Here is a 144,179-nt window from a genome sequence, read left to right on the forward strand (position 1 = left end):
ACGCGACAGTGTGCGACATTGAGATTTTATTGATTGCGTCATTCGCCGATAATATGATGCACGTCACATCTGACAACATTGCAAGAGGAGGCGCTATGTGGGCCTAATGAAAGTGTTTAGGGGCGAGATGGATCTTGTTTTCTACTACATTAACCTTGCAAATGGCTAGCGGCCACACACACACACACACACACACACACACACATGCACGCGCGCACACGCAACTTCTTGATGTTTGACATTAAGCCAAAAAAAAAATCCCTCAAACCATTAAAAAAATACTCACACGGGGAAGCTGGAATATGAAATATGAAAGGCAAAAATGGAATGAAAATCTTCTTAGCGTCACAACAACGCTTGTGGCAAAACATGAGGTCATTTAAAAAAAGTGTCCGCCACGGCCGCCTGCTGGTGCCGATGACGGATGAGGCCGGGAACATTTGAGGGATTGGTTGACGGGGGGAGGCGGTCGGGGGGGGGGGGGGGGGGGGCTTCTCTTGATGGAGTTAAACCCCTCCAAAATGAGTAATCTTACATAATAATATCCTCATGTGTCTTGATAAGAGCAAAGCCGGAACAAGCAAGCCGCCTACGAACGCTAGAATGGATATTGAAGGCCCCCCCTCTGAAAACATGCCGGCCGAACCTCTAATTTGCCAGCTATATCTTCTTTAACGATGACATTACCGCCGACTATCCTGCCAACATGCCTTGCAAAAAGTGGTCAGCACGTGCGCCCTACAATCCAGGGGTCCCAGGTTTGAATCTAAGCTTAGGTTTTGTTAATAAATGACCATTAAACGGCAAAAGGCCATCCTTTGCAGGTGCATTGTTTGTATTTGGATTACTTCTGATGAGGAAAAATGGGCGGCGCATTTCTAAACACATGCGTGTTCGTTTTTAGAAGACTGAATTGTCCACAGGTGTGAATGGTGCAGTCCAGGGTGTACATCTTAAATCAGCTGGGATAGGTTCTAATACAGTTGGGTTGAGAATTTATACCCAGCGCATTGGGTTGAGGATTTGACCTAGCAAGGTAGGATAATGTTTTGGTCCAAAATGGGGTACAAAGAAGAAAGAAAGAAATGGGTTACCAATTTATCGGTATAGCTGTGGTTAAAATGATTGCCAACATTTTCAGAAGAGCCAACTTTCCACCCAAATCCAACTTTCAACCCAATCCGCTGGGTCAAAAATAATGAACCCAAATTAGGGTAAAATCAACCCAACCAAAAATGGTCGCCCTTCCCATTATTCGGTACCCAAGAAGAAGCTCTCAATCCCAAAATCATTAAAGGCTCTCCGAGTACATCAGCTCTCTTTGTTATTGTTTTAACTGAGAACTAATTCAAGCTTCGAGTCAACAGCAAGGGGCGATGGATAAAGAGCAGCGCTTGCGAGGTGTTTACGGGTCCCCTGAGCCGTGGCTTTTGGCGAGCGGGGGCGCCGTGGCGGCCATCCGTCCCGAGTCAATGACCCGACACAGCCCGCACTCAATTATCGATAAGACAAAAAGAGCTTTGGCGTTGTCTGGTGTGACACGGGCCGCATTAAGAGATACTTAAGCGCATTTTAATCAGATGGCAACACGCTCCACGTCTTCCTTCTTTGTGTGGATGTCACTCCCTTTTTCGCTAAGCCTAATCAAAAGGCGGAGATAAATGTTGAGTGGAGAGGTCTCACCCCCACTGACCCGACGCCTTGAAAGGGAGCCACAAAAGGCGGCCGAGAAGTGAGCGCCGAGCAGACTTTAAAGAAAGACAAAAAAAAAAAAAGAAAAAAGAAAAGAAAAGGAAAACGGTGGCTCTTCTCCGGGCCTTGGCGCTAATGCATCTGTAAGGCAGAGAGAGAGAGAGAGAGAGAGAGAAAGAGAGGAGGGGGAGGAACGGCAGAAAAGGATGGCGAGAGAAAAGGAACTGGTGCTAGAAAGGACAAAGAGCTCCAAGGTGTGCACTCGGCATTCGGTAATTGGCAAAAGAAGCTTCATTTCTTGCCGTGATTTCCTGTCTTTTTACCGTCCCTGACAATCCACGGCGCTTTTAATAGGCCGGCGAGGGAGAGGCTATTCTTCGCCGCCCCCGTCGACACCAACCTGTCTGGCTACACCCGCCCCTCCCGGCTCCTTGCCAAATGGGGGAAGCATTAACCATGTTCCCTTCTGTCATTCTCTCTCCTTGAATACCTCAAAGCCCTTTAGCTTTAATCATTTCAGGATCAGACTCAGTCTAAATAAGCCAAGCCATTTTCTGCACTCAATTACTCCCTTAACAGCATCAAAAAGGAGAAAGGATTCAGGTACAGAGAGGGTGAGAGGGAGAACATTGTGAAGCGTCTTCATCCGCTCGCCGCGACCCCCCACCCCACCCAAACCCACCAAATGCTTTGAATGCTTCCAAAAGGATTCTTTTTCTAATGAAAAACCAGTAATAAGAGATGGTTCCGACTATAACAAAATGTTTACGGCCTGCTCGCCGCCGAGCTCTTCACTCTTGCCGCATAAATCGTTGAAGAGGGCGAATAAAGAAGATAGCGGGGGAGGGGGTGGGGGTGATTCCACCCAATTCTGCTTTCATCAGCCAAGAAAAAAAATATATATATATATATCAGAAGGTGCTTCTCTCCAAAAGGTATTTTAATAATACATTACTTTTGTCATAACTACTCTTAACCTTTACATACAATGCTTTCGGGATGAATAACGCGGCCCTTGCTTGGCGCCGGGATAATGAGACGACCAAGTCTTATTTACTGCTGCCTGCTTGTGATAAATGGGATTTCACTCTGCGCTACTTGTGTCGTCATATACCGCCTCCCTTTTTGGTTATTCATTAAGTACACCTAGATTTAAAAAACAAAAAAACAAAAAAAAAAAAAAACGGAATGATATTGTTTTGGTTGTATTGTATTAGTTTGATACAGTATAGTTAAATGGCAGATGAAGTTACGATTGAAACATGTAATTACTTACAGCGCATCGTATAAGGGTGTTCCAAAAAATGCCGACATCATTGAGGTCATTTTTACTGCCACAAAATCAATAACCATGTGCTTGCAAGAAAAAGTTTTTTTTTTTTTTCTTCGTCTGTGGAGATTGTCGGTCGGTCACGGTAATTCGCAAAGGTTGAATCAAGGAAAATGGACTTGATTTGTTTGGTGAAATTGACTCAAAAAATTATGCTCTAGTGATATGGATATCTAAGTAACTGAAATAGTCTTCAAGTTGAAAAAATACATTTTTCAAAATTCCAATGACAAACGCAAACGGATCGATTCTTTTGAACTTCAAATCGTTAGCCATTTTATTCTTAAAGTCACAATATTCTCTCCATTGAAATGAATTGAAACGCCATTATGCCCATTCAAGCCCCCAAAAAACACCAACATTTGTTTTGTTCCAGTACATGTTTTGAATACAAAAAATGTTATTGTTAAACACAATATGGTTAACACAATAAACTGCGGTCATTGTTAACACAATTAACCCTTTCATGCAAAGTGGTCACTATAGTCGACAGCTATTTAAAAGTTGCTTTCGCCTATATTGATTAATCTAAAAAATATGTCTATATTTTAAATAATAACTTTAAATCATAATTAATGCATGAAAGGGTTAATAATATTTTAAAAATTTTTGATGAATTAATATAGGCGAAAGCAACTTTTAAATAGCTGTCCACTGTAGTGACCACTATGCATGAAAGGGTTAAAAAAAATAAATAATAAAAGAGAATGTAACAGAAAACGTTTTTATGAAGTGCACCAAAGCCAAAAGTCACAAACACACACTGTAGTACATTCAAGAACTGAGGTGTGCCTTTAAGAGGTGTGGCCTAGTGAGTCTGTTTTTGCGTCTCCTCTATGCTCCTTGTCAGTATTTCCATTTTTTTTTTACTTTTGCATGTTTGCAAAAATAAAATAAATTAATTGCAGTTCTCCTTCCCCACATGCCAGGGCATTTTTACTAAACCTTTTCTTTGGCTTTTAGGGGGAAGTGACTTGGATGGAAGGGGGGAAAACTTGCCACCACGCAAGTGATGGCAAAGAGGAACCAACATGATGACAGAATGAGAAAAGGAACTTTTTTGCGACATTTTTGCACACTCGCCCGCTGCCCATTACGATATGGCTAACTCGACTAAAATAATCCCATGTCATAGCTCTGCATTAATGTCAAAAGTGTCCAAACTGGCCATCAGTCCAAACATCAAATATTATGCGATGGGCCAGAATGAGGCCACCGCTTGAGGCCACTTCATAATAAAATATATGCAGGGAGCGCATCTAAATAGGCTTGCTCTTTTTTTTTTTTTTGCTAAATAGCACTCAATCCATAAGCATGAGCTTTGGGCTTGATAAAAAGCTACCCCGTTTTTTTCCACGGTTGCCCAAATTGCCGGCACCGTTCTAAACGGCCGCCAGTAGATACAAATCAAGTCTGAAATGTGTGAACACCAACAGAGGTCAATAAAGCACATCCACAGTCATATAATGTGATTGATTTCTCTCCGCGGCGCTGTCCGTCCGCGTTGGACCGCGCGCTGGTGATTACACAAAAACTGCTGATGGTTAATCATAATGGCTCAGGGCGAGCACTTTATTTGGGCGTGCTCGTCTCCCCCCCCCCCCCCCCCCCCCCCCCCTTAGCCGGCCGCTGATGGTCAGCCGGGTCAACGTGACACGGCGTGATGAAAAGCGTAAGAGCGAGATGTCGTTTCTCGTGTTGTATCAGCAGAGCTGCGATGTGTGCCGAGTTGTCTAGGGTCCTCAACACACACATAATATTGTTTATCTTGCCGGTAAACAAGGAGATGCAGCGGGGCACTTGCAGTATGTGTGGGTGAGCAGCTCTGTTTGGGGGGACGCTCGACTCTTTGTGTAGTCCAACAGAGTCGGCTCCAGACGTGACTTGAACAGGTTTTAAATGTGCAATTATTTCTTCACATCAGACTGCCTTGATGCCGCATTTAAAGACGGAAGTCAACCCAAACTTTTTTTCTTTTTTCAAGAATATGTTCCCAGCAGGCCCACTACACAGTTGAAACAAGGCATTCCTGATTCATTTTGCGTTTGAGGAATATAAATTAGGCAGCAAAATGCACTCGTTTTTAGCCATCTCTTGGGGCGGCCATTTTGTCATTTCTGTCGACTGAAAATGACATCACAACTGATCCAATCGCGGCTGACCTGTTTTCTGAATCTGAGCCGCGATTGGTCGTTGTGAGCAGTTGTGATGTCATTTTCAGGCGACAGAAGTGACAAAATGGCCGCCCCCAGAGATGGCTAAAAACGAGTGGATTAACACTTATTCCACAAACGCAATATTTATCCGAATGCCCTGTTTCAACTAGTGGGCTTGCATAGAACATATTCTTGAAAAAAAAAAAAACGTTTGCATTTACTTCACCCTTTAAACAGAAACCTGTCACATATCGTTGCTAGAGTACATTTTCCTCTAAAATTTCTCAGAGGAAATTTTGCGCTGAAATTTACACGGAATATTTTACACTGTTTACTGGGACCAAATATAGTCTTTTAAGAGTAACATGTACTCCATGATATTTACTCTCTACCTTTTAGGAAATCAATAAGATGGCATCTGGCGTTATCAATAACCACATTATTATATTGCTATCATACACCGTAGAGCAGCAACATCAAAACGACAGCGCCCCAAATGCAAGTTCAATTGCTAATGTTATTTGCTAAAGAAAAAAAAAAACCAACCTCATTTTCAATGGTGTAAGAGAAATAAATGACGCAATCAAAAATAAAGATGAGGAGCAACAATCAGCAGAAACTTACCATTGTGGCTGACGCGGCCGACGAAGCTTTACACTACATCTAATCTTTTGTAACCTTTTTACTTGATACTGTCAAAAAAAAAAAAAACAAATCCCACACTTTCAGTCTTGAGCCGCTGCATATCCAAAGCATGACATCATCAAACTGTTAAAGTTGCTTACAGTATATTGTTTTCCAATAAAAAGCACATTCTCAACAACAGCATGTTTAAAACCAGGACACATAGCGCCTAAGTGGACAAAGGGAAGTTATGCATTTGCAGCTTTCAAATGAATAATCAATTCAAAAAATAAAAAAATTTTAGAAAAAAGGCCTGTGCATGGTGTCTGCCAAGCACCTTTTTAACAGCCGAGTCAAAGTGATAGCTGTGGTCTTTGCTAAAGATGATCATTTGCAGCGCGGGAACAAAGCCGGCAGCTATCTGGGGTGTTAATTAAATCTACAAGCCTTTTATTAATACATTTAAACACCCACTTTATGCGCCCTGCGTTTTAGCACATATTTTCCACCATTCCCTTGTCATGCCTTTGAAAGAAGAAAAACCTGAGCCAAATGAGTGTTTGCTGAAAAGAAGGCGAGCGTTGACTCTTAATGGGCAACCTCGCTAATGGACGACACTAATTAGCGCGAGGCTGACGAGGCCGCACAAAGGGAACGGATCAATACGCCACCCAAGTGTTTTTGCCGCTCGCTCATAAGACGCCGGGCGCTGACATTTGCTCGGAAAGCCGCGTGGTGGCAGCGCATTGCGGTGGTGGGAAGGTGGCGGTGTTGAGTGGGAGGGCCAAGACGAGTCAATATTTCCAAAACACCTGCTTCCTATTGCTTTTGAAAGTCAGGGGGAAAAAAAAGCCTTTAAACTAAGTTTTGCATTTCATCTGTTCAGACATTTTTTTTTTTTTTTTTTTTGGGGACGGTAAAGAGAATCTCTTACCTCGCCGACAGTTTTCGTCTGTCGCGCCAGCTTTCGTCAGCTTCCCCGATGTGACGTGGCGAAAACCAGCGGATCGGATTGGGAAACTTTTAAAAATAAAGTTGTCCAACCCACCCGCCGCCGTTGACTGTGTCCCAGGTATGTGGGAGCGAGTATGCCCACTCACCCCACTCAAATCAAATAAACACAGTAGGGAAACCGTAGCACAAACGACTGGAAAAACCCGAACGATACAGTAACACCAGAATATGGAATCCAATGTAGATCATGCAATAAAACTAAACAAAACTTAGGGAACCACCCCAAAAAAAGTGTGCATGGCAAAAAAAAAAAAAAAAATCTCTTAAAATATTGTCCAAAGTCATTTTTTGACTTATGCATCTCCTATAGAATTAGCAACATCCTTAGTTAAACAGATCATTCAATTCTAGCCCTGAAATGAACTTATTAATGTATCATTGAATGATTTTACTTTGGGGATACTGGTAACCGATGAACTTCCTGACCGACGGACTTCTGACGGACTAACGGACTGACGATTACAATTCGGTCCGTCACGAAAAATGACGGACTGATGAATGATGGACGAGTACCCTGACGGATGACTAACGATGGACCAGAAAAACGTTGTAAACGGTCCACTTCTGATTATATGGATATACTGTATATATATAGTTAATTAATCGGCCGATTAAATAGTTATCGGAATTGTATTCTGCCAAATTTTGAACATCTCAGTCGTGCCCTACTCTCGATACCTCAGACCGATTGCGGAGCGCTTTGGAGACCATATTTCCTACGACAAAGGTGGGTATAGCGTTCTTGTTATAGTATTAGTTCAAGTAGCACGTGTGTAGCGCAATGCCAGTGGCCCCCTAACTGGACGTACGCTCTACATTTTAACTTAACCGATAAGGACACGGACACTTGTTGTGCAAGTCTATTAGATGGCAATCTGCAAAGTGGGATCCTTGCTAGGTGTGTTAAGATAACGCCGACCCAAATCGACAAGTGGACATTGAAACTCGAACATCTGAACAGGTAACAAGACACTCCGCATTTTTTTTTTTTTTTTTTTTTTTCGGGGGGGGGAAATTTGGAAAGAGCGTGACGCACTTTTTTTTTTGGGGCCAATATCCTGCTCCTCCTCCACCTTCCTTCCTCCTCCCCGGAGAGAGTCATTGATCTGCCGCCTGGTGAACACTGTGTCTCCAGTGTCAGGATAATTCCTGACGGGATTGGTTTTCCCTCGTTACCTTGTATTTGGGGAGCTCTGTTCCTTTCCTCCTTTCCTAACTCTCCCCGCCTTGACTTCCCAGCGGCACTGGGCACTGCCCGGCGGACAAAGGGCTCTTTGTCCCCTCGCCGGAGGCCGGAAGTACGAGCGAGGACGGTGGGGATGAAGCCGAAAGTCACTAGTCCGTCTCTCCATCGGCGACGGTATGCGCACCTGCCGAAATGAACATAAAAATGACCCTGTTAGCACTCATCAAGTTATGCAGCAGGCCACACAGAGAGACTGAACAAATAATACTTTATTGATCATCTTCAGAAAAACGTTTCATTTTGAAAATCAGTTTTATCCGCCAGTGCCTCTGTTGACGTCAAACTGTTCGTCTTGGTTACATGATCCAAAAAAAGAAAAAAAGGTTCCCATCCCAACAGGTGATTCTTATGTAGCAACATGTCCACAAATGATGCAATAAAGTCTTCAAAACTTCATCTGCACATGGAGTTATATCCTGGATTAAAATCAAGGCAGAATATCCAGAAATTGCCCCACTGAATTCCTTGCTTCCATTCCAACACCTTATTTGTGCAATTCTGGATTTTCTGCAATGACGGCAAGCAAGGCAAAATTGTGGAGTAGGACCGGAAATAAGTAACACACTTCGGTAGGGATATAACGATTCACTCAAGATTGGATTTTGATTTTAGTTCCCGATTGTCGATTCGATTCGATTTAAAAAAAAATTGCTACCATGCTTGTCTCTGTGCACAAGTGTGGTTCTGCAGCCATCCAAAAACGCAATACGCAATGATGTTTGGTGCAAAAGCATAATTTGATCTACACATTCAAAGATGTCTCGATGAATGAAATCAATGCGATTTTTCGATGAATCGAATCGATTTTAAATCGATTTTCGATTAATCGTTACATCCCTACACTTCGGGGGTGATTGGCTGCAAGATGGGACCGGCTCGTTGAATAAAACTAACTACAACTAGGGGACAACCTACCTATACCGCCGATATTTTGCCTTCTCCATCCATTATCCGAACCGCTTATCCTCTCATCATTCTAATTTTTCCTTTATGACCGTATTCGTCCATTTTCTTGTATCACCATACTACGGCTACGCACATCCAAATCCCTGTTCCGCTTCGATACAAATATGAGCACAAACGTGGCCAGGGTCCTCTAGAAAGCTCCGTCAAATAGAAATTTCATCCGTCAATGCATCCCTCTCCTCTCCTCTCCGGCCCGGCATAATGTCACGAGAGCCTCGACAAAAGTTCCCGGCGCGCGCGGGCAATTCTTATTTTCCTTTCATTGTCCTTACCGGACGACACAAACAAGCAAACAAGGCTGGAGAGTGCATCATTTCATTTCCATATAGATGAAAAGTGTGCGATGAAATAAACAAGTGTCCATTTGTACACAAGGCACAATGCTTTTCATGTGCTTGCTCGGCCGTTGTCGGACGTGCTCCCGCGAATTACCCCAACAAAACCTTCGATAGCAGGATTGTAATTCTAAAAGGCCACTAATAGATTTTGCCCAGTTCACAGCACTTGAGACATAAAAGAGGTTAAAGCAACGTGGGAGCGCAGATGATAGCGAGCCTCTTCAGTCTTATTCACACCAGATGTCATTTATCCTCCCATGCGTGCGTCTTCTTGGGCCTCGCGCCTGGACTCCACATAAAGCCTACTGCGGAATTGGATGGACTTACTGGAAGAGTCCACTACGAACATTCCTTTCAGTAGTTTGTGTTTTTCACTTCCCGGAACATCTGATGACAATGCTTTTGAACAAGCTCTCAAGTTAAAAGAGATGCGGACAAAGTTGGACATTTGGACAAAGTCATATTTCAAGAAGAAATTTGTCGACGAAAAGCCAAGTGTGTAAACAAGCACACAAATGTATACTATTGTTTATAGGTAATTAAAGTGGGAAATCAACCCAAACATAATTTTTTTTCAAGAATATGCGCTATGAAGGCCAACCGGTTGAAACAAGGCATTCTGATGAATATTTCGTTTGTGGAATATTAGTAAGGCAGCAAAATCCAACGTTTTTTTTAGCCATCTCAGGGGGCGGCCATTTTGTCAGCTTCAAAAAACGGGTGAGCCTGTGATTGGTCGTTACCTGAGCCCTGAGCAGTTGTGATGTCATTCTCAGTTGACAGAAGTGACAAAATGGCCGCCCCCGGAGATGGCTAAAAACCGGTGGATTAACTCTTATTCCCCAAACGTAATATTTATCAGAATGCCCTGTTTCAACTAGTGGGCTTGCATAGAACATATTCTTGAAAAAAATATGATTGGGTTGACTTCCCCTTTAAAAGTGAATTTTCCACATGTCCCCTTCTGCCGCATCGCATTTTGTAAGCAATCGTTTTTTTCATGGGTGTTTACTAGGGATGTTCAAAATTCACTCTTGAGCGCTCCCGATACCGGGGCCCAATACCACTTCAACTTTTTCCACATAAAAATAGTGACAGGTAACTATGAGCACAACCAATAAATTTCAGGCTTTCTGATGTACTGATGATTTGCAGATGTGTCAAACCATCGCAGTGTAGCTTTATTTCCTGGCAAAGTGGAATTATCGATGTCAGATTATATATATATATATTTTTTTGCATTAAGTATTGTGTGCCGGTATCGGCAGCCTGCATGAATACCGGACAGGTATCAGACGACACCGATACCCACGTATGGATACCTTTCACATTTGATCCAGTTTGATTCAGATTCCTGGCTGCGCATGTGGTCGGGTCTTGCTTAAAAAAAAGTACCGTCTTCAGTACGATACCCGGTATTTGTATTTGTCCAAACCACCGCAGCACAAAATTCCCCTGCTTGATTTTGCATTGGAAATGTACCACAACATTTTCTGGAAATCGACCAGAAACCTTCCACGTCTACACTTGACCAAGTATTCGCACGCCGTGTGTAATCTCGAAATGTCGTAAATTGGGACACTCGTAAACCGGAGACCCCCTTGCGCTTCTCCAGCACGATTACTTCCTCGAAAGGGGACACGCTTGAAAGGCCTCTTTAAAGTGAACCGCGGGGACACCATCCAGAGTTCTTATCGAGACGATGATCAAGGTTTGTATTCTTTTGATGTGAACAAGCTCGGTTCTTTTGCGAAACCTCTCAAGACCGGTTTCTGGGCTTTCCGCGCGCCTACGCGAGCTTCTCTCATCCTGCGGGCGTGTGCGGTATATACACACGCCGCTAAACAATATTTCACTCCCAGGTTCCAGGTCCCATTTGAAGAGATCACATCAGGACATGAAAGCATTCTCTCCTTTTTTTTTTTTTTTTTCCCTCCTTCCCCATGTGTCCAACCCACTCGCGTGCGCCTCAAGCATTGATCCTGTGATGGTGGTAAATGAGTTAGAGACAATCCAAGTCTCGGCCAAATGGAGCAGTGAGCTGTTAATGCTGCTCGAGTGCTTGTAACAAAGCAGTGAAGAGGCATAAAATGCTGAAATAAAAAAAAAAAAAAAAAAAAGAAAAAAGAAAAAAAAAAATATACAGTGTCTTAGACATGATTGGAGATAAGCACGCACAACACATTAGCAAGATGCTCACAACAGACGAAAAGCAGCGTCCATTAGTGGCGAGGGCGGCGCGTACTTGTTGTATTGATCTATTGACATGACAATGTCTAATTAAAGCGTCGTGTTAATGGTGCAGCCACACAACTTTCCTCTCCTCGCCCGAGCTTAGTTATGTCGTTAATGTCGGCCAATTAACGCGCCCGACACAAAGCGCCGCCGAAGACGCCGGCTCGGGAATAAACGAGCCCGCCCGTCTAATTGGGAATTAGCAAATACTTTAAAGCGGCGTTCCAAAACAAGAGGCAATTAATCTGCGTCATTTCTGGCGGAGAAAGTTAGCATGAACATAATTGAGGGAAAGAGGCCGGCTAATCCACTGTGAAGGAAATTGTTTGTTTGTACAATTAATAAACCATCCCGACACTTAATCGCCTTGTTTTGTGTTAGTTGGAGAGGCGGAGATGAAAAAACTGTCATGAGATTCAACAAGGCCGCAAGGTGGGCTAGTGGTTAGAATGTCTGTCTCACAGTACTGAGATTCTGGTTTTGAATCTCGGTTTGGTCACTCCGGCTTTCTACCACATACTAAAAAGCAGAGGTGAGCATTTTACTCAATTTTGCTGGTCCGTCATTCGTCATCTGTCAGCGTCCAGGGTACCCGTCCATTAGGGCTGCTCGATTATGAAAAAAATAATCACGATTATTTTGGTAATAATTGAAATCCTGATTATTCAAAACAATAATTTATTTTTTGGCATACAAGAAAATTTCTAAACGTAAAAAATATAACGCCAAATAAATTTCTTTGAAACACTATAATTATGCAAGTTCTTTTTGGGCCAAACAAAATTTATGAAATTTGTTGTTACTGTATACATTTTTTTTATTTTATTTTTTTTAAAAGGTGCAAAGGTATAAATTCAAGTACGATTTCCTTGTGTAAACAAGGCTATAAATTTATATTAATAATCGTTTTTTAACGATTATGCCAATTTTGTCATCGTGGAGTGTAATAATCGTAATTGTAATTAAATTTTGATTAATTGCACAGCCCTACCGTCCATCATTCGTCAGTCATTTTTTTGTGACGAACTGAACTGTAATCGTCAGTCCGTCCGTCAGTTTAGTCTGTCAGAAGTCCGTTGCCCCGTCAGTCGGTCCGCCCAAAAAACATTTAAAAAAAAACGGGCGTTCCACCGTTACTGAAGGACGTGGTTAGTGACGATTACACTGACGAATGAAAACCCACTTCCGTCATTCGAATGATACTGCTCCCGTATATTGATAATAGAATACTTTCCCTTTCAGTGATTATTTTATATTTTGCATCTTTATACTGTACAATTGCACTTATTGTCCGTGTATTATTCGACATAATAATCTGGTGACAAAGTGTAACTTGCATTGCTGCTGTTTTCTTTTTGCGTCATCACAACATCCCGTTTTCGCCAGCGTGGTTCCGGTGAAAAAAGTCTTTTGATACCAAGGCAGGAACGTTAAGTGTTTCTTCACACTTCACACCCCTGTCCGGTCATTCACCATTTCCACACGGCCGTCATCCCGACTAGCCCTCAATGTTTCCCCCGTTTTCCATGTTTTTTTTCCTTCGCATCTGTAGCCTGACTTCATCTTGACTGATGAATGAAAGTCGCTGAGACCCGATGTCCCCAAATGCCACACTGTTCCCCAGACGCTCCATAAATACATCAAAACGCAGACTGTTGTCACATTGTTAAGTATTGCGGTGGTGAACCTGAATGTTGCATCAAAATGGAGGGGAAAAAAAAAAAACAGAAAATCATCAAGAAGCTGTTTTACCATGACAGAACATAGAGAAAGTTTGAAAATCTTACTCGACAAAATGCATTTGTATGTCAATAAGAGGGAGTCTTCAATATCTTTGAGAGTAGATTTTTTTTTTTTTTTTTTTTTACTAACGCCAAGGAAATAATAATTTCCGTCATTGAGGAAAGTCAGTCAAGTATTTTTGGGACGGAGGGACAATCCAAAATCGTATTTTCCTTTGTCATCAACTGTTTGTGATACAATTGCACATCTCCGTAGTGCCATTATTACTGTATTCTGCCCCTTCTGTGTATTTCGCACAGTTCAATTCCACGTGATCAGTATTATTGTACCATCGCACACTTTATATTGTGAATGACTCTGTGCAGTCTCTGTACTTGACTTGTGAAGTAGCGCTACTTACAAGTTGTCAAGTTACCAAGCCTCGGTCAATTTAAGCCGCTACCACGACATGTGACCACCATCAGCTCGCGTGGTTACCTCGCAATAAAATTCTGAATTCTGACGATTGTTTTTCCACAATTCCAGAAGAGGTTTTTTTTTTTTTTTTTATGATAGTGCGCATTTGCATCTGGACTTGGCTCAAGGCCGCACTGAAAAAAATTTCGGGGGGGGGGATAAAAGTGCTGCCTAGGATACAAACATGGAATACAGACGGCTTTCCATTGTTTGTAGTCATGGGTCACATCTGTGAGGTGCGTTAGGAATACCTCCAAGTCATCCATCCATCCATCTGAAGCCAGGGTGGCAGTGCAGCTACAGACTTTTGGGTCATCTGTGCTCCTGACCCTGACTGAGACCTTGTGACCTCGGTCCGGGCCTCCACAGACACTTGTGGCCTTAACCTTTAGCCCTGGACAAGCTGTTGCGTCCAAAAGCATCCATGAGGAAGGTCTGCTCGTTTGCCGGGCCGATCAATAGCCACAAGTGACCTTTTGCAGCAGAGAGAGCATCTGCAAACACAGGTAAGATGTCACATTGGGGTCTACTTCTACTAGCGCTAAGACTTGCATCCTGGACTTGAGGATCACAACGGTGGGCGTCACATTTGTTTTTGAATGGAATAATACTCCACTGTCTGTTAGCCCAAACAGTCTTGAATTTGTTTTTTTTTTTTTCTAGTTCTGGCCTTGCACTTGGTAAACTGGACCCGTCTTGAGCCACTCCTTCATACTAGTGCCCAATCACAATTATAGAAAACATCAAATGCGAAAGTGTCATTAGCTAGTTTTGAAGAAAAGATTTAAATGGATATTTTTTTAAACGCATGCATGGTGTTCGTATTTTTGTGACTCACCGGTGTTGATAGGTCTGGTGGACCCGCTAGAGTTTTGGGTTTTCAAAACAACACGGTCAAATAATTTTCTGTTAAAATACTCAACAGATGTTTACTACATCCCAATTGCAAAGTCATATGAACGGCAAACATTGTTAATATTTGCCCTTTACTTTTTTTTTTTTTTTTTTTAGATCACATTTATGAATTAATGTGCTACTCCGTTTTTAAAAATAAAATGTAATAAACAAAAAAAAAAGAAAATCCCATTAACGGTGTGTTATCACCATGAGGAGGTTTCTGATATGCCTTGGGTATTTTATTTTATTTTTTTAATAAAAACTGAACGCGGGTCCCACAGACCCGCTAACACCATACAAGGGTATGTAAGTATAATTCAGAGCCTTGACTTGTTTTTTTTTGTTGTTTTTTTGCTTTTTTACTTAAGTACAGGATATGAAGCAGTACTTCTACTTTTACCAGAGTCTTTTTACACAAGTACCTATAAGTCTATACGTCTTTTTGTCACCTCTGTTCCAAAGCGACATTGCCAATCACTGGCCTGACATGCAACTTAAAATGTTTTCCGACAGTTTTGCAGGACAATGCGCGCCAGTTAGCTTCTTGAGTTTTCTGTCGGTTGTGGTGGCGTAAAACATACCCGAAGAGAAAGAGCTTGAACAAAAGCAACGGTAACTCGGTTATACACTTGCAGGTACGTGCAAAGGGTCAGAAGCACTCACTATAGTGGAGAGGCACGGAAAAGCGGGAATTTGAGCCGCTAACCTCTGAACTGCTAATTAAAATGGGCAACAACCACAGAACTGCATAAAAAAAAAAATAAAAAAAAACCTCTCCTAAAGCCATCTAACATGACTTATCCGCCAAACACATCACCGCTAATGTAACTGAGCGACCTCTGTGTTAATGATTGCCGCAAATGTTCGAGCCTGTTTTGCTTTTAATTGTTTGGTTGATTTTGTCCTCGGAATTCCTCCTGCGCACTACATATCTTTGCTGAAACTTCCCCTCAAAAAAAAGCTCTTTTTTTTTTTTTTTTTTGAGTGACTTCACCTGCCTTCCTCCCTGCGCCATGTTTGTCTGCGTTGACAAAAGCTTCATTAGAGCGTCCCCGCCATCACTGTAATTGGGCCCCATTTATTTCAAAGCTACATTTAATGGTCATTTCTTTGTCGGTGGCGTGTGGCGAACCGAAGTAGATCACAATGCCTCTTTTCTTCCAGCCTCTATTTTCCTCATTTTTACCCCAGGCGCTCAATTATTAAATTATATTTCTTTCATCCGCCGTGTTTAATAAATTGCACGGGGCTCTTTAGTTAATGGCAGTGGTGGGTGTCCTCGTCGCCCATGCTTGTGTGGGTACCATTCAAATCATGGACTGCACAGCACTGTGTAAAAGTTTGAGCTTTTGTTGCTTTTTTACCTTTTTTTCATTTTTTATTTTTTTTATTTTACCAGCAGAATTTGACGCGGCGGGAACTTAAGTTTGTGCACGCCCACAGTGTCGCACACTGTTGTCATATTTACAAATCGTCGCTGTCATGTGAAAAACACTTATCTCCATTTTTTTTCCATTTTCTTATTTTTACACAAATCATGTTTCCGCGTTACAGGCATCGCAATAAAGTGAAAATTAAAAGTTTCCAAAATTGGAGGTAAGTGTTTTTCACAGGACAGCAACAAAATGGAATACAATGACATCCACCACGCACCACCACGATCATATGTATCTAAATCATGTTACAGTACCTGCGCCACGACTTAGACCTGCTTTTATGGTCTCATGTCTAGTCTATCTATTGTCACCAAATTATCAGGTGCGCCAGGGGCGTGTAATAGAAAACACGCTCGGTCTGCCAAGAACACGGTAAACTAGACGTGACCCGGCAGGAAAATGAAAGCCTGCCAGTTTTTACGCCGAGCGCACAAGCAACTGTTCACGAAAATAGATCACAAGGTCTTGATTTTTGTGATTCTGAAGCCCTTTTCATATGCTTGGGGACTTTTTTCTTTTATTAATTAATTCAAATTAGGCGGTCTTGGTAACAACACTGTGATGTGTAAAATTTGTAAAATATTTTAATTTCACCTCACAGGGACTTTAATGTGTTTATGTTTTAGTCGCGGTACTGAAATGCTTCAGATAATGCTCGTGGCGTTTTTGTACAGTATTATATCATGTAGTATTGTTTTTTTTTTTTTTAAATGATTTCAAAGTGTTTATAATTTCAGTGCGCTAGTGTTGTAGTTTGAAGAGTTGGATGAAGTCAGGTATGCCGCTGCTTTGGCATAACCCACATTGAGTAAACCTACCCGATAAGCTAGTTCACTCAGCTAAGAGTGTTTAGCTTTCTGTTGGCTTTAATGTTCAGCGTGAGTGTCTGTTTTCTGGCCAGGGGTGACGGGGTCAGGCCATCCATCCCTCAATCCTTTTATTTCACACCTTGAAACATCAGAAGCCAACAAGGTGGAGAGAAATGACTTTGTGTGTGATTTGTCTGCTTCAGACGAAGCCGGCTCTCCTCTCTTTTATGTGCGTAATTGAGGGTGATTATTTCAACTGGGAAAAGGGGAGCGGGTAATAGAGGCTGATTAAATCCCACGGACAGCGGCCCCAGACGGGCCCTCAAGACACAGCGGCGTAATAACAAGCCCCTGCCGCGGAAAAAAAACAGCGTCACCTACCGCGGCCCGTCCACTCACCTTATTTTGCCTGACACAAGGCCAGATGCAATTTAATGCATTTATTGTGGTGTTGGTCCTTTTATTGACAGCTGTAAACAGTTGTGATTAAATTGAAGCCGTCATGCTTGCTGTTGAAGCTTATGCTACCAAAAAAAAAAAGGAAAAAAAAAAAAAAAAGAAAAAAAAGAACACAACAGGGAGATGCTATTCTATCATTTGGTGACCACAACAGGGATTAGTGTCAGCGCTGATATATTTCTATAAATACGAGAAAAAAAAAAGAATGAAAATAGCTGCCGAAACGCATCAACTGCTCATTTTTCACGGCCTAAACAAGAGCGCTTGTGTTATCGACTCCAGGCGCTGAGTGAAAAGGCTCGTGGGAGCAAGTGACATGTTCTCATCGTGACTGCGTGGCGGGCTGCCTATCAAGTGCTAATTTGTTTAGCGTATCCCACGGTAACCATTCAGTCACAGATCACACCAAATGTGCACCGCGTTCCTCAACAGGTTTTCCGTACACGCAGAATGCAGCTGACAATGGTGCCCATCGGCCCGTTGAATAAAAAAAAGATATCTGATTAAGTGAGTGAGTCATTTCCAATAAGCAGGAACATACAAAGTAGAAATACGGCAATGCCAACAAGGGGGGAGGGGGGGAGACCAAAAAGTTGTAATATTGGGAGAATGTAGTTACAGTGGAACCTCCACTTACAGCATCAAAGTTACGATAGTTATAAACAGAGCTGGGCATTTTACTGAAAATTGAGCGTCCGTTATAGGTTATTTTCCAGGGGGAAAAATACAGTACCCGTCTATATGCGGGTCCGCCTCTAATTTTAAACGCCCAGCGAGTCCGACTAAACTTTAACTAGCAACCCCCCCCCCCCACCCCTATATGTATATTGTTACATAATTTTTCAAAATAATTAAAACTTTATTGTTCTTAAATAAAGAACTTACTCTTGTATGACCGCTTTTTCTTGAAATATTACTATTTCTATTTTTTTTTCTACTCTACCCTCATTCTTAGGGGACCAAATATTTGGGAAAAAAACCCAAAAAGGTCTTTTTGGTTCCCGAAAATTAATTTAGTTTTTGTCACCTGGCTTTAGGAACAAATACTAGTAAATAAACCACAAAGCAGAAAAAAAAATGAAGACAATTATTATTAAGAAAATATCGAAAGCAAAAAATAAGTTCGATTTATCTTCTCGGCATTGCCATTTTTTTTTTTTGCTCTTTCTTTCTAGGTGAATTCAGACTTCATTTCAATTTAACATCATAAAAAGAGTCCCCAAGTTATTCCAAGCTATTTATTTAGGAGGTCCAATGAGCATCTGGTGAGTTTGTAGTGAATTCCAAATGTGATCTGTATTGATGAGCGGCCTTGCCCCAACAGGCCGTGAGCGCCAAAAGTCGGAGCCGTCAGCACTCTGGCATGGGCTGACATCCATCACGCTATTAATGCAGTGAACCTATATGGAGCTTTGGAGGGAGGCTGCAACGGGAACATCCCCTACAGAGAAGCAGTGATGCCGAATGGGAAGTAAACAAGTCAACCCCCCCCCCCCCCCCCCCCCACCACCACGCCACCCCCTCCACTCCGCATCCCACCTCACTGGCCAGAGGGCAGCACCGACAATAGCCCATCCATTAGAAAGGAAAGAGGGTGGGAAACGAGGAGGGGAAAAAGAAACAACAAACATTTATTTACTGCCGCTGTTGTCACTTTTTTTCCCGAGCTATTTTTTTCATGATTTACGGTTGGCTTGGAGAAGCTTGAGCTGAATTGATTGGCTTCTTGGCGGAATTTAAGAGAGCGCCATCGGTCCTCAAACAAACCTGGATTACTTTTTCAGCCAACTGGAGAAAACGACAAAGGGAAACTTTGAATTGCGATCTTTAAAAAAATATCCACTATTATATTGATTTTGGACTAAATACATTACATTAGGGGTGCGCATTCAAGGACGCTTTTAAAATGTTACAATTAGATTTGGTTTGGTTAAATCACTTCACCGATTCAAATTGGTTTGGGTTACCTCCCTAATATACATCTATGTTATGTGCTGTAATGTAGAATATTCATAAAGTTTTTTGTTTTTTTTCAATTTTCTGTTGTAGTGTCTACATCACAGCCTTGCATCATATCTAAACTGAATGCGCTATTTCACAACACTAATGCCAAATTTGAGAATTTCCATTCCTTTGGGGAAGGGACATTAGAGCGACGAGCCAGAGATGCCGTTTTATCGGAATGCTCAAAGTAAAAAGAAGAGGCTGGCGGGGAGGAATGAAAAGAAGAGGTACGCTTAGTGATTATTGAGAAGACAAAGACCTCGCTGTCTGGGTGCTGACAGCAGCCTCTACATCAGGTGGCCCCCGTCCCTGCCTCCATCCATCCCCGTGGTCGCCATCCAATTCCAGCCAGACGAGGGAATTTTCCTCGCGTGCGCCACCCACCCATCATCCATTTATCTCGCTATTCATCCCCCTCAACAAATGACAATGATAACGCGCAACAACACAGCAAACGATGGCTCCTTCCTCCAAATTCGGCTTCCCAAAACCTTCCGAGTTAAGCTTTGAGTTTTGGTAAAGATGAGCCATCCCCGTTGGCTGGCGGATTCCGGAAACGGTGTGCCAAGATTCCTGCCCGAATCAGAGTATTCTGTGAAAAGATGGTTTCGCATTGCATCAGATTATTCCTCCACTTTGAGAAACCCGGACGACTCACAATAGAGTCTCAGAAGAAGCGTTTGCCCAGGGAGTTGTTGACCGTCTGGGTTGATGCCAAGTCACGGACATGAACTGAATGGCTGACATCGACTAGTCTACGTATGCATAATAACTATGGACTTCCCTTGGTGAGCTTCGGATGTTCAGCAGGATTTTTATGAAGCATTTGGAACAAGAAGGTACAAGCTTGTTGGAACATGTCATGCCACATTTCAGACTCAGCTGCAATCCGTGGAAAAAAATGATATGCAATAGTTCTACACATCCCAAAGCATCTTTCAAGCTGTTCACGCGTGTAATTTTGCCTAAGGAACATCCGTTAGCTAATGGAGTAGCAGCACAATGTCCGCCGAAATGAAGACAAAAATAAACTGTTCAACCTTTACATTCTATTAAATGACTGCATGTCATTAGTGTATGTTTTTATAAAATTCAATATCGTAGCATAGGGCTCAACTGATTCACCGGCCGTCCGATTCTATCTGCGGCTTTTAGACCTCACAACAGCACTTGGAAACAGAAATCCATGCCCTTGTTACATCTCGGCTGGATTATTGTCATGCACTTTATTTTGGAGTCAGCCAGTCCTCCCTCAAGAGTCTCCAGTTGCTCCAAAACGCTGCTGCTCCTTAGCAATGGCCTGAAGGATAAACCGTGACACAGCGGGGGAACGCTGTTCTACCTTATTTTGAATTCAGATGGAACACTTGTTTTTGATTGCCTACTAAACTCATATAGTCCATTTTATAATTGCCGCCTACTGCAGTAGTCGGCTCAACTATTTGTCGGATCAGTTAAGTGTTGATTTCTGATTGGCAGTATCAGCACAGTATCTTTAATTTTAAAGACTTACAAATAGAACCTCGGTATTGTATGCCAGCCAAAGGCCATGGCACAGGTAAAATAAAGTGTTAGTACAAACAAAAAAGCTATGGATACATATCCCTGGTAAGAGATGGAGGCCCTGGAGGCGCAGACACCGAACAAAAGAGCTTGAGCTCACACTTGTGACCCAGTGAGCTATTCGCCCTTCAGCGAGCCAACACAAAGGGAACAGCATAGGTGACTCCACGCATGCTTCGCTGCAGCTTTTTCAACACTTGTAGTCTCTGTTTCTGCCGCCCTTTCGCTATGCTGTGACATCAACCTTTGGCCCGTTGACAACCAAGTGGTGGTTTCAATTTACGGAGCGACTCAAAAGGGTTCGCCTTGGCTTTGAAAAGACACTTTTCATAATCACTGCGCTCGGTCAAATAAAGAAGTTGCGATTAATGAAAACGCTTTCATATTTTAGAGTGTTTTAGACGGGCGGTGTCACTTTCTCCACTGCATGTTGTCTGCGACAATACCGTGGTCCCGGGAGAATTGGCGATAAGAGGTCGGCACCTTCAGTCGGAGACAAAGAAAAGTACACACATACCAATAATTGGGCTGACTTTTAGCATTTCTTTCCCTTCTTCCAATCAAAGTGAGCAGAGGCCAGACTGTTAGATAAGTCAAAGATTTTTCTGACTGATTATCCTGTGGTCTGGAGTGGTTCAAGAGTAAGTCAAAGATTTTTCTGACCGATTATCCTGTGGTCTGGAGTGGTTTAAGAGTAAATCAAAGATTTTCCTGACCGATTATGCTGTGGTCTGGAGTGGTTTAAGAGTTACTTTTCCATGTCCGATTTGCTGGGAAAACAGTGTGGAACGTGTCATGAAAGTCAAACCTGTTCAATATTTACGATCATGAATTATAACGTGTGTGGTCAACACAGATTTTAGTCAAACCATTGACCATTTGGGAAGAGACCAAATCTGCGTTGACCTGCGATCATTTCACACTTACAATTGTCGGTCCTGATTGTTTTCCAAGTGGAACTGGGATAAAAAGTCATTCTTAATACACGTCACAGGATAATCTCTCAGGATGATTTTTTTAGAGAGCCTTTTCTTACCGGTACTTCAAATGTGTCCCAGTTGTCAATATGAGAGTACCAGCTTCAACTGACTGATTGCCTTTCATAGGTCAGTATTGGTACTACAGAAGACATTGGGTTTTAGGTAAGGAGACTCACGAATCACGATTGTTCATGTGTGCACATACTATAGCAGGGGTGTCCAAACTCGGTCCTCAAGGGCCGGTGTCCTGCCAGTTTTCCATCTATCCATGCTGCAACGCATCTGATGATCGTTATCAAGCTTCTTCAGAGCGTGCTAACGATCATCAGGTGCGTTGCAGCAAGGAGAGCTGAAAAACAGGCGGGAAAGCGGTCCTTGAGGACCGGAGCTGGACACCACTGCTACAGAGCTAAAAGAACTGACTCACATTTAAAAAAAAAAAAAAAATCGGTATGTGTGTACCTCACTCTTTGATATGACTTCTGAAATTGCCTGAAGATAATAAAGACGACACCACCTAGACTTGAGCATAACAGACAACTTCGTTGAGCAATGACGTCCACTTTGTGTACGGTATCATCACCTGACATTTGCCATTCAATCTGCTTGGCCCTTTTCCTTGTTAATTTACACAATGGCCGAACATGAGCATGTGTGGGGCCGCGCTTTTACCCGGAGCCTGCAAGTGCAGTGTTACAAGGGTGACAAAAATTGGAGCATACCTGTCAACCTCGGGCTGTGCTGAATCTTACAAAAATTGTAATTTGCCCGTACATTTTTGTATATAATCTTACACAGTATCTATTTTTAATCTTACAACGTATTTATTGCTAAGCGGGAGAGGTGGGGTAAACGGAAAGGATATTTCTATATAGAATCTTACACAGTGTTTATCGCTCAACGGGGGCGTGGGGGGCGGGGGGGACTTTGCTCGTGAAAGTCGGCCGAAGTTTGCAGTCGGAATCGCTAACGGACGCTCCGGATTAGAGCCGAAATGGGCAAGACGAGATCGGTCTAACAAAAAACGAGTTTTTATTATTATTTTTTTTCCCGTACAAAAATTGTTATACGGCGTACACAATTTGAAATGATCAAAAAACGCATAAAATACGGGGAAAACGTACAAGTTGATAGTTCACACGTGGTGCTGGAAGACAGGCAAATGCAGAACACTGGAGATGAAAATTAAGTTTGACGTCAATGGTTGCGCATCGGCCCATACAGTTTACGATCTGAAACCTTGGCATTGCATCAAGGATTGTAAACTTCCATGGTAAACAAAATATTTACATCCATCAATGTAACCGGTCGTGTTTGCCGGCGTTGAGTAGTGACGACACAGACAGCAGGATTTCTTGTGTTAGTGCGTTTAATCGACAACACAATCGCAAATCAAAATCCTCCCGTCAAATGTGGCGATACAACCTGCCAATAACAGGATGTGACTGCAGTTGGAGGAGTTCAACAGGCGAGGGCGCTGTGCACTAGTTTATGCATTAGGTGGAATGCGGAAGTAAAGCAATAAAAGGTGGAAGTTAACTGACAAACTGAAGTGGAAGTGGGCAATAAAAAGCAGATAAATACTGTTTAATCGGCTGCCATGTTAAAGGGCACCGTTAAGAAAGAATCTGTTCAGGCACATACAGTTATAAATCGTTCTGTAAATGTAGTAAATATATCATTATTTAAAAAAAACAAAAAAAGGGGTGTGGCTTATAGTCCAGAAAATACAGTAGTTTGTTGTATTTTTCGGCGTGTCCTGACTGTCAGTAGTGACGGCAAAATGTTTCCACATCTCAACCTGTGCCTCATTTTCCCAAAGCCGAATATGAAAGTTTGGACACAGTTCTAACCACATGAAGCAACACAAATGCATGCGCCTGATTTTGAGAAACCACACCCTAAATTGAATCTACGTTTGGGAATTCCTCGAGTACTTACAACTATCTTGAGGAGCTACCTAATGCAATCACACAGCAAGCAAGCGTACGCTCAAGAGGTGACTACATTACTCCAAATCCACTTCTCCCTTTCTTGCGTGCGCCAAAGCCATTCGCGAAAAAAAAAAAAAAAAAAAAAGAAAACACCTGCTCACCGCACAACTCGATTTCGCTCAACGCGGGCAGCAAAAGCCCTCCGCCAGCATCTGCTTCCAGCTCGAGCCCCATTAGACGTGTCACATGCTGTTTGCTGACATGCCCCCTTTCTATTGAATCACCACATTTGCAAAGTTATGACCTCCGCGGCCTCGGCCAACTTTAAAATAGCTCCGCCTTCGGCCCGACTTGGCTAACAGGAAACCATTAAAGCAGCGGCAATTACCATTATTCCCATCCATCCGTGCGGTCCCCCCCATTTTATTTTAATCTGTTTAAGTGCATTTTTTACGCAAGGTTAAAATATGAATCCCTGCGAGCTCACCCCCCCGCTCCACCGCAAGGATGGGTTTTTCTGGCTTAGTCGAGAGCACAATTTACAGCTGATTTAATTTAGCCTTCGCAAACATTTCTAATGACGTTAGGCCCAGTGCATATACTGACTGCCTCTCCCTCTTATTCCATTAGCTCCTAAATCAGGTTTAAAGAGCGTACTGATGCTGGATGCTATTATGGGTGATTATCAAAACAACAGACAATGGGGCAAAGTGTTTACTAACTGGTTTAGCCGTAATTCTGCGTAACCAGGACAGATGGGAACACCACCAATTACAAATCAATCTTTTCAATGATGAAAGACCTCGCGGAGAGTGCCGGTCACATCTATGTATTGTCGCAGGAAACAACACGGCTCATTATTGACTATTTTTAACCAGTGATGCACAAAAGCAGATAACGTTGAGATTTTATGCAGATTATGGCAAGATGGTTGATTATCAAATTACCACCGTCCATAACGAGGTACTCAATAATCGGGCAGAATTTGAGTATGTTTCCCACGTTGGGAACTACGTCACTAAAAGCGCGATGATCAGATGTCTGTGAAAGATTTTCCTGAGTGATTACACTGTGGTGTTGGGTAAATTGAGAGCGAATTTTCTTAACCAAAATCGGAAAACGGTTGGGGTCGACCATCGTAAACGTTAAACCTGTTCGATGTATGCGAGAAAAAGAATCTGAGATCATAATGTGATAGTCAACTCGGAAGCGACGTGAAGCTCGACCACAAATGCAGGAGCAATTGGTTGTGTTGAGAATTTGTGAAGCATTTCTCCCAGGTACTTCTTGACAATAAAAAAAACACATGAAGAAGAGTTTAGAACTGCAATTTAGTCACCAAATATGTAAACAGTTAGCCTAACTTCTTTGCTCTCTTCTTCTCCGATAACTCTTTCTTCTTCTTTGTAGGCTATCTTCTGGCTGTTTGGATGCAGAGACGTAAGAATGCAATTTTTTCCTTGTGTGTGATCAAAACTGAGTTGGTTCGAGCCACGGACCCTGTGGCACAGGTCAGTCTTTGCCAGATTTCCTGTTAGCCAAAAAATGCGCGATTGCTAGCGGAGATACCGTAACACCTTGACCTAAGAACGCCCAACTTGCAATATTTTCAAGTTGCTACCCATCGCTTGGTGCGCCTTCAAACTATGCTCTTCTTTCTTCAAACCACGGATGAGTCGGAAGTCATTTGTATAAGCGGTTGTCGAGAAAAGTGAACCGCTCCCGCTTGATTAGCAGGATGGCTACAAGGGCTGGAGTGCTCTCACGTCCATTCAGGCACCGTGACAAGGACTAACGACGGCCGTCCATCTGCATGCATGCTTACAGCTGTCTCCCGTCTTCATCCAGGTAATGATTGTGTTATCAACCCTCAACCCCTTTTTCAAATTGTTATTAACTGCGCCGGGAGAGGCTGTCTCCGCTCACCTGTCACCGACGCAGCGCCGGGGAGGGCTTTGGCTCGGCAGACTATCTGTCATTGTCAAAGGCAAGGCAGCGCTATATGAGAATGGAGGGGGCCAGCAACATGGTATACGCACAAAAGCCGCATGAGTTGTCTTCATTCAACACGGAATCAGGAAGAGACAAGACATGAAAGTGAGAAGTGTTCTATCTTTGTCCCTTTGCCACCAAAAAATAGTGATACCTTGACTTACAATTTGAATTTGTGTCAAATCAATTTTGCCCCTTGGAATGAAATGAAATGGCAGTAATCCGTTCCAGCTCATTCATAAAGAAAACTAGAACTTTGGCTCGCAACACAAAGTGGGGCAAAAATAGACCAAAATCTTTACCTGAGACACAAAGAAATGATGTTTTTGCTGTTCTGAAATAAAGGAGACACATAAAAGCAAAATGTGGAAATACGTGTCATCTGTTGGACAGCTTTTCTTCTAGTAAATCTCTTGAGGCTTCAGGAAAATCTTAAAAGACCTGTGAGAGTTCATCTCAGTAGGCATTTCAAAAATTCACTTAAAAAAATGTTTTGCTTTTACTTGGGGCTTTTTTGCTTCACCAAAAGATAAAAAGAGCGGCGATGGTCATTAGATAGGGACATTTAAATGCAATAAAAATTGGACTGCTATCATTCATTATGTTAGCATAGCGTTCAAGACTTTGGTGTAACCCATGAGTATTTAAAGTTTTTATTTTTTTTAAATTTTCATTGGCTTTTTTTTTTTCTGGTGGAGGACCACCAAATAACGAAAAAAGCGCAGATGACATAAAATCAGGATATTTTGTTGGATTTTGTATAAGGTCCTGCAATGCATTGAAAACTCACATATTCAAGGACATATTTTATATTATATTCTTTATTACATTTTGCATGCTAGTTCCAAAAACCTAACATCCTAAACGTATCCACACAAAAAACTGCGTTTTAGGTGCAACATGTTCACCCGAAGTGCAGTGAGTGAAGGTAATTTTTTTCCATATTTTCTACTAAATTATCAGAAGAACAGGATTTATTGCTAAAACCAAATCAGTAATGTTTTTTTTTGTCTGTGTTATGGGAGAAAAAAGTTTTGACACAGTGAACCAGCTGTTTATTCACTTAAAAAAAGACGGCAAAAAAAAAACCCCAAAAAAAAAAATCAATCCGTGCATCTAGGGGTTAGATAAAGGTGAGATGAACCACGGCAGGTTGGACAGCGGGAGCCTGAGGCCTCTTCCCGTGCACTGATAGATATGCTAATACCCTCCTATTCGCTCTACTTCACTCGCTTTATTTCCCCCAATTAAAGCAAACGCCAGTGAAACTGTAATTAAGCCATGTCCGGGCAAAAGACTGCCTGCTGTTTTTAATGAAGCCCCATCGATTCTCCCTTTATTTGCTATCGCTCTCCCTACAACATCCACAGGCCTGAAATGAAAGCAAGTTAAAAGTGCAAGCTCCCATCCAGGTTGTTCATTGTATTGGACTGCTTCATTAAAAAGAGATTGTTTTTCTTTTTTGCTTCAAGCACACCCGGTATTAGAAATAGAGTTTTTGTTTGCAGCTATTTATCTATCACATGCGTGTATATGGCTTCATGGAGCAGCTGGTGTGTGGCCAAATGAGTCCAACTCTCTGCATAGGGCTTGATAAAAAGCTCTGCAAGTTTCCAAACAAAAGCAAAAGCACACTCAGGCCTATTTGAGAGACAGGGATGACCTCGCCCGATCAATAACCCGCAATTAAATAAATGCTGAAAGCAATTAGCCAAATTGAACGGCCGCCAAAGGCTAAATTGGCCTGATAGGGAAGTTCAATGCGAGCACAATTAAAGATAAAAGGTTCGCTCAGGCAGAAGGCCACAGTCAAACCGTCACTACTCGGCTCGATCGTACTGTAGCTGGAGATTATCTGCCGTAAACAGACACGTTTGCTTTAAAGGCCTTCATTTTTGATCCATTCTCACGTTGTACAGAATGCATACAGAATTGACAATTTATCAGAATTAGCTTATTATTAATGGCAATGGGGGTGGGACTACGTAAGTTCTCTTCTTCCCACTCCTTTGCAGGCTAGGTTTTAAGTTTTGATTGGAAAATGATGTTTTGGTGATCTTGTTTATGCTGACCGCCGCCTGAAATCAATCAATCAAAGAAACGAAATGAAATGATAAGGTGGGCAGTAACAGACTACAATGTTGGTACGCGTGTACTCCGCTTTTGTGAAAGCGCGATGGACGAAGGTTGGCATTCCGTCAGATCGACAGACGGAGCGGTCCGTCAGACGGGTGCCCGTTTTTCGGAAGTGGGTTTTCATCTGTCAGTGTGATCGTCATCCGTCACTGGCGGGGATTGACAATTACAATTCAGTTTGTCACGAAAAAATGACGGACTGACGAATGACTGACAGGTACCCTGGCCGCTGACGGATGACAACATTTTGTAAAAAGCCCACCTCTGGTGATACAAATATCGAACAAGAAACGATTACATTTTGGCCAGATTCTAGATTAAATTGCAAATACAAGAATTCCTCCCACAAAGACCGTGACAGTCCGCTTGCAGTGACCGGAGTGGAACGGTACAGCCATGATTTTTTGGATTACAGTGCCTTGGTGGAGGTCTGCATTTGAAAGAGTGCTAGGTGTATAATGTTCATTTGACAGGAACATCAGCAGTATACACCGACAGTAATATCACGGCTAAGTACATGGAACGTAAACCTTTGGAGACAGCTATGAAAAACATCTTCAATAACAAGATGCAGATAATGTATTTCTTAAGCCCCCATAGCTTCCCCATCCTATGTTTTTTTTTTTACCTCCTTTCAGTGCATCCTTATAATGGATCTTCCGATAAATTAACTGCTTTTTAGTTTGCAGATACCCCTCCCCACCCCACATGAATCCATATGGGGAGAAGTGCGGTCGAGTTACACTGAAGAGGAGCGAAGCGGCCGCGTTTTAGCGACGCAATTAGGACCCATTAGGCTTGGCTTTAATTAGAAGGCTGCAGCGTTGATATTTCAAGTGCCCGGTTTGCGCCGGTGTTGTGTTTCCCGTTAGCGAAGCTCGTCTCCATCCTGGAGAAGTCCGTCTGGTGCACAGAGCTGGGAGATTTGTTTTTCTGCCAATGCTTGAAATAGAACGAGTACATTGGCGGAGTTGATACATTTGATGAAATGGGCAAATGATGGAAGCAGAGTGGACAGCATTGAATTCAGCGAGGGGTCTACGAGGTGAAGCCCGGCATTCAAATTGATCCGCTTGAGGTGCCACCTTTAATTGTTAGCCAACAGATAGACATGACATCTTAGCTCCTCCGATCCATCCCCTTGGCCGCATTAGCTGACCGCACTGCTTCATGTTCGCGCGCTGGAGGCAGACAGTCTGGAAGGGGGAGAGTAACAACACCATCGCCATCCCTCCATCATCCATCCATTCTTGTCTCCCTCCCTCCTTCCTGACTCATCAGCGCCGCTTCACACTCACAGACCGCAGCAGTGACAACGTGGAAGGTCACGGCTGTCCGGAATCGTCTGGTCACATTGGATCGGAAACAGTTTGTGGACAAAAGTATTGGGGTGCAAGCCCATTCCGAAGAGAAAATGGAAAAAAAAAAAAAAAAAAAAAAAAGCATGGAGTCGCTCTCTGATGCACTTTAAGGTGTTTATTGAAAGGGACAAATGGTCAAGCACACTAATCCAAAATGAACATACTTATAAGGAGCATAAATAAGATGCTAACACTGAACAAACTTTGCGCTAAATGGCCAACCGGGGCCAAAGTCGGCGCTCCTGACGTTTGTCCGTCTTTCGGTTTGATTACACTTTATGAAACCAGTTTCTTTCGTTCTTTTCTTTTATTATTTTTGCTAAGATTTATATTTTACAATACTTTGCTAAATGTTTCTTCGGAGTAGTGGCGTGGTAATGCTATGTGGGCATATTTTTCCCAAACATGGAAGGTTCAGGTGTTATTTTTGTCCACTCTTCTACATCTACATTGTAGCATCTGTGACTTTGAGTATGTGCGTCTTGAAAAGGCGGGGCTTAACGTGGTGAGTGCCGGGTGCGTCAGTGCACAAGAGTGTGGTTGGTTGTTTTTGGCAAAGGGTAGCGGCTAGTTGTTAATTAGCTATCCGTTAACCCGTCTGCACGTTGAGTGACTGGTTGTCACCTGTGAGCCACAGATGTTTGCGTATTAATATGTTTATTACGCGTTTCTTTTGATAAATAAAGTGAAAGTGCACCGGCGCCTGTGTCCACCCTTGACCACTTGCATTGCAATACGTGCTAATTAGCAGTGACAGGCTATATGAAATTAGCTAAAATGTATAACTGCCCGTTGTGTAAGCCAGTTATGCTTTGCAAAAGACACATTCCATTTTATCTTCTTTTTTTAGGTGTCATTATGGTGGAATTATAAAAAAAACCTTGGACATTCTCCGTATTTCTTCATGGAGTGGCGCATGCGTCTGCAGTAGCATTAGCCCGCGTGGAAAAAAGATCCCTCCGATGCTCCGCGGCAGAAATTTTGCGCCAAATTTTTGGGGGTAACTGAATTCTTCAAGTTATCCGATTACTCATTCCATCTGTAGTTAAGAGTTCACTATTTCTTATGTGTAAGATAGGAAAGTGACTTCAGCAAAAATCGCACCGTTCAATTACGGAGCAAGCGTCTTTGGGTGGCATTTTCCCACTTTTTTTTTTTTTTTGATAGCTGGCAGCGATGCTGAGAGCAGAGCCCCTTCATGTCGCTGTCTGTTTACAGGGCAAGCAAATCAAAGATGCATCTCATTTCAGAGGCTGTAAAAGTGCGCCTGGGGAGGGATCGGGTGTCTCTGATACACCCAATCCTCCCCGAGCAGCCTCTACTTACAATCCGTGTACGTATGCTCGCGAGCGACACTGCAAACATGTCTCAAAGCAGCTGTTTGGTTATTATTGTGTGTTCTGGGGCATCACGTCAGTTATGTGTTTGAATAATGTTCTTTCAATCATTCCATGTACATGGTGGTCATGAATATGGTTTTGATCTTGGTGGATTTCTGTCTTTACCAGATGTGACATCTTAAATTTTCCCCTGAAACAAAGAGGGCATATCAGTATATCATATGCAGCTCTATTAATGCATGTCTTGCTTCTATATGAAGGAAGGTGGCAGTGGAAGAAATCAATGTCATATTTTGTTTCTTGTGGTGTATTTGTATCCTGAGCGGTCAGGTATAAAGCCCGTCTAATCGAAACATCAATTTATTATCTGAAAGTGCTTGCGCTGGAAAATGAAGAGGACATTTTTTTTTTTACTGGAAATTTCACAGCCTCACATCCGCTGCTGCATTGCACCAATTGGCAAACGTAAATGAATATTTTCGACAAACTTTCCGTTTTTACAATTTGGCACGATGTCCAAATGTCAGAGCTGTGGGGGAAACTACTGTAGTTGCACTCAATGGCAGAAATACTGCAGGGCTTTTTTAGTGTCTGTGTGCAATTCAAGAGTAATTAGAAATGGAAGTGAATAAAAACTTGCATGCAAGGAGACAGTTCGTAAACCACCTGATGGCTGCCTTTGAGGTGTCTGCGTATTTCTGCTTAGTGGAGGTCATATACTGTATAGTATACACACATCAGCTGCTCCGCCAACAACAGTCATTTTGCCAAAGTGATGACACAAGAGCGAAAGAAAGAGGAACAAGGTCTACTTTCTAATTGTCACACAAAAACAAAAGAAAAGATGAGGTTATTATAAAGCTAAGATGCGCTTTCTAAGGGCAAAGGCATATATTTTCCAACAATACTAAGCCGCTACAATTACGAGGGAAAGAAGTCACTAGCAAAGTCTAAATAATAGGAGAAAATAGTCAAATTGCAAGAAAAGTCTTAGCAATGGGAAAGACATCATTTTAAAAAGAAAAAATGTATTTTGAAGTTTAACAAAAAGGAAATGTATGTGAAGAGTGCGTAATTTTAAGAGAAAAAAAGGTGCTTTTTTTAAAGATTAAGCATTATCTCAACATAAACATCACTTTCTTTCATTTAAAATTAGTTTAATACAAAATGTTTATCCTTATAAGTTTCCAACTAATGAACGAAAAACTAATCATGAGACCAATTTGCAATGGAATCGCTGCCCTTTATTAAATGTAAAACCCAGATCGATCCATTATTTGTGAGCAGCGCTGCTGTATTGTGAGCACAATCCAAAATTGATGAGCAGCCTGGTTGATAGCAGCCATACGTCTGCTGACATTTGACCCTCCTGCTTCCAGATCCCGCCCTGCAAAATAGGATATTCCTATAGGCTGGACACGAGCAGCATGTCGGTGCTCTTTCACCGACAGCCCGTTTGGCTTCCATTTACAAATATTTTTTGGTAAATACAATATCATGTTCTTAACACAGCGAGTCCCCTGAGCCGTGCAAAGAGCCCGGTGAGAGAATGGTCACATATCACTCATGCCGGCTCGCTATCGAACCGGCGTCATCTGGAGGCTCATTGTGGGTGTGGGGGGAGTGGGGGGCTATGCGGATACCATCCTGGGGGATCCCAACTTCTGCTGCTCTTACAAAATAATGAAGTCCACAACTTGTAGTAGTCTTCCTCCATCAAGTATACATACTGGTCCCACACACTCCACTCCACCAAGCCCCTCCCGTCCTCCTGATTAGCTCATAATGGACGACTGATGTCCCCGAGACCCCGAGGACCTCCCTGGGGAGCCCTCCAACTCTGACCCCTATCTCCGCCCTGCCCCGCACCTTGCTGAAAACACACTAAATAATCTTTTATTTGACAGCAGCTTGAATGAAATTCAGTTTAGAGACGCATCGTTCACCGCGGACAATAAATATTGATAAATGGGATCGTTGTCCGGCTTGATATTTTGCTTTCTCGCATGGTCGGAAAGGGTTAACTTACATTTTACTGGGTCTGAATACGTGGTCCAGCATCCTGCTAATTTGTAAAAAAAAAAAAAAAAAAAAAAAAGCCCAAAGTAAGAAGTGTCCAATTGGAAGCCGGTTCTGGCAAATTCATCGAAGCCAATTCATCACCTGATGGTTAAAACAAACAAAACAAGGGATCCTAAACACAGGCTTATTATATCAGCAGAAGGGCTGCTTTTTACACGGAACATTTACATGTAATTATCTTCTTATATAGTTAAGTGCATTCAGTTACTAAGCGGCCGTCTTGCTAACGGGCCGCAATGCCAGTCACGGAGCGAGCGGGCGGCGCGCAGCCCAGAAAAGCAGAGTGAGTGAATAATTAGAGCACAGCATGGCTGTGTTAATGGAAGTGATGTTTAAACAAAAATCCCCAAAGAGGAAGGAGGGAGAGCGTGGAAGAAGGTGCAGCTTAAAAAAAAAAAGAAAAAAAAGGGGGCACAAAAGGGAGAGCTGCTGTTTTATAGTAACGGAAGGATGGAGTGGATGGAGGCCGGGGTCCTCATTGAGTTTTCGGTTTAATGACATGAGCGAATTTAAGATCACTCGACTTGAAGAAACATTTTGGCAATTAAGTTGTAACATGTCGTACCCACCACTCAAGACTGCACAAACATAGCGAACCTTAAAATACCTCATTCAGACGTCTTTTTGCCGAACTGCCTTGTAAAATCGGCCTCCAAAGATGAAATGAAATCACGTGGAGGACGTTCTGATTTTCTATTTGTGCTATTTAGGACTAAAAGGCTCGAGTGAACTTTTTTAAAAAAAAAAAGTGGTAAGTACCAACTGGGTATTTTCCGAGTTCTATTTATACAGAGAGTCTTCGATTTTATGATAGCTGTACATAAGAAGACTGAGAAGCTTTGGAAAAGACCCTGAACACAAGTTATAGTCTGTAGTCTCAGGCCGAGATTTTACAAAGATTGTGAATTTTGAAGGCTCATTATTTACAAGACTACAACTAGTTTATTGAGGCATTTTCCCCCACAATGCAACTGTTTCTTATCTTCCTCTTGGTAGGAACCCACAAAGTGGAGGAATGATTGTTTCTCTCTTGTGATTGCCAAGTTTTCTGTTTCCAGTTTTGTTGGAGCTCATCTACTGGTCGTTGGTTGTGTCACGTCACCGCAAAGAATGAAAGACTTGTGATAATATCAAACACACTTACTGCTGTAAGGCCAAGACTAGGGGAAAGGCTGATTTACAACAGCTGCTCAGTACAGCTGAAAAAGATCCGATTTTTTTTATTTCCCTTATTTTTAAAGGTCATAAAGTGACAAAATAATCCCGAGGTACAAAACTAATCCACATTGTTGATTATTTAAAACAGGATATTTGTAGGGGAAGTCAACACAAAAATATTCTTGACCAGAATATATTCTATGCAGTAGAGTAGTAGTCAAATCCACCCGTGTTTTCGTCCATCTCTGGGAGCGGCCATTTTGTCACTTGCTGTCGACTGAAAATGACATCGCAGTTGCTCAGGGAGCGACCAATCATGGCTCAGCTTCAGAAAACGGGTGAAATGCATTGCAGAGGTATCGGATTGATGAACCCTCAACTGCAAAGTAGTTGGTGCATCTGCCTCGTAGTTTTGAGGTTCGGGTTTTGATTGACATTGGCCCATGAACCTTTTGGATCTACCACTGAGACAAACACACCCGGCCGGAGGAGTCAGCAAAAACGACGACACACCGTTAGCAGCTAGAGGAGTTGTGATTCCAACGTTCCGTTTTGCGCCTGTGCATCATCTGTTTGACGGAACCGTCCCTGTAAGAGTGTTAAATGACCGCAAAAGGTTGACATCAGTCACTGGAGAGTGTTGATGACCAGTGCTTTGAAAAATGGGTTTTACATTCCATTAAGAAAACAAAAGTGTGTGTGCATGTTTTACTTATGTTACTGACACGGACGACACTTTCCTTTGATTCGGCACGCCATGAGCTCATCCAGCCCCGGGCCACGGGGAGGCAACTTTGTCACACTCAACTTGCGCTATCGCTTACTGAGCCGTCAGGGAGACTAATGTGCAGATTGCTTGAATTGTATGCATTAGTGCCACAGAAGATGTCACATTTGGGGATGATTTCTGTAACAATGAGCACGATGTCCAGACCATCCCCCTTCCGACGAAGAAGAATTTTTTTGTTGTTTTTTTTGCCCGCAGCACCACATCCCCACAATGGACCTTCACATGTCATATTAAACCACAACTCTGTCAAGCCTGTCACAACCATACCACATTACCTAAACCTAAAATCCACAAGTCAAATCATGTTATTGTTTGTTTAGTATTAGCAGACAGAACCCACAATGCAAGTGTTCCCCTGAGGTATTTTGCTGACTGCTATATCTTACATACTAATAGTGGCTGGCATCTTTTATTTCGTCAGATGGTCTGATTATATTAGGAGGCGGGCTTAATGCGTTTTTGAATTTCAGTAATGTTAAACAATGTACAGAGGTAACCTGACCTTTGAGTACATGTAGATGAATATTATAATTTAAGTCAGGTAAAACAAAATAAAGCTGAATATTTTAGAGGAATGCAGCAAAAATGCCAAGAACATAAAAATGGACGCATACAACATTGTGGAGTGATCGTACGTTCGGACCCTTCTGTAATGCTAATTGTTGTTAGCGAAGCGGTGTACCCATAATGTGCATCTACAATACTACGCAGGGAGTTTGCTTATAACATGCGGGAAGAATGTTCATGTGATTTGGTGCTACTGTTTGGGTTAGCACCCAAGTTCAAATTTCAGCAGTTCACTTTTCACTGTGGATAAACAAGTAAACATGGACGCACACAACATTGTGGAGCAACCACATTGTTGTTAGACACCATCCCCACGTAAAGAGTGATTAATGGGGATGCCATTTTAATCGTTTAAGATCGGCAAAAATTAGCCCATATTTTATGCCAACTTTTTTATTTTTTTTTTTTTTTTTTTTTAAACATAAACACATTATGATATAAGAAATATAAAGACATTCAAGTAAAAAAAATTTAAAAAATCGGAAAAAAAAAACATTGGACGATTTAAAAAAAAAATATATATATCTGTTGCAAAGTTAAATATCATAGGAAAAAGTGTTGCAAAACAGAGAAATGTTCTGTTTCTAATTCGTATCGTTTGTGCTGTAAGCAGTAAGGGACCAAAAAATGAGTTCTTTAATTCATTTATATTTTTTTAATTAATCAGCCTATAAGTGTTTATTTGTCCGGAGCGGATGACGCAACCTGCGACTAATCGGGGCGCGGCGTCTGTTCGAGGGACTATTTGACTAAATGCGGTAAGCTACAAACTATGCAGCGAAGTGAGTAAACAATATCAGGTCCCCTTTGTCCCAAGCGCTTTCTATGGAGTTCAATAAACACTTACCCCGTCTAAAGCTCACGCGGGGACAATGACTCCCTTCAGAACTTGACACCAGCCCTTTAACAATACAAATACTCTCTCTCCGCCCAAGACTAATTGATGTCATTTGCCTGTTGGTAAATCACAGTTAGGCAGACGTAATGGTAACATATATACTGTACTGTACATGCTGCCTTTCATGGTAACCAGAGCAACTGCACTACAAAGGAAGCGAGTCAACAGAATAACAAACAAACAAAAGCTCACTTTTGGAGGTTCATCAACAAAGCACCCATCATTTGTGTTTTCTGGCCAACCGGGGTATCATTTGAATAAGGACCGCGCTTTATAAAAGGGGAATGGCCTGTGAACATATTGGTTATTGATATTCTCTCACACTGCATCTGGAAGGGAAAAAAGCTGAAAAAGCCCTCAAGAGGCGCACTGAAACAAATATGTTTGCTCTCTTTTTTTTTTTATTTATTTATTTTTTTTTTTCGCTCTTTGGCAGCAGGTGAAAGTGACGGCTGGGCTTTGACAACTTGGGTGCAGTGCCATCTACTGGTTACTGAAATCTCAAGTATGACATGACACGAGACTGCCTGGAAGACACAAGTGACCTTTACTCTCAATAGACTCTTCATTAGGTACGCATACACTTTGCTATCGGATCCAATTACAGGAGGTGGATTCAAAATGATCTCTTCATGAAGATAGTAGCACTCATTTTATATCGCTTCAACTCTTTGGCCGCCGCCAAGAATTTTACCTTTGTAAATCAGCCTGATTAAAACTTACTCATGCACGTATTTGTGGACGGTTGAAGAACAGATTTGTGGTCCTTTTCCTTCATTTCTTCGCTAATAATGCATGAATCTTAATGACAGGTTTCAAGCATGTAGAAAATGCAGAAAATCACATGAGTAAATTGGCATTGACATATTAGAACAATCTTTGAGTATGGCACAGTGCAGTTCGAAATGACTACAAGTAAACAATGTTAAATTCACCCCTCCATCTGATCGCATCAATGAAAACTGAACATTATCTTTACATGGGCAAAATGTCTCATTGTATTGGGTGTGATACAGGTGTACCTAATGTAATGTTAAAGCCGCGAGTGCATGATGTCTTCTTATCCTTTTCTCTATTCGGTCAACCCGCACAAAATGTACCACTCGTTCAAACGCATAAAGGACACATTTCCTTGTCTCACCCACGCGACTGTGGGTTCCTAATGTGAATGGTGCATACACCATCAGGGGGAATAGGGGTGTGTGTCTGTGTGTGCGTGTGTTTGTGTGTGTTAGACAGAAGGGTATACATTTGCTTGGCCTCCCGGACAGAAACCAGGTTGACTTTTAATATTGATGCTTCCTATGATCTTAAATTATTGTGATAACACTGGGCAACTTTTTTTCTTTTTTTACAAAATCTTTGAATCAGACATGCAAGTAAACTATAGATGATTTTTTTTGCACTGACTCCGAATCTGCCTTTGCTTTTTTCTAGCATATAATAAAAATATTTCAATGTACAATGATAAAATATGTAGTATTGTAATATTTATGAATGAAGGGCTACGTTCAGCAACAGGCGGAATTTGTTTCTGAAACATCATTGCTAAAAATTGCACCACATGGTAAAATCCTTATTGCACAAGCTTTAATTGGTCAAACAAAAGGAAAATATTTCTAAACCTTATGTACAAAAATACATTTGGGGACACATAAAAGCATGCCTGATTAAAATTCACTGTTGACCTGCAGTGTCTTCCCAAAGATAAGATAACATAAGATCATTTTAACTTGCTCAAGGACACTTCGACACGGTCACAAGCGCTGGGTATTGAACCCACAACCTCTGGGTTGGGAACCGATTACCCTACCACTAACCATGCCGTCCCCCCCATAGACATTGATAGACAAGCATTTGTGTGGACAAGTTTTTCTTTCGCGCCGTTACATGAATCTGAACCGTTACATTGTGTAATACAAACGTAAGCTACTGCTGTTGCACCAAGCAATATCTTTGTACATCAGGATTCTTTTTTCAGTTTATGACCTTAAATATAAGGAAAAAAACGAAAAGAAATCTCATCATTTTGCCTGACTCAGGACAGGACAACTCTACATTTTTTGGGGGGAATGTGGGAGGGAAAATGGAGCAAGCCAGAGGAGGACGCGAAGAACATTGCAAACTTCTCACAGGACGATCTCATACGAGATTCAAACCTAAAACATCCCAACTACGAGGCAGACGTGCTAACTACAGGGACAAAGTGCTGCCGCGGACTGAGGAACAGATTACTTCTATTTCCACGACTTCCTATGGGAAAAATCGCTTCAATATCGGCAGCATCGTGGAAGGTAAATCGATGTTCCATAAATTTAGCTTGATCAGGAGCCCCTTATGTTAAACTCCTTTGCAAAAGATTTATGACCCCGCGTGTCGACTTAATGCCGTTCAAAGGCCATCCATAACCATACGACAAGCTGTGATCTAGGCTGAAGAGTTTCTTTGCGCACAAAGACCTGCACTACATCACGGCGGCGCACAATGAAATGGGACGTTAAGGCCGTCAAGTGACATCATGCAGCAAGCCCCGGGGACAAATATAGATCATGTTTAGCCTTAACAGATGATTCATTTGTGACATGGTAAAGAGATCTCCGCTGACTGCCTTTCCGTCCAGATCATCTCCGTGGTGGATGGTGTGCTGCGGGGTGCGGGATGGGGGGGGGGGGGGCAAATGACTGCACCGTTTAGCAATGTTGTTTTACTCGCGGACTATCTTACATAGATGTTTAATGCTGCAGAGTTGTGCCGAAATGGTGCATTGATTAGCGATTAAGCAAATGAGCTGAGCAAAAGAGATTGTGCCTAAACTACAAAAATAGACAAGGGATAAAAAACAAAGAAGGTAATGCAATCTTTTTTTTTTTCTTTTTTTTTTCTCGCAGCCTCCCCCCCTCCCCCCCCTGGCCGCACGAACCCTTGGGATGCAGCACTCCAAGGTCTTTTCATTTGAGCACATTGCATTATGCCCCTGTATCTCTGCTCATTTTTCATCCACATTGCATTAAGTATTGATATTGATTTCTTGTAAATGGCGGCGAAATGGATGGCTCACACTTTTTTGGTGTGTTATTGTTCTGCGGCACTTGTAGGTAATTTATTACAGGCTGAGGGTCCGGTGAGGCCTTGCAGCACCGCGTCTCTGGAGAAGAGAACTAACAACAACACATTATGCAGCCAGGCGACCACTGGTATGCGCGAAGAAAACACACGTAACAATGGTTTAAAATTTTTTTTAAAAAAGGATGTAGAGTGAGACATCAACGGCATGAAAAATCAAACTGTCCTCTTTGGAAAATATACCTGCTTAAAGCCTCCGGTGGCTGGAATATAGCTTTTCCACGCCACAACAACGAGGCACTCTAAATCATCCGCACAAGGCGATGCCCCGGTCTACAGGCCAGCTGTGAAGTCGAACTTTGAAAAAAATTTCTCTTCCACCTCTTGTCTGCGTGACGTTCGTGCACTCACGGCCAACAACGAGGCACTCTAGAGCGACCATGCCAGCAAAAGATGCATTTTGCCATAGCTAGCTAGTTAACTGCATGTTGTAACTGCGAAGGTGCACAAGTTCTTATATAGTGGGCGAGGAGGTGTGACTCATGCCAGGGCCCAAGCGCGCCATTGGGCCCGCTTTTGCCTTTAGCCACGCCCCAAATATTAGGAAAACTGAAATAGTGAAAAAGCTTCGAATGCTATATCGCCACAATTTAGAACTACATAATTCTCAGTCTTTTCACATGTTTCCATTACCTTCAAACATGCAAAAGGTATTGAGAGACATTTCAAAACAAATCTCTGAATTCACTTTACTGCCGCCAGACATTTTCACGCCCTCTTTTACCCTGACATTTGAAAAATATTTTTAAATATATAAATAACTTCCTGGGTTTGAATGGCTGGACTGTGAAATAATGACAAATAAATATCTCCTTGGCGGTGAATGAGTTCAATAAATATTGATTGATTAACTCATTCAATCCCAAAGATATTTATATGTCTAGACACAAATATGTCCTTGGCAATGAATGAGTTAACAAGCATTTCTAAATCTTATCAAGAGAGTTGCATCGCAGGCAACTCTACTTTTAAGGGAATATTATTCTGTTTAGCAGTGTAGCAGCACTTGTGCTGAAATCCATTGGCAGTTTTGTGACAAAGCGCGGCCTTCTTGACAAACTGGAGTGGTTTACTTGCATTGTCATCCCGGCCAATTTCTTTTTCCCCGGCTGCCACAAACCCCGGCAGCCCATTTGCATTTCAATGGCCTGCCGCTCTGCCTCTATATTGCCTGATATTATGTCCGCCTTGTATGAGTTCAATGTCTGCATCTGCTGTTCCACGACCGAAGGGGGGAAACATATGAAACGAGGCTTGAGAAGCGGGCGCTATTGATGGCGCACGGTGATGTAAACCATGCTAAACAACATTATATGGGCTTCTATATGGACCTCTTGCCATTAAAAAAATGTTTACAAGCATGCTGGGCTTTTACATAGAAGCTGCACATAGAACAACATGGTTCTACTGTATGACGATAACCTCACAGCTAACAATAAGTTTTCACTCTACTCATTTGTGCGTGTGTGTGTGTGTGTGTGTGTATGTATATATATATATATATATATTTTTTTTTTTTTTGTGTATATATATATATATATATATATATATATATTTTTTTTTTTGTATATATATATATATATATATATATATATATATTTTTTTTTTTTTTTTATATATATATATAAATAAAATATATGTATATGGTTTGGACACAAAAACAACACAATACAGGGAGAACATGTACACTCCCCACAGGAAGACCTGAGCAGAGATTCGAACCCGGGATTTCACTGTGAGCCAGATGTGCTAACCACTACCACACCGTGCTGCCATTTCTATTGTTTCCTATGGTGGAAATGTGTTTCCATTTTTGATACAATGCACGAATTCAGAAGGAGAAGAAAGGCCCCGAAGAGAAACTGATACGTCCCGTTTACTGTCTGTGTCACCGCAACACCCACGCCGGACCGCAAGCGCTGCCTGGTGCCACGCTGTCGGACAGCGCGAGTCACATGACCCCGCAGCAGAGTCCCACAGAGGTCCCTGCGGTATCCCAGAATGCCCTCCGCAGTGGCGGTTAGCGCGCTTGCTCTGTTCTCGCAGGACAGGATATATGGCGTGTCGCGGGGGCCACGGGCAGTTACTGTTCAAAGTGGTGAGGATTTACTGGAAGTTCTGCGTTTGAAAAGATAGAGCGCAGCAAATGCCTGATTAATTTCTTTTCACACTATGCTGGAGGGAGGGTGTGAAAGCAAGGGTGGGCCACCTTTTGTGCCACATTTGATTTTTAAAGTGACAGGTCATGAGATAAAACCACTCATATTGACAGGAATTGTATTATCTATAATGAATTTCAATTATAATTAAGTCACTGCCTTTTTACGGAATACACAGTGGATGTCTTGCGATACGAATTGAATTCATTCCTTGACCATGCCACTCTTATTACTATATAGTCATCTATAGAAATGTGTGTAATATGTTAATTAACAGGAAAAATAACCCTCTATAATACTGTACTTAATCAAAATGTAGAGTAGTAACATAAATAAATAGAATATATGGAATTAAGCCGTTTTTGCCACATCATTTTTCTTCAATTCAATGGACAATGTGCTGCTCCATCTGGTATGCACACCTTGACCACCTGAGGGCATTATAATACGGACATACAGATATACAGCACATAGAGACAGTCAAAGTTCGAGTTTAGTTTGGCAGTATTTTAGTCGTTCTTCGCAAAGGATAAAGAATATAGGCCCCTGAGAATCATTCTGTTATCTATCGCCGCGTGTTGCGCCACTCTGTTTGTTCTAATGTCAGTCACTTAAAGGGTTTTTGACACTGCACACCGATGCTATTGCTAAGCTCGTCTATGGCGTATTACATTGATTGTTAGCATTAGGCTAAGCAGACTTTCCTAAAACAGAGGTACTGTACATAGTTGCTTGAAATACACAATGCACAATTCTCTTTGTTTTATGTTTAGTTTGACAGTAAACTTCAACTAGACGAGGCATTAAACAACCTAAAGCTTCTTTTTGGAAAAAAAAAAAAAGCCAAACTGCTTGTTGTAAAGTGAGCTGAGTTCACTGCCAACCCAGAGCACTCAGATCTGATTTTTTTGCTCTTAAGTCAAAGCACAAAAAAAATGTAAAATCAGCTAATATATGACCCTTATCCCAAAAAGCTTGTCAAGAGTTTAGTCACTTGTATCTCAAGGCGCCATCAAAAAATATTGAATTTACTACTAATCGTTATTCATGATCAATTAAACGATTACTTAAAGAATAAGTTAGTGAGAATAATAATGAATAGATTCATTTTAATCAAACAATTTGGGGGAGAAAACTGCATCACAACACTCTTGATGTACATTCTCAGTGGGCCAGATTCTAGTATGCAGCAAATAACGGACCATTCTTGGCCCGCAGATGAGCTGCGCGACCTGCCAGTTGAGTTTACCACAGGTGTTGCGTCACAAAATTCATGCCATTCTTATATCGTGCGTTTAAAAAAAATCCAAGTGAAAATAAACCGAAAAGCCTTCCGCAGCCTCTGCCTCCCCGCAGCCTCCCGCCCCTTTCGTGGTAACCTCTGCCAAATGCAGCCTCTGTTGGAAAACAATTAATGCCGGGCCGTGTTGCGGTGAGCCGCCCGGCTAACAGCTGTGTTTGGACCACTTGTTGTGCCTCCAGCACGGATAATTACGGTAATCCAAAAGCGGAGCAGTCACTCGGGGAGTTTAATAATGCACAAGTAGTTGCTATCTCTTTATAGATCATGTTACTGCAGCACTCACTGACGTGTAATTTAGATCAATCAAAAAATATGGCAGGGCTATGAAACGGGTGCCTTTGATAATAGTTGGCAGGTAGTAGTCACCCCCTGTTGTCCAAGCATCGGATATAAAAGGCTTCATTCCGCCCTCCATCAAGGGGGCCTGCTGCGCTAGGATGCGTAACCCAGGCAACAGATCCATGAAGCATTATGGGACTTGATTTAATTTGTCTAAATGGGAGCTGGAGTATCTTGGTTCTCAGTTCGAATGTCCCTGTTAACCACCACTACAATGTAATGGGCTCCTCAACTTGGTGCTGCTGATTGTGCGCCGCCGCTTTTCCGCTGTGGCCTGTTTTCTCGCTCGTGTGTGCGTGTGCGTGTGTGTGTGTGTGCAAGTATGCCGCAAACACATGTGTGCGCGGAAGCGCACGTGGACACAACAGTCCAAAGTTAGATCTCGGTTTTCAGCATGAGGTATTATAACCGGAATGAACAAAGTGAAAAATAAATGCCCTCGCATGTAGGCAAGGAGAGCTAATGGCGCTTTCAGCTGTTTATTCACCGGGACAAAGAGGCAAGCAAAAGAAAACAAAGTGAGAAGACTTGCAAAGCGCTGCTGTAGGCCACAATTCATGCCGAGATGCCAATCATCCTTGCCCACCTATTTAAGGCTTTGTGGAGGACTTGCTCATTGTCAAATTGTTTGAACCTAACCCATGCAAAACGCTAAATCTCTTCCCCGTGAATTCCCTACCACAAGTTCTGCCTTAGCATGTTTGTTTGCCTGCCCCCGTGGCTGTTGGGGATTCCGCTATAGAGACAAAAAAGTGTCTTTTTTTTTTTTTTTTTAACAAAAAAAACTCACTGAAACTGCATGTTAAATTCATAAAACAAAAACGATAATATATAATTGTAGCGAAAATTACCTTCGTTTCTGGCTTTGTCAATTAATACCGTACATTTTTTTTTTGGGGGGGGGGGATTCATTTTAGATGTATTTATTTTGGTATTGCTGAATGTCAGTACAGAAGACGCAAGGTCAAACACTGCAAACTATCCAGGTAGTGCACTCTAATCACAGCAAGAAGTGATTAAAAAAAACAACAACAACAGATTCTTTGATTAACCTTAAAGTGGAAAATCAACCCAAACAGATTTTTTTCAAAAATATGTTCCCAGCAGGTCCACTAATTGAAACACGGCATTCTGATTAATATTGCCTATGAGTTGAGCAGCAAAATCCACCCGTTTTTAACCATCTCAGGGGGCGGCCATTTTGTCATTTCTTTTGACTGAAAATGACATCACAACTACTCAGGGGTCAGGTAACGACCAATCACGGCTCAGCTTCAGAAAACAGGTCAGCCGTGATTGGTCGTTACCTGAGCCCTGGATAGTTGTGATGTCATTTTCAGTGGACAGAAGTCATAAAACGGCCGCCCCCAGAGATGGCTAAAAACGAGTGGATTAACTCTTATTCCACAAGCGCAATATTTATCAGAATGCCTTGTTTCAACTAGTGGGTTTGCATAGAACATATTCTTGAAAACAATATGTTTGGGTTGACCTCCCTTTTCAGGACTATCATGGAAATAAACATAAAAGCCCCAAACATACACGAGAGCATTACAAACATTGGATCCATTTTGAGGTGTTTGTTTCTGGGGTCAGGCTCCAATGATAACAGAAGGATAGCACTTTAAATGATCCTGTGATGTCCTTTGTCGTCTCAACGTTCTCATCTTCTGTTTTGAAGCTATTTCGGGGTCATGAAATGAACTGGAAGGCAGAAGCTTTATTCTGCATTATTTAACCTCCCGCATTCAAGGCTATCGGGTCAGGCTTTGTTGCGAGGCCAGCTTGATTCGCTGCATTGTGTCGAGCAATGAGCTCAGGAACAATTTCAAGTCAGGCGCCATGATCGGGTATCATTTTTGGCCTCTGCAGGGGACTCTCCTTGCCTCTGGCTTGTTTGAAACCATCGGAACAATTCAGGTAGCTTCCTCTCCTCGGCCTAGCACCCGCCCTCCCCCGTCTCTCTCAGCTTTCAACCCCACGGATCTTTGTTTTAAATGGCAATTCATCCCGTTCGCCCGCTCAACCACGTTAAACATCCATTTCCTCACTGAGCACACATTACGACCCGATAGAAGGAATAAAATCTCTGCCGTTTATTGCGAGGCTGCCCCCTCCCGCTCTCTTTCTTCCTCCCAGGCCTCGACGCCATCCACCGGCGGCGCCCTCATCACGGCGGACCCCCGCATCCAACCGACGACCGGGCGAGCAGCCGCACAACAAAACCGCCGCCATTTGACTGGCTCTTAAGTAGTTTTATACTTACTGCAAAACAGTAACGATTTCAAGGGCCTTTGAATTCCTCCAAGAGAGCCGGCGGCTTGATAAAACATGCATGAGGTGTTCAGTAAACAATGCCCAATGGTCTTATTCCTTTTAAATAAAACTATTTCCATGAGACAGAAGACAGACTTTAATATTGCCTTAAATATTAAAAGAGCGAACTGAGCCTCATCAATTTTTCATTTATTGGGCCCGCGCGTGAGGAGTCATCAATCTCCAAAGAAATTACTGACATTTTCATTTCAAATAAAAAAGGGTACACTTTATCCAGCGGTAATAGGGATTGCCACTCTTACACTGGGAGCATTTAATGGCTTCTGGAGTGCTGAAAATTACTTTTTTTTTTTTTTTTTTTTTTTTGGGCAAGGCTTAAAAAAGATTCTGGTTATAACCTTGTGGTGGAACTCGCTGGATCAAAATGTATGTTAATGCAATAACGGGCTGACAAATGGGCCGTTCTGCATTATAAATAGTTGCCAATGAGTACAAACAGAGTTGTTGGCGTCGTTGCCGTCCTTTGACGCGCTGCTGTTATGATATATTGCTGTAAACGTCCACATCATTACAGCGCCTCTCCTCGCCCTTTTGCCTACGGGGCATGAAGCTTTGGTAATTACTTCACAATAAACAAATGGTTTGGGTAATGCGGAGGGAGGGGCTGGGCGGGGGTCGAAAGGCCCACAGGCACCGAGAGAGGATTACCCGGTAAGGAGACCCACTTTTCACCTCCCCAAAAAAAAGCCGTCAAGCCTTCACGCGAAGGCCCCGTCCCGTGTCGTGTCTCGCCGCACTCCCCCTCCGGAATCACCCCTTGCTGAATTATTAATCACCGAGCGGTGTTGATATATCATCAGACATGTACGTACACTGCACAGAGTGTTGGGGGGGGGGGGGGAAATATGGCGTACAGTAGGCCAGGATTTATAACAAAAGCTTGACACGGTCGCTTCCTGTTGGCTGAAAAATTGTCCAACACATGGAAGAGTTTGTACGCGGCCTCATAATGGATGGCTATTTGTTTTTAATATCTGTACACAAGTCAGCCACTCACGCCGCCGTCTCATTTGCATAGGTAGATTGAGACGCCGCCAGCGTAATGGCCCAGTGATGGAGGACGCTGATGAATAGAGCTCTGGCCCCGGCGTGGCACCTTTGTAAATGTTTGATTAGTTTTGAATGGATTACTGTTAGATTATCGGGTTTGGGGCCCGGACCGAGATGCGGATTTGCCATTCGGAGACAGTCCCTCACGGGTGTCCCGTGACGGAATGGTGGCCGCGTGCCATGTTTGTTTGCGCAGAGTTGTCAAAATGTTTGATAACGCCGTTGCTCACTGTCGCGTCATGCGCTAGTCGGGCATGACCACACCAAGGCGACTATTTTTTTTTTGTGGATATTTTTCTATGGCCTTTTGTCCAGACACTTATCTTTATTTTTGCACACGTAAAATTTATTTCTTTAGAAACTTCAGTCTGACTTTGCAAAAGTGTGTTTTCAGCGTGTGTGCTACAAAATGTGCTCATTTTTTTAAGCCAGTGTCCTTTTGTATAATGTTTATGGTAGAAAAAAAAAAAACGTCGAAAATCTATTGAACTATACAACAACTTTGCGTGCGAAGTTCAGCAGGAAAATTCTAGATATATACTGCAAACTAAGATAATTAATAGGAATTGACAGGAAATTGAGACTACTTTATATGCTAGCGCATTTTGCTTTGCCATGAGCAGATAAATCAACGGAAACGTATGTTAAAAATAACCACAGCTACCACAGATAAAAAGCGAGACATGACGGCAAAACGAATACACACAGAAAGCTCAGAATCTTGCAATATGACAACTTTTACCAAACCCCGCTCCATATTTCTCCAACTGGTCCAAATCGCAGGGATATTTAACGGGTTGGTTGGAAAGTAATAGTCGAGCGGCTATAAATATTCCAAGGGGGGGCTGTGACGAGATGTTCTTATATTGCTTGCAAGACAATCAGACTGGTGATTATATGGGTGATGAAACATGTGCCGCCTCTCGGTGTCGGCCCCTTCCATTTGCCTTCTGCTCTTTTCCCCACCTCGTCTCTTTCTCCAACTTTATCTCTCTGCTCGGAGCCGCTGACGGATGTGGCGGAACTAGACGGGCGCAGTAACCCATCACTTCCGAGGCCTATTACGCACAGTCGGAGGCTGAGGAGGCGATGCATGCAGTAGTGACACTGCCGCCGGCTCCCTCACGGGTAAACGCTTGAATTTTTTTTTTAAAAAAGGAGAAGGAAGGGGGGAAAAAAAAAGAGAAAAAGACGCCCGCCCCCGACAGCCCCGCTCCAATTTGTTAGCTTCGCAAATCCTTTCTCGCGTCTTGACGCCGCCGCCGCCATTGTGCTCTCCCTCAATCTGTTTAGCTTCCTGTTGTGACCTTTCATACAGTCAAATATATTAGCGGAGGGGGCGCACTCTCATTAAAGCAGTGCATTAAGCAAAAGACTTCTCGGCGGGTAAATGACAGGCGAAGGAACTGAAAGCTAATAGCTGTGGGCAGTTGGGGAAACTTAAGTCATGAATCAGGATGCTAATGCTTGGAACAGCAAGCCCGGAGCGGCGTGCGAGCGTATATGGCACAATCTCCATTGCAGCTACTCTACTTTGTCTCTCTCGCCATCATGATTCCCTCAGCTTTTTCATTTTCCCTTTTTTCGCCCCCACTCTTCCTATAACTGCTACTTATCGCCCATATTCACCATGGCCACACTGTTCATATCTCGCTCCCATCCAGCGGCGGAGCAACAGGGTGGCCAGGGGTGGCCATGGTCACTCTCTGGCCACCCTGGGGTGTTGTGGTTTTCTGTGAGTTTTCTGCCATTTTCACATGCATGTTTAGACCCCTTGATACCCTGCCACAAGTTATTAATATGAACTGCATATTTTAACAATAAAAACGCAATTGATTTGAATGCAAGGTCTAACAGAATTTGTCTTAAAGAGGAATGTTCTATGTAAGCCCACTAGTTGAAACAAGGCATTCTGATCAATATTGCGTTTGTGGAATAAGAGTTAATCCAACCGTTTTCAGCCATCTCTGGGGGTGGCCATTTTGTCACTTCTGTCCACTGAAAACGACATCACAACTACCCAGGGCTCAGGTAACGACCAATCACGGCTGACCTGTTTTCTGAAGCTGAGCCATAGATTGGTCGTTACCTGAGCCCTGAGCAGTTGTGATGTCATTTTCGGGCGACAGAAATGACAAAATGGCCGACCAAGGAGATGGCTAAAAATGGGTTGATTTCCCCCTTTAAGTGGAGAACACTCAATTCTTACAGGCAACGTCAATCAAAATCTTTATTTTCGCACCATAGCAATCAAACAACATGTCCGAGAAGTCATTGTTTATCATACCATCCACAGTCATGCAAAGAAATGGCAAAGAAAATTGCATTATGTAGTCAAATAAACTCAACAAAACATTGTTTTTTACTTTGAGTTGTTCCTGCTTGATTATAAGAGTAATGGACATTGTTCTGGATATGTGTGAATTTTATTTCATGAAACCACGACTGTGGAAGGTATGATAAAGAATGACGGGCCAACCCCTCACTGAAGTGATTTGTCACCCCGGCCACCCCACTGAAAAATTTCTGATTATACGCCTGGTATATTTTCCCCTCTCATGTTTACTTGATGGCTCCTTCTGCCTGCCCACCTCATCGCTGCCATCATGTCTTCTTCCTTCCTTCCCCGTGGTCCCCAAAAGCCTTATTGTTTTCAAGAGGCCGAAATAAAAGACAAAAAAAAAAAAAAAAAAGAAAAAGCTTATGACACGAGAAAGAGGGAGGCAGCGAGAGTGAGGGAGACGAGCACGAGGGAGGACTAAAAGCTCATTACTTTCCCCACTGATGGGAGAAAATGAGTGAGGAGGCAATAATAAAGCTTGAATTTTTCAATACTGTTAAAAATGGGGCTCTGACAGCACACCGCCAGCGCCGGGGACAGGCGGCGACAACGCATGGTGAGCCACCGAATTAGCAATACCATACATCATAAAATCTAATTAAATCAAGGGGCAGAATCAAATTAGTTTTGTGCGACTCAAACCGCCCCGGCTCTGTTAAATGAACCGTGGAGGGGGGGATTAAATAATTCACAGTGAGGGATTTTGCATTTATACAAAAATTGTGCACTTAATTGTCCGTGCTATATTACAGATTTGGCCTTATGTTAACAATGAGCCCAAATCACACTTAGTCGTGCGCACTTAGGGCCTCCGTGGTCGACGAGGCTTCAAAACCAGAGCGATATTAGCGCGACCACTGGCTCGGCGGCGGAGGTCTAGAGGTGCTGATTGTATTGCGATGAGCTGTAATATGCGGAGCGCCAGGCAGGAGTGTTCAAAATGGGGTTAAGCAACGATTTTGATGGCCTGATATTGCATTTGACGCGTGGACAAGCAGCCCGACGCGGGCAGGTGGGCTCGCTGCCAGAGCCACAGGCTGCCCATCGCGCCGAGATGAAGTTCTGTCATGAAAACGGAGCGCTTTTCTGACGCCGGCTATCTCACCATCCCGCTATTCTCTTCATCCCCCGTCCCTGGCATCAAACCAGCACGACTTTATTATAGTCGCTGTCAATAGCGTAATAATAAAAGCACGCGGAGGGGTGAGACTACTACATTACACTTTTAACGAGAATATCGCAGATACACATTGAGCGAATATTGAGTTTTAAAACTTGTCGGCGTGTGATTTGTGGCCTTGTCACGGCAAATATTTTTCAATGTCAGCGCTGCACGCCGAGGCTGTCACTTGAGCGGTCAGACGGGATGGGGGGGAGGCAACGCGCAATGATCTGGCCCTTAATGGAGAACCGCTGGGACTGGCACGGAGGTGATGAAGCACTGTTTAGTTTGCAGCTGCCATATTTCTGCTCGGGGACGCTATTATAAAACACAGTGTTATTTTGTCAGATTTCAATCATGAGCCGGGCCATTTGTCACCCGCTCTGACATTGTCTGGCAAGTCGGACAGATGGTGAAATATGACCGGTACTAACTTAACCCGCCCTTGCTGTAGAGTTTTCTTTAGTTTAGAGGTAAAAATTGGAGAAATAATACCATGCTCACGTCTCCTTCTGTAGCAATTTCTCACCTTTCTATAATCGCTTTATTACCTCGGCTAAGATTGAACAGCAAAGGTAGGAGGAGAATTCAGAGTCATCGGTGAACCTAACATGCATCTTTTCGAATGAATTATTGTGGGAAGAAGACCACAGTATTGTGAGGCAGACAGGCAAACAACCAGAGGATGCTTGACTAATGATATTTTTTTTTGTAGTCAACGCCAATGTGGTGAAGTCGAAGTCGATTAGTCATTGAAGTCGTTTTTCGGTACAGTAGAAGGGTGCCCAACCTTTTTTGAAAGGCCGGCATGGACACAAATAAAAACAAAAGATATAACTCATCATGACTCTGAAGGTTTTTCTTCAAAGAGTGTGTTAAAGAGTGTTTCAACACTTAATAAGTGTCACTTTCCAACCCCATAAAGTGCCAAGTGTCAGGATGTTGGTGCGAGTTGTGATATACTAAAAGTCTCATTAGCGCACAGTTGTTGTCCGTGCAGAAATGGCCTTAACATTTTTGCGATGAAGAAAGAGATACACTTTTCACCTCTGTCGTCGGTCCTTGCCCGGTCCCGTTCTATATTTTGCCCTCGATGGGCGAGTCGAAAGTTCTCTGTAAATTGACCAATTGGATGACTAGATGCCAAAAACGTGCTAAGTAGATTAGTTACCTTCAATTTCTGTCTCTATCACATCTCCACATATGGAGATCAGTACAGATCGCTGACTAACTAGTTAGCGAGTTAGCAGCATAATGCAAAAATGACAAAAGGGAAGTTCCTGGTGTGGATCCAGTTCATGGAATCTCTTCGCTTATATTTTTGCATCACATGGAACACACTTTGAAATCTGGTCTACCGCCACTTACATATCTGAAATGAAACATTGACCAGAGTTTCAAGATTTTGCAATCAAACAAAAGGGTTAATGTTGTTCGGTCTGCGCGGCGGCGGTCTGTGCTCTAATGAGTGCCGTTCGAGTAATCCTTACTCGGTGATACCATTTAAGGGGCGTAATCTTGTAATAGTAATTATAGGCCTTGTTGCATCTTTCTTTCACAGGAGTGATAATGTCAAGTATCCTAATGGGAGAAGCCCCTGGGATCCCTGATTTAATTTCCTCCAATAAAAACATGCTCGGGCTCTCTCTTCACTTGCACATGGCCTTATCGTACGGCTTTACAGACCGAGTCAAAGATCCCATGTTGGTCATAAGAAATCCACAATGACCACCAGGAACATGCCGGCAGAGGTCAAATTCAATGGTCTTTTTCCTTTAAGCTATTGGATACTTCTTGTTGATAATCCGCCTTATAAGAGAAACGGCAGGGTATGAATTCATTTTCCTTTTACCGTGCATTTCAAAAGGCACTTCAGTTACCTTTGATGGACATTACACCATTTCCCAGTTTCTTCTGACAAATGCCATGAAGAATGGCGTTTCAATTTTCCTTTTCACCGGTTCCGGTCCATCTGTTCTAAGTGGAAAGCGCAGGAAACCTGGAACCTGACATCTAGATTTGCTTGTTGACATTGAGAGCTGCTTTTCGCTTAACGACAAATGGCTCAGACACACGTCGCTGGTCGCATTTCTAAATCAAATCAGCTTTATTTCCCCGTTGCCCTTGCGTTTGAACGTCATGGCCACTTCCCAAATGTAGAAATGGCATCATCTGCTCACTTTGATTGACTCGGTGACAAGCAAGAAATCACAGCGGAACCTCGGAAGTCGTCGTTCCCATGACCAAGGAATCCAGAATCCAGTCGCCGGGGTTTCGTATTAGCAAATTAACAACAGTAAAACCATTTCTGCCTAGGTTGCTCAGTACTACGGGGGTATCGTATTCTTAGGACCCCCCCCACCCCGTACAGTTAAAAGTTTACGATGCAGTTTTAGCAATTAGATTTTCTTTGTTTTAATACTGACACGTCACCCGGGAATGGATTGCGTCCGAACATGGCGCTTCCACTATGTTTTCCAATTTGTCGAGTCCTTTATGGAGTTTTACTTGGCAAAGAACTAACTTCCACCTGCACAGACGCAAACCGCGCATACATATGAGCAGACAGACAGCGCAACCATTAGCTTTGGCTGACATGATCGCCATTAGCCCGTTGTTTCTAGCGCCATGGTCGTGTTCCAAAAGAAGAATCATTTACATAATGCGTGTTCCCCCCCCCCCCCAAACGGCGTGAGCAAGCGGCACTCTGTGTAGGTTTCCTGCTGGCAAATGTTTCAAACTGACCTTGGGAAACGGTCCATCCGCAAAACGCTTTGCAGTTACATCCATAATGGGCCTTTTACTTGTTTTTGTGTATACGGGCGCATCCACAATTGTGCAGCATGTGCATTTGAGTCGGTGCGTCCGCACGCGCTGTGGATTCAGTGCCGGCCAGACGGCTTTTATACGTATTAATATTAATACGTGGCTGAGCCGCAGCCCATCACAGCTCCTGCCCTAGTGTCCGAGGGCGACCATTATCATCCTTTCCTGACTGCCGGTGAACCCGGAGGAGAAGTAAGATGGGCACGCCGACTACAACGCTGGGGTCAAACAGCCTTGCTAATGTAGCTCCAACCACCGGGAGCGTCAAAAGACAGGCATCTATTTGTACCGCCATTCCGTACGAGATGCATGCCTTTATGGAGATGGGCTTAAGGCCTACACATCACACACGCAGATGCCCACATTGTCGTAAAAAGGTACATTGAAATAAAAAAAAAAATAAAAAAAAGAAAATCCCTTCATACCCGTGTTATCTAGAATCAATGTCAACCACTATTCTTTTGCGTTGCTCCTGAGGGCGGTATTGATGATAATGTTAACCATGTCCCATAAAGCTAATCAATCAATGGCATATTAAAAGCAGAAGTCTGGGATGTTGTCACTGGAGCGCTCAAGGGGTGAATCACAAGCATGTCGTTTTATTGCCCTTTCCAGCAATTCATTGTTTCCATGGAAATACATCCGTACAGTATATATCGAGAAGGCTGCGACAGAGTGAAGACGAGCAGACGTTGCTTTCTTTCATACCGCGGGCAGAAACGAGGCCAAATACACAGAAAAATAGATGAATTTCACCGCAACAAAGCCAGCGTTGTAATTAAAGGCGAGATAAGGCCATTGAGGACGTCGGAGAGTGTGCCAGGCAAATATCCTGATCAGCTTAAAATCAACCAAGTGGGACGGAATAAGAAAAATCCAAATTGGCTGGTCTAGATCAGCGTGATAGCGCTTTCAATATGAGACACAACAATGGCCGAAATGAATGAGAAACAAATTACAAGAGCTGCGATATAGCGGGAGACTGCATGGGGGAATTCAAGCACAATCGCTTTCCAACGCGGCTTCCAATATCGCAGCCAATCCTCGCACGATTCATATCCGATCACAAATAATGTTTATCACCCTCATATCTCTCTCCCTAATGGAAAAGGCCTAGTGTTGGGGTTTAAGGAGCACATTCATTTTTAATGAGGTCTGGGCACCGGCCAGAATGAGATGAACAGTCAGAGAGTTTTGGGCCACTGCAGTAAAAGGTCGATCCATTCATTCTAATGTGACCAGGTTATGTGCGACTATAACTTGCTACGTTGTTTATTACTGCCGAGCCACGTTTTTACGATATTGTTACTGTTTGGAAAAGAGCTAAAGATGTTTTCTTCTGCTAGCAAGTTTGAAAGAGACTGCGCCATAGAGACCCAAAAGAAAGAAAAGAATCAAGTGTGGTTTTTAAATTTGTAAATTGCATTGCTACGGGTTTTACTCCAAATCTGCTCCTACATTATATTACTGGAAGTCTGCTTTCTTGGGATTTAGAGGGAATCGGGAGTAGACAAGTACTACTGACCCGACTTTATTTTCTTCACGCAAGTTTGATATTCTTATTTGTAGGTCTTTTGAGAGCTCTTTAAAGCACGGCATGGTTCACACCGGGCAAAGCTTCTTGACAATACAGCATACTCAAAACTGGTGTGCTTTGACCAATACCTCCAATCTGAATTTGGTGCTATTAGTTTAAGTAGACTGTTTTTGTCTTGACTTGGAAAAAAACTCAGATCACATTTTATAACCATTTTATGTTGGAATTCAGGTCAGTCCAAAAGGTTCACATACATTTTTGTTGCATCTGTACAACAAAGTCAAGTTTGTCCTTTTGAACTTTATTGATTATCAAAACAGCAGCACCAAATCACTTAAACGGTCCCTCAAATGAACTGAATTGTAGAGTCTTTCCACATGATGTAAATAAGCATTAAAAATGTATTTTAGGGCAAATGGAGACAAGAGTCTTTCATGTTGCGTTTGATCATGTTTACGTTCCACCTAGTCCCCATGAAATTCCTGTTTTTGGGGGGGAATTAAAGGCGAAGTCAAAAGACCACATTTTAGTTGGATTGCCTACGAAATTGTTTTGAAAGCGTTCTATTACAAGTGACATGACTGATTCCGTCAAGCACATGGAGATGTGCTTTTGCGGGAATTACATCACTTGACCCAAGAAAATTCTGTACGTCCATCAAGTTCTTATGCAGGAGACGACGGCCCTATATTTGCCATCTAATTCCGGCGGGGAAAAAAAATGTGTTTCCTGCTTCCCTGGTAAGACGCGTGATTGGTGTGTGTGACAGCACATCATGGCGAGATCACTCGGCGACGCCGAGCATAAAATGTCGCTTAGGATAATGTGATTGCCCTTCAGGTACAAGCAGGTGAATGATATTCCCTGATTTATAATCTGAAAATGAAAGACGCACTCATTTTGTAATTTAATTCCGCCTTCAATGGAACAATGTTCACTCTGAGCCAAATTGGCCAATAACGTGACTAATTCAGATGCAGATGTAATTTCTATTCGGGGGGGCTGCGGCACGACGTGATGAACGAGTCCCGGATGGACCGTTGCCACTCCTATCTCCCCGTCTCGACAATTCTGCAGCAGTTGTGATAATAACCTGGGCAATAAAAGAAGGCAGAGGCAGTCACTAGCCTGCTCCACTCCTCATATCCCAAGTCATCTGATACTTCATCGAATAGTGCTTCTGTCCTTTCCCGTGTCACTCGGTCTGAGGACACATCACGGGAAAACGAGCACACGCGCACACGGGTATTAGCCGCGTATCAAACAACACGGCTCTAGATGAGCCGCATAATCACCGACGCAAAAAAGTCACCGCGATAAATCTGCGGTTAGAAACTTGATTGAACGCAGGGTAAATGTCAAGGTAATTATAAGGCGCTGAGGGTTAAAAGCAACATTAAATCCTCCCGCTGAGTGGTGACATTCAAGCAGAAGGAGGAAGTGATAGTGAGGTAGAAGAGCCGCAGAGATGCCCCCCCCCCCCCCCATTTGTAAATGTACCCGCCTACCAAGCAACTCCTCGCTTATTTATGACTGCAAACCATTTAAGATATGACCTCGCTTTGACTGGTTTCTTCCTGCACGCTAATGGCCGCGCTAAAGACAAAATAGATCACATAAACTGTCAAAGTGACACAAACGTCTCTCCTAAATGTCTACATGAAAGATTCAGAGTGAAACATTGCTGATGTGTATTAAGCATGTTATGTTTGTTGGACAATTTTCCTGAAACTGATCCGAGATGAGTGTCACAAGGAATTGTCTTTGATCTCCTAAACTGGGTTGAGATGGGAAGACACAACATCATCACAAAATTGAAAAAAAAAAAAAAAAAAAAAAATATTCAGCAACTTCAGTGTACTGCTATGAGTAGACATCTTAATTGTACGATTAAACTGAGAATAAATGAAGAAAAAATGAATTGTTTTCATTACAAGTTGTGTTACAATAAATAAATAGAATTTTAGAATTATACATACCAAAAGGTAGTGGTGGTTTCTTGATGTGTTGCTTGTTTTTTTTTACACTCTAAAACACAGTTGGGTTAAAAATAACACCATTTTGGGTCAAAAATGGGTCAATTTGACCACACTTCCTTTTGTCCAAAACAGCCCATTTTTTGGGTTGTTTTATACAAAACTAGCCATTTTTACCCAGAAAGTTCGGTCAAATTGACCCAAGTAGTAAATCGGCCCATTTTTAACCCTGTTATTAACTGGTTTTAGAGTGTCGGAACGTCACCTCTAGGCGTTATGTGTTCGTGACCTTTTTAGAAAAATAATTAGAAAATCAGAAATGTCGCCGTAGCAGTTGTAGGCAGCGATGCCTTAGTCCAGAAAACGTCTCAATTATATGACCAACTCGGAAAGGTCAAAACTCAGGGCTCAAATGTACACCAACGGTAACTTGATGCAGTGCAAAACTACTGTATATGAATTATACTTCACTATACTGAATGGTTGGACTAGCCATCAAAGTCACTGACGGTCAATTCATCCCTTCTGTTTGGATTTGGTTTGTTTGTTGACGTGAAAGTCTAACCAGGGAAAGGCAACGTTGCAACGTTGTCAAATAAATAACTCTAGCATGTCGAAGGTCATCCAGGGCGAACCGTTACTCTTGGGATTGGAGCTGGAGCTCCCACTGCTGCATCTCTTCAACCAATATCAGCATCAAGCAGCCTTGCCATGCCAAAATGCGGCTACTTAGCACCGGGGATGTGGGAGGTCAGGTCATTGACTCACTGTTAAGCCCTTGCTTAAGAAACAAAAGGTCGGGCGGCCGGGTCACGATGTAGAACTTGAAGGTGCCGTGTCGTGTGCCTCCTCTTCACATCCCATAATGATCTGCCAAGCATAACGACCCCAAGAGGACGGGCTGGGCGGCGGGGGTGCGGGGGGGGGGGGGTTTGGGTCTCCAAAAGCTGCGACGATAGGCCTCTTCTGGCCCCCGGCTCACTCCCACTTCACATGAGAAATAATGTGAAAGAGATTTCCTTTCTTGCCGGATTTTTTTTTTTTTTTTTTTTTTGGGGTTGGTTTTTTTTTGTTCTCCCCTATTCTCGAAGACTCTGCTCCCCACCCTCAGCCGCTGCACAAGCCAAGGCTCCATGACAAAAAGCCAATAGAGTTAGCTGCCAAGGCTCGGCGCTGTGAGAGGGATAACTGGCGCAGAAGGTTAAAGCAACAATGTGGCCGGCCCCATTGAACGGCTCCTTCTGTGTTGACGCTGAATGCGCGTGTGCATCTCAAAAATCGCTGTGTGTGTACAAGGTGTCGAGGGCAGGATTGCCTGCGATGCATGCAAAAGAACACCTGTTCACTTTTGTATCCTACAGCTCGCCCCAAATAACGAGGGCTACATTCGATTTCAATCAAACCTTCGTTACGACCGGCGAGTCATTGTGCCAAAGAAAAGAGCGGGCAATGTAAAGCGCGCAGGCTATGCGGGGAGTAACGCTAATTATTTGCTTCTTTGGTTTTCAATCACTGAATGAAATGCAGCCATTTGACATAGTGGAGAGGGAAAAAGCAAATATCAGGATTCTTGGCTGTAACACTTTGGAGGCGAGTGCTTTTCCCGCAGAAAGGCACAATGAGAGGTGTGATATCCTCTCCCTGCAAAAACCATAATGGTGCCTTGTTTGAAAATGACAGGTGTACGAATGAGGCCCTCTCCTTTCCTAAGTACGGCAAACGCCGCTCATTCACTCTGCTTTGTTTTTACTCTAATAGTCCCATTTACAAAACGTCAGCGAAATTAATGTGCGACAAACGCGGCGGTAACCGAGCCAACTAATTTTTGCTCATTCCACCTGAATTATTAATAGGTGAGAAATATACCATATGCTTGCCGGGGAACGGCATACATTCATTTCGGACGCAATCGCCGCTGCTTTTTTTGTGAAAAGTATAAGTAGCTTAACTGCTCTTTTCAAATGGGCTGACTTATATGGGGGCCTTAATGATGTATAAATCAGTGGGTGTAATTACGCTTCCAGCTGCTGCCTTGGGCCCTGGTTGAGACTATAGGCCCTCGGCAGCAGCACCGCTGTAGCATTCATCGGCCAAATCCCTCTTCATCAACCTCCGCTGCTTTTCTCTCCTCAGAACACATTATTATGACTTATTGAGATCGAGGGGGAAGTGCTAAGCGCCTTACACTTGTGTGATTGCGTGCATAAAACCAAGCCTTTTTTACATTTGTAGGCAAGCTAAAATATTGCTGTTTGTATCAGGGTGTTAAAAACAAAACAGACACACATTCACAGTTCTTTGTAGTACATGACGCGCCTGTGTTCGAAGCAACTCAGTGATTGCAGGTTTAGGGATCAATAAGGACCCGGTCGTCTTGGTGAAGAGGTGGGGCACCACCTAGTGGCCATGGCTTCAGCACGCATTCCCTCCCACTTTTTTTTTTTTTTTTTTTTTTTTTTTTTAAACACGCTTAACACAAAGGGTTCATAAAGTCTATATCTGCAGTAGAATTTACATTTTATTTCAGCCTTCCCCCACCTCATGGCTGCGCTGTGCTGTGGGTGGTTGAGTGGGTGTTAAACATCTGCATTAGCCTGTGAACCCGACTACAGAGTGTATGCACCTCACTGGCTTCCCGTCGCCGACAAAAGAAAAAGAAAAAGAAAAAAAATCCGTAGTATGTTTTTGACCGGGTGGCTGTCTCACTGCCAAAGAGTCACTTTAGAAGAAGAAGCTGATGTCAAGTTGGATGAGAGGTCACATGATTTGCATAGAAAAAGAGAATTTGTTTGGAAGTTTTACACACCCAAAATAGGATGGCTAATGATTGACCGGTCAGGTAAAGGACAACTGCATTGAAATGGAGCGATTACCTGTTTGTTTTACGACACTTACATCACATATTATTTACATGTTCCATATGCAAATGACTTCTGCAGAATGCCAACATATCGGCTCGAGAAACTAACAACTCGTGTTCAGAGAAATTTTATAAGAAGGTCATACAAAATGTTATGTAAATCCACTAGGGGTGTGCATCAACTCCACAAAAGACGACTCGATACGTTTCAATACAATTCAAGAATGGAACATTTTTTAAATGAAATGATTCGATTCAACATGGTACGGCCGTAGCTTTTGCCATGTTTGTTAAAATGCAACAACATTGAAAAGTTCTCTAAAGACTAAACGATTCAAGTTAGTTAAATTAAAAGAAACAACAAATCATCAGCAACAACATCCATCTATCTACAGTATATCATAAAGGACGATGCGTGATGTATCTCAAAACTGATGTTCTATTTCAAATCATTTTTTGTTACACAACTAAAATGTAATGAATAAATTGTTTTAAGCCTACAAAAAAATGTATCATGCACGTAAGGCTCAGTTTTCATTTTATTGATGAGGAATTTCCTACAAAATTCTCTTGAGTCAAGGTCTTCTTCCCATATATTTTAAAAAAAAACTAGCAATAAATTCATCTATATTACAATGAAAACAGTACCCGGTCCGGTCCGCCTCTGATTTAAACGGGCTTCCGTCAGCGATTCCGACTGCAAACTTCTATAGCAAACAGATTCTGAATCAGCACAAAAAAAAGAATCTAGAAAAGTTTACTTGCACCTATGATTTTAAAAACTATTAAAAATTTGTAGACCAGTGTAATGCAAACAAATCTGTGGCTTTATCACTTCGCACATTTCATGCAACGATGATATGAACATAAACATGCGGCTGTCCCTCTTAAGCACTGAACATATCCAGACACTATAAAAAAAAATAGTACATAAAAAACAATATGTAATATAAGTAAATATTACATAACACATATAAAGCCTACTGAACAAAATGAAGCATTTTTTTTTTCCAATTGCAGGCTTTTCGATTTGAAAATAGCATTCTACTACATTGCGATGTTGATTTGAATTTGATTAATTGTTCAGCCCTATCTTGCATCACAGCAGCATTGCAGTACGTTTATGGAGAACACCTTTTTTGCTAGTGCGTCACTGCGGACGCCGGCTCGTGCAGTAGCAATCAACAAAATCATCAACACTTTGTATCGATTTTCCTGAGAGAATTGATCAACGATTCAGAAGCAACAGTTCTGTCATAGGGACACATTCTATAAAGGCAGAGGTCCGATTATAAACAAACTCCTGCCTTAAAAGCACGATTAATGAGCGAGCATCCCGATGTTAATTGTCACATCAAACAAACAGGTCCTAATTGGCAAAGGTTGGCGCTGGGTGCTAATTGGACGGCGAGTGGGCGCTGCCTCTCGATCGCTCTCTTTGTCTGCTTTCATCAGTGGGTCAAGCCCCCCGTGTTAAGAAGACCACACTGGACTTTGTTTGTCTTGCTGCGTAATGAAACACACACCTGCTACTCGCCGGCAATGAATAGCAACTTGAATGTCATATCACCGTCATATGCCTTCTATTAGGCTTGACAATGCCCCGCGTGTATTGTTTGGACACATGATACGAACACTGTACGGCACATCGGAGGAGCGCGCCAGCAAACGAATGTGTGAAATTGCGCCAACGACGCCGAGAGAATGGGAAACTGTACTGCTTAACGAGACTGCTTAAATCACCCGTACACACTCGTACCCACGCGAAACACACGGCGATATGCTGCCCCATCTTGAAATGCTAATCTATGATTAGCGTCATTATGCAGCGGTGTAATTTCACAAAAGCTTTCCCACAGTGGCGCACAAAAGACTCATTCAGTGCCAGCGCTCGTCTGTGTGGCGAAGAATTATGGAACGCAGATGAATTCATTCAGACGGGAGGGGATTTATTCGCTAATTATGGGCCTTCACAGTTTTAATGCCACTTAATGAGGCGCTTGCATAGTGTGATTCCTACTCGGGCTGACGAATGGAGGCTGGCTTTTTTATTCGGTTGTTTTTGTTTTACTCCGTACAACATCTGTTTGCCTCTTTTATTTTCGACATTTAGAGGCCCCCGCTTTCGGGGACTGATTTTGCGGTATTGTCTGCAAGTCAAAATGTGAAGTTTTAGAGTCTTTTTGTATGCTTAAACATCATAACGCGTGTGCTCATTCAAACCCAAATCTCAATTGACTTCCGTCAGTTATGAATCCGAATGCCTGACGCACACCAAGCGACGCGGCGAAACGTGACTCAACGAAACAATCCGGAACAAATTACAACCGCCGACAAACACCAGCAACCTGGCGATTGAGCCTCGCACCGATACCAACTCACGGGAAAAACTGCAACCCCTTGTCAGATCTTGCTAACCGAAGAACTCTTCGAACTAATAAAGTCCTGAGCGACTCTCACATTAAAGAGTGAATACTTTCCGTGGTCCTCACTCATTGTAATATGAATATGTAAGGAGATGGAAGTTCTTATCAGGAAACAACGTTATTGTATATATTTTTTTTTTTATTGAACTACAAACAACATTGGCACGATTGTCGAGTAAGAAATAGATTGTAGTTATACAAAGAGACCAAACGGGCAAGGAATAAAGGAGAGAGAGTGGATATTTGAGAGGCTGTTGGCAGTGATCGCCAAATTCATTGGCTGCACTCGTGCATTTCAGTGACAGAGACTCTCCATGCTTCACTTTTTAACCACAGTTACGTAAAAAACAGGGCTGTAACGATTCACTCAAGCCCCTATTCGATTTGATTTTCAGTTCCCTATTTTGATTCAATTTTTTATTAAATCTTTTTTTCAACAAAATTAATCTCATTTCATAACCAAAAGATTTTTCGATAAATCGTTGCATCCCGAGTAAAAAATAATGAAATTTACCTGCAGTTAACTATTATTAGAAAATAAAAGACATATACAGTATTACTTAGGCTTCCTTTCAAACCTGGCTGGATCTCGCTTTGTTTGGATTTTTGGGCTAAAAGGTCATGTTATACAACACGGCGTTTGTGATTGGCTGTTACAGCTGCGACATTCTCACAATTAGTCATACTAGTTATAACTCATCAAAACCGGTTGCAGAACCTCTCACATTTCGTGAGAGCTCTGCGGCATTTAAGCGGGATTAAAGTGATGACATCATAAATAATAATAATGAGAAGAACCAAGAAGAATGAAAATAGTCCATTTAATTTGCAGTGCACCTTTCATCACAGGATCTCAGTGTGCTGCAAGGTAAAAACATGGTCAAAGATGGGTTTAAAAATAAAACAAATCCTTATTTTTCACGTTCAACTCACACGTCTGATTCCGTTGAGCAGGCTTAACGCCTCATCGTCGTATTGTTGCGGAGAGGTAATTAAGTTGCCAAAGTTTAATTGCTCAATCATCGCTATAGCTTCCCCCCGCCCCCCAAACTCCCTCTGTCATACTTTTAACATACTGTATTCATAATAGCTAACAATTACGGCAAGGGCCCTTTAGCTGGGGTAGCAGTAGTAAAAAGCTGCCGGCACAAATAAAAAGCTATAATCACTCCGCCCACAGCAGTTATTAGTTACAAATTACGGGTCAGTTGAGGGGCTGGCCGTTATATGCATTAAGATAAATAGCGTGGCGGCTTGCGGCAAGTGCAGCAGCTGAATGAGTCGCTTACTCTATGTGCATGTCAAATTCGACCGATGCGTTTGTATACCGTCTTTGCTAAATGCTGTGTCGTCCTCTTCCACAAATAAAGGCCACACCTCAATTAGAAGTCTAAAACAAGAACGAATACAAAAGTACTCGAAGGGACGCAGCCTTCCGTGCGGCATGCTAATCATATTGTTCAACAAACTATTCAACACATCTGACGCTTTCTTTCTTTACATCCTGCGACCTGACTTGCAGGTCAATGTTTTTCTTTCAGCAGCAAAAATATGCTTTGCACAAAAAAAAAAAAAAAAAAATCTTAATGCCGGTATTACTATGCAAGCTAGAGTGACTCCCTTTATTATCCATCTAATATCGTCCCGGTGTCTTTCTGTCTGGTTGCCCCGCCAGGCCCACTGGAATGCTACTCCTCTTTGATCAAGTCTTCATTATCAGTGACTCTGAGTCACTTGGCCGCCAGACGCCAAGCGAAAGGAAGGAGCGTGGCCTCCATGTGGAAAGAAGAGGCCTCCTTCATACAAGACGGAACAATCAGGAGGCATCCCGCCCCGCATTCATCAGAAGCATCCGCATCCAACCGCAGTCCCCCGGGCAGCCTCCGGTGGGCGGAATGCTTGGCCCCTGTCAGTCACGTCGCTCATTGCTGGGGGGGCTATTAGCGATTCATTAAATGAGTGGCTGAGCGGCCGCCTAGCTGTATCAATTAGGGGATAGTTGATATGTGTGTTATTGTCAAGACCCTGTTTGAGGTCGCAAAGCTTTTCATCCCTTGGCTGCTTTCACGCGTGTGCACAGGATGAGCTTGCGCTTGTAATGCGCTCGCTCGGTCGGGTGTGTGGTCTTGGCCTACTGCTGACTCCGGGCAACAGTTTGCTTGTAACAGTATAAATAATTACAGATAGACCGATATATTTTTTAAGGCTTTTTTTCGAGTGCCAAAGATTTGAATGGTTTCTGGGTATTTTGGGGCTGCCGAGTCCGGAAATCACATTTGTTTCTTTGAATTGGCTCTAGTTTTTCACATATGGATATTTCGGACAATTGACTGATTGATAATTAATATACTATGACAGTTTCCGAAACGTACTTTGATAGTTACGAAAATCACTTTTTGTGCTTTGATGTCACCTGATTTTGCATTCTAAAATGTTGCCTAATTGGCTGTAATTTTGCTTAAATTTCACATGAAATACGATTTGCATCCATGGACATGCTTGAAAAGATTCATCCTCATCAAAGTTGTAGCAGAAAGTGAATACCCACGTCATAACTTGCATATCATCGCTGTCCGCTGGAAACCTCGTATGGACAAATATAGTCAAATTCATTTTTTTTCACAATTCGAAACTAATGGTCCTTCCCTACTTCTATAATATTTTATGCAATTTTAGCCAATTTAAAGTGGTGAAAATAGCTAATACACAAATACAAATATACCGCCACTCTTGAACGCAGATTATGTTTGAGAAGTGCTGCAGAAGTGTGGGAAAACTACTTCCGTTACCTTGTTCTGCGGAAGCTGTGTGGCGTAATTGTAGCGTGCCCTGATCTGAGGCATAGGCAGGGAGAGTCAGGGAGGAGACCAACCCACATTATGTTTAGTTTTTGAAGACAGTATAAATGTTAGACCACGCCCCTTTTCTGCCCTCGCCCGTCTCGGGTGAGAGGATGGAAAAGCTGCCCAGATCTGCTTATTGTATGATTCCTGAACTTCAGAGTTGGTAAAGAAAACTGACGAGAAAATTCAATCGATTTGTGTGAGTCTTTAATATAATTATTATTAACATATTGGATGCCTTCTTGAAAGATAAAACAAACACGCAATGAGTTGTTTTTGTGAATTGATCATTGGGCTTGCGCCCTGGTGACCCTATAGCACCCAACAACTCCAACATTAATATTCACAAAAATCTTGATTATCTAACAAGAGGAAAGAGTGCCACATTGGCTCTGACGCAAAAATTGATCTCGTATCGGCCATTGGATTTTGAAAAAAGGCCACAAAAAAGTACCAAACAATCATTTTGTCCTACATCCGAGCCTATTAAATTGAGGTTCTATTGTATTTTCTTTCCAATGAACATTTTATGCTGGGACCTGTCCTGTATCTGAAACCAATGGTGTAAAAAGCATTATTGTCCAATTCAAAACACCTTAGCAATAGCCACTGTCACTTGAAGTAACGTGTAAAATGACCACCGCCAAAGGATTAGTCAATCATTTTATGAGGCATAGTACCGTATTATTGTAGGAGCAGGAATCAAACAGCAACCATAACCAAATCCAAGGCACTTGCTGTTAATATTTTGACAAGGCGCAATAAAGTCAACACGGAATTTGTTTAACTGCCACCAGCCTGGAGGCCGCGTCTGGCTAATGTATAAAAATGTCCACTGTTGTTTCCAGCCTGCCAGGCAAACTTCAGGCAAATCTCGCGTGTTGTTCACCAACATGATTCCTCTTTTCACCAAGATTCTTTGCATATATATCTTATCATCCGACACGTGCTGAATGGTGTGTGTGTGATGTCCCAATTTTCACGTGATTACAAAAGCACTCAGAATTAAATGTTTTGTATGTTTTGTATTTTGCTGGACATAGATAACTTCTGTTACTCTCCCCCTCTTATACCATCCAGCCATTTTCTATAGCGCTTGTCCTCATTTCAATTGCCATATGTTCCTTGCAAAAATGACCCAACATAATGTTAAAATAAGTGCACCAGAACAATTGAGCGATCTTGGCGTTCCGACAAGCCGACAAAGCATGTCCTTTGAGCACAGTGTACGTACCGTGACTCAATTGGGATGAGAACGGCGTGGTGGGGAAAAAAAAAAAAAAAAAAAATCCCTGATAGTAATTGTTGTAATAATTGCATCAATTATCATATCACAAGGCACAGCATTTTTTTTCAAGTTACCCTAACCTGATAATAGCCGAACAATTTCCCCCTTTTCTGCTGTGAAATGGCTCGCCGGCCATTAGCACTGCAGTGTAGCGCCAATGATTGACTTGCCGTCTGCTTAGTAGTGAGTGTGTGTAGAGGAAAGGGTCAGCAGACTAGTGAGGGAACGAGGGTGGGGCAGCAGAGGGGATTGATTGGGGTCTCTGTTGTTGCCAAACGGCGTGTGAGTGTGTATTGGCGTGTAGACAATGGGGCCCGGCGAGCGCTGAAAGGCCTTTTCTGTGGATCCCTGTTAGCTGTCTATTATCCGCTGTCTCCAGGGGGCTGCTAAATAGAGGGCATGTGTTAGGCAGACATTTATCATGTAATTACAGCACTAGGATCCGTTTCTGATGGTGTGTGATGATTACTAATAATTACTGTGCATTTCACGCCTCCGAAGGACCCAGATGGGGTCCCAGGACATCAATACAAAGGAAGGGAGGGGGCAACTGAAATAAAAAATGGGATAAGAGAGAAAAATGTGAAGAAATGGAAGGACTGATGAAGAGGAAAAGGAAGGGTTGCCTTGCCTTTAACCATTTAGGAGTGCTCATTAGGTAAATGAATTGAACCATACGTGTCCAAATACTAATTTAGTAATGGAGTCAAGGAGAGGAGGGTTTTTTTTTTTTTTTTAGATATTTCTTTCATTATACTACAGTACTTGTAATACCCCCAAATTGCTTTTCAGCATGGCATTAAAATTTGTAAATAATTAAATTTTAATAACTCAATCAATAATCTATACAAATTTATACTACAGTCTTAATATTTTTCCCAATGTTACATGGAAAGACATTAAAAAAAAGAATTTTGACTAATATTTATACAGTATTTAGTGGGAACTTGATATATATATATATATATATATATATATATATATATATATATATATATATATATACACACACACACACACACACACACACACACACACTATAAAATGGGTGGGACTATGAAAAAAATATATTTTAAATATATTGTTCTAGCTGGGTTTTTAATTGAAAATAAATAAATAAAAAGACCGTGTCAAGCAGGTTGAATGGGTCTACTTGGTATTGGAACCTGTGATCTTGAAATAGAAAGGAGGATCAATGCTGTATTTCTGCCCTCTGCTGGACTTCAAAAAAATCCAGCCTCCTCAGAAAAGAAAGCCATAGGGTGCTATATTGTAGCAGTGTATGCTTTATATATGAGTAGATGCAGCCATATTTTTTTGAATTAAAAAAAAAAATCTGCTCTTATCCAATCTTGACTTGTCAATATAGCTAAATGTGCCTGATAAATGACTGATCTTAGCATGCCTTTGGTCAAAACCAGCAGACCAGCTCAAGCTGAACCCACTGAGTGGCAGCACAAAGGCCCTCTGAAGCAATGCGGGCGCAGAGTTGGGGGGTCAGTCGGGGAAGATGAGGACGCTCCTGTTTAATAGAAACAAATTGCTCTCCACTTCCCGGTGACACAGATAGCGGCCCATTTATGCCTGCTGGCCTTTGTGGGGAACAACAGAAAGGAAATGTACTCATCCTGGCCGGGGATAAAGTTCGGGGCTTTTTGTTACGCCGTCAGTTACCTTAGCCTCGGTACCCACCCCCCTTGAACAAGCACAGCGGTTAAGTAGTTCAGGTGCCTGCTACATTCTGTTAGATTAAAGGTCCCTGCTCCTGGCCCGAGTTGAATTGCCTCAGCTGGAGACGGCGGAGGGAGGCGGTGGATGGAGCGGCACGGTTGGAGGGCCATGTGGCATGAATGGACACCTTGTGTGTGCTCACAGAGGCAAAACGCTTTGGGAGAGAGTCGGTATAGGGGTGGTGGGATGGCGCGGGGGGGGGGGGGGGGGGGGTTCGGGGGGCTATAGGTGAGGGGAAATGAGAGGGAAACGTGAGGGAGGGGTGGCCTCGCCCCTACTTACCCTCAACTCTATCTCCTCAACCGCGTTTCCACCTGCAAAGTGGAAAGCAGAAGGCTTGTTTGCAGCTCGGGCGGGCAGGTGCATCGGGGCAAGATCCAGAAAGATCTTGAAACACAAACAGACTTTGCAACAGTGGAAGAGGGACCTCAAGAGGGAGGACACAAAGCACACACGTGATGAGATGGGTTGGAGGGACGGGAAGGCGGTGGGCGGCGGGGGGAGCGCGGTCTGTGTAACTTTGCGCCAATGTGCACCTGTGCTGCCCACTCACTTACACAGCAGCAGTTGGTGCAGGGTCGCCGGGAGAATGAGTGGAGTGGAAAACAAAAAGTCATTGTCACCTGACACATGATGCAGGCCAAGGCTGAACGATTTGGAAAAATAATCTAATTGCGTTCTTTTTTTTTTTTCTTTTTTTTTAATTCAATATTGCAATTGCGATTCAGTATGCGATCATTTTTTGCATGTATTTTTTTTAACAAACACAAGCACTTGTTCTGTATTACAATAAACAATATCAGATTTATTATACGTAAATGTGTTGGTCTTATAGCTTAGGCTTGCGCTAAAATAAAAGCAAATGAACCATGAATTAAATGAAAGATAGTTTACTTGTCTACTTCAGGTTTGGGTTATTAACTTACTAAAAGCTTTGCCTAATAGTCTCTTAAGCGTTTACTACGACAACTTCACAAAATGGCGTAAATACAACAACAACAATGTAAACAAATCTGTGGCTTTATCAATTCGACGTTTCGTGTTTCATGAAACAATGATATCTAAACATGTGGATGATACTGCTTAACTCTTTGAGCGCCGTTGACGTGAATTGCCGTCAACGGTAAGGAGAAGCGCCGTCAGCGTCAATTGCAGTCTAGGCAACCTGTGTTTTGATCATTAGGCCGGGAAAATTAAGAAAACTTTTCACTATGTCCAGCAGATGGCAGCACTGGGTGTCTTTGGATGAGATCAGATCACCATGTATCAAAACAATGCTTGACACTTGCAAACATGACGGAATTCTGTACATGCAACCGTTACAAGCAGCTTGAGATTGATCAAAGTGTTCCTCACGTATAGCTCTGCTACAAAGAGTGTCACAAAAGAGAGAAAACATGACGGAGATTATTTAAATTTTGAAGTAGAAGCGATGACGCGATGTACACACACATAGGCACAAGCGCACGCACACAGGCATGAACACACACTGCTAAATACTACTACTACGACTACAACTAAATACAGCGCAAATAAAAGTAAAATTGTCCTCGTGTTCATTGTAAATTCATCATTTTGCAATCGAAAGCACAGTTTAATTCTTGCTGTTGGTATTTTATAAAAGAAAAAGACTGTTCAAATGTTTGCGGCGTCACTAAAGTAAAAATTATTAGCATCAAAGTCACTGTTGTGTCTAAAATAAGCCTCTTCGCAAAAAGTAAATATTTGCTTATCATCATAGTTCAGTGATAAGACTTTGGTGCAATCCAAATTAGGTTCAAATTTGGGTTACATCGTCGCCATAGTACCGGAAGTCTGTCATAAATCCTGAACCCCTTCTATTTGTTGTCGTGTCATCAGTCAGTGATCCAGTCAGAACTGTTTGAAAGCAGCCAAGCGGAGATGCACAACACAGTCTGAACATGTCTCGACCTCCGCAAAGTCCAGGGTAGGGGGGTCAAGTACAAGAGTCAAAGGTGATGTCTGGCCCACAGGGTTGGATTCCAGGAAAGGAGGAAGCGCCCTCTCAATAGTCCCATTTTCAAAAAGATTGTGCATCAGGGGGAGGTGACCCTGAGCCAACTCCAAAAACATTTGTCTTAGTTTATTTTCTATCCTTTCATGTTCAAGCGCACGACTTTGGCGATGATAGCAGGCGGCGGGATGGCGAGGGGTTCTACTGTTTGCAACACTTTAGGAAAAACAAAACAAACCAGATGGCATCCTCTGTGCGACACGAGGTAAAAGTTCGGTAATCCGCATCTTAATCTTGCGCCGTGCTCAGCGCGGCTTAAAGAAAGCGATACTCCTGTGACTACTTTAGCGGATGATTGTGTTACCTTTATAATTCGGCTTCTCCTCCTTCCTGTTTTGTGCTCGTGGAATGCCTGATAAAAGTATCCCCACAGCGGCCTTCCACCTGCAGAGGCGAGGAAAGGACGGCGGGCCTCGGGTCAGAAGTGAAATGCAGACCACTGAGAATCTGAACAAAAGGTCACAAGTGTAAGGAGAAGTTTTTAAAAAATGGAACGTTAACGTAGTAGCCATAAATGACTTCAACGCAAACCTTTGAAAGATTGAGGTGTACGTTGTGACGTCAACGTTGTTGATGTTCAAACAATAGCCGGCATTCATTTGCAAAGGCTGAGGCTGCGGTTGTCAGCGCACTGCTACATATTTCTTTTCTTCCTTTAAATTGTGTTTCGGTCCGTCCGGGAGGGGAGGCAATTTATCTGTCATGGCCTCCGAGAGAGGCACCCCCGCCGCCTTTGAGTGTATTATACTGACAGCAGCATTATTAGCCACAAGGGAAAGCGGCCGCCGCATGAATTTGGCCACTGTTCACCTCGGGGGCTTAGCCAAACCTCTTTTTACAATAGCGCCGATGGTACTGAGATTTTCCTTTCAGTTATTAATTTGATAAATATATTAATTATGACCCGGGGATGACAGTCCAATCAGATTGTCCGGCGCCCTGTCACGGGCCTCCGACCCTCACTTTGGTGATAAGTTCTCAGGTTTCCAGAGCTGTCATCCAGAGGGCTTTGACTTTCTTATCAACGCTGGACCCATTCCCGGGATAATTTCCTGTGTGTCATAATTAAATGGTGGCTCTCTGATGGTGAGTGCCTCCCATTTAAAAGCTGGAATCTCTTGACATCTGTCTTTGTGGAGATAGGTTAGGCTAGGGCTCTTTTAGGACAGTTTTCAATGAGAAAGGTTATGATTGCATTATTAGTGGGACGGTGGTGCGCATATATTTTCATCCATTCATCCATTTTCGACTACTTATCATTTCATCACCAATACCCATGCTCCAGATACTCGACTGATCTAAGAATAAACGCTTGTTTTTTTTCTTTTCTGGAACCGCCACAAGTGACAGTGATTGAGGAGATGGTTTTCAAATTCATTTTGAATCCAATTGTCAATTGGCATCTTAATACAGCAACCTTGCAGTAAGAAGTCATTTTAATTCCAGAAGTGAGGGATTATGAAAATAGTTCATTGGCTCTAGCCCTGTACTAGGTAATAGTCATTTTAATAGTAAAAATAAATAAATGAACCTATTTTTGAAATATATTCGGTGTATAAGAAGTGCAGGGAACCTTTCAGAGCCATACCATCGACCCCAGTTGGATCCAAAAACAAAAACAATTCTTCAAATTGCGGCCATTTTGACAGGGCCGCAGTTGTCGCAAAATTTTTGACGTTCTTAAAAATTTTTTAAAAATAATAATAATAATAATAATACTTTCCACATACACCAGGAGCACCACCAAACAGGAAATGTCACAAAGTTGCATTTTTTCTTGCGTTGTACACACCCAGTTGGAGCTTCGAGCGGCGAAAAAAAAAAAAGGCATTTTCCTCGGGTGATTTTTAATGAGCCATTTCGATAAGTTGCACGTTTCAAGTTGAAAAGAAAAATGTAAGACTAAATAACAAAAAAACACTTTTAGGTCTTGGAGTGTGAGGAAAATGTCCACATTTATACCTGGGGCCTCACCCAGAACCAGAAATGGCAACAACAAGTCACTTTTTGCCATATATGAATCCAGCCATATATAAACAAGAGTGATAACTTAATTGCTACTCATGTCAACACTAGTGGATGGGCTTATCAAACACTGAAGACCCATTGTGTATCATCCGTGTCGTATCATCCTCCATTTTCTGGCTCCAAGAATGAAAAATATTCAAGTGCCCTTGATGTTCCTGATATACTTGAAGCGCTTGGATTATTCCAGTGTACTTCCGCTTTTTTGGATGTTCATCGTCACCTTGAGGAATGCTTGTTTGTTTGATTGTTTGTACTGGATATGCCGGCGCACATTCGAAGCGAGGCCAAAGACTAAAATTTCGCTGAGCTGGATGGAGAGCGCTGACAGCGGCTTCTATCTGCCAATCTCCCCGTGGATATTGTTGCGGTACTGGCGAACAGACAGGCGGGGCTTGCAGCCTGACGGACGTCCTCTGTCAGCAGCTTATCATTTCCAATTAAACCCTTTCATCTAAACGTACAGTCAACTCCTTGGCAAGCTCCCCAAAAATGACCTGAACAACCTGTTATTAGTCGTTTTCAACAAGTCCCCATCTTTTCACCCTCTCTGCCCTGCAACAAGAGGGTCCGGACAATCGTTTCAAGTCTTCAGGTTCTTCTTGAACTATCTTGATCCAAATACGTCACAACGTCAGTCGTCGACGGTGGTCACGTTCTGTTTCGAGATCAAACTTTCAAAATTTTCCTGCGCACTAGAACACGTGTTCCCGCACAAGGGTCTTTTTGTCCATGCTGTGTTCCGTCCGGGCGTGTGCCGAATGCTTTTGCTCCTCTCACCGATGGTCACAAAGGAATGCGTGCAGAGCCGAGCGGCCTCACGACGTCTTATTTCCTCTAATAAGGTGGCCCCCCGGAGGCATCCGGATGGACCAACAGATTAACCTCAGCATCCCCAAGTCAAAACGGTGGAATGATGTGAGCAAGTGCAAGCGTGCCTCCATTTTGACCGGGCAACAATACATACGATACAATATTTTTTTTCCCCAAATAGATTCGATCAGAAAGTGGATTCTTGGATTGATATCTGAACAGATCGAGTAACTTCATTCTTGAGCAAAAAGTGTGTCAGAGAGATTCCCAGGACTGCTTTCAAAAAATAAGATGCATTTCAAATCCAAAACTACAAACTAGAAGTTTATGTAGTCCTGGAAGGATTCTTAGGAGTTGCGGCCATCATCTGGCCCATATCGCAGGCGAGCACTCTAAGTTTTTCCTGGAACTTGTTCTTTTTCTGATATATGCAAAGGGGGAAAAAATCTTGTGTAGGAATTTAAGTCAACTGGATTTGACCCCAACAAAAACAGTCAGTGGTTGTTGGAAAATGGTTACAAGCATTGTTGCGCCCTCTTCAGGTAGCGGCATGTACTGCAAGCACACCTGCCGATGTTGTTCCACTGTTCTGGCCTTGCTGGAGTCTTCATCTAGTTTTACAAAGAAGGTTTTAAGTGCAATTCAATTCACAATTCCGAAATGTAGCCTCTCCAACTTCCTGCTCAAATTCTCCAAAATCCAATTTCAGATTGACTCCCTTTCCACCTTTTTAATCTGATTTTAATCGGGACATAGTACTTTATTTATTCTGGGTGGGGGAAGTGCAGCTGACCGTTTTTATAAGATAGAGAGGTTGCACTTTGAAAATGCACAGGGTGTTACGGGACCACCTGCACGATCGGTAAAGGAACACCTTTAGAAACACGAGGATAATCCTGTGGGTTTGAATGCTATGACAGATTAGGGAAAGGGTGCATTTGATAAACGGGGAAAAGAAGTCAATTGGCCATGGAGCGTGAAGTGGCACACAAGGCTCCTTTTATATCAACGTGCTGCCCACTCTGTCTGGGATACCTCGGCAAGGACTTCGTATAAACACAAACTCACGAGGGATTTGAAAACCATTGGGAGTTTTGATGTTCAAGCGGTACAGGATTTTGATGCTTTTTGCTTAAATGCTTCACTTCACTTGCCTCTGAAAACGTTGAAACCTTTTCTCTTGTTCTCATCCCTCTCTGTTTCATGTCCCCATGTAAAGGTCACGTCGGCCAGGTGCTTGCCCTCCACTTGACTTCTTTCCAACAAACTGCGGCTAAAGCAGATTTTGCGCTGACCCGGTCTGACTCTGTGTCGTCTATGCATGAACAAATCCCCCAAAACAGCTTAAAGGGGGGCTAAACAAAGATGGGTAGTCTTAAATGCTCATCATATAGACTGAGAAGTATGCTTGTCATTACATTTTGAGGTGGAACTAAATAACGGTTTACGTTGGATTCACAGCTTTACTAGGTGAGTGACTGTGGAGAAAATGTACGGATTACTTGATTCTTTTTTTTCTTTTTCTACAGATATTTTAGAGGGGAAAAAAAAAACTGTAGCTCAGTTTTCCAGGAGCAAATGAGTTGAGCGCCACTTCATTTTGTCTCATTTGTTTCGAGAAAAAATAAATTCATTGCCTGCCCTTAACACAGAAGAGCATTCACACAATTATTCAAAAATGGCCTACCGTAAAAAAAAAAATAAACAATGAGATGAATGAAGAAATAAATTATACACTTCTCAACCGATTTGAACCATTCTAACTTGAACATTGCAAAAAGTCCTCATTACCGGTAATAACATGTCCGAATTAATTGAGAATTCAGCCTTTTCTTTTATGAATGTCTCACCTTCAACATTTCTGAATGGACTCTACAACATTTTATTCCAGCGTCAGGGCTTGAGCATTCACACTTGTTCTAGTTCATGTCGCTCTTGCAACTCTTAACAGTTTTTTCCATTCCTGCAGCATGAAAGGTTGCCGTACCTCTTTCGGAAGCTACTTAGGCAGTAAGCAGATTAACTGTTAAACCAAATAAACACACTGACTTTTCTGTTTGTTTGGGACTCTTGACCTCGACCCTCAGAATTGAAAGAAGTTAACCACGCGGAGATCAGCGATGCATTAACCACTTTTGGACTTTGACAACCTCACTTCTCATGTAATCACATGCACTTGGTTACTGCTTAGCTCGATATTAAAATATGAGGCTACTACTTAGATTTGGCGAGATGGTAACAGTATATCGATACACCTTTCGTGTATTTTAATGAGTCAAGGTAACATAGATTCACAACGGTCGCTAATCCCCAGTCCATAGCCAGAGGCCGCACAAAGCAGCATAAGCTCCCCCGACGATCCTGCTATCACCTGCCTATTTTATGCCATGCCGTTCCTTTGGCGCTTTCTTTCCATCCGCTAATCCTCTTTAAGGACATTACCTGCTAATATGTCCATTCAGGGGGTATAAAAGCCCCGGCTATCTTTTTACCGCCATCGGCAGTACGCTAAACCATCCCATTAAAGGAGGAAGGCAAACGAGGGGGCTGTATCGTGGTTTTGACCCCGAATACCGCGCAGATGAAGGGCCGAGTGAGAGGCGGAGGCCTTCGTAGAGGAGTGCTGATAGATGGCTGGACTTGAATCAAATAATGAACCTAATGGCTCATGTCGTTTGTGAGGGCAGAGACAGTTTTCTGCCTTATGCCGTAGACGTTTGGTGGAGCGGAACATGTCATTTACAGCCGACAGTAGCATTTGTCGTCTTATTTAGAGTCGTATTTACAATACAATAAATATCATACAAACGGTGTACAGTATTGTGCTAAAAAAAAGTTTTCGGACTCGTTGTCACATTACAGAAAATCGTAAATAGGTGAGTTTTTTTTTCCACAAATAACGGAGGATAGGTTCCATCTGTGATTTGGTGAATTTGCAAATGCCAAACTGCAAATTAGAGGTGGTCCATTGCATAGATGACAGAAGTATTTGTGTCAAAATGAAACAAAATGAAGAAGAAAACAACACAACTAAGAATAAATAAAAGTGCAATTATGAGGATAAACATGGATTTTTTTTTTTTCTTCTACGCACTGGTAAGCCGTGATATTAAGACAATAAATTCATAATATCACAAGAAAACGGTGTCATTTTACAAGCATAAAACAAGACGTCATTTTACAAGAAAAGGAAATGTTTTATTACAAGAAAAAGTCTTGATTTGCCATTAAAAAGACAATAATTATAAAGTCAGAAATTTACTAGAATAAATTCTTCATATGACAAGAAAAATCATTTCAGGAAAATAAAGCCAGCATATTTCAGGAAAGAGGTTGTAATTGTGCGTGGAAAAAGTTTTGATTAGATACGAATAAAGTCGGAAAATTAGGAAAAGACAATTCTTCAAGTCTTGATATTAAAGGGAATAGACTTAATTAAAGTATAACTGTTGAGAGGAAAAAGTCTGAATTCTACTACACTAGTCATGAGTCCAAGAAAAGTTGTCACTTCACGCAGATACATTCCTAATATCGCCAAAAAAAGTGGTTGCAATTTTATAAAAAGTCATAATATTACTAGGAGAATGAAGTCATACTATTACAAAAAAGAGGTCATCATTTTACAAAATAAAGGAACAAATTTGCATTATGAGACAAAGTTTCACAACCTTGATGTCACGAACAGCGCTAAACAGTCCTGCCAAAATGACAAAAGAAGACTAAACCAAGTTTAACTTTAAAGGGCGACCGCCTGACCTACAAAGTTGACTTGCCGTTGTGGCCTGAAGGCAGGGCAGTTGTTCATTTCACTGCTCAAGGCTAATGACTTGAAAGACACGGCAGCACTAATGTGTGCTGACAGCTCCCACAGCACAACACTAGTTACCCGAGTGAAACCTAAAGTAGCAGAGAGCAACCTCTTGCGGTGCAATATCAAAGTCCTCCTGTATGTTTCATTCAATGTTGTCCACTAGAGGGAGGCACTTGATCAAAAGTATTCAGCTGCTGATATGAAGCTCACTCTAATCTCTCCCCATTAGTCGATTGGTTCCTCTCTGGTCAAGTCAAAGCAGACGTTTGCAAATGTCTTATTTGAATTAAACACAAAGATTGTGTGGATGTTTATTGTATGTATAATGTATATTTAACTTTTGTGCTGTTGAGAGGCTGACATTCTGATGACTCGGGCAATTTTAAGTTGAACGAGGTCTCTAAATGATTACTTGAGTATTACAATGGCTGTCAATTAATTTGATAATCGATTAGGTGTCGATTAATCGAGGAATTGTTGCACCTCTTTTTTTCTTTGTTTTACTGTGCTGTTTGCAGCCAGGTCAGCAGTGCAAATTAGTATCTCTCAATTGCAGTACAGTACTGGTGGAAAACATTTTGAAGGGATTTATCTGGGTCCTATTTCGGACAGGGGTGTGTAGACTTTTTCTATCCACTTGATGTGGTTTCACAGTTAAAACCGTCCAGATATTTTATGTATGACTTTTGGGCCATTGCGCTTTGGAGATTCCACTCGGATATGAGCAGAGAAGACCTGTGCTTATATTTGCTCGTTCCTTGCCAAATCAAAAAATTTCATTGAGTTGCATAAATCCGTTTGACCTTCACTAGCTGCAACATCATTACAACATCCCCTCCAGAGAATGATATGCAGAAACACGCCGGCATGTTTACGAGCGTAGTTGTGTGTGTCACCACGCCGGCCAACATTTGAACTTATGAATCATGACATGCACAAGGACGCACACCACGTATGTACGAATACATGCGCATGTAAAGTTTCGCCTACAGATGGGAGACGGCCGCACAAGGCACAAATAATAATAAGAGACGACAGCCAGTTGGGTCTGCGGCCAGCCGTGTTTTCATTGAGCCACGGGCGTGAGTCATCCATGGCCGCTCGCTCTCTGCTAATGCGTTTGTTTTTGTCCCATACACGAGGACATTTCGCTGACTAACTTGTTCCTCTTTCCTAGAGGAGAATTTGGATTTGGGGCTTTTTAGGAACAGGCATCGTAATAAAGATGATGAAGCACACACTAATGTACTTGTGAAGCTACCATTGAAAATTCTTCTAGCAGATGAACCACAATGAATCATGCTTATTTACTACCACAACAGCCTTTATACTCATTTTCAAATTCAAACACTTCAAGGATTTTACTACACATTACATAGGTCTTCATGTACACTTGTATGCATATACATAATAGCTCAAATGGAAACTGTTACCACAACAGTTTAAAACAAAAAGCATTTTGCAGGCAGGACATTTTGTGTTACTTTTTGTGTTAGCCATGGGTGCTCTGAGTCTCAATCTGCCCCACTGTCGTATGGTGTTCCACAGGGTTCAGTTTTGGAGCCCCTGCCGTTTTCAATGTATTTGCTGTCCCTGCGTCCCATTTTCAAAAAGCATGGTATTTCCTTTCACTGCTATGCAACTGACAGTCAGACCTATGTCCTGCTAAGCAAAAATGACACTTTCACTTTAAGGCCACCTTTGCCCTGTCTGGAGGAAATCAAAGCCTGAATGGCACTAAACTTCTTGAACTTTAAAAGAAAACAGAAGTTATAGTGTTTGGTCCCAGTGGCCCTTGTACATCCTGTGTTGCTAGTGAGATATATAAACACTCGATGGGATCCTCTTACCTCAATAGTTTAAACGACTATAGTCTTATTAATATCTTAAATAGACCAGATTAGTATGACAATTGAACAAAATTAGATTACATGCAAGGAAAACAGATGTTCCAACCAAACAAGCAAACTATTCAGTCAAATATACCCATTTGTTCGGGCAGGAATGGTTACAGTGTTGAGCATTTCACCCCACAACTAGCTTGAAAATATTTCAATTTGGACATTTTAAGAGATTCCTTAACCTTCTATCACCAACATGACTATAAACTGCACAGGCATAAAGAAGAATCAATACAAGATCTGTCGCTCAGTAAATTACAAAATAACAGTTTTCACATGTTTAAAGGAGACTCAAAAAGTGAAACATTAAGTAATATTTACAAGTGAAATAGTTCTCACCAGTGTGACGTTAGTTTGAAGTGTAGGGACAGAAGAACACTTTTTTCTTTTTTGTTTTGCTTCATTCAAATGTTAAAGCAGGAATTTGATTGGGCAAATATTTAACGGAGGGAACCAATGACGACAGCAGGTGGTGCTGCTTTAAAAGGTGTCCCCTCTCCACAGAACAAAGTTCCGCGAGTGACTTTTTTTTTTTAAATAGTTACATGACTTAGTTTACATGACATATTTTGCTTTGTACTGTATTGACATTATCATGCTGTAACTTGACATCTTTAACTTTTAATGTTATATTTAGATGAAATCACAGTTTAGTACTGTACTCGTAACCGATGGCTAAATGTAATTTCCTTTTAGTTCAAATGTTTTCAGTTGAAATACTGTTTTCTAGATATTAAGTATTTCAACAAAACTCATCATTTGAATAGCATACAGATTACAGTCGTCTGTACATCGATGTGGACAGTGAATACATGGGAGTGAGTGACCAACACCCGTCAACAATTTTAATTTTAACAAATACCTATATTGATAATTTAAACCCAAAATATGCCCCAAACTATGATCTGAAAACCCTTAATATCATCCGACCTCAAATTACAACATTACCGGTAAAAATAAATTGCTTACAGATTATTTGATTTCAGAAAAAATGCACTGAAAGTGCTGGCGTGTACATCGCCATTTCACAACTCTCAAATATATTAATTACTACTTTCCTATTAGCCATTTTATTAGATGTTTGAGTCATTGACATTGACATATTTTAAATAAAAACATCCTTTAAATAGCAAACAACTCCTTATGTCCTTACTGTTGTGCAGTTAGCCATTAGCAGGTCATCAGTTGTTAACGTTCACCGCTGCCAAAAGTGGTCTGACATTTCTCTGAATCATCTTGAGAAGTTTACCACTCTGCATTGTCAAGGATCCTCTCCTTCATGTCAGACCGCCACTGGAATCTTCCATCACGCTTTCAGTGAATAGTTTTATGTTTGAAAGAAAAAATTGTGAGAAAGTGAGTACCACTTAATGGTGTTTTGTGAATTAGTGGGTGTTACTGCAAGTAGCTGCTGTAATGTTTCACCAAAAGTCTCCTCATAAATTAAGTAGAGCTTCAACACCCTGTCTGTTCCTTCACTGTTTAAAGGGCATAGGTTAAAAAAAATCTCTCTGTGGAATTCATTAAGAATGTTCTATTCCCAATTTGTCATGGGCCATAATGTATTGCTGTCTAGACAGCTGAAGTTTGTGACAATGCCGTTATAACAAATGGACTGATTAGTTTTATTCTGACAAGTGGACAGTGTGAAATCTTCTTCAATTTAAAAAAATACAGCTTTTTAATTTCAGTCCTGAAACTAATCAGAGCCAAAAATGGAACATTAGATTCACGTTCATTTGTGACAGTGTTAAATGAGACTAATCGGTCCTCACTGAAAGATCCTGATTAAACAAGAAGATGCTATTTGGCCAACATAATGACCATGTTCCGTAGGCCTCACATCCTGGACGCACGGCAGTCTTTAAAAATGGACGGAATACATGTTCAAAGATCAGTCTTGGCATTTTTCCTAACTGAACAGATGCAAATAATATTGTTAGGCCTTTGCGTTACGTGACAACACCGTCTTTTGGACAGTGATCTGTCTGTCCAGCTTTAACTATACTGTAAATGGACAATATGGTGTTTCTTTGACCATTTGATTCCATGACAAATGAAGGGTAATAATAACGCAAAACCCAAAATTTGGATTTGCCTGTATGCTGTAAAAATCCATGTAAATGATCGCTTAAAATAATCTGAAAATCTGCAAATAATTGGCGCACCCCTTAAAAGGGTTTTTGTAATTTCATCTAGATGCAACAACATGGCAGAGAAGTACTTAAAATGGAAAGGGTCATAAAGCGTCAATGCCTCACATCTAGCATGTACACGATCATAAACCCATGTTACATAAAAATCTCTATTTAGAAGTTAAATCATCTAACACCAAAAAATTTTCACATAAGGCTCATCCATAGTATTAGCTAGCACACTAGTCTACTTGAAAATAACATACTAGCAAAGATGTGACATCACACAGGCAAACAAATATGTGCAGTAGGACTTTACATAAATGATATTAAGTCATTAGATAATCTTTTGGAATTTACATTAATAAATGGTAAGGAATACACGCATACAAAGCCGAAGAAGAGTACAGCGGCTGTTATTAGAAGGTGCATCGGGAGAGAATCTTCAACTTTCAATTCAATTCTGACTGCGTATGAGGTACATCTTCAAGATTCCATCAGATGGCGCCAAAGTAATTATTTTTTTAGTCTGAGCACAAAAACAGCAAAAGGACAGGATTTTCAGTGAATGACACATTTGCTAAAAATGAGAAACATCTTTATTGACTATGTCTGTAAAAACACACAAAGAATTTGTGCAGTACAAGAGCTGGAAGAGGTAGTGACCAGGATCCTGAATATGCGACTTTTCTAATATGCGAGGTTCACTGTATATATTGTAATGCCTTTACCACCCATAATTCTCAGTTTTTGCATTTCATATACATCTATGATCTCTCAGAAAAAGAAATTGCAATTTCTACTTTATGTTATTTTCCAGCTTTCTGCTGAAGACGAGGACAAATCCACGTGAGCATCTCACAGTGAATGCAATGCGGATACACATCCTTAGGATACAAACTGTACAGTATGCAGAGATCACAGCAACGTTGGTCGCCATGGCCACACGTGCTTGGGTGTTGACACCCACACTGCCTATCACAATGGTTTTACGTCTCGCGCCCTGGAAAATGTACCATGCCCCCACCCCTCAACTCCTATAAACCAACTGTACTGCCAATGCCAAAGGCTGCGCCACCAACGCAGTAGATGGAAAAGTGTATGATGGATTAAAAGTGACACACGAGACAACACTAATCGGGTCTGTCGCACTGAAATGAAACTGTGGTCTGAGCTCAAGTGTTGAGGCACTTTAAAACCCTTTAGTTTTAGGAACCATATTTGGTGATGCTAGGACAGGGCTGGGGAACCTTTTTCCCTAAGTCCTGTGAGAGCCATACAGGCTATTATAATTTATGAAGAACTATGATGCAACTGGATTTAAAAAAAAATAATATTTCGTCTGAGGTTTTGTTTTTAGAAGGGCCAAATGATAGATTTATTACACTTAATCAAAGACCTTTTAGGCTTTTCATTTAGCATATATTGTTTCACTTTACGGAAAACATTGCATTGATGATAATAAAATATTTGGAAATGCATAAGTAAATACAATTCTTTTATTGAAAGTATAAAAATGATTTTGTCTATTTTAACTGTCTAATCCGACCAACAAAAATGGTTTCAAAACAAATAAATAAATACATACATAAATACACAAATAAACAAATAAACAACTAAATAAACAAATAAATGAATAAATAAATAAATAAATAAATAAATGAATGACTAAATAAATAAATAAATAAATAAATAAATAAATAAATAAATAAATATTGCCTCTTATGGTAACATATATAGACTAAATAATCGCAAAACGCTTTGGATTATTCCATTCTGTGTAAACCATGGGAATATTGCAGAAATTAGACTACTACCACAGTGCAAAATCGCGCCTTTGGGGTTCTGCATTAGCAAAGAAAAAGTTATAAATGTTAAATCATTCATTTGGGGGAAAAGTCCTTACAACTCTAAGTACAACTCGATCGATCGCTATTGCGTTGGTGATTGGGTGACGTTGTACGTGACATCAGCCCGCAGCTACGCAATCGTGCGTCTGCTGCTATTTTTCCCATGCCAAATGAGTCTATTTTTGAACACGGGGGCGGGGGGCTCTGTCCTGTGATGCACTGACGGAAAAGACGAGTGCGATGACACACTCAGTCACTCGCATAAAGACAGAAAGAGAAACTTGGATTACTTTCCTCCCCTAATGTCTGGAGGATGCTTTTTGCGTCGATGCGTATTTGCGCATGAGCCAGCGGGCTCCAGTCAAAGCTTGGGAAGCAACATTCAGCTCAGTCCGGGGAGTTCAGTTCGCATGATGTGAGTATTGAGTGTACGGCAAACCGGAGCGAGGTTCGGATGACCTGAGGAAAGAGCACCATGCACGCAGCGGACGTGGCGTGCGCCGCCTTGCTACTGGGTATCATCGCAGTGTCACTGCTGTCCAACCTTCTGGTGCTGATTTGCTTCGTGCACAACGCGGAGATCCGCAAGGAAACCCCCGCTCTCTTCATCCTCAACTTGACCTTCTGCAACCTGTTGCAGAGCGTCTCCAACATGCCCCTCACCTTGGCGGGGCTCCTCACATCCGACCGGCAGCAGCGCGGAGGAGGCGGTCTGTGCCAGACGGTGGGCTTCCTGGACACCTTCCTCACCACCAACTCCATGCTGACCATGGCGGCGCTCAGCATCGACCGGTGGGTGGCGGTGGTCTTCCCGCTCAGCTACCACTCCAGGGTGCGGCGCCGGGACGCGGTGGCGGCGCTGGGCTACACGTGGGCGCACTCGCTGTGCTTCTCCGCCGCCGCCGCCTGCCGCTCGTGGGTGGGCTACCACCAGTTGTACGCGTCGTGCACCTTGCGCGGCGCCAGGGCCAAGGGGGGCGGCCTGCACTTCGTCGTCTTCACCGTGGCCCTGCACGGGCTCGGGTTCCTGCTCGCCCTGGTGGCCATGTGCGTGACCTACTTGAAAGTGCTCCGAGTGGCCAGGTTCCACTGCAAGCGCATCGACGTCATCACCATGCAGACGCTGCTGCTGCTCGTCGACATCCATCCCAGGTAAAGAGCACTTCCAAGTTCAATTCTTATTGTTATTCTCTTATTTTTTTCAATAAGGAGAAGAAACTGTATATTGCTTTCAAATGTGCTCTATCGGTATCAGTGGCGTGCAAAAAGGGGGGCGAGGTGGCAGCCGGGCGAGGGTTGGAGTGGTGGTTTGGTTGGGGTGACCTTTCACTCCTTCAAATCCAAGAAAAATGTTGAATGGGCTGCAAAATGACTGACTATACTTTGAAAGCCTAACCCAATTTTGAAAGCCTAACCCTACTTTGAAACCCTAACACTCCTTCGAAACCCTACTTTGAAACACTAACCTTACTCGGAAACACCATTTTGAAGCCCTCCCCCAACATTGAAAATCCTAAACGTACTTTGAAACTCTAACCATGAAAAACCTACTTGGAAAGCCAACTACTACTTACTTGGAGCCCTAACTACTGTACTTTGAAACCTGAGGTCACACATTCCGACAGTTGAAATTTTTTAACCTCAATTTTATAACCCCTCTTATAAATTGTGACCCTACTTTGAAACCCTAACCCAGGGGTCACCAAGTCCGGTCCTCAAGGGCACCTATCCTGCATGTTTTCCATCTCTCCCTGCTGCAACACACCTGTTTCAAATGATCAGTATTGTTATCAGGCTTCTGAAAAGCTTGCTGATGAGCTGATCATTTCAATCAGGTGTGTTGCAGGATACAAAACATGCAGGATAGGTGCCCTTGACTCCCGGACTTGGTGACCCCTGCCCTAACCCTACTGTGAAAGTATACACACTTTGAAATCCCACAACACAAACTGCATAATGTTACAGTATCTTCTTCTAATATTAAAAATACTTTCAGGGGTAAAATCTGTTTTTAATTGGGTTCATGATGGTGTTAAAGCTGAAGTCAACCCAAAATTTTTTTCAAGAATATGTTTTATGCAAGCCATCTAGTTGAAGGCATTCTGATTAATATTGTGTTTGTGGAATATGAGTTAAGCAGCAAAATGCACCTGTTTTTAGCCATCTCTGGGGGCGGCCATTTTGTCACTTCTGTCTACTGAGTATGACATCACAGATGCTCAGGGCTCACATAACGACCAATTATGACCCAGCTTCAAAAAACAGGTGAGGTGATTGGTCGTTACCTGAGCCCTGAGTAGTTGTGATTTCATTTTCAGTCGACAAAAGTGACAAAATGGCCGCCCCCAGGGATGGCTAAAAACAGATTTGATTAACTCTTATTCCACAAACACAATATTTATCAGAATGCCTTGTTTCAACTCGTGCGCCTGCATTAAACATATTCTTGAAAAAAAAATATTTGAGTTGGAGGTGGTACTTTTTGAAAAGTAAACTAGAAATCAGACCCACACAACAGAAAGCACTTCCAAAATGTGCATTTCTATGCAGCCTTTCAGATTGCTGCTGTCACGTACTTACATTTCCCGGCATGCTCTGCTTCATCAACTGATTTCCTCCGCAGTGTTCGCCAGAAGTGCCTGGACGAGCAGAGGCAAAGGAGGCAGCGGTCCACCAACAAGATCAGCACGTTCATCGGCACATTTGTGCTGTGCTTCACCCCGTACGTCATCACCAGGTGAGCAGCAGTGCTGGGGAAGAGTTTGGCCAAAGAAGTTCACTAAACCAAGAGATGGATGGAATTGGAGGGTTTGCACGAGGGGTGTTTCATGACATTTGACTTAAGAGTCAAAAGGCATTTTAATATTGATATGCTCTTCTTCTTCTAAGGTGGTTGGAGATAGGATGCATATTTGTCCCATACTTGTTTCATACAACAAAAGTCTGACAGCTTAATCCTAACATATGAGGTGAAATGCCATGTATGGACATTAGCATAAATGCTCTGGAAATTCTAAACCTTCAAACAACTGTTATTTGAACACACACCGAACAGCAACACATACAAACATAGCATACGACAATACTAACCAGCATTTATCCTACTGTAATAGAGACTATTACAGAGGCTTCATAGGGGACCTTCTCTGCCTCTTCTTCTTGCTCTTAATTGTGTAAACTCTACCTTATACTGTCAATACTGTAATTTAAATATCAGTGTGGTTCACTATAATCGCTGATCAGAATTGAGAATGACCGATTAAGCGCTGATAACGCCAATCGCTACTCACAGCCACGAGCGTGACGCTTTACTGGACTTGAATTGAATTTGCGAGGCTCTCCTTCTTATTGTGCTGATACTTGATCCCCGTCATGTTGACAATAAGATTTCACTCTCGCCGCCCATCGATCCTCCGAGCCCGCTTAATCCTCGTCGGCGAGATGAAAGTCGGGCGGGCGGTGGAAGCAAATGAGTCAGCTCCGCTATCGGTAGCTCTCATTAGTATTTGGCCGCGTGCATTAGTGCCAGAGACCTGTCACAAGCTGTTAGATTGGGCGGGATGGAAATAGCCGTCTGGCAGAATGGAGAAGATCCACGTAATTAAGAGGACAGATTAGCCACCAAACAATGCGTCTGCTCGTTCCTCTCACTTGAACACAATCGGACGCATTAGGGCAATGGCGGCTTGACATTTGCAGACATTGTCATGGCATTTTAATGGAATGTTCGCCACAGGGAGGCTCTTCCACTCTAATTAAGCTCATCCCATGGTAGGATTTATCAGAGTACTGTCCTGATAAATCGTTACTGTCCTTAAGTCGATTTTTCTTTCTGTGTACTTTGCTCGACTATTTTTTCCCAATGACTGTTTGGTTTTACTCCTGTAAATCTGAAAGTAGATATCTACTCTTTGTGCTCCTTATTTTGTCGAAATAGGCATGGTAGGTTGATTGGACACACATAAATGGCCCCTAGGTGTGATTGTGAGTGCGGATGTTTGTTTGTCTCTGTGATTGGCTGGCAACCGATTCAGGGTGTCCCCCGCCTACTGCCCGAAGACGCCTGGGACAGGCTCCAGCACTCCCGCGACCCTTGTGAGGATAAGCGGTATCGATAATGGATGGATGGATGAATTATCTGTACCACCGATTGCCTGCTATTTTTCCTTCTCCTCATCATATATGAAATTTCTCTTGCTCTCTTCGAGGCAGATTGGTCGAGCTGTTCTCCCCGGAGCACATCAACGCCCACTGGGGGGTGCTGTCCAAATGTTTGGTGTACGGCAAGGCGGCCAGCGACCCCTTCGTCTACTCGCTGCTCCGCCACCAGTACAGGAAAACCTGCGGCCTCCTGGCTCGCAAGATCCTCGGCAGGAGCCAGCGGGACTCCTTCTCCCCCGCGTTGAAGGCCAACGCCAGGAGTAATCAGGACGCCCAGCTTTCTGCCAACGCTGCTAGTGATGACGGCCAAGGGCCCGGGAGAAAACCATCTCCGGGCCAGTGAAGCACAGACCATGATTGTATTTTCTCCCTGCTGGAAATGTCCTGGTGTTTGGTTTCCAAGAAGCTGTGGTGGCATTTCCACACATGTGACCATATAGAGACAAACAACAATTCACGCCTATATTTTCACCTAAGGACAACTGCATGTCGCCAGAGAACCTGACATGCATGTTTGTGGAATGTGGGAGAAAGACAAAGTACTCAGAGCAAAGCAACGACCCTGAAATTTTAGAGTTTCACTTACTACCGACTTAGATAACCCGGCTTCTTCTCTATAGAGAACTGGTTTTAGATCTGGTATGAAGTGTAGGATATGCCCAGTAGACAAAACATCCGAGAAGAGGGACGAACGCCCAATGTGGGGGTTGAACCCACGACCCTGAGATTAAGAGCCTCATGCTCTACCGACTGAGCTAATTGGGCTTCTCACTTACTAGAATGTTTTTAAATCTCTGTAAGATACGCCTAGTTTCATATTCCAGGCAAAACTTGAAGGACTTGCCTCGGTAGTAGCAACTACCCAATGAGAGGCTCAAACTCAGTACTGCGAGATTACAAGTCACATGCGCTACCAATTGAGCTAATCAGGTAACTACAATCAGAAGATATTTTTCACACAGTGGCAGTCTTACCAATTGGACAAGGTTCAAACGGATGAAATGAAGAACCATACGCTCCATTACGTCCGCTAACTTGGCCTTTCCGATATGAAAGTGTTTTGTTTTTTATATCGATCAAAGCGTAAATCTGGTGAAGACAGTTTTATATGAGACAAAACCTGAACGCATCACTCAACAAAGGAACAGCAACCTAACATGGTCTTCAAACCTACAACGCTGAGATTGGGAATGTCATTCTCTACCAACTGAGCTGACTGGGGTGTCGCAGAATGCAAAAAGATGTTTTTTTTTGGCTATTTTATAAATCTGGAACCATCCCCACAGGACAGCGAACAGGGAACCTCCGTTGGTAGGGGGGAGTTCTCTGTACTTCCAAGACATGAAATAGATATTTACTAAAAAAAGGTTTTATTGGAACTTAGCAACTGGGGCACTGTCATGTTTACAGTTGTGTGCGTGTGTGTGTGTGTTTTCCCAAAACAAACGAAAAAACATTTTGGGATGTTCTTCAGATAAAAAAACAAAAAAAATCTGGAGATAATAGTTTTTTATTGAAGAGCTACAATACTGTTGATGAAGCGACTGTTCGTTTTGTTGCCATGAACTGCTTCAATTATGATCCGTATGTGATCGAGAAAGTCTAAACTGCTCCTTGCTTCCTAAATGCATTGAGACCTTCAGTATCACTGATGCTATACTGTTAGTCCTTCAACTGGGTGCTGCGATTAATATTGAAGCACAACCTCAATGGAAATCCCGGATTACGTGTTCAGGGGATAATGTAAAACCTGATGTCCATTGGGACTGTATAGCGCATTGTACACATGGCAGTGAATGACGCAGGTGGATTTATTATGATGGCGCTGTCAGGCATGAGTTGTAAAGTGCCTTTCAGACAATGAACTCTCATTTAATCCAAAACCTTTGGTAACCTTTTGCTATTTGTGGGATAATGTCATGCAGGTGTCAGCATGTGAGTAATTTTATTGTGAGGTTACATCAGGCAAAACAGGGTAAGGTGTGTAGCAAGGATCCATTCTACCTCGTGACTCATGAGGGATTTGTGACAAATCAGGATGTTGAGTGGCATCCATTTATTTATTTTTATCAAGCCGTGCATGATGTTTGTGAGTTTGTGTGTCAATAAAGTCTGTGCAACACGAACTAAATGTACACTACTGTACTGTATACGGATACGTACATCTATTGACATACGGGCACACCCCTTAATCCATGACGGCGGCACGGTGGTTGAAAATCACCTTAGTCACCCAAAACTCGTTCAGTGAAAGGATTAAACCTCCTTTGATTTGACCGCTTTTGATTTTGGGGGAATTTGACCCGAGGTGTGTGCACTTAACCAAAAGAGTCAGAAATGAAATCCCAATTAACATCGTTTATATATGTGGTTACTAACCAGCCATTTGAATGTAGCTTTTTACGTCTCACAGGTCACGTTTAAATGTGGATATTCTTCCTTTTTTTTTTTAAAAGGATTTTATTTATTTTTACATACAGTACAGTGAACCCATATTGATTGCAAAACATATGTTCCAAACCCTTGTGTTCCACGTTCCAATGTTCCAAGAGGAAGACGACGGATGGATGGATGTGCCAAACAACCACACAGCAATAGATGAAAATCTGCAATATAGATAGACCATCGAAATGATTACGTGATCATTGTATCGCTACTTTATCATTTTACCGCTAATTAAGTATTTCTGAGCACTCCTTCAGTGAAGAAAGGCGGAGGCAATCATCTCTATGCTCTGTGGCAACAACTATTGCTGGAGCTCAGTTGGGGATCTTCTCTGCCCTTACTACTTCTTATATCTGCTGCCATTTGTATTAAGTAGCTGTATGGATAGGGAAAACGTCCACGTTGGCATCCTTGTCGCAAATATTCACTAAACCAAACTGCGTGAATAACACCTTGAGTCTCCCACACTGATTATGAAAGAAAAGGGACTAATGAACAGTGGTTACCACCCACTGACTCTGCTACTGCTGCTGATGTGGCAGCGAGACAAAGACTTTTAATAAGGCAGCAGTGTTAAGTTAAAAATGTTCTTGATTGCCGAGTGTGAAAAGAAGAGGAATAAAGCAATGGAGAGACTCTACACCTTCCCACTCATCATCATCCTCAATGAACTTCTACTTCTCTTGAAGAGAGAAAATTTGAAATTTAAAGATATGCGACAACTGGTGCCAAGATTTATTAAGATAGTCGACCCTTAGTAGGTAAATCATTGATGAAGCCACTAAAAGAAAGGTTTCTGAAGAAAACAGACAACAGTTATGTGCCACATGAACGACACGAAAAACAGTTTACAATCGTGCCCTGATGTGCCAATGCATCACGCTGACGTTCGGGAGCAAAAAGCTTCAACCACGCTGCTGTCTTTTTTGAGACAACAAAATGTTTATGTAACAAGCAGAAACAAAGTTTTACGGTATCTGTCGCAGTTCAATGATTTCATAAATACAACACACTACAGATATAATTTTTTTTATACACTGTCAATAAATGTTGGGTGAATTCCAAATTTCAAGGCAACACATTTTCGTAATATTTTAGGTTAGGTCAATTCAACTAAATATTTTAAGTTTTGCTGTTGTGAAATGCAGCAAAGACAATTTTCACAACAAACAAAAAGAGTTTACAGAATGGTTGTCCCAATATTGAACCGCAACTTCAATATAAGTAGAAACAACTTGCTTGCTTTGTCGCGCTAGCTAACATTGTTGCCGTAAGTTGTCAGTAATTTATATTTGAAAGTTTTTCCAACTACTTTAAATTACCGTTTTAGACCCAAAAATACAAGTTATGTTTTTTTGTTTACAGTGCACATACAGGTAAAAAAAAAACAACAACTATATATTATGGACTATTATCCTCATTTTTGATCAAAGGGTGTTTTGGCTCCTGATTTTTTTTTTTCCCCTGTGGCAGACAGCAGAAACGGCACTTGCATCTTAAGTTTGCTGACCCCTGGTCAATTGACTGTCCAACAGTCCATGGTGTACCCCACTTCTCTTGCCTAAATCAGCGGGAATAGACTCCATCTCACCTGTGACCGCAATGTGAAAGCAGAATAGAAAAATTATGGCTATGCACTTGTTATGTCTCACAGAACTGTGGCATATCACTTCCGATAACAGAACGCCAGCGTATCTTGCAAATCGTGGGAATGTCGAAGTCAAATGTCACAGTATTCCCAACGGGCCGCCCCCGCCCCACTGTAATTCCCCCCCCCCCCCATCCCCCGCCTCCTGGCAGACAGGCATCGCAGCTCATAATAACAAGAATCAGAACAGATCGTCTATTTCTGTAGAGGAATGATCTGCTTGTTTTCGCTTCTGGCACTTGACATTTTTTGGGAGGTCCCTGCAGGCATTCATGTGCACACAGATTAAAAGCGGCTCTCCAAAAAGTTTTGTTTTTAAAGGCTTCAGATTACAAAAAAACGTAATTATCTTGATCTTCACGCCTCGTTAGACCCATTTGTCTTGCAGCCACCAATAGAGGAAATGGCGGCTTTAAATTTAGCTGTATTGAAGCATTAAAAAAAATACATATACAGTTGTGCCTTGACTAAGAGGGTACTTTGTTCAATTTACTTGTCAAATCAATTTTCCCCTTTGGAATCAATGAAAATACCATTAATCCAAATCTGCCCAAAACACATTTCTTGACACGTTTTTAATAAAGAAAAATAGTGCTGCAAAGTAAAATACAGCAGTGCCTTGAGGTACGAATTTAATTCTGTCTGTAAATACGAGTGAATGTTTCTACGGTGATTCCCATTAGTTCCCCATAACGTTATAAGTTAAACAGAAATTTGTTATTGTGACTTAAATGGCGTTCCGATCACATTTTAGGACCAATTTATGGAGAAATCCACTTCATTGAAAAGGGTTGAAATACGCTTTCTCGCAATTGTACGATGTAGCCGTCCCGCCCTCCCCCCTACGGTACAAAGAAATGCTGCTGCTGTCATGCAATTAGCATGCTGGCCATGCTGGCTCACCAGCCCTGACTGAACAGTTCACACAAGGCGCAGATTCACAAAGATGCCCCCGCCCTCATTAATAGAACAGCGCATGCAGACCTCCCACTCACTCTGACATCAAATCAAAGGATGCGTTTTCCCCCCTTTGGCCTGGTGTAAATAGTCTGTAAGGCAGCCTGTCTTCTCGCCACAAATCAAAACTAGGCCGCGTGACATGCAATCCGGCTTTATATCCACCTTTTCCATTAGATTTCTGTCAAAAGCTATCTGAGATAAAAAGGTGTCAAGAATTGGGGAAAAACACCCTGACATGAGACAGCTATCAGACAAATAATTGACACCAGAGAGGGTCACATCTTTACTGACAGAGAAAAAGATGCTCTTTTTAAATCAAACAGTGGATAAGCTTTTTATCCTCCGTGGGCAATATTGTACAGAATTCAACAAAAAGTATGCTTATTAGTAGAGATTGGGCGAGTACCGTTGGGAAAATGGATGGGTGGATACTGGTGGAGGCTGCCGATATCAGCCACGGATACTAAAGGCAAAAAAAAAAAAGCTGACATTGAAGTCCTCCTTGCCAGTAGTTGGCACTTCACTGCGGCAGTTTGACATCGGCGAATCATCATCTGCATCAGAAAGGTCTTTGTTCACATTTTTTTGTCATTGTGTTAAATGAAAATGTATGTATCAAAAGTGCTCCAAGTACCCCTCCTTTCCCATCCATGCCTTTGTTACATCTCGGCTAGATTACTGCAATGCACTTTATTTTGGAGTCAGCCAGTCCTCCCTCAAACGTCTCCAGTTGGTCCAAAATGCTGCTGCCCGCCTACTACTGACAATTTTTAAAAAATGGCTGGACTAGGCATGGCCGGAAGTGGATTTTAGTCCAGCCCACTAATCGGCCCTCACGCATTTGACGTGGTCGCGAGGAGGCCAAATTTCATCTCAGCCTACCCAGTGAAAGGCTTCTTTTTAGGCTTCTTTCTACTCCCGCGTCAGCGCGAGTGACAACTGCCGCATTGATTCACGTGACCGACGCATTGTGCTGTTGGCCTGTTGGTCTGCAACACATGCCACGCACCCATCAGGAATTGTTGTTGCTCTGATCGGTCCATGATGTCACATGTTGCGATGACATACAGTTTCCCACAGGGAGAGGAGGGAGAGGATGCAGCACGCCGCTCTTTGCTGCTGCAAAAGCAAATTAGTTTGGCAATAAAATTAAATGGATAGTCTAGTCATCTCGGTCCCTTTATGGTTGTAGCAGGTATGATATCCATTGTTGTCGCTGCCTTTTTGAAGCGACGCCCCCCGACTTGGAACTTAACTGTTTCAAAACAACATGTGTCCGGGAGTATATCAAACTGCGTGCAGCACTCAAGTAAGACGCTGCCACATCAAGGTGGAGTTCATGCACTTCTTCTGGCGTCTTCTACTTTTGGAAATACGCCGTAGCAAAGCTACTGTGTATAGTGGTTTGCTGGTATGCTTTTATTTTGAAGGCCGTGAACGAAGGGAAGTGTGGAAAATAAATAACTTGTTGAATGTGACTTCTGGCCGTCTGTTGGACCCAAATACTTATACAATACGACGAAACCAACCCCGGGGCTCGCAATGGAAGTAAGCACATGCAGTTGGGTAAGTAGTAAAGTACTAGTGGCGCATTTCGAAGCTGGTCCACAGCTGGTTCGAATCGTAAATTAGCCAGCTAATGATCCTTAAAAAGCCTGTGCCGTTAGCATCCCGCCCGCGGCGGCGTCAATCACGGACACTTTTTTTTTTTGGGCCGGAGGGCGGAACTGGTGATAATTTTTATGAATAAGGGCGGGGGGGTCACGGCCTGACCGGCAAAAAAGGGTCAAGTACTTGCCCAGCTCTGCAGTTATGAAATGCGCTATATAAATAAAATTGTATTGTATTGTATTGTATTCTTGAAAAAAAATATGTTTGGGTAGATTTCTCCTTTAAAGTTTGATCATGTCATAGATTCTCCGCCAAAAGACAAAGTAAGTTTAAAGCTAAAAAGGTAATATCGGCTTCTGTAGAATGGCACAGTAGGAAGTGACACTATCACTGTTTCATTTAGTCGATAACGCCAAGCACACGCACAATACAACAATACATCGTGAGCCGATGATCAGGGGACCAACGGGGAGGGATTGGGAATCTATGGCAACAAAACGGTGCCACTCAGATATTGTTTCAGTTGACCAAGAGCTCTCAGCTTAGCGAAAATCCATCAGGACGTTTGATTAGAAGACACCTCGGCGGTGAATGAGGAAGTTAAAGCAACCATCGAGCTAGCAAGCTGCTCTCAAAAGGAAGAATTACTAATCACCAGGAGGGCTGTCTCCAGCCTGGTCAATGTCCTGCACATAAAAGACATCAATAAGTAGTTAAAATGACTGGAAAGTAGGTGAGGAATTAGAAGTGAATGGCAAAGACTAGATTGAGCTTTGACCGCCAAAAAGTTAAATGTTGGTTTCATCTTTGTAATATAATCTCCCATTTTGCCAACCTAAGTTATAGCCCAGATGTATGAGGATGATGGGAGACTGTTGTCACATTTCAGCATCTCCTGCAATGTTGCAGGCAGCCTTCTTGATCAATTTTTCTTCTTTTGGAGACTTGATGTGTCATATTTCTCATGATGACGCTTTACTGTGTTCCACGGTAATTTAATACCTTGGAAATTCTTTTGTACGTTTCTCCTGACTTTGACATCTGCGGACCATGGCTTTTGCTGTAAGATTTAAATACAACAATTTCAGGAAAAGCTTACTAGAGCAGCTTGAACTTTATTTGGTATTAATCAAATGATGGCAGATTCGAACTGACAACACGTGTTTAGGTAATTTATCACACATCCACATGCTCCGTTATAAGAGGGTGTGCACACTTGTGCAATCTCATGATTCCATTTATTTTTATTTTCCCTCTTCAAGATCTTGGTCTTGTTTTTTCTACATCACAAAAAACCCGGCATTTGAGGTGAGGTGTATAGACGTTTTATATCCACTCAATGTGAATGATGTTTTGGTGTGAGGCCAGACCTGGAAATAGAAACACGGAATAATGACGCCGGTTCATGCAGGCAGAAGAAAAACAACATCATCATCATCACCTGCAGTGAAGCAGCCATTCTACTTCCATTGGTCCACTGCTCACATTTCACACTCATTAGGAGTCAATTGATACAAGTGTGTGCCTGTGTGTGTGTGAAACAGATTATTTCGGTCCTTGTAGCTCCACCCACTTGCCTGCAAGAAAAATAAATAAATAAATAAACCACTACTAACAACAAACAACTAATTTTTTTAATGTTTGAAACCAAATAAATTGTAAAATGTAATGGCAATGCTTACCTCATCATCGTGAATGTTTTCTTGCCATGTTTCCGTGTCCTTTTCTTGCTGTGGGGGGCACAGAGGTTTATGTACCCTTTCGAAATGTGCCTAGCAACATACCAGAGAAGTGTTCCTGCTCCTGAAAAGGGTTTAAATTGCCCATAGGTGCCACAAGATGGTGGCAAAGCGCTACTTTTCCACATCAGTAGCCCACGGACCTAAAAATAGCTCACCAGTGATGGGACATTGTGATTTTCTAGTAATGTTGTAGAAAACATAAACAGTGGCAGATTTATAAAAACAAAGGGTTGTATATTGATTTATCGGTTTCCTAATTATTGTGAGAAATCATTAACATGATCTGTGTCTTTACATAAATATCATTAATTATTAATATGATGAAAATGGTTATTTCAGAATTGTGTATCAAACTGGTACAAAACTTTGAATGAATCATTACCCATTAAAAATTAGGTACACCTTCACTAAGTTAATGCCAAGTTGGAATCGCAGTTTCAAAAAAGTTGGTAAGCCCTGGTCTAAATGAAGCTCCTCCCCTCAAGTTTAACATAGTTCCTTGGCCCCAAGGTGCCGCAAGATGGCGCAAAAGCAATTCTTTTAACAATAGCCAAAAAACAAGGCAGAGTGGGGCCGAAATAATAAGCTCACCAAAACATATAGAATCCACAGATCTGGCCGTGGTTAAAGACGGACGTCATCTCCACATCATGTAAGATTATCTTTAAAACCAGGTAAATAAATAAAATTAAAAGAAAATAGTGATGACAGATATCATTAATTCATCTGATTGTTTTTTTTTGCTCTGTGCGTGCTGCTGTTTTGGTTAGCAGGGCAGTGCAAATGGGCTCACAGGTAATATCTGTTTCATGTTTGTCTATGAACTGAGATGATTATTGTTACTAGTGTTTCTTTCCAAGTGTCGCCTTATCAGTTCGTTGCACCTTTTGACAATCTTTGAGGTGGACATGCTGTCAATATCACCCAGGGACGGCCATATTGCTTGTCAGTGGCAATTTTCCTCCTTCCCTCATGGCACATTGGAAAATGTCACCGTACAAGCCTTAATGGGGGGCACAGTTAATGGGGGTCTAACTAGCCAGCGTGACTCCTTTGCACAGTTTAAAAGCTGTAGCGACTCTGATCAACAGGTCTTCTTTTCCTACCTCATCACGAAGCACTCAAGTCCATTATTTTCATCTCCTAACTGATTGCGGATCAGTCGAGATAATTGAGGAAAATTCATCTCATGTAGACTGTCTGTGATCCCCCTTCAAATCCTCCGCTGCCCTCCATTCCACCCTGTTGGATTTAATTGCGCCTAATGCATCATTTCCACACTCAGCGGACTCAACATTAGGTACACCTTCACTAAGTTAATGCCCAGTTGGACGGGCGTGGGCGTGACAGCATTTCATTTGTGTGTTTGTGTGGCCTGTTAGAGCATTTCACTGGCCTGTTTTGCTCACTAGTGTGCGCGCAAGAGAGCGTTTCATTAGCCTTTGAGAGTTTTAGTAACTTGTGTGAGAGTGATTCAGTAGTGTGTGGGAGTGAGCCACTTTTCAGTTGTGTGTGAGCGCATACAGGTAGAGTGTGAGTAGGTTCTGGGGTGCAAAGTCCAACCTGATGCACGTATGTTGACGAAGAAATCAAAGTATTTCCTATTTGTCTCTTTTCTACAAATTTAATGGAACATTTTTGATTTCTTTCATCTGAAATGATGAAAAACAATCCAAAACAATGTTTGGCAAGTTGTAGGGGTCACACTTGTTACTATAGTAGTGGCTTAGGGTGATTTACTAGTAGACTCTTTGTCCTCACTAGTAAGACAAAACAGCACATCAGTAGAGTAACTGTGTCTTACTAGTAACGTTTGTTCCACTACTCTATGACATTTCTGCATACAAATAGGACAACTTTTGTGTGCTTTGCCTTGTAAAATGGTTTGTTTAAGCATAATGAAACACAAAAAAAATAAATAACACATTTAAAACATACGCACGCGCGCACGCACGCACGCACGCACACACACACACACACACACGCACGCGCACACGCACACGCATCACCCAGAGTGTCTTTTTCAAGAGTAGGAAGTCATGTATCACTCCACAAGAAGGCCTGGTTGTCCAGCACGCTGGCCAGTTTACAGTTGAACGCTTGGTGGAATTCCCACAGAAGGTTCCGAGTGGACGGCAGCATGGGGCCCAGGCTCCTGTCGGCCGCACGGCGGGTATTGGACAAAGGTCGCTTGGTCAGCGCCGCCTCTGCCTGCTTGGACAAAGGACCTGACCACAACAGGGAAGGTATTAAAGCCAGTGTGTCGCAATATGCTGTCGCGGGGCTTTTGTAAATAAGTACATTTCATTTATATTATGCATTTATATTTCAATTTTGACAGAGCGAACTCACAAAGGGCTACATGTAGTCATTGAATAGAGTTAGACATACTGTATGTAAAAAAAAAATAACATTTATACACCAAAAATTATTAAGCAAAAAAAACACCAAACATATCTCTAGTTGTCTTGCTAATTGATTGTCATTGACATTCCAGGATCACATACCTACATTCAGAAAGTCGAACACTTTCTCTACGGTGCCTTGAAGGTTTGCCGCGTAGTCCTCCAGACGCAGAACCAGAATCTGCTCCCTGTGGAACACTGTCAGCCAGTCCAGCAGGAAGACAATATATATGCCCAGATTCAGCCTAACCTGTGCGGAAGCAACAAACAGAAGTTATTAGGGGCGCTCAAGGCTTTTGGATGTGATATTACTTTTCAAAATGTCATGATAGCATTGGAAATAGTACTAAAAACTTGAGCCTCCAGGTGCACTGTCATTTAAAATACGCCAGGGGGAGCCATAGTTCAGTACTAGCCACTGACAAGAAGTTCACACTGTAAATCCTAAATGTCATCCAGACAACAACATGGAACGTCAGAAATTGTTTTTTAAAGAAATATAATAACATTATTATTATCTTTATATGGCCTTGTCGGACACCTAGACTCCATTTAGTTAACTTATTTTCATTTGATAAAATTCTTCTTATGTCCTGGCGGAGGTTTGAACAAAAATTAAACATTAAAAAGTTATTTTCTATATTTATGAAAAAATAACGGTGATGATTAATGATAAAACAAATTTAAATACATTTAATTAGATCATGAAGATTAATATTACCTTGCGAGAGGGATGCACACTTATGAATAAAAATACTGTATTTGCGTAAAAAATATTAGTAATAATTAAGGCCCAACAATTAATTATCAGGCTGATTAAATCGACTAGTATTAGCTCTTTTTAAAATTGTCCCCCCACAAAAATCGGCCGATTTTTCTCCCTGCTGTGAAGTTAAACAAATATTAAAGGATAAATTATTGTAAAACTGTCAAATGTTCTGCCTGTTATTAATACCTTTATTGTGGTAAGCGTTAGAAGACCATTTTCATTAATTGGCCAATTAATCGGTTATCGGAATTTTATTCTGCCAGGTATCAGGAAAAAGAAAAAAATCAATATTGGTTGGGCTATAATAATACAACAACAACAAATGATACAACAGTTAACATATAGAACTGAGTAATGATTAAATTGTGTGAATGTTGAGCTGCTGACCGGCATGGAGTTAGAGAGGCCGGTGCTGTAGACGCAGCTTCGAAGCGACCGCTCCGACAGGCAGGAATGGAAGAGCTGCACAGACTCTACCACCTTCTGATGGAAGTCCTCGGCCGACTTGTTGGCCATCTTGAAGTACAAGTAGTCCGAGTACAACCTGGGGACGGCAAACAATCTAAAATGAGGAGTCTTCAGCATTTATCACCCAAGAGGTGCAGTGGATGTTACCTCTCCGCGGGGTCTCGTAGCATGATGATGATTTTGGCATCGGGCTGCACCGTGTGGATGAAGTCCTGGGCCAGGAAAGGTGGCTCCGCCTCCTCCCTGTCGCCATGGAGATAACTCCACGCTTGGTTGTCCCACATGGTAGAAGCGCTGGCTTCACCTTTGAAAGACATTGACTGTCACTCCGCACACTCGAAATTCAGTGGTGCCTTGAGAGAATGATTTGAATTTCTTTTGCGTGTGTATCATGTCAATGTTGTATATTCATTTTTGTGCATTTATTTACATTCCTAAAAACTATGATCACATGTAAAAATACTATGCCTAAAAAAATCTAAAAAAACCTATTTGTGTTCTGGATATATAAAAATAAAAAAAAAAGAAACAGAAAAAAAAAAAAAAAACCTTAAAAACAAAACAAAAAAACCCAAAAAAATTTAAAGGGATTTTAACCCAAAAACTTACTTTGCAATAATATGTTCTATGAACCTCCACTAGTTTGAACATGGCATTCTGATTGATATTAAATTGTGGAATAAGAGTTAAACAGCATAATCCTCCTGTTTTTAGCCATGTCAGGGGGTGGCCATTTTGTCCTCTGAGATGGACAAAAACGGTTGGATTTTATTGTAATTAAAAAATGTGTGTGTGTGTGTGTGTTTTAATTATTGGCCTTTCAAAGTAATTCATCTAAAGATTTGTGGTCCTGGAGAAGGCAACATACGATATTTGGTGACTTGAGCCAAAATGAATGTCACACACTTCACAAAAAAGTGACTTCTCCCAGCCAATAATAATAATTAAATTATTATTATTAAAAAATAACAATGAAAGTCATTAATACTATTTCCAAAGTATACAAATATGTTGAACATGATTAGGAATTTAGATGTATTTAATGAACCCTTTGAAGTATCATCTAGAGAAGAAAGTCATTTTTATTGACTCAAAAGTTGGACAGTTTTAAGTCAACCTGACGCATCCCCCATGCGCGGAACATTCAATCCACAGCGACTTGTTCCACTGTAACCACAAAATATTCACAATTTAATATGATTGTGTTTCCATCTGCTTGCATCTGAGCCTCTTGAGGGGAATATAGTAAAAAATGAGCAATGAACTTTCAGCGTAACCCGAGAGTTGTACGTACAAAGCCGATCACATCACACGCACGCACACCCACACACACTTTCACATGTGGTGCACCTGTGATGAGCTGCGCGAGGCGGTGTTGGTCTCTGGGGGAAGTTCCAGCGCTTGATCCTTGAATGTTGTACGCAGCCAAGTCAAACAGGTCCAGGTAATCTTCCACGGGGAAACTTTCCTGGATGCCGTCTTTGAAGCGGATATAACCTGGATGGACGCCCAAAAGTGGACATCAACATATAGACAACCTGACCAATTGAATAAGTCCAAAATCCTCCATAAAAGCATAAAATACAGTACAGTGAATCACCACCATTCGTGGGGGATAAGGACCTGTCGCTAAAAGCAAAAATTCACGATTCCTAAAAGGCTTTGTCATTAGTGGTGTGATTAGATGATGCCTTAAAAAATGGGTGCCATAAAGATAGGTTGAAAATAAGAAAAAAAACTAAGTTCATCACGCTTTTTAAGTGTTTTTTTTTTTTTGGACGCCATTACAGCAGGGTATCAGTGATGGCAAAAAGGTAAATGTATCAATAATCATAAAATGGGAATTACTTGGATTTATTTACCGGTATTAGTAACTGTATATCAACTTGTAGTTATAATAGTAGTAGTAGTAATAGTTAAAATACTCCACTAAAGTCGCTCTAAACAAGTGAATTTTGCTCTTTTTGTGACTTCAGAGGAAAACAATCTGCACATACATTTTGACATAATGAAAACTTTTATTGTCTGATTGCGTACTGTTTATTTTATTTTATTTTTTTACTACAATTGTAGTATTACGTGGCGCTGAATCGGAAACAATTGCCAGTCAGAATGACAGATTTTCTTTCCTTAAGCAAATGATTCAGATGATTTCATGAATTTTAAAAAAGGTAAATATTGTGACTTATAACCAAACATGCCCGAGTTCTCAGAAAAAAACCCATCTTGCATTACATTCTATGTTGTTTTGACGTAATATTCTACAAGGTGATTCACTTCTACCAAAGATATTTTCTGTTAAGCTACATGTACTTCTACTGTACTCTGTACTTGTACTTAAGTACACAGTGTGGATACGTTTGGTACCTCTGGTGCCTCACCAAATCGTTTTCTGGTCCACCAGTGTGGCTCCTTCATGATGTTGAACTTGACGTCGGGATGCAGCAGCAGCCTGTGGAACAAGTCGGTGGTGCCGCACTTGGGCTGCCCGATGATGTAGAAGTAAGGCAGGCAGCGCAAGCGCGACATCCCGCTGTCGGCGCCGCGCTGGCGTGGGCCCTGCCGGAAGGCGGACGCCAGGCGGTCGCACACCATCTTGAAGTTCTTGGAGCGCACCGCGAAGAGATTCCCCCCGTACGGGTCTCGGATCTTTTCCACGGGAAAGTCCTCGTACCAGCACGGGCTCTTGACGCCTGGCAGGAAGTGACGAGGGATTGCGGAGAACAACTATGGACACAAGGAGGAGATCAATCAAATCGAAAGATTTTTAAATCAGTAGAACATTTATCTGAGAAAGCCTAAATAATTCATTTAATAAATACATTAAAATAAAATGTATTATTATTTATTAACTATACAAAATGAATAATAAAATGCTCATGATACATTAAAAAATAATGTGATTTTAGGACATCAATTGTCTTCTTTTTAGGAAATAAATGATATTTCATAATATTATAATTTGTTCTCTCCTTTTTTAAAGTACACTATTTATAGAGGTGCAACGATTCATCAACAACTAATCGATTATCAAATGAATCGATTCATTTAATTAATTATTTTTGATCTCATCATTTTGATAGCTTTTTAAATGTACAATTGTCCAAATGCTCAGAATTTCAGCTTCACAACAGTAAATATTGTCGTATTTATCTTCTAAAGTGGAGTGAAAGTATTTGTGTTGAATAGAAAAAAAAATTGCTTTTACTCCGGAAAATACTGATCAACATTTTTGTCGACAAAATAATGACAGAAAATTATTAAATAATTGAATAATTATTAAAAGCATTCAAATAATTGTCAATTGCAGTCCTACCTATTATTACACAATATGTTAGACCTGTTCTTTTGAAGAAAGTACAGCATCAATAGTCTTATTTAATCGTCTTCTTTTCAGGAAATGAACAATGCAGTCGAGTCCATTAAGAGTAACCCATTACTGGCGCTTTGATGCACTGCCTAAATCATATTATCGTTAGCCATGGCATTATGCCATCCAGAGGCTGAGCTGCAGTGTATTAGTTAACAGAGAAGATGTGCTTCAGCTGTGAGGCAGTTCCACTTCCTTTCCCTTACCTGTTCTATGTGGGAACTGGGTGTGTCTCTGTTACATCCCCACCAAGTTCAACATGAAAATACCTGCCGGAATACTCACACGAGAGTCCGTCCCGATGATGTCCTTCTCGCCAGGAACCCTCCGAGATGGATATTCCAATTTGGATCGGATCATCCTCGTCAACAGCTTGATGTCCACGGACGTCCTTTTTAAGGAGAGGCCCACTGCAGAAGCTGCCGCTGCTGTGGTATTGGTCGGGACGTCGGCAGCTTTAAAGTGATATGGCGAGGGTGTCAACAGGAGTCCTTTCTTGTCCCATGTCAGGACGTAGGAAGCCATGATGAGGAAGCTCAGAGTCAGACCAAGCAGGAAGACCACCGCTTGGACTTTGGATAAGCTCCACAGGCTCACCCTGGACCACCTCAGACACACATTTCCATGCATGTGGGAATAGGTCCTGATAGGTGAAATGTGGGGGTCCGACTGGGTGGTTCTGCCATGCTTGTACCCCAACATGCTGACATGAAGCAGGCATGTGGAGGGAGAAGCTCATGGATACGTTCACGTCTTGGGTTTTCTGCAAAATGAGAAACACTTGTTAAAGCAATGGCAAAGATCATTTTAATATTTAGGGAGAGCGTCGCGTGTCAATGTGAAGCTTCCCAATTTTAGCTGCGGAGTGCGCGCACGTGTGTGTGTGTGTGTGGTCGTTTTAACATAAAAGACGAGCTGTCGAGGTCAGAATAACAGTTACGCTGTAATTCAACACTGAAAACAAAACATGAATTCTCTGCGGACTTAAAGGGGGCCGTCTAGGCTACAGCTTTATTTTTGTTAACCCCGTGAGGATCATTGCGGAGCTCATGAATGAACACACTTCGCATGTTGACACAGGTGAAGAAGCGGTGCTGGCAATAGAAAGTCTGAAAGCGGCAATTATAACAGCGCTTCCTTACACGCCGCGTACATGGACGTGAAACAGAGCTAAAACACTTTAGCGACATTTGACTGGGAAACGTACGTTTTTCTTTACCCCGTTCGTCATCATGCAGCTGGACCCCGGTCCGGAAAACATGACATCACTTTGCCTGTGAGCAGTTACGTTATTACGTATTGGCCAATCAGTTAGGAAAACAAGAGCTCCTCGCAAACATGTTCTGACCGCAAAGGGAAAAGGTGACTGGAGAGCTACCATCAAAACTGATTAGCTAGCCCTTTATCACATATAATACAAATTGCTTTCTCACTTGCACCACCATTGATGTTCGCTTTTGAACAAAAGGTGTTCTGTCAACTATTCAGTCAACTTATCATGGGGGATATCTTCCAGACCCACCCGCAATAGTAATAATCTGCAAAATACAGAACATATTAGGATTGTCGCTATTCACAGCAGCTAACAAAAACAAAAAAGGTGAGACGTTAAAAGCGTATCACGTCTGGAAATGCTGTGAACTCTCACCAACCCAAGCAGATTTTAGTAGGCGACAGCTTGCGATGAGTGATGTCAGCTTGTTTTAAAATAGTCGACGCGAGTGCCAACAGGCAGATTGGGTGAGGAAAAAAGGTCATGAAAAGAGCGTGTGTTCTAATAAAACAGCTCAGAGTCCTCTCGGGCTTACTGGGGATGCTCGAGGGGCGCAAAGTAAGCCACATGACTTGCTCCTGCTGGGGAAGTGTTTTCAGTCCTTCTTGTTGAAGGGGAGTTTAGTATATAGAGGGGCATTTAACTGACTCAACAGCTAAGAGTTAGCGTCGATCAAGAGGCATGCTTTTAGAGGGGACCTTCGTTCCTTACATTTACCATGTACTTGCTTCATTCTTGTCAGAATGCCCGCCGTTGATTACGGAAAAACTACCTCCATTTCTTCTTGCTCTGTTTAGCATCAGCATTATAACTTGCACTCTGCATCAAACTCCCAAATGGCAGGCCAAGCTCCTCAGTGACAATGCGCAGGTGCTTGACGCTCACGGAACGTATTACGTCTCGATGTTTATAGCTGCGTAAATAAATACAGCGTGACCTCCTGCGACTGTGACTTGGCTGCGTCCCAGTATTGGAAAGAGAAAGAACAGCCACATAAGGAAGTTAAGCCGGGTACACGCATACAGCAAATATTCTCAGATGACACCAAAAGATTATCCTGAGCGATTATCATTTGGTGTGTTCAAAGTGATGTTTACTCCCCATTCTGCAGTTGGGGCTGACAATCGTAAACGTGAAAACTGACAACTTCACAGGCTTCGGAGACAGTCGGAATTTTTACAAGTTTAACACCAATTCACATGACACAACTGTAGTGTTGCTACTCGCTACAGTATTTTTTTTTTTTTTTGAAAGCTCAGGAGGATGGAATGAGTTGTGCCGTTGTTATGTGGATTGTTGCGACAGTTCTAGAAGTTCCAACTGTCTATGAAACTGAGTGTGATTTGGGTTTGGGTGGAGGCGAATGAAAGGAGGAAGAGGATTAGAGACAGACCGATATATTTTTTGTCAGGACCGATACAGATACCGATTATTAGTAGTCAAGGAGGACGATGACCGATATTTGGAGCCAATATTAATTTCCAGTAAAAATGAAAATATTGGCAAACATTGCTGTCAAAATCTAAAAAAAAAAAGGACAACTCTTAACTTTGTTGAAACATATTTAAGAATGTTTGTTGAACAATTTTTCAGATTTGCATAATGTTGATTTTTTTTCATGAATATAAATTTTTTTTACAATATACATCTTTGTTGTAAAATTTTAACAAAGTTCAGAGAGCTCCCAGCGGCATCAGCATGTCTTTAAAAGTTTAATGAAAACTTAAACAATAGCTCTCTATGGTTTCCTAATAAAGTTAAATAAAGTTCTAAATAAAGTTCTTCAAATTTTCAAAAGGACCGAAATGTTAAAACTTCACTTATCTTTGTTTTGATTGCAAACAAAAACGAAAGGTGCATAATGTTCCCAGGGTCATTACAATCTCTTATAAAGTTAACGCAACATTTAAATACTGTAAATAGTTCCTTGAAGTTAACACGGTTTTAAATTGATTTATTATCGGCCATCAGATTTTTTTAAAAAGCAGATAGTTGACATTTTGACAAATATCGGCGCTGATAATCGGACCGGCTGATAATCGGTCTATCCCTAAAGAGGATGTCTGCATTAACATTAACCATTCAATTTCACAATAAAGAGGTTATTTATCAACCACCAAATGGAAAAGTTTCAAATAAGCCTGATTATTGGTAGTCTGCTTTTGGAAGCTTCTGTTTGGATGGCAACGAGAAGCAATCGCAAACTGCTGTAAACCGATCAAAACCGTTATCCCGGGCTGAAAGGCAGAGTGTCAAATGTAAAATTTCTATTTTTGGAGAATTCTGTCATACCAGAATGGCTCTCATGTCTGATTTTGTCATTGATGAATGACAATTGCATCCCAGGAATCTGACCTCTTATAATCTGTTCAGCAAACACACTCAAACAAAAACAAGACACTTCTAAAAAAGTCCAAGTAATGTTAAACCTCTTGTATAAATATGACATCTTTTCAGGGAAGCCCACCTTGCCATATGGATCACAGATGTGCCCCAGTGTGTACTTGCACACGCGTGTAGGTGTGTATGTACGTGCACATGTATGTTTTTCTTTAGCGGCTCTTTAAAGCCAATGTGACATTAATAACAAGCAGAGAGCAGCTGAAGATGTGTCCTACTGTGCGGCATGTGAGGAAGAGGCGGCGTAATTGCAGGTAAAAGAGGGTCATTTGAGTTTATTACCACTATTTTGGGAGACAAATGGAGCGTTATTCTAAACCACTTTATTTGGAGAAAGTGGGGGGAATGTAAAATGTTGGCATTAATGTGTCATAGGGAAAGAAAACTGCTGCCAAATGGTCGCTTCTGTGAAATAACCAAAATAAGACAATATATTCTGCTTCTCTGTATGGCTGCAGATGGCTTTTCGCATTGCAATCGTCTTTGGACTATTGGTGAAAATAAAGGCTCAATTATTTACATATCAGCCTCATCTCACAGGCATCCAACACGGACTGGTTAGTGGTATTTTTAAATTGAAAAAAATGGAGGTATCAACAACTAGTCCTCCTGTCTACTGTCTGATCTACCTTTTCAATTTCCATAAAAAAATTTAGCTAACTAGCACATGTGCAGATGAACAGAACGTTTTATTTTACCTGGTAACTTGTTGCTAGGCAGATTTCACAAGGCCCAAGATCATACCTCCTAAGTTATGCTACAGCCAGTCTACTCTATAGCACAGCTCCTTCAACTCCACCGGTACATGAGTACAATAATTGCATGGAAACAGGAGTTTAGAACAGTCTGAGATTCTCCCAACCAATTTAAAGTAATCGATTGAATGATTAATTTTACGTATTGTCAATCAAGGTCCAGTCAAATGCCTATCCCTAGTTCAGAACCAATCTCAGCTGACTTAAAGAGGAAGTCAACCCACACATATTTTTTTCAAGAATATGTTCTGTTGCAGGCCAGGTGGATTTTGCTGCTTAACTCATATTCCACAAACGCAATATTAATCAGAATGCCGTTTTTCCAACTAGTGGGAACATATTCTTGAAAAAAATGTGTTTGGCTTGAATCCCTCGTTAATGTCAGTCAGGTATGTGAACCACCACAATACCAATGGTGTAGGTTCTTTCCATAATATCTTCATTTTGTTTAAGTGTGAAAGCGGCGGGGGTGCTTGAACCTGGCACATGCCCGTTCGTGGTTTCAACTCAGCGCACACTTGGCTGTTGATTATTTTAACAAAAATAAACCTGTCAACACTCTCAGACGTGCGAGTTGAAATCCAATGCGAGCAGATGACATGTAGTAGCTTGATCGTGAGTCACTCCCCGCTCATACACTTGAAGAGACAACCCAGCGTCTGCGAAAGCACTAAGCCCCATGGCGCTGCCATAAAGTTGATGATATCGTGAAATATTTATTTTCTAAAGCGGACGGAGAAGCCAGCCTCTAACGTAATGGAGTCCGTACAGACAGATCGAACTGATGGCATGCGGTTTAAAGACGGTGGAAAGTTCTCATTCGTCATGGTGTAATTTTTGCAATGCCAATCAAAAAAAAGAAGCCAGAATGAGATTGAGTTCAAAAACATTCAGGATAGGACCTTCCTTAAAACAACATTTAGCAATAACGCATTTCAAATACCGTCACGTGGAATAGAAAGGGAAAGCCATTAGCCATCGGGAAAACGACTTGATGGCGGCAGGACGGAATGATGATTACAATGAAACTGCCAACGGTGTGTTTGCTAACTTTGCTATGTGGTGAATCCCAACAAGTAAACAACGCGTCCTCAAAAAAAGACAGTCAAGGCAGGTTGCCAGAACGTTTGAGCACAGTGCGTCCTCCCACATTCCCGATGCTCCAACAAAAATTCTTCTCTGCGCCTTGTAGTGGATCCCAAATCTGAAGTCTAAACAGTCACATAGCACTCTCCTCCTCATATTTGGAGCATTACCTCAAGATTTGAGGTTGCCAAAAGAAGCATGGTTTTCGCATCTAGGGAAGTTCTTCCACTATTTCAAGGTGACAGGAGGGGGCTTGGTGGGACAACCTGAAATCTTCCTGCCCAGCAGACCAAATAAACCACAAGGCAGCAGCCTGAGGAAAGTTAGTCTTGGGCGTGTGCAGTTGCGGTGCATTGACATAACATCTGCATCTGCTTCCCTTGATGAATAAAGACCATTTCCACCAGGCAGAACACGTTGGGGGTCACTGACTGATGCTGTCCGCCTTTTGCCCAAAGTTAATTGACAATGGATCCAGCCACAATAAGCGGTACAGAAAATGGACGGATGGACAATCCAGTTTGGTCGTCAACCTTTTGGGGTTTTTATTAATAAAAGTTGTAAAGGATACCTAATAGCCACACTGTATTACTTTTAGTGCCAACTAGAGGTGGGACAGGGATCTTGCAGCAGTAGAAGGAATCCGCCACTGTAACTCGTCCAACACTCAGATCTAAACGTGTCACGTTGGAATAAACAGAAAAACAATCCGAAGCGCAAACAGTCGCCCGCTTGAACACGAACATTTACAAAGCTGTTATCTGTTCACTGTAAATTGCCGTCCGCAATGTTTGCAGTTCACTCCCCGCTATGAAAACATGTAATAACATTGACACGGTACAGCTGTTTAATGAGTGCAGGGTTATCTTTGAGGATTACAACACACACTCATTTCAAGAGCGTCTGCCAACATTTAAGGATTTCTAATCGCACAACTATCAAGCAGTGTTAAACTGTTTTTTTTTTATTTTTTTTTATCCTTAAGTACAGTGACCCCCGCTATTCGTGGGAGACAGGAACTGAACCCAATAGTGAATGGCGAAAATCCGCAAATAGCAGAAGTCACCCCAAAAGTGATTATAAATGACTGTATCAATAGCTTAAAAATGTATTTAACATTTATTTATCCAGTAAGGCAATTGTGAAGAGATTATCATTTCCAATACAGAGCTGGCATACAGCAGAGTAAAACAAAGACTACAGGTATGTACCACAAACTATGATCTCAAAACTCAAGAGGCCTGTACCATTTCAAATGCTTGGAACATACTGTGCATTCATATCACTACTGAATCAGCATTAAATATAAAATACATTTTTGTGGAACAAATTTGACTGTAAGCTTTATTGTACTGTTTTATCAGCATCATATTATTATATTATTTCTATACAAAGCAGTTTACTGTACATGTATACATAGACATTCAAAGAGGAATCGTAGGAGAACTTAAAATGAATATCTGCCGTGTATTCACGGTATGTCATATAATATCCTCCATTTCTTAAAATAGGGTTGCTTTTGGAATAATTTCCTTTCCAAATATTTGATTGACCTATGGGCCAGTTACGATGAAGACCTTTGAACTCTGCCTAGCAACAAGTGACAAGTTGAATTGATAAGCATTCTTACAAAAATCTTGAGATAAAAAGAGTTGCTTTCGACTAGACAGCTAGAATATTATTTCAATTATGAAATTATGAATAAGAAATGCCACAAGTACAACTAAATTCTTTTTTTTATTATACCCCAAACCTAAAGACATAATATAAAAAAAAAAGTTTTTAAAAAAAGGTTAAAAAAAAAAAAAAGCACTTAGTACTCACAATTGATTTGAGTGGCTCCTCGTCGTTTCATTCGCAGATTGCTAGACATGATCAAGCAATCAAACGGTCCACGCTAATCCAAACGAGAGAAAAGAGGACGGGACAGGTGTCTGACTGCCTGCGTGGGATAGAAAAGAAAAGAGCACGGAGTGCGTGTCGAGCGCAGACTGCTCATGGTCGGCTTTAGCATCACAAATGAGAGTTTCCGCTGCCTCCATCTGACTGCTAGAGAGGGGGGAGGCGCACCGACGAGCAATTCTTAGAACACTCATGCCATTACTACTCCTTCGCTACAACTGATGCGGGATCGATGAGGTGTGGCCTGTTTTTACCCACAATCCACCGCGCGGCTCGAAGAATTGGCGGCAAGGTGAGTTGTGCTCCCATTTTGTTTTGTGCTCATGAACTACACGACAGCATAATATGGATGCCATTTGTTTTAAACGGCAATTTGTATTTAATTTCGCCTTCATTCATGGACAAACGAAAACTTTGTGGAAGTGAAAAGGCCGTTTCATTAGGCACATCTGGCTATGTACAGGTATTTGCATCTTGAAAACACGTTGGCTTGAATGTAAATTCCTTACCACAAGTGCTGAGCATGCAGTTCCTTAAGTATTCCTGATATGAACCGTTAAAAAAAAAAAACAATAGCATTTAACCATAAATACTCACAATGTATAATGCTGCCAATGTATATTGAACAACAGGTGCATCACGTTTGTCATGTTTCTGTCACCCTTGTGGTTTGGTTACAAAACCACCTGTTTATTGCGAAACTGTGTTCTCCAAGCTCAGCTGATTTGAAGACTGACAAGAAGTAGAATATTGTGCAATTGAGCCGTTAAGTAAAAATGTATCATCACTAGTCTTAACATCAATTTCGAATATTCTTTTAAGCTTGTTGTTTTCTGCATTTTGATGACTCATTTCCATACGTGGGAGTGAAGTTTCATCAGTATTGTCTAAAGACATACTAATGCAGGTTACTACAAGGTTGAAATAGACTGATCTAGTTCACAAAAATGAGTGGGGGTGCTTCTTTCCTCCATTTCTGCTGATTTCTGCCTCAGCAAATCTGTAGATCTTAAGACCTTGTCAAGATGCTTACAGTCACTTTTTTTGGCCTGATGTGTGATTGACACTCTTATAAACGTGTAGAAAAAAAATATCATTGCACATAATATAGAATTCTCTCGATCAAGCTCATACTGATGCAAAAATGTATGTCCTTATCTGTTTTCTTGCAGGATTATCAAACAAGAGAAATTAATGACTGTTTCTTGGTTACCGCGGTATGAGAAACTTGCTTCCACCAAGTAAGACAATTTTCTTCAACTGATACGTCTTTTTGGAAATAAAAAGCATATTAATCCTTGGATGCCTGCTGAATTGAGTTCTCACAGGCATGACATTGTCTATAACTCCAGTTTCAAATAGAAAGTACAACGCAGTATTTGAATTTTTGTTGAGTATGAATGCTTTTCTGTAAGCAGGAAAAAATGTCAGAAATGCAGCCTCGTGCTTGACACACTTCACAGATGCTTTTTTTTTTTTTAACACAGCGGGGAGTCCATCTCGCAAAATCAGCTTTCTTCGGAATGGCAGACAAGGGACAGGCGGAGCAGAAGTACTGATCTTCTAATCAGCTGTTTAAAGTGAAAGTCAGATTTACGGGGAATCCTTGAAGGGGCCATGGCTCAGGAATTCCTATTCAAGCTGTACTAGACCTCCTCATCCCCTTCAGCGGCAGGAATTAGAACAAAATGTAGATAGTCATTAGCAGAGAACAAGTCCAGTTTGTTAGGCAGTACTTAATGTGTGGCTCATGGTGCCAGCTGTTTCTGTCTCTCTTCTGTTTGTCATCATAGAAGCTGTCGGGTACAGCTGCTAACAGCTGCTCACTGCGAAATGTAATGCAATATTGCTATATTATAAGTAATCTCCACTTTGTATTCATAATGAAACGATCACACGGTTTCAGGCAACACTGGTTTAGTAGGTCATTCCAAATCAGACCTTTTAATATAAGTTGCGCTGGCCATTTTGCATCAGATATCAATTGGAACCAATGGAGTTCTGAATGTAATGCACTGATTTCACTCTGACACAGAGCACTTCAAGCACCAATACTTTTGAGCAAGTTCGCTGTGTTGTGGATTTGTGATTAAAACGAAGAAATTTTGGATGACCAGATTGTTGGTTAATCATTGACCAGTCAATCTTACCTAAAAGACAGGCAGTAGTTTTATTTAAAAACAAAAGAGTGAATCTATAAAACTGTAGTGTTGAATGTGATGCAGCGGAAAATTTGGGTGCACCTAACTTTTTTGTTACATTGTTTTGACAGTGATCAGAGTAACAAACCTTGAAAGTCTAACAATCATTATCTAAAATTGTGATTGGTAAAGAACTCGTATTAATACTGCATTCTACTAGCTTGACTGTCTTTTGGTGACCGAGTTCTTTGCCATTGAAAAATGAACATTTCAGTTTTGTTGGTTAAAAGTTGTGAGTCGAGTTTTTACAGACATACAGGCAGACTATGGCTAAATTCTATGTCGGCCTCGAAAGGAAAACAATCCCTTTTTCCATTTGGTGATTGGGTTTTGAATGGGTTTGTTTTAGATTTTCCAGACGATGGGACCGCACGCTCCAATTCTCAACAGTCTACACATTGTCTCTTTATCCTGATTTTTCAAGCTAAAAAATAGTAATAAAGCCGTTTTATTTGACTGGCACAATATTCAGTGGCAAGAAAATAAAAAGATTCCCAATTGAGCACGAGCAGGTCCTGACAGGCGGGCATGATTTAGTATGACACAGGGAAGTACTTGGACCACTTCCCAGCCAGCAAAGGCTCGAGATAGTTTGGGAAATGACACGTCTGAGTATGAATGATGTCTCGGTCGGATCTCGATTAAACTTGTCCGCTCAACGACGATCTCGCCTCGCAAATCTTTGGACTTTGTGTGCAGCGCAGGCCAACGCATGCACACATATATGCTCATACACTGAGTCCATAATCACTGGCACAGGGAGCGAGAAGCTGATGAAAGCACATTTTCCAAAGGAAGGCTCTGTGGTTTGGGAAGAGCGTGTTATGTGACTAAGTCAAATGTGGGGGCTAAGGGGGCGGGGGATTCTACATCTTTGTATCCTCTTGAACTCCTGGATGAACTTGGGGGAGAGCAGTGTTTCCGCTTGACTCTTTGGCACAAAGTTGGTTTGTTCTGGTAACCATCGTAGCATGGGACTTCAGTCAAATCCCAGTTGTAGAGCATCTTTGTTTTGTCTCTTCTGAGTTGTTATTAACGGAGGACATCGTTGAAGATATTTTTGGTGTTTTATATTCTCTGCATCGTGTTGGGTAACTGATGCTTCCAATCACCTACGATGCTACCACAGAAGAGCAAAGATTGACGTTAATTACAGTCTGACTCAAAGACCGCAATGCCAGAAGAGAGGTCAAACACGCATGCGTGCGCGCTCGCACACACACACACACACACACACACACACACGCACACACATTGTACTAATTAGAGGACATAATCTCAGAGAGAACTGCTGGCAGGTTAATGAACTCTGCTGCCAGTCTAATCCGGAGGAAAAGGCGCAACTGTCTCTTGGCTATCGACTCCCATGAGAAAATAACCTCTCACTTTTAATTGGAGTGTCTGTGGTGACCAGCAGGGGGAGTGTGCCATACTGTTGACGATTTCCTAGGCAACCACAGGCCAGGACCTTCAATAGCAGGTGACGAGTTGAACAATGGTGGTTACTGATTGTGTGATTGAATTGTCAGGTAAAATATTCATGATGGATGATACTGATCATTTTTATCACCTGTTGGTTGAGACTGTGTCATTGACCAGTGAATTAATGGCAAGATGGGATCAGTTGGATTGATTGGTGACCGGATCTTTCTGGTAGCAAACTGACTCGAAGATGGATTTTATGGATGGTGGTTTTGGTTTTGGATCTATGGATAGATCTGATCAAATGGATGGTTTGGAGGATGGCTTGATTGGAGATTGGATACATCGCTCCTGAATTATGCACATCGATGGAACTGAACTCAAAAGTCTTGTTCTGACAAAACTGGACGTGGTGTGAGCACTTCTTTCAGAGTGCCGCCCCCTAAACTTCTTACTTAGAACTTGGCGGGGAAGCGATGGGAAACTGACAAAAAGTGGATAAAAATGCTACCAAAAAAACAGATGTTTGAATGTTTCACCCCTCCTGACACAGGATGCAGGTATTTTTGTGGACTGTGCAAGCTACAAAATGTCCTTTCATTCTGCAATCATATTTCACAACATGACAAGAGCCTTGTCGTCCCGTCCTTCCTGTTGAATTCTAACCGAGGCTTTCTTCCGTGCTGCATCGAGGTTAATCCACCTCCCACCATCCTTCCCATCTGACCCGCGACCCCCAGCGGAAAGGATTCTGTTCCCCATGGACTGAAACACTGAAGAGAGCCCCCCCCCCAACACACACACGCACACTCTCATGCCAGGAAGTCCCGAGCTACGAATGCTGTATTCGGACCTCCCACTCGTTTCACTGCAAAAATACAGCAAACAACGGCTTTACATGGAATTTTTCTCACTACACTAGCACACGCAGATGCCCGAAAGCAATGTCACACAACATCAAGGCTTCCTTAGGAATGTGTTTATCCATCTCGAAGCTGTGGAATTATATTTTAACAGTCACTAGCCCAAAGTCAGCTGGGATAGGCTCCACAGTTCCCTGCGACCCTCAACAAGATAAGCAATATAAACAATGGATGGAAGGATGGATGTATTCTTATAATGGAACAGAAAGTATTGCGATGCGTGGAAATTGAAGAAAGTATTCTTGGTTCTTCACTGGTTTAAGGTCTTGCTCAACTCTGGATTGAATAATAGATTAAGAGTGTTTGTGCAATTATATGTCCACCAGAACCATAGCTAGTATAAAACAACACATAAAGCGCAGACTGCCGTCTTGGTTTTGACAGCGGTGAGTAAGTTCCATCTAAAAAAGAGAAATGCTTGACAAACTCTCAGAATGTCAAAGTGATGTCAAGGGCAAATTGATTCCTCTGGCTCTGATGCGTGCTCTCTTTCTGCAGATCAAGATGGAGGCTGCTTACTTGGGCCAATGTGATTCAAAGAGCATCATTCAAAGATGTCTGGGTCCAAGTCATGTACACTTGGGGACAAAACGAAGCGGAATAGGTGAGTTAGCTTTTTAATTTACACCAAACGGGCTAACTTTTAACTGTGACATTGTAATTGTAATAATCATATGTGCGTAGTTGGGAAAACATTACCTGACAGCCAAGAGACTATCTCTAAAACATACCATCATCTGAAATGGGCTTTAGATTAGTTAGGTGTAAGGATATAGTGACATCATGTGGTGGCAAAATGCAAGCACAAAATGAGGGTGGGCTTTAGTTCTGCATCAGACACAAACCAAAGTTTTCATTTTTATTAATTAAATTACACTGATATTTTCTGTATATAACTGAACAGCAATGTGAGCTGGTTGGTTGCAATATGCCACAGTTTGTGTTACAAGATCTGTTGAATACAGTGTTTCAACAAACACAATGACAGACAATTATTTGTCTTTTTTAACCTACTTTGATTTGACAATGTTCATGTTTAGGACCAAAGGAGGACCATAGCAACAGCCCAAAGGCAGACGTAAAGGAGACATACATTTTTTTTTCACAATTGAAACGCGTTTTCAGGTGACTTAATAAAATGTGTCTGACATTACTCGGTCAAAATACATAAATGAAAAAGAATCGTTTCACATGTCATACTCATTTGTTACACTGGAAGAGTACAGCTTTCATTACAATGACAACCCTGAAGGCGCTAGGGCAGTCCCCATATTTAGCAACTTTTCCATCTGCTATAGCGATGATTTTTTCTTAAAGTAACATTCAACAAATCCAGTGTTTTTTCAGATCCAGACTGCAAATGAATGCCACATGTTCAAAGCGACCAGTGGTTAATTTAACCATTTACACCAAAAGAACGACTCGCTCACACACATTTTCAGAAGTAGGCAGATAAAACATTCACCTTGATATTAAAATTCATACCTGCTGGGTGGGCAGGAACTCCAGAGGCCTAAATATTCACCCATTTGTCTATATCATCATTAGTGTGTGAACATTAGCATGTGAAGCCCTTTGACACATTCTTGTGATGAAGGGCTATATAAATACATTTGACTTGACTTGACAATTAGGATTGAGGCTGAGCTGAAGTCTTTGCCAGCTGACTTCAGGCAAGAGTCGGGGTATACCCTGAACTGGCCACTTAGCACATATAAACAAATAACCATTCATTCTCACATTCACATATTTTACAATTTGGAGTTTTTAAAGTGGAAGTCAACCCAAATATATTTTTTTCAAGAATATGTTCTATGCAAGGCCCACTAGTTGGAACAAGGCATTATGATTAATATGAAATATGAGTTAAGCAGCAATTTTAGTCATCTCAGTGGGCAGGGCGGCCATTTTGTCGCTTCTGTCGACTGAAAATGACATCACAGACCCTCAGGGCTCAGATAACGACCAATCACGACTGTGATTTCATTTTCAGTCGACAAAAGTGACAAAATGGCCGCCCCCGAGATGGCTAAAAATGGGTAGATTTTGTTGCTTGACTCATATTCCACAAACACAATATTAATCATAATGCTGTGTTTTAACTAGTAGGCCTGCATAGAACATATTCTTGAAAAAAATATGTTTGGGTTGACTTCCGCTACAGACAACAATCTAATGTAAAGAATTTAAAAAGTCAATTTTACCCAGTCAACAAATAAATGAAAGAGCCCAGTCCTTCTCTCATAGGTGTGGATTAAAATAGGAGGGCTGCACAAATCCACTGGATATAAAGGGGTGCAGGAGCCCTCCAGTGGATGAAAGCGGAGCAGCTGCGGCAGTGTGAAAGATGACATTCCCAGAGCTGAGGTTGGGGAAAGACTGGTGGAAGCCGGCCTGGCCCGTGCCGCACGTGGCCTGGCCGGGATTCATGAGCGGGCTGGGGGCCGGCGGCAAGGTGCTGTCCGCGCCGGGGTTCTGCTTTTTCCACTTGGTGCGCCTGTTCTGGAACCAGATCTTCACCTGCGTTTCTGTCAGACTCAAGGACAGCGCCAGGTTGAGCCTCTCGCACACCGATAGGTACCGAGTGGCCCGGAACTTGTTCTCCAGCGCCACCAGCTGTTCGTAGGTGAAGGCCGTCCGGGCGCGCCGGGGCTTGGTGCCATTCTGGTCTTGCCGCCGCCTCTTGTTGTGTGCCGAAGGCATGTCCTGCAGGGCGACCGTCATTTCCTTTGCCGTGTGATCCGGCTCCTCGGGTAGGCAGTGCTTAGTCTCGGCTGTCGGCGTGATCATGAGGGGGTCGACAAGAACCGGGTGGTGATCGGAGTGAGCAGACTGATTATCGTCTAGTAAAGGAGTGGAGAAAAAACATGAGCCGATTAATTAACTTACCATATTTATCGGGCTATAAATTGCACTTTTTTCATAGTTTGACTGGTCCTGTGACTTATACTCAGGTACGACGTCCATCAATTATCGATACCACTTATCCTCACAAGGGACGTATATTTTGAAATTAGAGCTCAGACTCAAACCCCAAATCCCCGTTCCCTAATTGTCTTGACGGCAGCGAATGAGTTCCGGTTGGATTTGAAACGTCTGCGTCTAAATTCAGATTTTTTTTTCTTTTTAGTTTAAAATGATTTACCTTAATTAGAATTCTGGTCGCCTTGTGGCTCAAGCTAGAATCCTGGTTGGCGATCGCATCTTTTGGTGCTGTAAATTGTCCAGCGAGCTTCATTTGTTGCCGTGCGAAACGGCAGCAAACTAACGATATACATAACACATTAGTTGCCATGACTACTACTTCTTCTTCTATTGCTTATTTTTCTTCTTCCATTTATTCTTCTGCTTTCTTTTTCGGTTGTCAAATACTTTTGCTGCATTACTGTCACTACTGCATTTACAGCACCAAGAGGTGCAATAACTGACAAGGATTCTGCCTTTGGCCACAGTGCGACGCGGGATTCTAGTTAAGGTAAGCCTTTTGAAACTATATATTTTTTTCCTAGTTAGAAGTGTAAGTTTTGAAATAACTCATCCACTGCCGTCAACGCGATGAATGAACGGGGATTTTCGGTGCAATTCTGAGCTCTACTGTTCTTGGTCTTGGTTTATGTGAAATATATTTCCCCAAAAATCCAACTTCTTTTTTTTTTTTTCCTTCTTCGTGATGAATTTTTTTGACCGGTATGACTTAAAGTCCAAAAAATATAATAAATATCATCAGGTAGCTAAGTGGTTAGCACATCTGGCTCACTGTCGAGACGTCCCGGGTAGAATCTTGGCTCAGGCTCTCCTGTGTGGAGCTTGTGTTCTCCACGTGCTTGTTAGTTTTCTCCATTTTCCTCGGGGGCCTTTAAATTTGTCATCACTTTTTTTTTCTAAACTCCAGTTCAAAAAGAGTTCAATGTTTGAACTGATGGTGGTTTAATATCACACCAACGATAATGGAAGTGTTTTTACATCACATAATGAATTAACATCTATTAGCTTTAAATGAAACTAGCTTGCGTGTTTTTGGAATGTGGGAGGAAATTGGTGCACTCAGAGAAACCTCCTGCAAGCAAGAGGAGGGCATACAAATGTCGCATAAGAAAACTAGCAGAAAATCGAACCCAGGACTTCTTGACACCAATCACTGTGCTTCCCTTGTCTAATGAAATAACAATTTATATGTCAATGGTAATGCATCACTGTACGTTATTTCTCTGTGAATCACAGAAGGGCGCCAAATCTGCACTCTCAACTGATAAATGCATCTAATGTGGAAACTAGATTAAAAATAATAATAATAATAATAATAATAATAATAATGATATTGATAGCACAGGGCAACATCTCTCTTATTGCCGGATTATAGATTCTTGTGAAGTTTCCGTTCCATCTTCCCACCCCGTAACGTGTACTGCATTTGTATAGGTTATAAATGCGATACCTTTAATAACATGCTACTTATATCTCCCCTCTATTTATTTATTTATTTATTTATATTTTAAAACAAAATATCAATTGGCCATCAGGGCGAATATGACCAAGTGGCGACAGCGCTGACTGGACAGCTCCAGCGGGCAAACCAAGTTTTGTCAAACAAATGTCCATTCATATTTATCACGTGAAAGTGGACATACACAAGTAAACTCTTCCTGAAGTGTTGGCGGTGGTGGGACTCTGCCACTAATCCTTCAATAATTTATCAGCGGTAGATAGCGCCTCAAATGTCATGTTGCGGAAAGAAATCCCGCCTAAATCCAGCCACGCCGTCTCAGCCGTGACGTGCTAATGGATTTCATATTTGCCGGCGGGTCGATAAATGTCATCTATTTAAGAGGGGTGGGGCGGGAGGGGGAGTTGGAATCGAGCGATTTTTGGGATCAGACATGGCTGGGGTGTGCGGGTTTGTACCTGCAAGGTGCTGCGAGGAGATATGCAGGATGCGGTAATGGGATATCGATCAAAGCGTCCTCAATGGGACGATTTAAACAATTATCTCAGCTTGCCTGCCCCAATGCCAATCACACTGCCGGGGCTCTGGGATACAAGTCTTTGTGGCTTCCTTGAAAGAAAACTAACCGTGGAAATTAGGGGAAGGTCATACAAAGATGACTCTGATTTAATGTGAAATAACAGCTTTAGCTTGACTCTACTCACTCCCTGCCAAAAGTCTTTCTTTTACATACATTCTTCAATTTTTCAATTAGATGCATGCTTCCATTATTTAATTTAAATGCTGTCATGGACCGTTGTCTTTGTTTTTGTTTACTTGTTACCAGGATTATGCGTAACTGTTTTAACACATTTTGCGAATTGGTATAGGACACAAATAAGAGATGTTTCTAATAGGCCTATAGAATACTGACTAGGTTATTTTTCTCTTGAACAATCACAATGTCAATTATATATATAAAAAAAAAACATTATGTTTGGCAAAAAATGGTTTATTCTTTGTCTGTTTAGATTATCTGTCATTCATGTCATGGTAATCGGCAAAGGTTGAATCGAGGTAGCCTGACTCTTCTTGTGTGTTTGTTTGTTTGTTCGTTTGTTTGTTTTACCGAAAATGTACAAATATGACTTGGGCTACAGTGCTATCAGGCTAACATTCCGTTTGTCCCAACTTGTGAAGTGAAAGTTAACCAAAATATTAGAAACAGCTTTTGCTGTCAACTTCCCCACAACAACAATAGTAAACATGTTGTTTAATTCAGTTATCCCCTATCAGATAGGGAAGTATTATTGATCAACTATCCATCCCACAGACGTACAGTGACAGCCCGAATAATTAAATGCTCTTCCATAAGACTGCTGAAAGAAATGAACCGATGTCATTTTTTGGGTGACATTTTTGTTTGTAGGTGTGCCGCGAATTTTTTTTCCTATGTAAAATATTGACCTTAACTCTATAAAGGTTGGTTGGTTGGGAATTATCATCATTATTCAAACAGTTTGATATTTTATTTACTTTTGCTGGTGTACATAATATTTGAGACACAATTAAATTAGGACTTTTAAAAAAAAAATCATTATTTCTTGGACATTTTCCGTCATTTCTGTGTGACTAATACATCCGTCTTTATAACAAAATGCAGTCATGTGCAAGATTTATCCAATTTGCTGCGTAACTATGCAAACTGTACGTTTTGACATGTTTCTTCACATTGTTTACCTTCTGCAGTGTCGTCTCCTTCCGCGTCGCTGTGCGTCTCCAAACTAGTCCTCTCCTCGTCTGCCACTCCAAACTTGCCGCGTTCGCTCACCTTCCTGCTGTTGAATTTGTTTGGGTCCAGAATGTCGACGATCGAGAACGAGATCTTGTGAGTGGACGTCATGGTTACTCCACAGTGCTTAGAATCCAGCATGCTTTAACAAAATAGAAATTAAAAAAATACAAAATAAACACTAACAACCAAAAATAAAGCCTTAAAACTGCAGGGGGAAAAGGGTGATGCGTAATTACGCTCGCGCAGCGGGTCCTCTCATAGTCTGGTTGCGTCTTAGAACCGGCTCATCTGTGCTCTGCCCTCGTCTGTTGAGTCCTGAAGGAGGGGTGCGAGTTGGCTATCCTTTAAAGCGTCTGACCCCCACCGGCACCACACACGTCACACAAACACTATTAGTGTTTCACACGACCCCCTAATGGGCCCCGGGTATTGCTCGATAATCACCCATATCATTAAATTCAATAATGCGCGAGCTGAAAGTAAATTGGCCACAGATGGCGCTCGGATGGATCAGAGTCACCAAATTGGGAGTTGTTGGGGGTAGGGGGGAGACCTTCACAAGGGATTTCTTTGCATTTTGACCCCTGCAGGAAATCACATTGTGAGGTTCTCCAGCCAAAAACGATATTGTTATTATTATAATTATTATTACGAAAATTTTTGTTGTTCACTCCTTGCACACTTCTCCACCGAAACAAATCATTCCCAGTTCCACATATTTATCCATTGTCAAAATTCCCTCCCCAAATTCCACACCTACCACGCACAAAAAAAAATCATTCAAGTAAATAAGACATTCAGCAAAAAAGTTCCCCATCTTTCCCATTCCAACTTCAAACTGTTCATCGTATTCAGAAGACTGTGGGCACTATTCTACACATTACATTAATTTTCACATTAGCAGAATTGCAGAATTTCGTCCAGAACCTTCGTCAAAGTGGAAGGAATTATGAATCGTTGCAAACACCAGCCGTAGTTAGCACCAAATGTGCTTCTACTAGAAAGGAAAAATATGCTTTATAATATTATAAAGGAGCAATTATTGACGCAGGTGATCCTAAAATTTCGCTCTGTGCATGTATAAACATTTTACATTCAAACAAAAGTTGTTTTCATAATATAAGTAGCGCTTTGACACTGTAGATAGCTACGGTATATGTTATCATATTTATATGCAAACCTTTAGTACTAGTTATGTTGTATCCTGTTCCAATATTCCAATGTTATTATAATTGCAGTTATTCACAGTAAGAACTTAAACAATACTAAGGCGCATTTTTGACCAACCAGAACAATCCATGCAAAGCAAATTTCAGGCACACAACGGTCAGCGCTGATTGTTTTCTCACCTAAGCTGATAGATATATATTCACAATCAATGGGCTCCCCGAGCCGCTGCCATTAGTATTCAATATAAAGTGACACAGGGGTTGTTTAAAACCCTGACGCCTGATGACGACTAAATGGTGAAACCGCCGCGAGATCAATAGTCCCAGCAGGTGTCCGACTCAGATAAAAACAAACCGATGGTGACCAAGAGCGCCATTTCAGATAGCGGGAGGCCGAGCCAATTACTGCAATGGCAAAGCTTTATTTAACTCTAACTCATAACCACCAACGATTTCAGTTTCAGAGATAAATTCCTCCTTCGACACAGTTTGCATTCTAGTTTCACGATGATACATCGTTGGGGATAAAAACTCGTTTTAATATTCACTATGTATTTAAATATTTCTATTTGATACAGAGTATTGATTTAGAAATTAATGTGCATCTGATAATGTTATAATGATGTTTTTTTAAATAGTTATTTTCTGCCTTCCTGTCCTTTCTGTGTCTTTTGGGGCAGTTGTTAGCCGGATTATGCCGAGTTACAAGCGGCTAAAACTAATCCAATCAATGTTTCTGTGCTGTGTTCTAGTTAGAAATTTGTCGATAACTAGACCCATCTTGAATTATCATAGTGATTGTTTTTGGAATTGTTTTAAATTTGTGTCTATCACTCTCCCAGTCTTTTTTCTGCCTTTTGAGACTGTTCAAGTTGCCCGTTAAGAAAATTGTTTTGAGGTGACTTTAAGTTGTTGTTTTAAAAAAAAAAAAAAAAAAACTTCTGGACAGCTGCAGTTGATTCATCAAAGAAGAAAACTAATCAGTGATTTTGTTGATGGACAATCTTTTATTATGTGTTGTCTGTGACTTAGTACATTATCATATAGGATGAGACTTGAAAGGAATGTAATCTAGCTAAGTGGTTTAACACCATTTTTCTCTGGGATCCCATTTCTGCATTCGCTTTTTTTTTTTTAAGTGTGTGAGGTCCAGATTGGGCTCTTTTCTTGTCTTCTGTCAGTTAGGTATTTACACTGTCTCTCTTTCTTATTCTTCCCTCCGCCGCTTCCTGTGTTATCTGCGATTGGTGTACTGCATTGAGCTCCAGCCGGTCATAACCTGGCGGACCGGTGAGCTCTGCCGCAGTTTCATAGTCAAACATTTGTTAAAGCTGACCCAACGGGGGAGCCTTGCTTGTCGACATTTGCATGTGTATGGCACTCGCGCATGCAGGCACCACTCTGTGCCCTCCATATGAATGGAGCCGGCCACACGCTGGAGGTTTACAACTTCCTACGAGAAAGCCCAATGGCCGGACATCTGTTTGCGCGTGTGATCGGGACAAAGGAGGACATAAAGGCCTTCGGGTTGTCCTCACGCTGAGCGGCAAAAGCCTGTGCGCCCCAGCGCGGGACATCAGAGAAGGCGGAGCGGGCCCCACGTCGCACACGGCGGGGAGCCACGGAGACACACTTCCATCCGAGGCCCGTAAAGTCATCACTTGGCAGGGAGGCTGCCCCCAGTCTGCTAAACGTCAGATCATTTGTTTAATGGCAGGGGAGGCATGATGAGCTGCACTTCTATTCGCAGTCTACAGTGTCCATTGTTGTTAGCCTGAACGCTGCTATAAAGTGGGGGTCCAAACAAAGGAGCAGCAAGTGTCTTGTGGGCCGCGGAGGAGGGCTGTGGGACCCTCCGTGGCAGATTCCTCAAACTTTGTAGCTGCTCAATCACCTTCCTGTTCCATGTTGGGGTCCGGGTTGTCTAGAAACCACTTTTTAATGGCCTTTTTATTGATCTGTCCTGTTAAAAAGTTGATAGCATTAACATATGGCTAGCTGGGATAGGTTCCATCTCACCCAGCACCCCAATGAGGACTATCCAAAAAATGGATGAACGCTTAAGCGATAGACCGGTTATTGGCCGATATTTGTCATTTGTACGCCGCGTCCGTGGATGTAGTTGACAGGCTCGCTGCCACTCACTGTTGTGCACATGCTGGTGTGACTCTCAGAGACAACAAGGTCAGTGGCATTGCCCGGTAATTGTCCTAACGGTTTGTGTACCTGTTGGGTGGAGGCGAGTAATGAGAGTTTTTCATTATGTGCGGGACGGGTGAGTGCGCCTGGCAGATGCTGACAGGCAGCAGATGTGGAAAGTTGGGCGGTGATTTGTACAGAGGGTCAACTGCATCGCATGGCCGATAGAGAGGGATGGAGGGCGGCAGGGGGGTAAATTACGCTGAGGGACGCTGTCAGTCATGCCTCGCCCGTGTCAGAACAAGGTAAAGGTCAGTTCACGCACCGGCGTCATCGGCGCCACCAGTGCACTGTGAACGCGGCATCTAAGGGTCCAAACTTTTGACATCTCATCGTGTATTACAATAATGTTTCACTAACTTTATTGAGCCAAGGCACTTATTTTACATTCTCATGGCCCACCACCAAATAAAAGTTTCACCAAAAATACAGTGAACCCCTGCATATTTGCTTAAAACTTCACAGATTTTGTGTTCGCCATCGCGATAAAAGTATTACTTGGGCGCTATGTTGTGACACCTTGGCGTCAGGGAACTACTGTATGTTGAAGTGAATTGAGGAACTTTGTATAAACAAGAGTGCAAACCTCTTATAACCATATGCAGTGTGGCATCCCTCAGGGTTCCGTTTTAGAGTTGCTGCTATTTACAGCGTATACATTTTCACCCAAAAATATTTTATTTGGCCGGTTGTCATTTAGCTACTTTGTCGATCACAGCACTGAGCATATTTGGCTCTTCAAAATTTCTCCTTTCAATCAGCAAGACATCTAACCCAATCTCTCAGCCACAGGTCTCAGATAAGCCATGTTCTTGCAGCCCAACAATGGCATCCTGTAGAATTCCCAGTAAGCTCCGCCTGATCCTCCTGGTTACAAACGGGGCGCCCTGTGACCTTCCCCCGAACTCTGTTTGTGACCTCTTCATTCCGCTTATCAACTGCTGCGATCCTCCAGCGCTGATTTGTTATCTATCACCCCCACGATTCCAATCTGCTCAATCTTTGGTTGTGGTGCCTGAAGTCCTCATCTTGTGTCTTCCAGTGTGCTGTGTGCTATCTTACATTGTAATATAACCCTTTTTTCTCACTCTGTTTGTGTTGCTTTTGTGTACTTTGTACAAATGAAGCATTTTTTTTTCCTCTCTCTTTTTCTTACTTGGGCCTGCTTGCTAGCACGGCTGGCATCTGCAGCGGTCGTACTGTCACTCAACATGAGCATTGATTAGCCATTGTTCTGAGAAGGTCACATCATAATTCATTAACAGTAATTACATGCGCAGTGCCACCTGCACTCCTCCTCTCGCCGAAGCGCTAAATTACGAGCGAAGCCGTCGCGCGGCTCGCGCACGGAAACAATGAAGATGTAAAGGCGCGAGAGCTATTAGTTACATTATTTAAATGGTGCCGTTTAAACCTGGGGAGCTGTCTTTATGAAGGGCAATTAGGCACTAACGGTAATTGATAATTCCTGCTAATTACAATTAGGAAATATAAATAGTGGCTGGAGTATTTATCATCATTGCAGAGGAGCGAGGAGCCGGCATGGCGCGGGCCGGGAAGGTGTGATGGAAGGCGAAAGGATTAAGCTCCATTCATCTCCATCTAGTGCACCAACAGATTGTGTTTGTCCCTTTATATTTCTCCATTGACCGTTAGCTCTTTTTTCTCTCCTCTCTCTTTCTGTGCCCTTGCCAAATAGTGCACATGGTTTTTAAACTGAGGAAGTGTACTCTCGGGAGCTGCTATTTAAACTCTGCAGGGTTTCAAATACATAAAAAATACTTAAAAATTGTTTTTTGTTTTCCTTTTACTACTCATTATTAACACTCCTTTTCATTTTTGCTTATTAAGGCAGTTTTAGTGTCATATATATTTCATTTCAATTTCAGCAGGGAATTTTTAAAATAAAATTTGATAAATTATTCAGGAGTTCCCATATCATATCATTTTGCCACATAACCTCATAAATTGCTCTTCAAAGTGCCTTGTAATAATGTGCAGTGGAGCTATGCAAACGGTATTATGTTTATTTTAATTCCATATTATTATAATTCCATATTATACTGCCAAATTTAAACTTGTTGCACTTTGCTAGTTCAACAGCAGCGTAATATGAGACAGGTACAAGCATACCTCAATTTTTACATCAAAATGAATTTCTAAACTGTGAGAGACCTCAGACATAAACAGTATATTTACGTAGTACTTTATATGCACTGGGATGTGGGAAAGGAGAGCCACAGTCACAGCTGGAATTTTCACTCTGTTTATTGTGTTGAACTACATTTACAGTGTTCAAATATGTTTTCAAGCTTTAAAAAAAATTGGAAAATGGATTCAAACAATGTGACATGATACATATGATTTAAAAACATAGTAGTTCTTTACTTCACTCCTATAAAAAGTTAAATATTGCATTGGAACATTTTAAATCTTAAAATGACATTCGTGTTGATTTCCGGTTGAGGAATTCTCTTCATGAAGTCGGTTTCATAAGCAGATTTTAGTTGACCCTCTTTTGGGCCCAGAAAGAGCCCCAATCGATTCAAGAGCAAGCAGAAAACATGATTTTCTGCACCAATCATTCTGTCAACCAGCACTGGGTCTCATTCCAGATTAAATTTTGGGCTCTCACCTCTAATTAGATACCTCATTTGACCTTTGAACCCGCTATCTTGTGAATGAAAATGTTGGTCGCCTGGTTGCCTCCACAATGACCTTCCTTGACATTCAGGCTCCGGAAGCACCGCAATGCAAAGCTAACGGCGTGCGATTGATCACCATCATGGCGTTCCCCTCCAGCAGGCGTCTCCTCCGACGTCATGTAGGTTCTTCAAAGGGGACAGCAGGTAGATTTCAATACAAATATGCCGCTGTCTTAGCTGAGCAAACGCAGGGGGATGTTCCGATCAGACTGTCAACATGTTGTCTCAGAGGTTGGAGTTTTATTGCTTTATTCACAAGGGATTTACATTCATTGCGTTGACCAAACTGGGTTGTCCTCTTCTATGCACCCTTCTGTTCCTAATGTATGTAAATACTCACCATAAATAAATATACTGGAACCCCTAGTGGGCAGCACAATTTGTTCTGGTTTTTCAATGTTTTTTCTTAACCACAGCTGATATTTAGCCGTTAAAACATAAAGCACTTAACTTTAATGACAATGGAGTAATTTCAAGAAGTTAGCCACACATTCCAAATTTTAACATTTTTTTTATTATTTCAAGTGTAAAAAGTTATCCACTCTAAAGCATAAAACAACCCAGTCTGTCTACCTTCACCCAGATCACATAACTTCATGTGTATAGTCTTTTTATCTTAACACCCCTGGTTGAGGCTGCTGCTTCTTTTGAACAAAAACATGTCACCAGAAAGGGGGGGCCAAAGAAAAATCAAAACAAGCAGTCAATACTTTGATGCTTGCTGAACTGAAGTCTCGTACCTGAATTGCACTCTTCAATTCACTTCCATGGTGCTTTCCACCACCTGGATGAAGCTCCTCACCTCACATCGACATAGTTCCTTAGCACATTGTAGTACTTTCATTGCTTTTGCCTGGGCACAAAAACAGTGAATTGGCGCAGGTGGCACTTGCTACCATAGGACAAAAGCCATTCAAAAGTCAAAAGTCATTCAAAAAAAAAAAAAAATCTGTGGATTCTCACGGAATTCAACATTTTCCTTGTCATTTTTGTTGCTCTTTTTGTTTGTCAGGTTCACTTCCTGTCCCCTCCCGTGGTGGTCTTCAAATTGGGCCCCTGCACTGTGACTACCACACGCGCCCCCCTGCTCTCCTGTGGATGAGCACCCCCCCTTCAGCGGCGGCTGGTAATTGCTACAGTGAGATGTGGATCAGTGGAGCTGCCCTAATCAATAAAGTCTTCATCAGCTATTTCCCCTGATGATTCTCCCTCATTTCTGCCTTAATTGTTCTTTTTCATCCAACAAGCTCTGCTCCGTTAGTGTGTGTGAGTGTGTTTGTGTGTGAGTGTGTCTCGACGGACTAACAGCTAATGGAGGCCGAGCTGAGGGAACCCGATGAGAACTGTGACCTCCGTGGGAGCAAAATTACGGCTGATCCCAGCTCAGACTTCCCAGGGAGAAGCTTCATGACCGACACCAGAACTGTCCCGATATCGGCGATATCACACAAACGTAAAAACTTTAAGAACTGTAAAGGTTTGAATTTTCACTATACTTTATTTAATAAAAATACACTTTTTTTTTTTTTACTGCTATTATAAATAAAAAAATAATAATGATAATTCACATAAACTTAAAATGTACTTTACTGTCCAGGTTTGAATTTGAGACTTTTCAGTTCATCTGTGAGAATATTTAAAAATATATATTATATTCCTCCCCAGTGGATAGTCAGAGAGCGGAGCATTTTAGTGGGTCAAAAACATCTGTACTAATGAATTTGTACACCACTGCCAAACTACAGTACAGTACAAGTTTTACATTAAATCCTCTCTGACAGTGTCAATTAAAATGGATTATTATTACATACAGTATTCATAAAGGCAGGAATAAAGATACAGGTCTTACACTGAGTCTTATTAGAATGTTCCTAATAAAGTGACCTCTAAGTGTATTTTCCCAAATTTTCCCTCCGCTCCCCTGTGACCTTCATTCCTGCGCCGTTTCGGCCCACAACTCCAGCGGAGAATCGGAAATGATTGCGGTATAATTGTGTTCCTTTAGCACTTATTGCCCTTCTGTGCCAGTAAAACGGTGTGGGACCGCCGCTGTCCCCCGGGGGAGGGGTCGCCGTCTTTCACAGGAGCTTGGCTGTCTGACTCTGCAGGCATCGCCGCTCATGTGGAGAGGTCCAGTCCAGAAGCAGGAAGGAAGATGTCTGCATTAAAGCTACTTTACAGTGGGTAAAACCCTCACAAGACACTTCATTAGGTACACATGCTAAATGTAATATGGGCCACTGAGTACAAGAGCAGGTTGATGCTGTTTATGTGACTCATGACGCTAAATGCAGGAATAAGTTCAGATCAAGGGTAGTTCCAATTCTGACCTTAAGGGGGCAGTCCATTATTTGCACTCAGCATTTTTCCTGATTCATCAGTGCAACACTAGGCACTCTTGGCAGAAAGTAAGGTTCAGCGATAGAGATAATATTGTGCTTTAGCATTTGTATGTTAGTTTCAAGCCATAAAACTTGAACTCACCCTCCAGAAAAATGACAAACATGAAGGTAACCCACTCTAGTTCTAAGTGGCTCATGTGATATAATGCAAGAACTTGAACTGAACATTTTTACCTTTACGAAGATAATGAAGCTCATTTTGATTAATGCTGTCCATTTCTAATATTTAGGTTCCTATTCTGTTCAGTTACTACTTGCAGTTAAGCTCAAGAGAGGTCGATGCACATTAAGAATTCTTCACTAAATACTTGAAATGGGCCTCCATCAATAATTCTGGTCAGTTGAAAAGAGGCTCATCTGCTCGAGGGGCCGTTGCTCATTAGCGGCTCCTAATAAGATATGACTGGACATTCCAGGAATTAATAGCCGGGCGCCATTCCCTTTAACCTTATTGATTTTTGCACTTCAGGAAGTACCATCTTTTTCTTTTCTCACAATAGTTTAAAAAATCACTGTGAGTTAACGTTTGGATTCTTTTACTTAAATTAAGTTTTTTAAACCTACAATTGGAGGAATTGGAGAAAATTGTGACAATTCTTCACACCCCATCAGCAAAAATATAAGGTAATTAAGAGATTTCATCGTATGTATATATATACTGTGTGTATATATATATATATATATATATATGTGTGTATATGTAAAATATAACATATCTTCATAAACTAGTGTACTGCATATTTTTAAAAGACATTTATACTGCATAGATACAAGACTATAAGACTTTTACCACTAAGTGAAGTAATAGTTGTTTTTCGCAGAGGATAAAGAATATGTGCCAATGAGTATTGTTATTGCCTGTTGGTGTTGCAGTACCGTTTGTGCTCTAAAATCTGCTTAAAAGATACCCCCCACAACACGGAGGCTAGTGTCATTAGCCTGTCGATGGTATTTTGCCAGCAGATGGCAAAGTTATGTGTTAAGTTAAATATGCTCTTTGTTTGATGTTTAGTTTTATAGTGAACTGAGAGCGACCATAATTTTTTTTCACCATCTGCAAAATTGCTGCTTGTTGCGAAAGTCTCTACTGTATATTTACATACTCGTACTTAGGGTTACTCAATCATAAATCGAGGTACCACTGTATATATTTTAGTGTATTCCAATAAGTGTTCAGGTGTGACAGAGAATTCTCAGTGCATCTTTATTAGAATTAAAATGACATTTCTCTATCTTGCTTTTGATTTTCTTTTTTCTTTGTCAAAGTGCTTTCTCCATTCTGCATGTGAGAGCATCTTTAAAATGCACTTTTTGCACCATCGTTCAAAGTGTTTAATAGATAGATATACTTTATTACTCCCCTGAGGATAATTAGGGAAATTAAGTCTTAAATCACTCGCCAAAAAAAGGACTAATTTGACCCATTCAAGTGCACAAAAGCATGAAGTCTGCCATGGCGCTGATGAATATGCCCCTCTCGCTTTTGCCTCTTTGTGTGCCTCGATGATGATTTATAGAAGCTTTATGGTTGTTGACTCGCCGAGGCTTTATGGGGAAAATGAGATGTGAGTTGTCTTACAGCCGGGCCACTCGTCTCCTTCGGTAAGCGACAATAGATTGCGCGAGAGAGGGGGTGGGCGGCGGTCCTTTATCGACACATCCCATTACTGAGGTCTTCACGTTTTACGGCCATTTCCATAAATTCTGGCCCCGGGGACAATCTCCTGGCCTGCGTGGGGCTGATGGGGAGATCATATTGGGGCTGTCGTTTGACGCTTCACCACACACACACTGGCGCACCTCCACCTCCACTCAGTGATGGAGGCCGTCCCTCCCGGTGTTGAATGAGTTTACAGATGATGAGAGTCTTAGTTCAGGTCAGTGTGTATTTACAGCTCAGTGAGTCCGCTCCGTCGGTTTAGAAAGCAAACATAAGAGGGTTAGGGTTAACCGATCAGACCTCTGGGAGTAATAACGCAGGAGGGCAAGGGGGCCGTAGGGGAAGGGGGAGCGCCATTGTCCTCCAATCAACACTGCACTATTAATTCATTACAAGCAAGTTTTAACATACCGCTCAATTATAAGACAAATGGCTAAATAAAGTTTAGAAGGAAGACAAGGCAAGGAGTTCTCTGTACTAGCAGTGTATTTCAATTTGTCTGTCTGATTGTCTCGCTTTCTCTCTGTCTTATCTCGCTCACAGATGAAACTGGAGGGAGTCGCAGTTTTTCATCAGTGCTACCGGGGACGCCACCTAGGACCGCACACTGCGTAACCAGTATGTCTTGTATGATCAAAATGCTATTTAAAATGTGGACAAAATACGTGCAGAATACGTGCACGTTAATATATTTCATTTTTGATAATACATTTTTCAATGAATGCACAAATGATCTACTATCCTAACTCAAAGAACAAAGGGTTTGAAGCAAACAACAAAATAACCATTTATTTAGATTTTTTTGTTCCAGTGCAAAGGGCTGTCTTGCATAAAAAATACCATTCAAGGATGGCCCAAAATTATTAACGCCTACTCAAGTTGTAGTATAGGGCAGTATAAGACCCGGTGTAAACTAAACTAAGACATGTCTGCCATTAGTGGTGATTGGTGATATTACAACTTCAAACTACAGTTGACCTCTCCATATTCGCAGGTCGGTATCCGTGGTTTGCATATTCACAGATTTGTTTTTCTTTTTTGTGTTTTCCCTATTTCCCCCTGTTTTCCATAGAAAACATGTATTGATTGTTTATTTGTGTTTCAGTTTTGGGGGGTTGTAAAGGAAAAAAAAAATTTCTCGGTTCCTTTTCCATTTTTTTTTATTAGTCAAGCGGGCACTCAGATTGTGTTCATCCCTGATCTAGCTGTCTGTCTGATTGTCTCTGTCTGTCTATTGAGCTGTCTGTCTGTCTGCCTGTCTGAGTGTTTGTCTACCCACTGTATATTTACATATGGATCTATCAATATGTACCTACTGTATCCATCTATTTTTCTTAAACTTTTAAACTTTTTTTTAATTTGAATTAAAATATTATCATGGCAGACGTTTTCCATTTTCAGCAATTTTTTTTAATGTCGTTTGATATGTTAAATATAAACACTTCTCAATATTATACATTGTAGTCCTGCAGGATTACAAATTGCAACCACATTAGCAGTTAGAATAATTAAAAGGTATTATGTTCGTAAAAGCACAATTTATGGTGCAGTTTCTCTTGTCCTTGATCTCACTTTTGTGTGTGTTGCCTTTCATCAGAAGAGGGCGCTATGATCTTAAAATTCCGTGGAATAAAAGGATATCTGTATAAAGTATCATTATTTTTTGTAATTACTTGTAGATTACAGAATATGTCACTTATAAATAATTATAGTATAAAGGCATGACATGCTTTTGTGCATATTTTTTGTTGTATCATTATTCATCACAAAAAGTCCAAAACAATTTTCCTTCCCCCCCAAAAATGGAAAAGCTCAATAATATGATTTAGTAAGAAAATGCTGTCTTTAGTATGAATACAGTTTGTACACTAACTGCAATGTAAAAACAAGTTTGTGAAATGACTCCATCTACTGGCTGTTTATAGTAGTACGCTTTGTTTCATTCTTTTCCCCATTAGTCATTTGTTGAAAACCTGTGCGTGTGCCCGTGCGTGTGAGAGATAATTAAGAAGGTCTGTTTGCAGTTGACATGTCAAACGCGTGCACACACACAGACACACACACTCCTGTCACCTGTGTTTGTTAAACATTAGCGGCATCATCATGCTGGGTCATTTCAGTAATTGAAGGATGGCATAGTCACACACACATACGCACACACAAAGACACATGTGCCTCATCACTGACTTTCAGCATGGGTGTGCAAACACTGCAGGGCGCAGAGGAGGAATTAAAACCCCTTGTTTATTTAGTTTAATTTTGCTGCACATCAGAGGGTCGGCAGCACCCCAATGAGGGCTTCCTGCTGAGGAGCAGTGATATGAGCCAGAGACTGAACGTTTTTTTTGGAATGGTTCCACAAAGGACTGCTTTGCCAAGAGCAAGAAAAACGTGGCTTTATTGTCAGGTTTGCTTTGGGTTATACACATAGCGATAATCGTTCCAAATGTAAGCATTTTCCCTCTCTTTCGATATCAAACTCAGCAAAGGTTTAGACTGTCAATTGTGTGCAAGATTATACAGAGTCGGTGTGTTAAGAGCGATTGTGTTACTTACTTAAATTGTACCAGTATCAATATGTGCGGTGTGAAACGATTCAAGGACGCTTCGATTTGAAAGTGGAACGATTCGATTCAGCTCGACTCGGGTGGGATTACGACTTGATTTGATGGTACGGCTCAGTATGAGAGGATATGGTGATGTGTGGGCTTTATTGTTGTCATTAGACATACATTTGAATGAACTTGTCAATACTGCATTTCCTTCTACGATATATCTCTCCAATAAAAGATGACTCATCACATATCTTGATATTGTTGTATGTAAAGTGCTTTGCTACAGCTGTAGCTGTTGTGAAATGCGCTATATAAATAAAATTGTATTGTATTGTAATTTATATATTTTAAAGTGGAACGATTCAGTTCAATTTGATGCACTTGCGTCTTTAAAATCAAAAAACAATTTTCTGAGTCATCGGATACATTTTTGTCACTTCTACTGTGTAGTTGGCACTGGTGAGACCCCCTTTTATAGATATTGAATTATAAACATTTCACTCAGCTGTGTGGCCACACGTTTTGCACATACCAGAACCCGCCAGTGGTTGGCAGGTTGAGGAGGAATGAAAAGCATGTCAAAATGTGTTTTGTGTATTTGGTGCTCTGTGTTCTTTACCAGCTCATCAAACAATACGCATCACTTTTGTACGTGTGAATGTTATCACGACACACTCAAGACAAACCGGCGGTGCACTTCCTTGAGTGAAATGCATGCGTTGCCTCACTCATTATCTTTATTCTGCCTCAATTGGTGCGTATTGTGCTTGGCGCCGGCCGAACTGGCTTTGCAGAATCCTATCAGAGTTACTGCTTCACTCCCACAAGACGTCTCAATGCCAAAGACAAAAGACAGATGACTGCCACTTGTATGCATCGTGCACACATGCTTCTGTTGCATGTGTTTCGTGTTAGTGCCTTCTTTGGTTCTGCTCGACTCCCCCCTCGCTATTTTCCCTCCTTCAAACGCTCTTATCTCAACACCGAGGTGCCGTCCGTCCTTTGTGTCGTCCTGTTCCCATAACATCCCTCGGACCCGGTCCAGGTCTGGCACCCCCGTCCCCCCCATCCCTCCTCAGACCTTGACCCATGATTACCTCCCTCCACAACTTACGCTGGGGGCCACCCAAAGTGAGAAAGGCAGACACCCCGCCCCCACATCTACTTGCCATTGACCCTCAAAGACCACAACAGGAACCACATTCTTTCCTTTGTGGCCATTCTTTCATCCGCGGCTACCAGAAATAACCTACGAGAGAGCATTGTGAGGTAGAGACGGTCGCTTTAGTTCAGGTTTTGCTGCAACGTGCTGATAAAACGCGCCAAACATTGTGAACTGTCCCAAATGTAGCTGCGTTGAATGAACACTAGGTAGCAGCCTTGGTAGAACATTTTGCATCGGCTTCTTAACGTTACAGATCCATTGAGTCCCATTGAACACCAGTGAACCATTTATTGCTGGGGATTCATTTCAAATCGCCCCGATTGCGCTATCGTGTTAAACACATTGAAACTTATTTGACTTTGAGTAAATATGTTTTGAGATAAGAGATTGGATGGATTGGTCTTCGGATCGGGGATCAGCTCCACAATCCTGATCATATAAAGCCTAGTAAATTCTCCAATGAATGAAAGATTATCAATTAAACTAAATAATTTCTATAAACTGTTCTCCACATAGGCACAATTCGCTACTCACAGATTAGCCTCTCAATATTTTCGCATACTTACCTATCCAAATTTTTGGCTCAGGCTAAAGCCCTGTCTAAAATAAAAGTGTTGCTTTGGCTCCATCTGCTGGCATCTTGGTATCAAGGAACTATGTTGAAGTGAGGGGAGCAGCTTCATTTATTTAGACAGTCCATGCATGTCTCATAGAAAAGTAGATCTTTTCCGGCGCCTTGTCTATAGGCAGTTCTAACTTTTTTAGTTAGTTGTAGAATCATTTTCACCATTTGCAGGCCCCTCTATCAGGTCAAAAAATAAATTTCCACAGACTTACTCCAGCTCAGAGGCATGTATAAAGTCAACCTTTATGTCAGGTTTGTGCAACTGTCACTTGTGTTGACCCAGAGGCAACGGCAGCAGCAGCTTGCCAGACACAGTAAGACAGGATCTAACAGGACAAGACAGTACAAGGTGTGGTGTGTTTATCTTGTTCGTTAGGCTTCCGTCATTACACACGCACTTCCTGCAATGCCGATAACCCCTTTTGGAATCAGTGTTGTTTTCGTCAACGATGATGATGATGATGATGATGATGACGAAAATATTTCGTTAACGCCCCTTTTTTTCATGGCGATGTTGAGACGAAGACTAGCTAAACGTGGCTCGTTGACGACGAAAACATGAAGTGACGTACATGAATTTTCGGTGACGAGACAGGACGAAATTGTTAGCGTGTGGTCTGTCAGATGTTCAAGATTTATGACATTCCTTCCTATTGTACACGTAATCTGTCTTTGAAAAAATTGCAATGCTGGTGCAACCTATCCTCGTTCCTCGTAACCTTTTTGAGTTTTCGTCGATTAAAACTAGACTTCAACTATCACTAGTAGGAATGACCAAATGTGACGAAAACTAATAAGCATTTCCGTTCAAAAGACTAAGACTAAATCTGAAATGCCTGCCAAAAACAACACTGTTTGGAATGGCCATAAGCATCAAGCAACGCAGGACGGCTCTATTAGAGACATTGCTGAATGGCAATAGTACTAAAACGGAAGTGGAAAATTAAGGGCACGTGAAAATAATCCAGTCAAAAATTTACTGACTGAAGTCTGTTGAGATCACATTGCGTTTGGGCTCCACTTGCCTGTATGCGCTCCCTACAATCTGTTTGTCCCAATTAAAAGTCCAAACATTGTTTTTGAGAAGTTTTTGATGCATCTCAAAATAGTGCATATGAACTCCAAGTACGTAACTTTATGCGCTCCTTACAATGTCTTTTGAGGCAAATCAAACGTTGAGACTTTATTTTTTAAGTTTGTATGTACCGCAAAATGGTGCGCATGTATGGCACGTACCTGTATGCGCTCCCTACAGTGTCTAGTAATCCCATTCGAAAGTCAAAGCTACAGTATATTATTTGGAGCGTGTTTTGATCCATGTCGTTTAAAGCATCTCAAAATATTGTGTATGAACCCCATCTACCTGTATGCGTCTATGAACTTTACAAACCTGTATGCATTACCTACAAAATCAGGTCCTCTCACTCAAAAGTCAAAAGTGTATTGTTTTAGAAAGGTTTTTAATGCAATTCAAAGTAGCGTATCTGAACTCCACATCGCTGTATGCACTCCCTACAATATCTGTTCATCCTAATCGAAAGTCAGACCATTATTTTTTTAAACTAAAGATATTAATGCAATGTACCAGTCTTGTATTGGATCACATTGGATTCTTCAATAGTGCCTAATGAAATGGCCCGAGTGTGAGATCCCATTCTACTGTAATGCCAAAGCCAAATCTGTGGATGTTATTCACATCAGGACAAGCCCAATAACTCTTTTAAAATATACATGGCCGTGATACAAAACATGTGTTGAGCGCAAAGCGAAGGAAAACCGCCCCGTCCGTCCGGATCGCACAAAAGGAGGAAGAGCGACGGTTTTGATCGCACCCACTCTAGTGTTAAACCTTCAATTTTCACATCAGGTGTACTTTTTTTCATTCCCGCTTGACAGCTAGAGTTGGACTCACCGCCAACAATCACCTAAAAAATAAACGGCTTGAAGGTGTGGAGGCCTACTGGGGAAAAAAAAAAAGTCATGTATAAAAACAAGCTTGGTCAGGACATCTGGAGTCAATCCAGTTAAGGTATCAATGATAAGCTTGCGAGGATTTCAGAAAACACAAATGTAAAGACTACTATTCCCACTTTATAAAACAGTAATTATCTGTAAGATTTATGACGTTATCGTTCATCAGTCAGTGTTTACAAGGCCGTGTGATGTTGGAAAGTTGCTCTCTGTTGGCATTCGCCCAAGTCTTAATTGCACGTTTTTCTTTTACAAGCTTAGTAGTAGTAAGAAAGCTGTTTTGATATGATACAGTCCTACATGATATATCGGGCCAAGTAGAGGTGATGAGTGAGCCACCAGATCTTGCAGATGGTGTTACCATGGTCGATCAAGAATTTTTAATCAAATCAGGATGTGTTTAGGATTGTTTGCGACTGGCGGCAGGTCTGCGCACACCTACGTGCTATTCTAGTTACTCTATTTCCCGTGAAATAGTACTCAAATTGTAGAGGGTGGCTCCAATTGACTCGTGCATGCGTGTGGATGCAGATTTGGGAACTGTTCACAGATACCTAAAAAAAGGGCTCCATTTTACACATCGGCTAAAGACGACCACATTAAATATTGTGAATGCACCCCTGCTAAGTGTGACCCCACATTGATGGCTTCAATTGACTCAAAAGACTGCTTTAATCTTCTTTTCAATTTGAGAGCCAATAATTTATTCACCTTACTTTTGACAGTTACAGTCCGCTTGCAGTGGAGCATTGACCCACCAGATACTACAGATACATTTGTGGGGAAAAACACAATTGGGTCAAAATAAATCCTTTTCAAAAAGTTGTGCATAATCTTATTTGTTGGATAGCACGACAGTAACGCCAATGATCTTCTCTTGTCAGTGTTCTCGCTTTGTATGCTTGAACCTGAACATCAATCGGAGGAAGCTGCTTGGTAAATATTTTGATCCGGATAAATGGCACTTTTACACACATCACATAGCCAATAGCTGGTGTTTGAGATCAACTGTCTAAACACCCAAAAGTGAGCACTGTGGGTCTTTTATTTGGCTTTTACGCCCATATGGCTGCACTTTAAAGTGGTTGAGACTTGTGGTGGGGGAGCAGACATACGTATATGACACACATTTGAAAACACTTTGTGGTCTCTTTGCGGCAGCGACAAACACCGCTACGATCTCCGTGGTATGCACATCCAGATAAAATAGTCGATGAAAAAAGTTTCCTTTGTTATCGTACAATGGCGTAATAGGGTCAGACCAAGAAAAAACTAATTCAGAGAATAATAATGCAAAAAGTCGTATGATCAAAATAGCTTTTTTCGGTCAAACTACAACTTTATCCTTGCAAAATGTTATTCGCCAAAAATACAACTTATTTCTCAGAAAATTCTATTGCAGTATCATCTGTCAATTTAATCAATTTTTTTGTAATTATATTTTCCCCTATTGACCTTATCCTCTATATTTTACCATTATCATATGTATATATATATTTTTTCAATCTTTATGTGATCATTAAACGTTTTTCCTTCTAATTCCTGAAACTTAATTTCCATATTTTTTTCTTATTCAATTGTTTGTTTTCCATGTGTTTTGGAAATGACGTTTACCTTCATAATTTCGACTTAATTCTGTATTTCCTAATTTGAACGCATTTCATTTGAACTAAAAATCTTACTTTTTCATCGCTTCTTTTTCTCCGAAAATTCCGATTTTGTTTTTTTAACGTTATTACTTATTTTATTTTTTTGCGTAATTTTTTTCCTTGCAAATTTGACTTGACATACAAAATTACATGTCAGTATGGTGCCAAGCAGTATGAATAGTGTTTCTTTCATTTGATTAATTTTAGTCATTTCATTTTACTGTCATTGTGAAATTACGGTATTCCCAAAATATTACAATTCTCATAATTGATTAAATTCTCTATTACTTTTGTTAGATTTATTTGAAAAACTGCGAAACTTGAAAATGTATCATTCTTATTTTTACTCTTAGTTTTGTGTATTTTAGTAGAAGTAGTAGTAGGAGTGGTAATAAAATTGCATCATATTGAAAAGTCTTGCCAAAACATAAAAAAACCTAATATTATTACAGTCAAATATTTTCTTATCCAGGTTTTGTTGGGACATGTCTGTGCACTTGTGCGTGTAATGAATTAGAACTTGTCCCTCACAATTCCTGTTTTAATCATTGATTATCATCATGCCTTTTTTCCCCTTGTACTTGCAACTCATATTTTTATTGTTCGTCAGAGCATTTTTAAATAAAATGTTCCAACGGATGTTAATGAAGAGGAAGGTTACATGTGACAAGGGTCAGTCAGGGTATTTTCAACGCAAGTAAAAATAGGAAAATTCAGGGCACATTCATTGTGAAAAGTGGAGCCAATCCCCAAGCAAACACGAGCAGCCTTTCATGCAGTTAAATTGCATCTTCTCCACTATCACAGATGCCGACGCATTCTTTTCACACGTGAGGTTTTACTCTATCAACACAAAGAGCATCTTGGTGTTTTTTTATCAGCAGGAGAGAAGTGGCTGATGGAAAACAGAAATAGAATGAGGTTAGTGACTAATGCAGAAAAGTGCAGTGAAAGCTCATAAAACTTGTGACACCCAATCAATCCCTGGCTGACGTCCTGCATGCTGCATAGGTCCACCCTTTAACAAGGCCTGTTCACATGTTAACATTTTACTGATGCAACATTGCCTCACGGCAGCCAACAAGGACTTTCTTTGTTTATCCGTTGACTTACATCAATGCGATTGGATCTCGGTGCGATTACATGGCCTTCCATGTATGCACGCATGTACAGTGTATAAACATGTTGATGTGGCGCAATCATGGGTCATTTTCATGATTGCTCTTGAGCTGCCTGAAAGCCACAAACCTTGTTCCTTAAACAATTTAATTTCCCTCACAGGATGAATAAAGCCAAGCTCATTTATGTAAAAGAGCCAGGAAAAACGAGTTAGTGTTGTCTGCTCTGTCTGCATGTGTTGCTAACCCTTGTGTTGAAACACAAGTTGTTTCAAGGTTCATAATTACAGGTTCATAATTACTGCAACATCAATGCGAGTTTTGCAATGTGTGTCAAGGCTCGAAATAACTTTTTTGAAGAGCAGTTTGGCTAATCAGTGACTAAACCAAATTACTTGTTATTTTGCAGTTCAAAGTTGGATACACGCTCCGCTATAACGCCTTTCGAGCCAGACTTCCGTGAAAAGTGTACTTGATTGCCCAAGCACTAAATTCTGCTGTTTCACAATTACATGTCACTCGTAGGTTAGCTTAGCAATTACCATGGCCTCTCCGTCTTCTGTTAATTACTAGTCGTCATCCCTTAGTACTGACTTAGGAGTGACATGTTTAGCCGCACTAGTAGCCAGCCAAAGTTCATTGCTAGCTAGCTAGTGTGGTCTAAGTAGCACCAAGGTTCCCTCGAAACCGCTTATTTCGAGCCGTGCGTTAGCATTGAACTAGCAGGTCTTTCGTAAGACAAAGTTAACTTCAAACAGTAAAATTCAATTGGGAGTTGCAAGAAACATCTTGAAGCCTCTTTTTTAAAAAAAAAAAAAAAAAGTGTTCATTATCATCCAAACTGCTGCTGTAGTCAAAGCAAAAAAATTACCCCAGTGACGGCTTGTCATCAAAACCTCCTTAGTCAGGTCACTCAAATCTCAAGTCACCACTGTTTAGTTTTCATGAATCTAAATATTGTAAGCCACGAAACATGCTCAGATTCCAGTAAAAGTTACAAATGAGCTTGTGGTGGGGATGTTTTCATATCATAACCTCTGACTGTTATTGTAACTTCAAAATATAAGAATGACTTGCGTGTGTGTGTATTTTGTGTCCTCGTCTTGCAGTGGTTTGAATAAATGAGCCGCTCTCTCACGGCTCAGGCCAAGAAGTATATGTCGGCACACTGTGTACCCCGCCCCCCACCCCCCGCCGCTACCTTTGTGTTTATTTACACGTACAGTGGATAGAAATCACAACATTAAAAAAAACTCTTCCTCCTTTCATTCCACTCCTTCGTCAGGCCTGCGGAGGCCGTCCGAGCCAGTGTCCGTGTTAGGCGGGTGGTCCCCTGAGAGCAAGCCCGCCATAATAGCCGGGGTGGAGCGGGCTGCCGCGCTGTGGGGCTTTCCACCCCCCCACCCCCCCCACCCCGAGAGAGTCCTTAGAAGGCCTTGGTGAAATGGCATTGCGCTCAATTTCAAAAACTAGCATACACACCATCAAATGACAGCTGAAGAATGCCATTTGTGGCCGTCTCACGCTGATGTTGGCTGGAAAAGCCTGCAGCCAGCCTAGTAAATGCACACAGTGTGTTGTTCAAGTCGTAACACTGCATTCTTGCTTCCATCGCTCACTCGACTTCAATTCTTTTACTTCTTTTCTCTTTGAGCGCGCTTGCATGTGGAAAGCGTTGTGCAGCGTGGGTATGCATTGTGAACAACTCCGTAGTACCTTAAAATTCAAGATTTCAGCTCTGTTTCTTTTTTCTGTAGCTTTGGTCTGTCCTGGCATCGTCGGAAGATTAAGGGTTTATGTTTCTCTGCTTTGTGTGCTGACGCTCCACTTTCGCATGTTTTCGTGAAAACTAGATCCTCTCTGGAATGAGACAAGCAGAAAGTCACAAAATCAATTAGCCGAGCTGGGCATTTTATGAAAAATCCACTTATCCGTTTTTCGCCGGGGTACAGCCGGGGTACCCTTCTGCCGTCCGTCTATCCGCCATTTTGGAACTGTGAGCCGGACGTGCTAACCACTCAAGTGATAAACACATGAGAAAGGACTTTCACCTTGAGAAAATGTTTTACAAAGGGAGTCTGACCCATACACACAGCTCCTGTTCCTTCCTCCAACACTCCCTGCATCTCCCGTAGTAAATGAGTGTGTGTGGGTGTGTGCGGGTGTGTGTGTGTGGGGGGGGGGGGGGGGGGTGTCAAAGGAAGAGAGACCTAATGATGAAGGAGTCCAATTCTCAGACAGGTGTCAAGTGCATTTCCAAACGAAAGGGCATGATGTTTGATCGCTGCACACAAACACACAAGATAGACATATGAAAAATAGAAAAATGAATAAATATTACTATAATAATATAACAAATTGTTAAATTTATAAAATTGTTAATTTTACTGTTTTATTTATTTTAAAGTAAAGCAAATTATTGAATGAGATATTTGCATCAAAAAACATATAAAAATGAGTACCACACATTGAAATGTAAAAAAATTGAGGGGGGAAAAAAAGAATGTCGCAAATGCCGACCTAAACCCTTTGCAGTGTTTGCTTACCTTACAGCCATAGGCGGCCTATTGTCGCTGGGTTTCCCCCCTCTGCTTGTGGAACTTTTCACACAATGGCTCATGTTTGACATTGACGACGAGGATGTAAAAGGCGGAGTGAAAACACGAGACAGCCCGCAGACGGATGATCGTGTACAGTAAGCCTCAATCACAGTGTCACCTTCTGTAAATGGGGCTTTCAATGTCATCAGACCTTAAAGGCTTTGCTGGGCTAGGGCGGGTGGTGCTGGACACATGATAGCTTTATCAATGCTTTGCTAAGCCGAGTAATGGTCCTCCTTCCCGGCCAGATCAAACACAACTATCTCAACCTATCCTTGACTCGGAAGCACACCAACGCCTTTTGCGCCCATTCACACAGATTAGTGCTCCATTGTAGATTAGTGTTCTCGGTGGGAACTCTAGAGCAGGAAGCTTCTGTCTGTAGTATTCTGTAAAAATATGGACTTATCAAATTGAATGTGCCAGCAGGATGAAATAGCGGTTAGCGTGTCTGCCTCACAGTCAAAATGTCTGATTGTCAGTCAATCGCGGGGTACTTAAAGACAACAACATGAAGCAATATAATCCTCGAGAATATAATAATATTCATTACGTGATCTTGAGCTTGTTTTGTGCCGGTGCAGTGGTCCACTGGTTTGGTGTAACATTGTGCCATTGACAGGACTCAAGCATGTATTGATTGTGCAAGACATGCGTGTGTGTAATTTGGCGTCTTGGTGATGAAGTGCTGCCTTCACGAGTGGAAATTCAATCAGTGGTAGTACTGTCTTTACGCGGGCTCACTTTTCTCTTCTTACTCGTGGCTGCTTGAGCACGTGAAGCTGCTCACCTGTGCGAAACCCCCTTACTTCCACCACCATTAAGTGGTAGACGCAGGCAAGGTGACCAAAAAAAAAAAAAGTTAATGTAAACCATAACTTGAAAGTTTTTTTTTATATAAATAATCTTTCATAAGGCAAATGCAATCAAAACATGACTTTCTCCTATCAGAAGTTTATTTTTGAAGAAATGCTTACATTTAACCTTTTCGTTTTGCTTGAAGTCACGCTTGTAAATCTGCAGCCATTACAGTATTACACCATCCCTCCATGACACTGATTTGAATTATTTGAATTCTATTGTCATTGTCATATTTTTTTTCTGTTCCGCTTCCATTGCCAAAAATACTGAAAATGTATTTATTTTTTCCTCCCTGTGTTCTTGTTCAATCTTTCTTGAAATGACCAGTTGTTTGCCCTCCAAAGAGTTTTGTGACTTTTCTTTTCTTTTTCACCTCCATAACTTTGATAAAAACAATAACTCTCATTTTATTGATTTTTTTGTTTACTAAGCAGAATTCACGAGTTGCTGAAGGTTAAGTGTAATGTGGACCCAGTTATCAGTTGCATGTCCATCGGTTATCTTGCCAGCAGCTTAATGTCTGCGCCGATTACATCTCCCAGCGCTGCCCTCTCGTCTGCACATGTTTACAGATGTGTGACGGAGGCAGGCGCCTTTCCTGTGCACACCCGCGCTCCAACAACTCGCCACCGCCGCCTTTGTTGATTATCCTCGATTCCAATGTGGAATCCACACGCGATGCAAATGTCCCGAGGTCGCCCCACCATCAACACAAAAGCGTGTCGAATTAATGACTGCCTTTAGACAGTGACGTCGGGCTGCGTCGGCGTGTGAGTCGCTGGGTGTGAGTCGTGGCCTACAGCAGCCCCTTGCAAGTTTTCCTTATTTTGTGTGTTTGACTAATTGTCTAGTTGAATTAATGGCTGAAAGTGCATCACTGAGTGCGGCTGTCCTCCACAAGCAGGACATTACATTTCAGTGGTTCCTTGCAATACAGGTTTAAATCATTTAAATAATTTCCCTTTACGGTTGTAGACAGTATTCTAGTGCTAACAAAGAGCATGTTTGCAGAGGAAGTGCCAACAAGGAACAAATGCTCACTTTCATTTTCTGTATTCTTGGGTCATCCTTAAAAATCAGTAGGGTTACACCTCTTGCATAAGACATTGTCGGTGGATTGCTGACAAGGCATGGCAGCTTTATTTATATTTCACATTTCATACACAAGGTAACTCAATGTGCTTCACATTATTAAAAATACAACATTTAAAGGCATTTACAAACAGAAGAATTTTAAGGGGAAGTCAACCCAGACATATTTTTGCCAAGTATATGTTCTATGCAAGCCCACTAGTTGAAACAAGGCATTCTGATAAATATTGCGTTTGTGGAATAAGAGTTAATCCACCACCCATTTTTAGCCATCTCTGGAGGGGGCCATTTCGTCACTTCTGTCGACTGAAAATGACATCACAACTGCTCAGGGCTCAGTAACAACCAATCACGGCTGACCTGTTGTGATGTCATTTTCAGTCGACAGAAGTGACAAAATGGCTGCCTCCAGAGATGGCTAAAAATGGGTGGTTTTTGCTGCTTAACTCATAGTCCACAACGCAATATTAACCAACCAGTATGCCGTGTTTCAACTAGTTGGCCTGCTGGGAACATATTCTTGAAAAAAATAAGTGTTTTGGTTGATTACCACTTTAAGACCAAATCTTAAT

The 144,179-nt window shown here is 41.8% G+C and overlaps 4 protein-coding genes, 1 long non-coding RNA gene and 1 other non-coding gene across 17 annotated transcripts in view; 2 read left to right on the forward strand and 4 right to left on the reverse strand.

Annotated features, from left to right (window-relative positions):
• Window positions 1–5,484: 5,484 nt before the first annotated feature.
• LOC147140054 (uncharacterized) lies at window positions 5,485–78,531 on the reverse strand. Its single transcript, XR_015088738.1, has 4 exons — window positions 78,432–78,531; window positions 69,847–69,989; window positions 14,052–14,294; window positions 5,485–8,186 (listed from the first exon to the last, which is right to left on the reverse strand). It is a non-coding gene; the product is annotated as an uncharacterized LOC147140054 (long non-coding RNA).
• Window positions 78,532–82,315: 3,784 nt separating this feature from the next.
• LOC147140055 (G protein-coupled receptor 26-like) lies at window positions 82,316–88,296 on the forward strand. 3 transcript variants are annotated; one of them, XM_086045173.1, is made up of 4 exons: window positions 82,316–82,627; window positions 82,718–83,229; window positions 84,701–84,814; window positions 86,290–88,296. In XM_086045173.1, the coding sequence occupies exons 1-4, from the start codon at window positions 82,553–82,555 to the stop codon at window positions 86,579–86,581; spliced, it is 993 nt and encodes a 330-aa protein (XP_085901299.1). In that variant the 5' UTR covers window positions 82,316–82,552; the 3' UTR covers window positions 86,582–88,296. The 3 variants fall into 3 exon arrangements, with proteins under 3 accessions (XP_085901299.1, XP_085901298.1, XP_085901297.1); XM_086045172.1 differs by having other exon boundaries at window positions 82,316–83,229; window positions 86,286–88,296; XM_086045171.1 differs by having other exon boundaries at window positions 82,316–83,229.
• Window positions 86,931–87,003, reverse strand: trnak-cuu (transfer RNA lysine (anticodon CUU)). Its single transcript has one exon. It is a non-coding gene; the product is annotated as a tRNA-Lys (tRNA).
• A 6,856-nt stretch (window positions 88,297–95,152) lies between the features above and the next one.
• Window positions 95,153–109,338, reverse strand: LOC147140057 (carbohydrate sulfotransferase 15-like). Of its 3 annotated transcripts, none has more exons than XM_086044299.1 (8): window positions 108,995–109,338; window positions 101,942–102,419; window positions 100,668–101,013; window positions 99,637–99,783; window positions 98,434–98,590; window positions 98,206–98,380; window positions 97,152–97,299; window positions 95,153–96,872 (listed from the first exon to the last, which is right to left on the reverse strand). In XM_086044299.1, the coding sequence occupies exons 2-8, from the start codon at window positions 102,356–102,358 to the stop codon at window positions 96,682–96,684; spliced, it is 1,581 nt and encodes a 526-aa protein (XP_085900425.1). In that variant the 5' UTR covers window positions 102,359–102,419; window positions 108,995–109,338; the 3' UTR covers window positions 95,153–96,681. The 3 variants fall into 3 exon arrangements, with proteins under 3 accessions (XP_085900425.1, XP_085900426.1, XP_085900429.1); XM_086044300.1 differs by having other exon boundaries at window positions 95,157–96,872; window positions 98,206–98,362; window positions 108,995–109,336; XM_086044303.1 differs by having other exon boundaries at window positions 96,682–96,872; window positions 97,156–97,299.
• Window positions 109,006–144,179, forward strand: part of LOC147140058 (uncharacterized) — a 54,615-nt gene continuing 19,441 nt past the window's right edge. For 3 of the 8 annotated variants that reach the window (XR_015088546.1, XM_086044309.1, XM_086044314.1), the window contains exons 1-6: window positions 109,388–109,535; window positions 110,245–110,313; window positions 114,117–114,222; window positions 126,922–127,362; window positions 128,018–128,089; window positions 130,515–130,589. Coding sequence is in view for 6 of the 8 variants with exons in the window: in XM_086044309.1 (XP_085900435.1) it covers window positions 127,221–127,362; window positions 128,018–128,089; window positions 130,515–130,589 (289 nt within the window). In the remaining 2 variants the exon portion in view is untranslated. Of the gene's footprint in view, window positions 109,365–109,387; window positions 109,536–110,244; window positions 110,314–114,116; window positions 114,223–117,024; window positions 117,094–119,790; window positions 119,930–126,921; window positions 127,363–127,872; window positions 127,895–128,017; window positions 128,090–130,514; window positions 130,590–144,179 lie in introns of those variants that run through there. The other 5 variants (XM_086044312.1, XR_015088547.1, XM_086044311.1 and 2 more) reach the window with 5 other exon arrangements.
• LOC147140059 (NK1 transcription factor-related protein 2-like) lies at window positions 115,860–116,342 on the reverse strand. Its single transcript, XM_086044316.1, has one exon. The coding sequence runs from the start codon at window positions 116,340–116,342 to the stop codon at window positions 115,860–115,862; it is 483 nt and encodes a 160-aa protein (XP_085900442.1).

Source organism: Filicampus tigris, chromosome 11, assembly GCF_054856515.1.
Source record: "Filicampus tigris isolate MCC_2025a chromosome 11, RoL_Ftig_1.0, whole genome shotgun sequence".
Taxonomy (NCBI): Eukaryota; Metazoa; Chordata; class Actinopteri; order Syngnathiformes; family Syngnathidae; genus Filicampus; species Filicampus tigris.

Coding starts and splice junctions, on each gene's coding strand:
- LOC147140055 (XM_086045171.1), top strand. CDS start 82,553: ATGCACGCAGCGGACGTGGCGTGCGCCGCCTTGCTACTGGGTATCATC. Junction 83,230..84,700: donor CTCGTCGACATCCATCCCAG/GTAAAGAGCACT, acceptor TTTCCTCCGCAG/TGTTCGCCAGAAGTGCCTGG. Junction 84,815..86,289: donor ACCCCGTACGTCATCACCAG/GTGAGCAGCAGT, acceptor TCTTCGAGGCAG/ATTGGTCGAGCTGTTCTCCC.
- LOC147140057 (XM_086044299.1), bottom strand. CDS start 102,358: ATGTTGGGGTACAAGCATGGCAGAACCACCCAGTCGGACCCCCACATT. Junction 99,784..100,667: donor GTGGACCAGAAAACGATTTG/GTGAGGCACCAG, acceptor GCGTCCATCCAG/GTTATATCCGCTTCAAAGAC. Junction 97,300..98,205: donor GCCTCTCTAACTCCATGCCG/GTCAGCAGCTCA, acceptor GCTTCCGCACAG/GTTAGGCTGAATCTGGGCAT.
- LOC147140059 (XM_086044316.1), bottom strand. CDS start 116,342: ATGACGGTCGCCCTGCAGGACATGCCTTCGGCACACAACAAGAGGCGG.